Here is a 115000-nt window from a genome sequence, read left to right on the forward strand (position 1 = left end):
GAAGAAGGAGAAGAAAAATAAACACAAAAACAAAGAGTGACCAAAGTCACTGCGTGACTTCTTGGTCCCTAAATATAGCTGCAAGCAGCGATAAAGCGGGACCAAGATAGAAGAAGAACAATGCGCAATAAGAACAACACGCACAAATGAGACTGACGAGCTGAGTTGTCGGTACCGGGATTTGAACTCACAACCTTGTGGACCGAAGGCGGGAGCTCTACTGACTGACCTACACAGAGACAATCAGTGAATACATTGTAAACTGTAAAACCATTTACTGATTTGGTAACAAGAAGGTGTGCTCATTTTGGGCATGTCTTTATCCATTACTACAGTGTGTTTTCACGCACAGTTAAAGTGTGTGTGTGTGTGTGTGTGTGTGTGCGTGCGTGCCTGCCTGCCTGCCTGCCTGCCTGCCTGCCTGCCTGCCTGCGTGCGTGCGTGCGTACAAACTTCTCTTTGTGTGTGTGTGTGCGCGCGCGTGCGTGCGTGCGTGCGTGCGTGCGTGCGTGCAAACTTCTCTTTGTGTGTGTGTGTGCGTGCGTGCGTGCGTGCGTGCGTGCGTGCGTGCGTGCGTGCGTGCGTGCGTGCGTGCGTGCGTGGCTGCATGCGTGTGTGTGTTAGGCAGACATTCGTTCATAACCATGGATTTGGATTGAAGATCATCTCTTTAGTTTTTGTGGTGTTTAACATAAGGTGGCAATTATCACACCAGTCTTTAAAGTTATTGATCTCACTGATATAGCCCACAACAATATGTACAAATAAGACTGACAAGCTGAGTTGTCAGTAGCTGGATTTGAACACACAACCTTGCGGTCCAAGGGCAAGAGCTCAACTGACTGAGCTACACGGAGACAATTAGATACTCCATTGTTAACAGGAAAATCATTCAGTGTTAGTTCAGCATAAGTACTCAAACTTTGGTGTGTGTGTGTGTGTGTGTGTGTGTGCGTGCACGCGCAATTTTCATTGGCTCATAAAAACTTAATTTTTTCACTTAGAAAAAAATGTGCTACGATTATTTGTCCGTATAGGTCCAAAGTTCACGTGTAGAAGTTTTCGTGCATTTTGAGCAAAGATTCTGGGAGGAGTTACATTTGAACTGTTTTTCATATAATTCAAAATGGCGGGTGATCTAAAGGTCAGAGGTCAAAAGTCAGAACACGAAAGTTGTTCGGCATGAGGAGACGCATATGTGTATCAAAGTGTCAATGCCAACGGCCAAACGGTTCATGAGATATGCACGTTCAAAGTTTGCAAGTTTGCAAGTTTTGCATCAATTGAGTGCTATAGCGCCACCATTTGGCCAATCGTGATGGGCTTCGCATAGTTAAGTGACATAAGCATATGCGTGTATTAGAGGCAGAAGAAAAAAATTCACAAAACAGCAATTTTCATTGCTTCATAAAAACTTAATCTTTTCACTTAGAAAAAATGTGTTACGATTATTTGTCCGTATAGGTCCAAAGTTCACGTGTAGAAGTTTTCGTGCATTTTGAGCAAAGATTCTGGGAGGAGTTACATTTGAACTGTTTTTCATATAATTCAAAATGGCGGGTGATCTAAAGGTCAGAGGTCAAAAGTCAGAACACAAGAGTTGTTCGGCATGAGGTGACACATATGTGTATCAAAGTGTCATAGCTAACGGTCAAACGGTTCATGAGATATGCACGTTCAAAGTTTGCAAGTTTTGCACGTTTTGCATCAATTGAGTGCTATAGCGCCACCATTTGGCCAATCATGATGGGCTTCACATAGTCACCGTTTGGCATGGTCCTCTATCATGTTGACAAGTTTTGCGCAAACCGACTGCACGGTTCAGTCAGAACAGCTATTTTTGGCAGAAGGAGAATAAAATAAAGTACTGATCATATAATTCAAAATGACGGGTGATCTAAAGGTCAGAGGTCAAAAGTCAGAACACAAAAGTTGTTCAGCACGAGGATACGCATATGGGTATCAAAGTGTCATTGCCAACGGTCAAACGGTTCATGAGCTATGCACGTTCAAAGTTAGCATTTTCAATTGAGCGCTATAGCGCCACCATTTGGCCAATCGTCTTGGGCGTCGCATATTCACCGTTTGGCATGGCCCTCTACCAGATTACCGCGTTTCGCGAAAACCGACTGCACCATTCAGTCAGAACAGCTATTTTTGGCGGAAGAAGAAGGAGAAGGAGAAGAAGAAGAAGAAGGAGAAGAAAAAATATAGCTGCAAGCAGCGATAAAGCGGGACCAAGATGGAAGAAGAACAATGCGCAATAAGAACAATATGCAAAAATGAGACTGACGAGCTGAGTTGTCTGTACCCGGGTTTGAAACAACAACCTTGCGGTCCAAGGGCAAGAGCTCTACTGACTATAGGCTACACGGAGACAATCAGTTACTCCATTGTTAACAGGAAAATCATTCAGTGTTAGTTCAGCAGTACTCAAACTTTTAGAAATTAGCAGATCTACATGCTCATAACATGTCCCGGTACAGTACAGTACAGTACAGTACAGTACAGTACAGTACAGTACAGTACAGTACAGTACAGTACAGTACAGTACAGTACAGTACAGTACCATATGGTACAGTACGGTACAGCACAGTGTGGTACAGTACAGTACGGTATTACACATTGCACTTATTAAACTATTACACTACTATTACACTATTACACTTATTACACCTATTATACTATTACACTACTATTACACTAATACACTAAATACACTTATTACACTATTACAACATTTGACTCAATACACTATTTCAATATTACACTATTACACTTATTACACTATTACACTACTATTACACTACTATTATACTATTACACTACTATTACACTATTACACTTATTACACTATTACACTATTACACTATTACACTAAACACACTTATTACACTATTACAAAATTAGACTTATTACACTATTTCAGTTACTAGTAACTCTATTATTGTGATGCCATGTCCTAGTGCCTGATGGGTCAAAAGTAATCTACTTCAATATTTCTATAGTTGAGTCATCACAAATCTTGCAGCACACAATGCATACACTGAGTTGTCTTTACCCGGATTTGAACACACAACCTTGTGGTCCAACGGCGAGAGCTCTACCAACTGAGCTATGCAGACACAGTCAGTTGACTCATTCTAAACAGTAACATCATTCAGTATAAACTTTAGTGTGTGTGTGTGTGCGTGCGTGCGCAATTTTCATTGGCTCATAAAAACTTCATTTTTTCACTTAGAAAAAATCTGCCACGATTATTTGTCCGTATCGGTCCAAAGTTCACGTGTAGAAGTTTTCGTGCATTTTAAGCAAAGATTCTGGGAGGAGTTACATTTGAACTGTTTTTCATATAATTCAAAATGGCGGGTGATCTAAAGGTCAGAGGTCAAAAGTCAGAACACAAAAGTTGTTCGGCATGAGGAGACACATATGTGTATCAAAGTGTCATTGCCAACGGTCAAACGGTTCATGAGATATGCACGTTCAAAGTTTGCAAGTTTGCAAGTTTTGCATCAATTGAGTGTTATAGCGCCACCATTTGGCCAATCATGATGGGATTCGCATAGTAAAGTGACATAAGCATGTGTGTGTATTAGAGGCAGAAGAATAATTTTCACAAAACAGCAATTGTCATTGGCTCATAAAAACTTCATTTTTTCACTTAACAAAAATGTGCTAGGATTATTTGTCCGTATAGGTCCAAAGTTCACGTGTAGAAGTTTTCGTGCATTTTGAGCAAAGATTCTGGGAGGAGTTACATTTGAACTGTTTTTCAAATAATTCAAAATGGCGGGTGATCTAAAGGTCAGAGGTCAAAAGTCAGAACTCGGAAGTTGTTCGGCATGAGGAGACACATATGTGTATCAAAGTGTCATTGCCAACGGTCAAACGGTTCATGAGATATGCATGTTCAAAGTTTGCAAGTTTTGCAAGTTTTGCATCAATTGAGTGCTATAGCGCCACCATTTGGCCAATCATGATGGGCTTCACATAGTCACCGTTTGGCATGGTCCTCTATCATGTTGACAAGTTTTGCGCAAACCGACTGCACGGTTCAGTCAGAACAGCTATTTTTGGCGGAAGGAGAATAAAATAAAGTACTGATCATATAATTCAAAATGGCGGGTGATCTAAAGGTCAGAGGTCAAAAGTCAGAACACGAAAGTTGTTCAGCACGAGGAGACGCATATGGGTATCAAAGTGTCATTGCCAACGGTCAAACGGTTCATGAGCTATGCACGTTCAAAGTTAGCATTTTAAATTGAGCACTATAGCGCCACCATTTGGCCAATGGTCTTGGGCGTCGCATATTCACCGTTTGGCATGGCCCTCTACCAGATTACCGCGTTTCGCGAAAACCGACTGCACCATTCAGTCAGAACAGCTATTTTTGGCGGAAGAAGAAGAAGAAGAAGAAGAAGGAGAAGAAGGAGAAGAAAAATAAACACAAAAACAAGTAGTGACCAAAGTCACTGCGTGACTTCTTGGTCCCTAATAAACACAAAAACAAAGAGTGACCAAAGTCACTGCGTGACTTCTTGGTCCCTAATAATAATAATACAGACTTGAGTATAGACTTGATTAAAGCAGTGGTTACAATTACAATTTACAATTTAGGCATTTAGCAGACGCTCTTAATCCAGAGCGACTTACATTAAGCAATAACAAAAAGCATGGCATACATATAAAAAGTAGTTATCATGAAACATGCATAAGCTAAGTATAAAATAGGGTTAAGGTGGTTAATCTGTTCCTCATTCTTACACCCTGGAACCCCTTCAAGGCCCTCTGGGGGTCCCTCTGGGGGTCCCCAGACCCCACTTTGAGAACCAGTGGTGTGCGGTGTCCATGTTCCACATTTGCATGATGGATGCTGGTAGCAGCTGAGCGGGACAGGCTGTCTTTGTTAATGGCTCTCTGAGGAACATAACCATGCAGTCTGGTTGGTCTAAAGGATAAATAACAACCTGGGGGCTTCGCTCTGGGGGGGGGGGGGTGCTGGGGGGGGGGGGGGGGGGGTGATCAATGGCACCGTGGAACCAGAGAGAGAGAGAGACCCCTTTGGCATGGCGGTGTGCTTCATTTAAATACAGTGGAGTGAAGGCAGAGAAACCATGAGGTTTTCAAAGTCACATTGCCTACACATCAGAGTGTGTACAGTGTGTGTGTATATATATATTCCCTATACACACACACGCACACACACACACACACACACACACACACACACACACACACACACACACACACACACACACACACACACACACACACACACAGTCACACACACAGTCACACGGTCACAGTCACAGACACAGTTCAATCGGATTTATACTTAATTGTACACCGTCTCCACAACACGTTCTCTTATGAATGTAGGTTGAGAGAGAAAGGCTGGAGAGGGGCTGGGTGTAAATGAGGGGGAGGGGAACATCATGATGTCAGTGACCACAGGGACAGGAGGGAAAGAGCAGCCCAGAGGTGACCAGATGTCTACAGGTCTCCTTATCACTGCATTTGTCTCCACACGAGCTATACTGATAACTACTTTATATGTATGTGATGTATTGCCATGCTTTTGTTCTTGCTTAATGTAAGTCGCTCTGGATTAAATGCCTAAATTGTAAATTGTACGTGTACATACGCACGCAAGCATGCGCGCACGCACGCACGCACGCAGCCACACACACACACACACACACACAGACACACACAAATCAGATTTATATTTAATTGCACAGCGTCTCCAACACGCTCTCCGATTAATGTAGGATGAGAGAGAAAGGCTGGGGAGGGGCCGGGTATAAATGAGGGGGAGGGGCTGACCATGATGTCAGTGACCACCAGTGGTGGAAAAAGTACTCAATTATTATTTTACTTAAGTAAAAGTACCAATACTGCAATTTAGAACTACTCCGTTACAAGTAAAAGTACGGAATTGAAAATGTACTTGAGTAAAAGTACAAAGGTATCGGCATCAAAATGTACTTAAAGTACTAAAAGTAAAAGTAGTCATATTGCAGAATGTCCCACTTCACAAGTTCAAAATGTGTACAAAGTCTATTGGAAATAGCCGATCTACAAGCTCACAATGTGAGCTTGTAGATCGGCTATTTTCAAACGGCCAAAATGTATAGGGTTGAAGTGGTTAATGTATGTTTTCTAATCAAAATAAAAAAAATCTCCAAAGTAACCAGTGACTAAAGTTTTCAAATAATTGTAGTGGAGTAAAGTAAAAAAGTTGGCTCTGAGATGTAGTGGAGTAGAAGTAAAAGTACTGGAAATTGGAAATACTCAAGTAAAGTACAAATACCTCAAAGTTGTACTTAAGTACAGTACTTAAAAGTAAAAGTACTTAGTTACTTACTCCACCACGTGTGTGCGCACACACACACGCACACGCACACACACACACACACACACACACACACACACACACACACACACACACACACACACACACACAGTCACAGTGTTGCAGTGGGGGTCTGTTCCAGCTGTGTTGTCTTGACAGTAGACACTGCAGGATGCTCTCATCCCGTGTCTCTCTCTCTGGAACTAATCGATCCTGACGCTCCGACGTGCTCCCAACACACCTGCCATGTGTCTCTGACTGACGCACCGACGTGCTCCCAACACACCTGCCATGTGTCTCTGACTGACACAGACACTCACCACCACACACAATCACACAACGTAACGCATGTTCATATAGGCTAGGCCGCTATTGACCTTTTGCAGACCATGTTTCCATCAGAGTTTGGAAGCACTCGTTTTCAGTAAAGCAATGTCCTGCTGACTCTTGCATTATGTGCTAATTCAAAACAGGTGAAATGAAATGAAATGATTACTATATTTACCCAGGGTATCTGGGCTAAGCTCAAGAACTTGTTTCCAGCCAGGCCCTGCTCATAGAACACATTTCATCGTAGTGCTTCAATGCCTTGTTCAAGGGCACTTCAGTGGTGGAAATTTTAACGTGTCGGACCGCTGATTCGAACTGGCGACCTTCCGGTATCAAGACCGCTCCGCAATCCGTTCGGCCACCGCCACTTGTACGCAGGGCAGTTGAGTGATATCTAACGAGCACTTCCAAACTGCAACACTTTAGAAAAAGAATCACCTGCAAGGACACAAAGTAGCTCATAACATGTCTGCAGTGGACTTTTACACTTTGAGGATAGAAAGAGAATAATTCAAGCTTTCCGTACAGCTGCAATGTTGGTGAGTTTGACATTGTATACAATCAGATAGGACTTTTCTGTTTGGATGAATGGGCTGTTAATGGAAGTTGCACCTATAGGTAGCACCTTGAAGGATTAACTTATATGGTAAAATGGCCGCGGTCTGCATATGGGGAATACGCAAGGGGCCAGTGAGGCTATTCAACGTTGAAGCTCTGGGCCCTAGTGGTAGGAGGAGGGACTACAGGCGGACCCGTGGATTCATGACCGGGAAACCCCGTGCAGCTGGGCTTTAACATTGAGCGATCGGTTGCACTTCCGCATTTGACCACCAAAATGTGGTGGTCAAATGCGGAAGTAGACGTTCTGAGACGGTACTTCCGGCAGTCTTCCGGGTGCTTCAAAACGCCACTGAGCAACTTCCACTGACATGAATAGCTGGGGGGGCGGAGCTTCGCACCAGTTCAGTCTCTATCCTTTTATATACTCTATGGGAATACGCCTACACCAGGGGTTCTCAACCCGTGGGTCGCGACCCCTCGGGGGGTCGCCAAATTATTTTGGGGGGTCCCCAAATTATTAAGTTTTTGTGCAACTGAATGGCTGGGATATGGAAATGAAGAGTTTACATAGTACACATAGTACATGCATACCTTTCCTTAATGATTATATCTGGTTTCAGTATTCATTCATGATATATTTTTAAGGTTATTTTTGTAGTCAGTTTGTATTGGGGGTGGGGAGGGGGTGCGGGGCGGGGGTCGCGAGACATGGCCAAAGCATTTCCGGGGGTCCCCAGCCAAAAAGGTTGAGAACCCCTGGCCTACACCACCGTTTCCCAAACATGACCCATTTTGGGTCAAGAGTATTTTTACCGTTGCTATTTGTTTGTCAAGATAAAATATCAAATATCAAATTTGAAATTGTTAAAAAAAAAGTAAATGTGTTGTATCTATACAAGCTCACAATGCATCGCATTGTGATGTAATGCTTTCGAGTTTGTAGCCTACAGTGGATCAGCTATATTTTCACCATTTTATAAAATTCATAATATATTCTTTGTACGTTTGGGTACCAGGGGAGAGTCCAAATGTATCTTGTGGGTATTGAGCTGGAAAAGGTTTTGGAACACCTGGGCTATATACACGCATACACCCCTGCACATGTACAGTACAGTATATGTACACAGCATGTAAGCACACATGACGCGTCTGCACGCCATAATGTACTGACGTGCAGTCAGCTCACACGGCCTCCGCCAGGTCCAAGAAGTGACTAAGTGCATCCTGTGGACAGAAAAGAGGGCGTCATTTCTTGAGAAGCACAGGTTCCCTTTGCCAAAAAATAAACCTCTAGGGTTTGGCCCTGCAAAACGGTGGAGCTGTCTCAAAGGTGGCCATTTTGGTCTGACTGTAGTCTGTGCTGTGTCTCACAGCACTTATATCATGTTAACATCATAATGCTGTACTGTACTGTCTGACGCACGCACGCACGCACGCACGCACGCACGCACGCACAAAAGAAGCCCAGAACTTAGAAGCCTGTCTCCATTGGCTATATGGGGGATTCCCCCTTTGAGAGAACGGTAGTTGTTTGGGTTCCCATGCAGAAGACTCGAGGAATCTAATCCAGGTGGTGACTTTGGGGTCTCGTCTGAGTGAGAATGGGTGTCAGTGAATGTATCTCTCTGCCCAAAGATCACGCAGAAGGCTAATATCTCTTGAGGGATTCATTTCCCTTTGGCTGAGCAGTATATATTTCTGGTTTCCCATGCTCGAGTCGCAGGTTCAAATGCAGGTAGATGCAAAAAATTAAAATATACTACCAAACAGAGGCAATATTTCCTCAATTGGATTCCAAATCTCAAAAATGTAGTGTCCCTTCTAACTTTCTATGGTGTCTAAGGAACAACTAGACTCCCATGGTGTAGTACAGTAAGGCAATACATTATTTCATGTCCAAGCTGGAATACGTAGGCTACCATAACACATTTAACACTTTTTTAAAAAAGTATTCTGAAATAATATATATAGATATATATAGATTTGTGCCACATTTTCACGATTTAAAAAAAATAGCAGACCTACAAGCTCGTAGCGCGCCACTCGGTGGCGCGCTATGAGCTTGTAGATCTGCTATTTTTCAATAGCTAAAGTATAACATAATGCTTAGTTAAAACACCAAAAAGGGGTTCCCGATCAGAATGGGATAACACACCAGAGAATCACATATCACATAATCTCAGCTTCAGGATTTTCACCAGACATTTTCTCGGCACATAGTTTGTGTATGTCTTATAGTCACTACAGGCTGCTATAAATGTTCCATGAAGCCAAATATGGAGTGAAAAAAAGTGTTGATGGTGGAAAATAAGGTAAGGGATGATGAAGTACTATCTGATTTAAGTGTATGTTTCCTGTGTTGTACCCAGAGGTTCACAAACACACATGCAGACACAGACAGAGGACTGTAAGGTTTTATGCTATTTGATTTGTTTCCATTAAGCTATAAGGGCAACATGTGTATTTCATTATTGATTCGGCATGCAGCTGCATGTCTGCGTGCGTAGTGTTAGTCTGATGTCCCAATATTGTGATATTACTACCGCTAACCCTAAACCCTAACCCTAAACCCTAACCCTAACCCTAACCCCTAACCATAACCCTAAACCCTAACCCTAACCCTAACCCTAACCCCTAACCCTAACTGCACGCAGAAGCCACGGGTGATTCTAAGGCCGATTCATACTCCTATTTTAGAGCTGAATAAAAGTCGGTTCGGCTCTGTAGAGCCTACAAAGTGACGTCATTTGAGGTTCGGGGGGGCGGGTACATCCTAAAGTCAGCTCTTCGGTGCTACTGACAATTTCTGACGAGCCGAGCCCCCCCCCCCCCCCCCCCCTGCATGTCTATTGTAAATAAAGTCATGCAGGGTAGTGAGTGAGAGTGTCATTATAATGAAAATAACGAAATTGTTGACTGGGAATGCTTCAATATAGCCTACATAAGATTCATGATAGTGGAGGAAGAGGATTGCATTTTTCTATCTGTTACTGTTGGCAAAACGTGGCATCTATGATGCCAAGTTGAGCTGGCAGAAGTATTCATAAGATGGACGGGCATCAATGATGTCTGTCTAAAATGAGACTAATCTAAAAATAAACTGGATTTGAGATTAAATGCAAATGCTCGTTGCGCAAATGCTAGATGCATTGCCATCCCCTATGTGTTTCAGAAGCATTTGCTGCAATCATTAGTTCATGCCTTTTGGTGTTTTAACTAAGCATTATGTTATAGGCTACTTTAGCTATTGAAAAATAGCAGATCTACAAGCTCATAGCGCGCCACCGAGTGGCACGCTACGAGCTTGTAGGTCTGCTATTTTTTAAATATCGTGAAAATGAGGCACAAATCTTTGAATATATATTCTTTCAGAGGACTTTTTTTTATTTCGACGTCAGGCCTAAATGGGTTAATATCTACAGGTATCTCCTCCACAGTACTGACTGTATCAACTCACATTGCATCACTGTAGCCTACTGGCTAAACTAAACTAAACTAAGTTGATCGTTTGTGGATTCATTTGAACAGACATAAGTACTCACTAATCAGTGATCACATCACACCTTTGGGTAATCTATTGCGACAAGCCATGGCTGGTTAGCCTATTCTCTGCTCTGAGAAACAGATTTATTTAACTTTAGGGAAATACTGTCCACAAACGGTTCAGCAGATGGGTTTTAGTTTTAGTCATGGAGCTGCAGTATGTTTTGAGCCCAGCTTGTAATGCATATAGAGTTGTACAGTTCTGCTATTGTACGAACTATACATAATGTGACTATATAAACTATACATAATGTGACTATATAGAAGAAACATATTCTAGTATTGATCTGCTCTACTGTATAGTGGACAATTTACAAATTAGACATTTAGCAGACCATACAACGACATACGGCCGAAATACACAGCACTGACAGTACTTGCGCGCTCTGCCTGTAAGTATTAAACAGTCAGTATTAAAAGTATTAAAAGGTCTTTATTTAAAGACCTTTTAAGCCTCGTACAAAGCCAACTCGAGTTGTGACAAATCATGACAACAAACACAATTTTTTGGCCCGAACAAATAATTAGAAAGAAGAAGAAAACGGCAGGTTACAACACTTTTTTTCTTGTTTTTCTTCTTTGTAAGTATTTGTTTGGTCCAAAATATTGTGTTTGTTGTCATGATTTGTCACAACTTGGCTTTGTACGACGCTTATAAGGTCTTTAAATAAATACTTTTTGAAATGTCTATGAGGAAAAATGCATTGGGAATAATTTCCTGGGCCTGGCGTCGTTATGAAAGGGGGCGGGACTGGGCCTGGCGTCGTCATGAAAGGGGGCGGGACTGGGCCTGGCGTCGTCATGAAAGGGGGCGGGACTGCGACGCTCTCTATAATAACATTCTTAACCAATTTTTTTTGTGGTCAGCAAAAAAACTAATCTACCGCATGCAATAAAACATGACACGATCCTTATGTCACCTTCAGTGTTACACCGCAAAACATTAATTTATTTTAGGCAGACACTGGGTAGTAAAGAAATCAAGGATCACCTTCCTGGTGAACTTTGGTATAACGTTGCTGAGGGATTCACAGTGTTGTTTCTATCCTGGGCTTCGACAGCGGTAGCCACAGCTAAGGCTAAGGTAGTTATATGAAAGAGATTCACAGTGTTGTTTCTATCCTGGGTTTCCACAGCGGTAGCCACCGCTAAGGCTAAGGTAGTTATATGAAAGAGATTCACAGTGTTGTTTCTATCCTGGGTTTCGACAGCGGTAGCCACAGCTAAGGCTAAGGTAGTTATATGAAAGAGATTCACAGTGTTGTTTCTATCCTGGGTTTCGACAGCGGTAGCCACAGCTAAGGCTAAGGTAGTTATATGAAAGAGATTCACAGTGTTGTTTCTATCCTGGGTTTCGACAGCGGTAGCCACAGCTAAGGCTAAGGTAGTTATATGAAAGAGATTCACAGTGTTGTTTCTATCCTGGGTTTCGACAGCGGTAGCCACAGCTAAGGCTAAGGTAGTTATATGAAAGAGATTCACAGTGTTGTTTCTATCCTGGGTTGCGACAGCGGTAGCCACCGCTAAGGCTAAGGTAGTTATATGAAAGAGATTCACAGTGTTGTTTCTATCCTGGGTTGCGACAGCGGTAGCCACCGCTAAGGCTAAGGTAGTTATATGAAAGAGATTCACAGTGTTGTTTCTATCCTGGGTTTCGACAGCGGTAGCCACAGCTAAGGCTAAGGTAGTTATATGAAAGAGATTCACAGTGTTGTTTCTATCCTGGGTTTCGACAGCGGTAGCCACAGCTAAGGCTAAGGTAGTTATATGAAAGAGATTCACAGTGTTGTTTCTATCCTGGGTTTCGACAGCGGTAGCCACCGCTAAGGCTAAGGTAGTTATATGAAAGAGATTCACAGTGTTGTTTCTATCCTGGGTTTCGACAGCGGTAGCCACAGCTAAGGCTAAGGTAGTTAATGTTGTTTCTATCCTGGGTTCCGACAGCGGTAGCCACCGCTAAGGCTAAGGTAGTTATATGAAAGAGATTGCATTGAACTGAAAGGCCAACGAAAGGCAATTTCCTTTGTGATCATGAAAAGCCCTTGAAGAATGTGAGGCAGAAAGAGGCAGTGTAGAACCATAAGCATCTCTATACCAAATCCTCGTTCTAATATGTCTTCTATCAAGTAATAACATGTGTTATTGAGTCCAGAAGAGACGACTTATCAACATCACGCACAGACATTCATTTTAAGTTACCAGCTGTTCAACTGCCAGTGGTGGAATTTTGTGGAAAGTACTCTTACTCAAGTACTTAAGTACAACTCTGTGGTACTTTTACTTTTCTTGAGTTTTCCATTTTTTTCAATACTTTAACCCATTTAGACCTGAGGACGATTCTACAAAATAATGTCTTCTGAATCCTGACAGTTTTCTGTCATATGTTTCTATGTCAGTCGTTCTCAAACATTTTCACGTCAAGGACCCCAAAAATGTATGTAATTGGTCGCCGACCCCATCTGAAAATATGTTGTTCCAGGGACCCCCCCCCCCCCCCCAGAAGCAAAGATTTGAGTTAAAAACTTTCACTCTGAAAGAATATACATTTAAAGATTTGCACCACATTTTCACGATTTTTCCAAAATAGCAGATCTACAAGCTCGTAGCGCGGCACTCGGTGCCGCGCTACGAGCTTGTAGATCTGCTATTTTTCAATAGCTAAAGTATATATACCATAATGCTTAAAACACCAAAAGTTGTTCCCACTACTACTCCAATGTCGTATTTTTTATTACACTGAAATTATTTGAACACTTTAGTTACTAGTTTACTTAGATTTTGATTATAATACAAAACATGTGTTAAGCATCTGTACTGTACTGTACTGTACTGTACTGTACTGTACTGTACTGTACTGTACTGTACTGTACTGTACTGTACTGTACTGTACTGTACGTGGCACTGCAGATCCAACCATGTGACATACTGTATATCGGGGGCTTTGTCAGTGTGCCCGCTGTACCCGTCTGTCTTTGTCCTTTTTATGCCCATATATGGAGATTTTTTGAATCGGCCTCAGTCAGTCCTAAACGGATTAATTTAAGATTTTGATAACTATTGGAAAAAATATATGAATCTTGTGAAATGGATCGTTCTGCACAATGAGCACGTTTACGGTTTACACTTTAACCCATTCTGGGCAGGAACCCCTTTTGGTGTTTTAATCATTATGATATACTTATAGCTATTGAAAAATAGCAGATCTACAAGCTCGTAGGTCTGCTATTTTAGAGAAATCTTGAAAACATGGCGCAAATCTTTCAATATATTCTTTCAGAGCGAACGCTTTGAACTCAAATCTTTGCTTCTGGGGGGGGGGGGGGGTTCCTGGAATAACACATTTTCTGATGGGGGTCGGTGGCCAATTACATATGACTTTTGGGGTCCTCGACCTGACATATTGAGCACCACTGACATAGAAACATGAGGTATAGAGGGTATGCGCGTGACATCATCATCAAACCAGGAAGTTATGCAGGAACGCCTACTGAGTGGCAAAAAACTACTTTCTGGCCTTGACAGCCCATACATCCACACAGAAAAGTCTTATCTGATTGCATTAAACAACATTAAACAATGTTAAACTCACTTTGCCTGTTGCTTTGCCACTCGATTTGCCACTCGATGTGCCATTCACTTTAAGCATGCGCATACTCTCTATTACAGAAAACTGTCAGGATTTAGAAGACATTTTTTGCATTATGTTGATGCCAATACCTTTCCACTTTCCCCCCAGAAAAGTACTTATATACTAGTATTCTACTTGTGGTAATATGACTTTTACTCCAATACTTCTTAAACCACTGTTCAGTGTTCACTCCCAGTGCCTGCAGGCTCATGCTGTTCAGATCAAAGCGGTGATAGATTGTGTTTCACATACCACGGAAAATATTTACCTGATAACAACTGACATATTGGTTATATATCACTCACAACCTAATAAGAAAAAGACCGCCATGAGAACCCAGAATGCTCATCTTTTCCACTGTACGCTCCCGTGGATGTTAGAGAGGAGATATTATAACTTGATGAAGTAGGTCATGAAAATGGAAGACAGATGTTATTTGTTTCCTCTGGTGCTGGACGGGGGGAATCCATGACTTAACCCACTTAGGCCTGACGTCGACATTGTAAAAATGTCTTCTAAATCATGACAATTCTCTGAAAACCCCTATGTTTCTATGTCAGTGGTTCTCAATATTTCATGTCAAGGACCCCAACAAATTGATGTAATTGGCCGCTGACCCCCATCTGAAAATATGTTGTTCCAGGGACCTCTTAGAAGCAAAGATTTGAGTTAAAAAACGCTCAAAGATTTGCGCCACATTTTCACGATTTAAAAAAAATAGCAGACCTACAAGCTCATAGCGCGGCACTCGGTGCCGCGCTATGAGCTTGTTAGATCTGCTATTTTTCAACAGTTAAAGTATAACATAATGCTTGAAACACCAAAAGGGGTTCCCGTTTTGAATGAGTTAATGTGTAATGCAATGATAGAAATGTCCATATTTCAATTTAAGAACAGGAAATCAAGTTGCATGAGATGTGAATCTGGAGCAAAGGAATAATATTGCAGTGAATGCATGCAGAATTCAAAGCGTTGTTGGTGAAATCACTTAAAATGCTGTCTATCTCTGTTGATTCTGCGTTGGCAGGCATGCACTAAGACATACCGGTACATTAACATCGTTTGTGTGTGTGTGCGTGTGTGCGTGTGTGCGTGCGTGCGTGCGTGCGTGTGTGCGTGTGTACGTGTGTGCGTGCGTGCGTGTGTACGTGTGTGCGTGCGTGCGTGTGTGCGTGTGTACGTGTGTGCGTGTGTGCGTGCGTGTGTGTGTACGTGTGTGCGTGCGTCCGTTCAATGTTTGTGTTTAGGCAATGTTTGTGTTTACACAAACAATCAAAACTGGCCATTCATTGTCAATGATATTCAAAGTTTGTGTTAGGACAATGTTTGTGTTAGGACAATGTTTGTGTTAGGTCAATGTTTGTGTAGGACAATGTTTGTGTTAGGACAATGTTTGTGTTAGGACAATGTTTGTGTTAGGACAATGTTTGTGTTAGGACAATTTTTGTGTTAGGTCAATGTTTGTGTTAGGTCAATGTTTGTGTTAGGACAATGTTTGTGTTAGGACAATGTTTGTGTTAGGTCAATGTTTGTGTTAGGACAATATTTGTGTTAGCACAATGTTTGTGTTAGGTCAATGTTTGTGTTAGGACAATGTTTGTGTTAAGTCAATGTTTGTGTTAGGACAATGTTTGTGTTAGGACAATGTTTGTGTTAGGTCAATGTTTGTGTTAGGACAATGTTTGTGTTAGGACAATGTTTGTGTTAGATGTTTGTGTTAGGTCAATGTTTGTGTTAGGACAATGTTTGTGTTAGGTCAATGTTTGTGTTAGGTCAATGTTTGTGTTAGGACAATGTTTGTGTTAGGACAATGTTTGTGTTAGATGTTTGTGTTAGGTCAATGTTTGTGTTAGGACAATATTTGTGTTAGGACAATGTTTGTGTTAGGTCAATGTTTGTGTTAGGACAATGTTTGTGTTAGGTCAATGTTTGTGTTAGGACAATGTTTGTGTTAGGACAATGTTTGTGTTAGGTCAATGTTTGTGTTAGGACAATGTTTGTGTTAGGACAATGTTTGTGTTAGGTCAATGTTTGTGTTAGGACAATGTTTGTGTTAGGTCAATGTTTGTGTTAGGACAATGTTTGTGTTAGGACAATGTTTGTGTTAGGACAATGTTTGTGTTAGGACAATGTTTGTGTTAGGACAATGTTTGTGTTAGGACAATGTTTGTGTTAGGTCAATGTTTGTGTTAGGACAATGTTTGTGTTAGGACAATGTTTGTGTTAGATGTTTGTGTTAGGTCAATGTTTGTGTTAGGACAATGTTTGTGTTAGGACAATGTTTGTGTTAGGTCAATGTTTGTGTTAGGTCAATGTTTGTGTTAGGACAATGTTTGTGTTAGGACAATGTTTGTGTTAGATGTTTGTGTTAGGTCAATGTTTGTGTTAGGACAATATTTGTGTTAGGACAATGTTTGTGTTAGGTCAATGTTTGTGTTAGGACAATGTTTGTGTTAGGTCAATGTTTGTGTTAGGACAATGTTTGTGTTAGGACAATGTTTGTGTTAGGACAATGTTTGTGTTAGGACAATGTTTGTGTTAGGACAATGTTTGTGTTTACACAGACCCTCACAGCTGGACATAGGAGGGGCTAACATGGGGTCATCTTAAAATCGTCTCACATAAGAACTGTGATCCAAAAATAAACTGTCTCTACGATATTGTCGGGGAGGTGTCTCTGTATCGTTTACGACAATTAGTCACTATAATATTTTGTTTTCTCTCATTTGATTCTTCATCTCCATATGAGTGAAACTATATTTTTCAAACACAGTTCTTATATGAGGCAATCTAAAATCCCTGATGGGGATTATAATGCAAATAAAAAGGTACATGAACCCTGTGGACTTAGCGCCCTCTACCGATATTGACGTCAGACTTCGGTGCTCTATAGGGGCTGGCACCCCTCAAAAATAGCAGATCTACAAGGTCACAATGCTGGGTCACATTTTGTTGTGAGGCATTTTCAAATAAACTGTGATAACGTCTTTAAACTGGCCCGTACCCCATTTAGCTACATTGTTATTAAAATATGTTGATGGAGACAGAGGAGTGAGACACTCATCAGATGTTGATTTATCGCTACAGTCCGAGTCAAGCTGTATTAATAATGACAAATCGACTGGGCTTCATAACACATTATCATACAGGACAAAAAAAAACCTGACATGGTGTCTGCGTCTCCCCTCCCGGGAAGATTAGTGTTATAGAGGGACACTGTTTTGGCAGAATGGAGATGGATTAACATCGTTTGAATTAATTTGGAGACTTGAATGGAAGGAGTGGAGAAGACATTAGCCACCACACGCACTACAGTAGATGTCCTTGACCTTGAGCAAGGCAGGAGTCAGCGGCTGTCTGTGTGCTGACGGAGGAGCTGAACATTTCAGGATCACACTTTAATACATGCAGCTATAGCTATGTTTGCACATGTGAGGAATTTGTCTCACTGCAGCAAAACATCAGTGCATGAAACTATAATAAAACTAGAACTTCACTCTGTCGAGTGCTTACTTGCGCGTTGCACACAAGTAGGCCATACATGGCCTACTAGTGCGCAAGCAGAGCGTACAAGTAAAATCTCAGCTTCTCTTTGAAAGAACGATTGAAATATTGAATTATTAGGTTTAGCTATTTGCTACGTACCTACTTTTTGCACGTAAAAAAAGTAGTATTATGAAGTATATCGTAATAAAGATGTGGATTAAAGGACCCTAGTACTTGCGCGCTCTGCTTGCGCAAGTAAGCGCGAAAGTACTGCCGACCGCTACGAACTTTCAAAACTCAGCCTCTCTGTAAAACATTGAAATTAAATACTAAAGTCGGGTTATAACTGGCTGTCAATGGTGATGTAATTACAATATGTTTCAATATTGGTTGGGTAACAGGTAACGTATATACATGTATGTAAGTTGTAAGTTGAAAGTACTATATACTGTGGTCGACTGGCTTTTCTAGTATATATATACTAGATGTTGATGGTGATGCAATTAAGATATGTATATGAAACATATCCTAATTACGTCACCATCAACATCTAGTATATATATACTAGATGTTGATGGTGATGCAATTAAGATCAACATCTAGTATATATACCTCCGAGCATACGCATAAAAAAGCCAACACGACCACAGTACTTGCGCGCTCTGCTTGCGCAAGTAATAATAGCAACAACTAAGTGCATCTGCAAGAGCACTGATCTCTGCCAGGCTGGTATATATGCCTACCCAGTCGTGGGATGCAGCTGACAGGGCACGAGGAAGCTGCAGGGAGGAGGGGATAGAGTTTGTACCACAGATGGTGCAAAGTGACATTGCTGTTGGCTTTGTGCTGTTCATTCATAGGCTCCCCAGTGTGTGATTCAAAATTGTGGCACTTTCATGGTGGTAAAACACAAGGAGATTAATGGTTGTGAACATAGCAACCATGCTCATTTTTTCTGCACAAACAAAGCCAGGTAATGAAATCACACCCGGGTGTGATTTCATTACGTCAGACATGATTTCATTACGTCAGACAGACCTTACACCACTCAGTTCACACGGGTGTGATTTTTATTATGTTGTCATTCTGATTGTCATTCTGCATCCCACTCAGTAAGGCTATCATAGGAATGTTAGTGTTAGACAAAATAGGCCTACTTATAAGGAGAGGAATCATGAACATCCTGACCAAAATGTGTTTTTTTCTTGTAAAGTTTTATAGAGGAAAAACAGTCTTGGACAATGAAAGTCCATGTCGATGAAATTAACGACACTTTCGACACTTTCCAGTTGGGTCTTAAAACAACGGCTGGAAATCAAAACGGCTCTTATAGCCGCTAGCGGCTATCGCCATATTATGCATTGATGTATGAAGTCAAAGTCCTTTACTGTGTCATATGGTTAAAATAAGATAAGGCAAAGAAAACACCAACAGGGATAATTGAAAGCACACCAGCTCTGTAGCGTGACTCCGTGGCCACCAGTCCAACTGGTTCTATTTGTCAAGATAAGGGAGGTATAGCTGTGTTAGGAAAAGCAAGATTCAAAGTGAACTGGACAGCCTCTGAACATTCCACGTAATGACCGCTGGGCACTGTGGTGAGCTCTCATCATGGAGCCAGACGACCTCTAGTAGCAGCTCCTATGCTTTTGAGGTTGAGAGAGACCCCGAAAGAGAAATTTGACATCTCCCCGAGACCCCCCAAAAATAACATTATGAATGAACCATGTATATGAGTTATACTGTAAGCCCTAATGGCGAAAAGAATGATCTGCAAGCTCACAACATGTCGCAATGTGATGCGTTTGTAGATCTGCATTGTCTTTATTTTCTTTTATATGTATTATTTTTGCGACTGTAGGTCACGGATTACTATGAAAACCTGCAAAACCTGTCAGTCAGTTAGTCCGTCCATCACGCCACCTGTGGCCATATAAGTCCGTCACACCTCGTGACACGCTCCATATATGGCCGTCTTCATATATGAAGATCACGACACTGACCTTGAAAGAGTGTCACATCAAACCCTGGATAGCCATATATGGAGAAGACTGGATCATCACCTAGATCTGCAGACGGCCAGCAACTCTACATCTGACCTCAAACCCTTAGATCTCCATATATGGAGCTGACCTGTTCTGACATTCCATATGTTGATCCTTCCCCACCCATCCTTCCTCTTTGATGTCTCCCTTTTGACTGATACCTGTCCATTCAAACTCTAGACGGGCCCGCCCCAAAGTTATTAGCACAGCCGCGCCCGGCAGCCGCGCCCGGCAGCCGCGCCCGGCAGCCGCGCCCGGCAGCCGCGCCCGGCAGCCGCGCCCCAGCAGCCGCGCCCGGCAGCCGCGCCCGGCAGCCGCGCCCGGCAGCCACGCCCGGCAGCCACGCCCAGCAGCCGCGCCCGGCAGCCGCGCCCAGCAGCCGGTGAAAACTAGAGTTCTCAACAGGCCTGAAAATTAAGACCCGGATCTACCTGGTCCCTAACTGGGCTGGCTCGAGGCTCCGCCTGGCCTTACTAATTAGCACACATTTTACACCCTATCTGGCCCGAAAACGCTAGGGCGAGGTCGCTTCTCACCCCACGGGGCGTCTTACTGGTTATTCATTTTTTTGTTTTCTTTAATGATCTAATTTTTGTCATCATTCAAAAAAAACCTTTTAACTTAAACAGGACCCCCCAGAACTCCCTCAAGGACCACTGGGGGTCCCCCGGCCCCACTTTTGAGAACCACTGTTCTTAAGCATATGTGAGATACATCACGAGGCAGACTCCGCCGTTCTCATGGAAGGGGTCTTTACTTGTCAGCAGGGTCTGAGCCGCTCGCGGGGGCAGGTTAGAATCAAGACACACGGACCAGATGTGAACACTGTGCTGCTACCCGTTCCATATGGGAATATTTACAGCTTCTTTTTTCCGCCCACCCCCCTTTTTTTTTTAAAGGTTTCCCAAAGATGAAAGTGTTGGAGATCCGTTTGGAGCAGATTTTATGACACGCTTTAGCAAATTTGCAGGGGGGGGGAAACTTTAACCCATTTTGGGCGGGAACCCCTCTTGGTGTTTTAAAGCATTATGTTATACTTTAGCTATTGAAAAATCGTGAAAATGTGGCACAAATCTTTGAATATATATTCTTTCAGAGTGAGCGTTTTTAACTCAAATCTTTGCTTCTGGCGCGTCCCTGGAACAACATATTTTCTGATGGGGGTCGGGGGCCAATTACATATATTTTTGGGGGTCCTTGACATGAACATGTTTGAGAACGACTGACATAGAAACATGTTTTTTTTTTATAAAACTGTCAGGATTACAGAAGACATTTGTAGAATGGTCCTCAGGTCTAAATGTGTTAAAATGGCCTGTAAAACGTGCTCCACAACGTGCACGCCACCCCATTAAGTCTGAAGTCCCACCAATATGAACTGGAGACGTTATAGAGTCAGTGTATGGAGTGGAAAGTAACTAAGTATATTTAGTCAAGTTAGAAACAACTTGGAATACTTTCTTTTTTTTTCTCCATAATTTATACTACATATTGTGATTTTTACTCTACTGCAGAATTATGTAATTAGTAGTTACCTTAGCAGCTTTACAAAACAGACATTTTTTATTAGTACTGTGGTACATTTTCAGACAAAATGTGTCTTTCAGTTTTGTCATTGTAATTAGGCTACTGTTATTTAGGGGAAAATGATTTTTAACAAGTTAATAGCTTGGAAGATAACAGAAGAAAATACATGGAACTTCCGGTGCCAGGTTTGCCAAATTGCCACCCATGAGAGTGTTATGCAGGCGTATTGACTTCAGTGTCTCTTCCTGCAGTAAAGAGCTTCCTTGGGCGATACCAGAACACTGGGCGGGAACCCCTTTTGGTGTTTTAAAAGCATTATGTTATGCTTTAGCTGTTGAAAAATAGCAGATCTACAAGCTCATAGCACGGCACTTAACTTGTAGGTCTGCTATTTTTGAAAAATCGTGAAAATGTGGTACAAATCTTTGAATATATATTCTTTCAGAGTGAACGCTTTTTACTCAAATCTTTGCTTCTGCAGGGGGGGGGGGGGGGGGGGGTCCCTGCGGAACAACATATTTTCAGATGGGGTCGGCGGCCAAATACATAAAATTCTAGGGGTCATGAAATAGTCTAAATGGGTTAAAAGTGTGTTTTTTTAGACTCTGCACAGAGATTCCATGTTCATATCCCAGTCCTGCTATATAGTTCAATGATTCCATGTTCATATCCCAGTCCTGCTATATAGTTCAATGATTCCATGTCCATATCCCAGTCCTGCTATATAGTTCAATGATTCCATGTTCATATCCCAGTCCTGCTATATAGTTCAATGATTCCATGTCCATATCCCAGTCCTGCTATATAGTTCAATGATTCCATGTCCATATCCCAGTCCTGCTATATAGTTCAATGATTCCATGTTCATATCCCAGTCCTGCTATATAGTTCAATGATTCCATGTCCATATCCCAGTCCTGCTATATAGTTCAATGATTCCATGTCAATATCCCAGTCCTGCTATATAGTTCAATGATTCCATGTCCATATCCCAGTCCTGCTATATAGTTCAATGATTCCATGTTCATATCCCAGTCCTTCTATATAGTTCAATGATTCCATGTTCATATCCCAGTCCTGCTATATAGTTCAATGATTCCATGTTAATATCCCAGTCCTGCTAGATAGTTCAATGATTCCATGTTCATATCCCAGTCCTGCTATATAGTTCAATGATTCCATGTCCATATCCCAGTCCTGCTATATAGTTCAATGATTCCATGTTCATATCCCAGTCCTGCTATATAGTTCAATGATTCCATGTTCATATCCCAGTCCTGCTATATAGTTCAATGATTCCATGTCCATATCCCAGTCCTGCTATATAGTTCAATGATTCCATGTTCATATCCCAGTCCTGCTATATAGTTCAATGATTCCATGTCCATATCCCAGTCCTGCTATATAGTTCAATGATTCCATGTCCATATCCCAGTCCTGCTATATAGTTCAATGATTCCATGTCCATATCCCAGTCCTGCTATATAGTTCAATGATTCCATGTCCATATCCCAGTCCTGCTATATAGTTCAATGATTCCATGTTCATATCCCAGTCCTGCTATATAGTTCAATGATTCCATGTCCATATCCCAGTCCTGCTATATAGTTCAATGATTCCATGTCCATATCCCAGTCCTGCTATATAGTTCAATGATTCCATGTTCATATCCTAGTCCTGCTATATAGTTCAATGATTCCATGTTCATATCCTAGTCCTGCTATATAGTTCAATGATTCCATGTTCATATCCCAGTCCTGCTATATAGTTCAATGATTCCATGTTCATATCCTAGTCCTGCTATATAGTTCAATGATTCCATGTTCATATCCCAGTCCTGCTATATAGTTCAATGATTCCATGTCCATATCCCAGTCCTGCTATATAGTTCAATGATTCCATGTTCATATCCCAGTCCTGCTATATAGTTCAATGATTCCATGTTCATATCCCAGTCCTGCTATATAGTTCAATGATTCCATGTCCATATCCCAGTCCTGCTATATAGTTCAATGATTCCATGTTCATATCCTAGTCCTGCTATATAGTTCAATGATTCCATGTTCATATCCTAGTCCTGCTATATAGTTCAATGATTCCATGTTCATATCCCAGTCCTGCTATATAGTTCAATGATTCCATGTTCATATCCTAGTCCTGCTATATAGTTCAATGATTCCATGTTCATATCCCAGTCCTGCTATATAGTTCAATGATTCCATGTCCATATCCCAGTCCTGCTATATAGTTCAATGATTCCATGTTCATATCCCAGTCCTGCTATATAGTTCAATGATTCCATGTTCATATCCCAGTCCTGCTATATAGTTCAATGATTCCATGTCCATATCCCAGTCCTGCTATATAGTTCAATGATTCCATGTTCATATCCCAGTCCTGCTATATAGTTCAATGATTCCATGTTCATATCCCAGTCCTGCTATATAGTTCAATGATTCCATGTCCATATCCCAGTCCTGCTATATAGTTCAATGATTCCATGTTCATATCCCAGTCCTGCTATATAGTTCAATGATTCCATGTTCATATCCCAGTCCTGCTATATAGTTCAATGATTCCATGTCCATATCCCAGTCCTGCTATATAGTTCAATGATTCCATGTTCATATCCCAGTCCTGCTATATAGTTCAATGATTCCATGTCCATATCCCAGTCCTGCTATATAGTTCAATGGTTCCATGTCCATATCCCAGTCCTGCTATATAGTTATAGATTCCATGTTCATATCCCAGTCCTGCTATATAGTTCAATGATTCCATGTTCATATCCCAGTCCTGCTATATAGTTCAATGATTCCATGTCCATATCCCAGTCCTGCTATATAGTTCAATGATTCCATGTTCATATCCCAGTCCTGCTGTATAGTTCAATGATTCCATGTTCATATCCCAGTCCTGCTATATAGTTATAGATTCCATGTTCATATCCCAGTCCTGCTATATAGTTCAATGATTCCATGTTCATATCCCAGTCCTGCTATATAGTTCAATGATTCCATGTTCATATCCCAGTCCTGCTATATAGTTCAATGATTCCATGTCCATATCCCAGTCCTGCTATATAGTTCAATGATTCCATGTCCATATCCCAGTCCTGCTATATAGTAGATTCCATGTTCATATCCCAGTCCTGCTATATAGTAGATTCCATGTTCATATCCCAGTCCTGCTATATAGTTCAATGATTCCATGTTCATATCCCAGTCCTGCTATATAGTTCAATGATTCCATGTTCATATCCCAGTCCTGCTATATAGTTCAATGATTCCATGTCCATATCCTAGTCCTGCTATATAGTTCAATGATTCCATGTTCATATCCCAGTCCTGCTATATAGTTCAATGATTCCATGTTCATATCCCAGTCCTGCTATATAGTTCAATGATTCCATGTTCATATCCTAGTCCTGCTATATAGTTCAATGAGTCCATGTTCATATCCCAGTCCTGCTATATAGTTCAATGATTCCATGTTCATATCCCAGTCCTGCTATATAGTTCAATGATTCCATGTCCATATCCCAGTCCTGCTATATAGTTCAATGATTCCATGTTCATATCCTAGTCCTGCTATATAGTTCAATGAGTCCATGTTCATATCCCAGTCCTGCTATATAGTTCAATGATTCCATGTCCATATCCCAGTCCTGCTATATAGTTCAATGATTCCATGTCCATATCCCAGTCCTGCTATATAGTTCAATGATTCCATGTCCATATCCCAGTCCTGCTATATAGTTATAGATTCCATGTCCATATCCCAGTCCTGCTATATAGTTCAATGATTCCATGTTCATATCCCAGTCCTGCTATATAGTTCAATGATTCCATGTTCATATCCCAGTCCTGCTTTATAGTTCAATGATTCCATGTTCATATCCCAGTCCTGCTATATAGTTCAATGATTCCATGTCCATATCCCAGTCCTGCTATATAGTTCAATGATTCCATGTCCATATCCCAGTCCTGCTATATAGTTCAATGATTCCATGTTCATATCCCAGTCCTGCTATATAGTTCAATGATTCCATGTTCATATCCCAGTCCTGCTATATAGTTCAATGATTCCATGTTCATATCCCAGTCCTGCTATATAGTTCAATGATTCCATGTCCATATCCCAGTCCTGCTATATAGTTCAATGATTCCATGTCCATATCCCAGTCCTGCTATATAGTTCAAAGTTCCATGTTCATATCCCAGTCCTGCTATATAGTTCAATGATTCCATGTCCATATCCCAGTCCTGCTATATAGTTCAATGATTCCATGTCAATATCCCAGTCCTGCTATATAGTTCAATGATTCCATGTCCATATCCCAGTCCTGCTATATAGTTCAATGATTCCATGTTCATATCCCAGTCCTTCTATATAGTTCAATGATTCCATGTTCATATCCCAGTCCTGCTATATAGTTCAATGATTCCATGTTAATATCCCAGTCCTGCTAGATAGTTCAATGATTCCATGTTCATATCCCAGTCCTGCTATATAGTTCAATGATTCCATGTCCATATCCCAGTCCTGCTATATAGTTCAATGATTCCATGTTCATATCCCAGTCCTGCTATATAGTTCAATGATTCCATGTTCATATCCCAGTCCTGCTATATAGTTCAATGATTCCATGTCCATATCCCAGTCCTGCTATATAGTTCAATGATTCCATGTTCATATCCCAGTCCTGCTATATAGTTCAATGATTCCATGTTCATATCCCAGTCCTGCTATATAGTTCAATGATTCCATGTTCATATCCCAGTCCTGCTATATAGTAGATTCCATGTTCATATCCCAGTCCTGCTGTATAGTTCAATGATTCCATGTTCATATCCCAGTCCTGCTATATAGTTCAATGATTCCATGTCCATATCCCAGTCCTGCTATATAGTTCAATGATTCCATGTCCATATCCCAGTCCTGCTATATAGTTCAATGATTCCATGTTCATATCCCAGTCCTGCTATATAGTTCAATGATTCCATGTTCATATCCTAGTCCTGCTATATAGTTCAATGATTCCATGTTCATATCCCAGTCCTGCTATATAGTTCAATGATTCCATGTTCATATCCCAGTCCTGCTATATAGTAGATTCCATGTTCATATCCCAGTCCTGCTGTATAGTTCAATGATTCCATGTTCATATCCCAGTCCTGCTATATAGTTCAATGATTCCATGTCCATATCCCAGTCCTGCTATATAGTTCAATGATTCCATGTCCATATCCCAGTCCTGCTATATAGTTCAATGATTCCATGTCCATATCCCAGTCCTGCTATATAGTTCAATGATTCCATGTTCATATCCCAGTCCTGCTATATAGTTCAATGATTCCATGTCCATATCCCAGTCCTGCTATATAGTTCAATGATTCCATGTCCATATCCCAGTCCTGCTATACAGTTCAATGATTCCATGTTCATATCCCAGTCCTGCTATATAGTTCAATGATTCCATGTTCATATCCCAGTCCTGCTATACAGTTCAATGATTCCATGTCCATATCCCAGTCCTGCTATATAGTTCAATGCTAGCCTCGGAAACCCAGACGTTTTTATTTCCAGGGAGGGAAAAAAAAGTCTGGGACCGAGTCCACTTCAATTCGGCATAGAGTAGCGCAAACGTCGCTCACTCTCTGCTGATTTCTGATCGTCTGCACCTTTGTTAAATTGTGCACACACACACACACACACACACACACACACACACACACACACACACACACACACACACACACACACACCTCCCTCTCTCTATCGCTAGTGTCACGCAGCTCATGTCAAGCAGTTGCGTCTAGTTTCTCCCGGCTGATCCTGCCGGAGTATTTCAACCTATCTTTACTAACTGAAGGTTAATATACAAAAGACCTCTTCAACAGTAGGCCTACTAGGAGAGACCTCTGCTGAGTGTGACTGAGTGGTAGTAGAATTGTCAAGGCTAAAATACAAAAGAAAAAGAACACCACAAAAGAACTAGAATAATACACTATACAGAATTCTGAATACTACACAAAACTTTTTTTTTGATACTGTTAAATGTTGAGAATGTTTTAATGCATGTGGATCTATGCGTCATATTCTTCATAAATGCACAGGGACAAAAAACGAAAGCAGAACACCATCCATTTATTGTGGAAAAAAGCAAACATTGGGAAATAAAACAAATCGATTCTGGCACATTGTTCATTCTTATATTACAAAAAAGAGGAGCGGCTACAAATCTTGATAATTTATACAAATACAACAAACTTTCAAAAATAAATTCTTCTTAATTTAGTAAACTCTCTGTGAACACATTTCTGCAATAACCCACCACTTGAGATCCCTGAGCAGAGACACAGAGTGAACACACATTGATTTATTCCCCCCACATCTTCACTCGCGATAAACAATAAGTGTATTATCACTTTATACAAAGATATCATCAGCATATAGAGCAGTTTTTCCCAACCATTTCTGGATCAGAGCCCACCCTTTGCAGCCCACCCATCTGTTCACTTAGTTAATGGTCAGGGCCCTGCACCCTCCGCAGCCCACCCATCTGTTCACTTAGTTAGTGGTCAGCTGGGCATTTTGAGCATGTTTATTTTAATGATCAATCAATTGATTGTGTTCCATCTTGTAAAAATGTAACATACAGTATAGTAGGCCTACATTTTTTATTATCAGTTTCACAATTAACACTAATTGATTGATTTATTATTGATAAGATTAAGTGTTTTGACACATTGAGGGTCCACTTACAATATCCTAATAGCCCACAAGGGGGCCCCGGCCCACAGGTTGAGAATCACTGAGTACCAGAATCCAGACGTCAGAACCACAACCATTGGGTGAGGATTTTTCCCCAATTCAAAGATCGTATCGTTTTGTTTGTTTTTATCACGGGAATGTGCTCTTTTGTTTTATCACCAAATAAATTACATCCGTGGAGCTTGCACAAAAAACAAATTTCACCCACATTTTACACATGTAAACCTGAAATGTGACAATAAAGAAGACTTTAAGACTTAAGACTTAATTTTCTTTCTGTAGGAAAGTTGTCAATTCTCAGTAGTTCCATCAACCAAACGAATATTTTAATTTGTCATGAAATCTGAAAGTGCTTCAGTGGAGAAAATTGATCTCCTAATGAAGCTTCCCAACACTATACTTCTGGGTTTCACCGCAGTATTAATTCAACTTTCTCTTATATGATTTATTTTTTTATCTTTTACACAGTTAACTTAAACATGATCATTATTATTCTTTAAGTCTATGGGGGTTTGAAAGGGTTGTGGTTTTTCATGTCTTTCTTCAGTCCTCTATAACTGTGGGAAGTGAAAGGTGTGATGGAGGAACAGGCTTCGTGAACATCCTACTGTAACTGCATCCACAGTTGAGACACGATCACCAAAATACAGATCAGTGTTGACTCACATCAGGACCAGTAACCATGACAACCAGCTAGTAAACATTAACATCCAACCGTTTTGTTCAAAAACAGCCAGTAATCACACAGATGCCCAGTTGTGTTGTGAATTCAACCAGTGGTTCACAAACGGTCCATTTGTACACTCTCAAGAGTAACAGAGCGGTAACGGGTCCATTTGGTTCCCATAACTATCATTTTAGCCCGAAGATCCCCTTGCATGGAACACCCTCAGAAGATCCCCTTGCATGGAACACCCTCAAGTTCCCTTGCATGGAACACCCTCAAGATCCCCTTGCATGGAACACCCTCAAGCACTCTCTGGGAATCCCTTGCATGGAACACCCTCAAGCCCTCTCTGGGAATCCCGGCCCGGGACCCCATACTTTGAGAACCACCGACTCAAACACACATTTAAATATCACGTACCGTGTTGTGGGAAATACTGACACGTTCCTTCCGTTGGCGAAAGAACAAGGCATCATAACATCATCTCCATAAAGCATATTGACCTCGGGGAGCTATAAGGGGAAGGTGCGTGTCGGGGAAATATAGCAAACCATTGCCTATTCAGTCTTATTCTGTACCATTTCTCAGTCTTTATGGGTAATGGGGTATTAGTGTACAATACATGTGACCAGTGGTGAGAAGAACGAGACGTGAACACATCACATCAGCTAAAGTTCTGTCACTAATACTTACACATGAAACACAGTGCCAGCTGTTTCTGTTGCCACGGTAACACGAAGAAATAACTTAAAAACTAACAGTGTTTTGTGTGATAACAACATGGCGAAAGAATGTTTGACTTTCACAAAATATATATCTTCCTCTTTACGCGTAGAAAGGTGCTGTCGTCTCCTTGGGGAGACAATTTTGTATTGAAAAACTGAATGATGATATATGATGCATATGTATAAAATGTATTGTCTACCCCAGCAATGACAATAAAAAACAATAAGTTGAAAAAAAAGAAAGGTGCTGTCAAGACACCGCTCGTTAACCCTCGACGACAGCAAACAATGTTATGACTGAATGAATATTTACACAGTGGAGCCTTTGTTTGAAACTAATAGAGAGAGGATTGATGAGGTGGGGGTGTTTTTAGAAGAGGAAATACTTGAAATACTTGAAAATCTTCAGACGGCCCACCCATCTGATATCGTAAAACACGTCAGCCGAATGCATTTGTCGAGCGGACAGTTGGTTGGGGTACGTTGTGTGTACATTCTCAAGATTATGTTTATTGCAATGATGAGTTAATGGATTTGCGTTCCAACTCGGATCAATCAATGGAACTAATGTAGTATACAGTGGGGTTCCCTTCGTTGTTGCCTGCAGGTCAAATAGGTACCTCTAGTACTTCTCCTCAGCCACACCCCTAGTCCAACCCCCAGATTCTTCTTCTAAGTTCCTATTTAAAATTCCTATTTAAAGCAAAAATACTGTGACCGGATCAGTAAAATAATAGTGTTGTTTTTTTAACCAATTATTTAGGGGCCCCTCACGGCCCACAAGGCTGGGAATGAATCGCTGCTTTACAGGGAAGTGCACACATAGACATCAAAGGGGGCTTCAGCCCCTGCCCTTTTACCTGTCTGTAAAAACAACTGCCCAACTTTCCAGACCACCACGAATGCAGCATTTACTATGGTTGAACGTGAACAGTATTTTGCGCTGAACAAAGTTGTTTAGAAATCCATGTCGTTACACACCGCATCTCCACTAGCTAAACGGAGTGCTGGGTTGCGCCCCGAAAATAGCTGATCTGCAAGCTCTCAACAAGAGGAACAGAAAGAGCTTCTGAGGAGAAACGAGGCTGGCTGCTCCGCTGCTGCTGCTCCATTTACCGTTTCATGTACACCACGTTGCTATATATTAAGATTCATTTTATACAAACACACAAAGAAAATGAACATTTAAAAAAACAAAAAACAGATGAGACATTTTAACAAATCCCTCCTCAGCCATTCCATGGAAGTGCTGCTAATTTGATCCACACGACGCACATTATGACCTTTCCATGACCAGTGTGTGTGGAAGCAAGGTTAATTAAATAAGGTTAGGAAGCGAAGACCGTACGGTGGACTCCATAATTTGGGCATGTACAACTTCCTGGTCTCAATTGCGCATGTTTCTTTCCTTCCAGGGAGCAACATGGAGTCCACCGTACACGGTCTTCGCTTCCTAACCTTATTTAATTAACCGTGTGTGGAAGCAGGAAGTCATGGTGCCCGAGATGTCCTCCATACCACTGTGTGTGTGAACAAGAATCCAGTTGAGACGTGACGGATTCCAGTGACACCTGCATGCTACACTGAGGGACATTCCAAGACACACTGAATTAGCACAGTGGTTCTCAAACCTTTTTTTAAAGGGATTGTGACATTAAAAAAAAAGTTTTTGTAATTTTTGTATTTTTTCGTTACTGCCCAACACTACCTATAAGGGTGTATAGAGGGTATGCGCGTGACATCATCAAACCCGGAAGTTATGCAGGAATGCCTACTGAGTGGCAAAAAATACTTTCTGGCCTTGACAACCCACGCATCCAAACAGAAAAGTCCTGTCTGATTGCATTAAACAATGTTAAAGTCACTTTGCATGTTGCTTTGACACACGATTTTCCACTCGATGTGCCATTCACTTTAAGCATGCGCATACCCTCTATTGGGCTACCCTGAGGGGGTCCCTGGACCCTCTATTGGGCTACCCTGGGGGTCCCTGGACCCCAGTTTGAGAACCACTGCATTAGCACTTCCTTTGAACAATACTGTGGCTTCCTGGCCTCCCAAAACCCAGTGGTGGAAAAAGTACTCAATTGTTTTACTTAAGTAAAAGTACCAATACTGCAATTTAGAACTATTTCGTTACAAGTAAAAGTACGGAATTGAAAATGTACTTGAGTAAAAGTACAAAAGTATAGGCATCAAAATGTACTTAAAGTACTAAAAAGTAAAAGTACTCATATTGCAGAATGTCCCATTTCACAAGTTCAAAATGTGTACAAAATCTATTGAAAATAGCCGATCTACAAGCTCACAATTATAGCTATTTTCAAATGGCCAAAATGTATACAGGGTTGAAGTGGTTAATGTATGTTTTCTAATAAAAATTAAAATCGCCAAAGTAACTAGTAACTAAAGTTTTCAAATAATTGTAGTGAAGTAAAAGTAAAAATGTTGGCTCCGAGATGTAGTGGAGTAGAAGTAAAAGTACCGGAAATTGGAAATACTCAAGTAAAGTACAAATACCTCAAAATTGTACTTAAGTACAGTACTTAAGTAAAAGTACTTAGTTACTTTCCACCACTGCCAGAACCTGAACAGTCGGTTAGTTATGACACGTGTAGTGGCTTCACCCGTCTTAAGAAAAGTTCAACCAGTTGATTCCCTTTTTTTTCCTCCAATTTCTCAGAAGTTCTCTAAAAGCTCTGCTACATCTGGTTTACAATAATAGCGTTATTATTCATATCTGACAATGATGCTTTCTACATCAAAGTTTGTGTAATCTCATTAGCAAAAGAAAACGAACGAACAAGTGAGCACCTGAAAAGAATACACAAACAAGTGAAGAGACAGTTTACGTGTCAGAATGTAACGGTAATGAATTGCTTGGATTCCCCTTCATTGTGTCAAATTGGACAAAACAAACTAACTAAAAACATAATAAAACCATAACCATAACGAATTAGAAAGATCTTCCCCATCATGTACAGACTTCAGTGATCATAAGGCCTAGTTCAGACCAAAGATTTGCAACGAGACAAAACCGGTTTAAGCCCGATTTATACTCAGTCGTGCAAACGGTATCACACGCTGAAAATAGCAGACATACAAGCTCACAACGCATCGCGGATGCGATGCGTTGTGAGCTTGTATGTCTGCTATTTTCCGTCATGCGACGGAGCGTAAATGTAACCATAGGACGCTGCAAAGAATCACAGCGCTCTGAATCACCCTTAAATGTTTATTAGATCAAGAGCTTCATTAAATGGTTCGTGTACTGACCTGCTTCTTAGCACGATGCTCTGGGATGTCATTTCATCCCGTCTCATTATTTTCTTGCACAGCCCCCGAAACAAATTCCAAACCCTAAAAAATACGACTTTTTTAAGCCACGGTTGTTCATTTAAAAAACAAACCCTAGTGTTGCCACAATCCTTCATTGCTGTACCTGATGGCCTCACTCCAGGTTTAAGTGCTCTATTTAGAAAATTAAATTAAAACCATGGTGCCTCTGAGAGAGCACACACATCCTTGGATGGAGTTGGAGGGAATCCAAAGTGTGTGGTAATAACGTCAGCGGATCCTCAGAGGAGAGAGAGGCTGGCCTGAAGTGCAGGACTCTGCAGTCATTTAGAAGAGCTGCTGCACAGTATATAGGCATGTCTCCCCTGAACAAACAATCTCCTTCATATGCATACATGCCCTCTGGACGGGGAAGGAGAGCCGGCTTTGTCCTTTCTCCCCCGGCCTGGCACACAGATGGTGGGGCAGGTGGTATAGTGGGGAGGGAGCTCAGGGCGCCGTGGTGGAGGTCCTCAAGCCCTGCTTCTCCATGATGTTCCACAGCTTGCGCAGGTTGGACTGGGTGATGGCGTCGTCCGGCTTCAGCTGGAGCGCCCGAAGGTAATTGGCCTCGGCGTCGTACAGTTTTCCGTTGAGGTGGAGGATGGCTCCGAGGTTCATCAGCGCTGCGGGGTACTGTGGACCACAAGGACAGAACAGGGTTGTTTATTTTCCCCCAGAACTTAATCATTACATTGTATACACCAGTATAGTTCTCAAACTTTTTTTATGCCAAGGATACCCAAATTATTACATATATTTGGCTGTGGACCCCCATCTGAAAAGGTTTTGTGCCAGGGACCCCCATGAGAAAAGATTTGTGTTAAAAAATTCAAAACACTGTCAAGTTTTTTCAAAAATAGTGTGAACTTGTATTTCGTTTGAATAGACAACATTTAAAAATATGGATAAAGGGGTCCAAATCATAGTGAACAAATTTAGCTCGGGACCTACTGGAACCCCCTCTATGACCCCTGGGGGTCCCCGGACCCCACTTTGAGAATCACTGGATTAGGAACTGTGTCCAAATAAAGTGTTTTTTGAGCTGCCACTGGCTTCGTGCTACGCATTTCTATGGTAAAGACGTGCTGGAGCGCTCCTCCTCTTCCCAGTGCTGAGCATAGCGTTAAAGACGTGCTGGAGTGCTCCTCCTCTTCCCAGTGCTGAGCATAGCGTTAAAGACGTGCTGGAGTGCTCCTCCTCTTCCCAGTGCTGAGCATAAAGACGTGCTGGAGTGCTCCTCCTCTTCCCAGTGCTGAGCATAAAGACGTGCTGGAGTGCTCCTCCTCTTCCCAGTGCTGAGCATAAAGACGTGCTGGAGTGCTCCTCCTCTTCCCAGTGCTGAGCATAAAGACGTGCTGGAGTGCTCCTCCTCTTCCCAGTGCTGAGCATAAAGACGTGCTGGAGTGCTCCTCCTCTTCCCAGTGCTGAGCATTGCGTATTCAGTGCTCTCAAGTACTTTTTTGGCGAAGAGCCCTTGGTACTTCAAGCTGAATATACTGTAGTTCAACTTTTAGAGAGGGGCGCCCTTCGTCAATGTCACGTTTGATCCTCCTGGCTGTGTCTGACAGCCTGGTCGTTTTTCAGTGTGAACCGACTTTGAATCGCTACCACGGCCATGAGTCCATGTCTGCCGTTGTTTGTAGTGATGGGAGATTAATCGGCAAACACATCGGTATTGGCCGATTTTAGTTGTTTTTAGATTAATCGGCATCGGTTCGATTAATGATAATTATTAATCGGTCTGTCTTAAAACAAGCCCAAAGTAACAAGCTTGAACAGATCTACAAGCTCACAATATTAAATATAAAAGGTATTAAAGTTAAATCGGTTATATCGGTAATATCGGTTATCGGCCATAACAGCAATTAATTATATTGGATATCGATATCGGCCAAAATGTCTCATCGGCCCATCCCTCTATAGGGCCGAGGACAAGGGTTCCCAAAATGTTCAGGGCAAATAATCTTTATTTGAACTGGGGACCCCCCACGTGATTGGTGTATTGACGGGTGCATAATTGCATATAACACCTTCAAGGATTGTTTCCAAATTGTATAGGGGTTTGCAAAAGCAACATGGAAAATAAATCTGAATTCAACATTGAATTGTCTGAGAGTGACTGTAAAACACAACATTCTTCAACAACTTCTAAAAGATGGAGGGAATTTGGGTGAAAGAATTTCACCAAAAATCTAAAGTAAACAACTGCGGGAGAGCAGCAATATTGTTGGAGACTGTGGGCGTTAGGGTTAGTCAGTCACTGAAGCAATTCACTGTTAACGATATAACACTATTGTTTCCAGCTAAGTTCGAAAGAAAAATACAAAAATAGGGAAACATCACAATGAAACACTAAAAGCTCAACCAATTACCCCATGACAATACAATTGTTTCCCCAACTGTGGACCAATGTCAGCGCGGGTTCATACACATAAAGCAACAGAATAAGTAGTCATTTTGGGAGGCACTTGACATGAAACAGTGGCTGCAGTAGTTAGTAGATAGTTTCATCTACGGAGACTATCCAGCAGTCCTATATGTGACATATTGGGGCTAGCAGCTCCTCCAGACTGTGGGACAGTGTTTTTTGGGGGGTTCTGGTCCTCTGTCTGTCCCTGCATCCTGTCGGGAGCCACAGGGGTCTTTGAAGTGGTTCCTAGATTAGGGTGACAATCCTACTATGAATGTGCCACGTCTCTGTGTGTCTGCGTGTGTGTGCGCGTGTGTGTACGGTTGTATGGGTACTATGATAAGTTGACAGCCGGTATTATTAGGTTCCCAAGTTGCATCGCTCTCAAGTAGGCCGGTGGCCGACGGGCACGTACAGGTCTAGTATTTTAAAATACCCAAACCGGGAAAATAGCCAATGAGCTCCTGCTCATCTTGTGCTGATCTTGTAGATCTGCTAGTTTTGCTAATTAGATTTTTGGCAACAGAACAAAACATTTAGTTCTGAGACACAATTTGGCAATGACTGTTGATTGAATACATGCCACACTATACCCTGGAGTGACCACATCAGATCTCCATTTTCGAAAAACCTGAGTAGTATACTAGTATAGACATTGACACTTTTAGGGAAATGATAACACTCAGGACTTGGCTGTGTAGTAACGCTGCGTAAATTGCCTGATGATTTCACAATGAATGCAGGTCGAGCTGCACTGAGAACATGCTACAGTAGTTATGAGAAATGTGGAATGATACAAATGTCACTTTTTTCAATAAATTGTGAATTTCTGTGGAGCCGTGCTGCTCACCGTCAAAAATGATTATGGTATCTTGACATTTACCATTGTATCACCAGTCTTCACTACTCTTTACCCAATTAGCAGTTAAACTGTGCAGACAGGAAGAAAATGTCAGCACTGAGCTTGCAGATCATTTCTTGCTAAATATTAACTTATTTTTAGAGATGTCCCGATACTGTATCGGTATCGGGAAAAGTATCGGATCGGCCCTTATTTCTCATATCGGGTCATATCGGTATCGGTGAATATGCCAGTCTAACCACCGATCCCACACAGGGGTAAGGGGTTGACACAGGTAAATAAAATGTTGGGACATGTGGAGTTTGCTTTGGAGTTGCCCAAACTGCAAAACTGCACATTTGAGTGAGGAGTCTGCTATAAACACAACACCAGATATATAGATAGATAGCTATAAACACAACATGAGATCACAACACTGGTATCGGTATTGAGTATCGGTATCGGCTAACACAGAAATTGAGGTATCGGGATCGGATCGGGACATCCCTACTTATTTTCATAAAATGTTCACTTATGACATGCCCAGCACAGGGACGCTGTGTATATAAATATTTCAGAATTATTTTCATTAACAAATTAATAAGTATGCATAGTAAGCTAAAACAAGTAATAATAAGCCTGTTTGAGCATATGACTATTTGACCTATGCATGCATTATATTGTATATTTCATAGTGAAGGTACAAGGGAGTTCTCACATAGCGCGAGAACATTCATCTTAGCTTTTCTCCACACCGAGAGCTGTGGCCGCGCGGCGCGGTCCTGCCCCGGTCCACTCCCATCATCTCTGTTTTCACACTGTCAACTTTAGATGACTGATGCTCCATGCATGAGGATTTCAATGGGAAAAAATACGCACAATAGTGCTTCTCCTCTCATAGGGGAAATTAAATTGATTCATAAATCAAGACGGACTCTGTGCAGAATAACCCATTCTGGGCGGGAACCCCTTTTGGTGTTAGCATTGTGTTATGCTTTAGCTATTGAAAAATAGCAGATCTACAAGCTCAAGCTACTAGCTTGTAGGTCTGCTATTTTTGAAAAATCGAAGAACGACTGACATAGAAACATAGCTTTTTCAGAAAACTGTCAGGATGTAGAAGACATTTTTAGAATCTGATCTCAGGTCAAAATGGGATAATCCCCTTGTCTCTTAGAGGGAGGCCATCCGTCCCTCAACACACATAACACAAATATATTCACTACAGACACCGTGGCCAAAGTAAAGGCTGACACCACCAATACTCCCTGTCTTGCCGACTGAGTTCAAGTGTGTTAAAGCATTTAATTGCTAGATGGAAAACCACTTGTGATTTTCATCTTATAGCGTCGGGTTCAAATGTAACCACAAACCGTGCTCTCCCCAGCAGTCTCACACAGGCTGCATAGCTACGCTTTAAAACCTTTTCTGGGAGTTTGACTTAGTGTTCACGGGAGGAGCCAGGGCTCGTTTAGAGGCATTCTGGGACCATTTAAGTAATAAACTTCCATCTAGTTGACCTGTGATTGAGGGTCAAACCACAAAACAAGGTTCCAGAATCAATTTTCCAAGGTGTTTTATTTTCCTTTTCTTTGTTTTAACTGTAAAGAAAAAAATGCTACCCAAAAAGTATAGACCAACATGTCGGGGTAAATGGTAAATAAATGGTGCATTTATATAGCGCAGGGATGTCAAACTCAAATACACAGTGGGCCAAAATAAAGAAATCGGTCGAGGTCGAGGGCCGGACTGTGTTTCAACACACGGGCACCGCGGTCATGAGGATGTCCCAGGCAAACAGCAAAAAAGTAAATGCATTTAAAACTGAAAATGCATTATTATTAAGCTCAGTTTCCTGTTCTATGATCCTCACCAAGCACTGCTTTCATAGTATGTGATATGTGCCAATGCACTCGCAGTGCATTGTGGGACTTGTAGTATTATGGTGGTCCGTGCAATATACCAGAGGGCCAGTTCTAATACTAATTAAATATCATCCCGCGGGCCAAAGATAATTCATCCACGGGCCTGATTTGGCCCCCGGGCCTTGAGTTTGACATATATGATATAGCGCCTTTATCCAAGGCGCTTTACATAGATTGTGCATTACATTCACCCATTCACACACACATTCATACACCGATTGCGGCGGAAGCCATGCAAGGTACCAACCAGCACATCGGGAGCAATTTGGGGTTCAGTGTCTTGCCCAAGGACACTTCGACATGTAGACAGAAGGAGCCGGGATTCTAACCGCCGACCCATGGATCATTGGACGACCTGCTCTACCTCTTGAGCCACAGTCGCCCTGGCCGTATAGTAATCAAATGTATTGATTATAAAACAATTATCAATTTGAATAACATCATTTATTTTTAGAAAATAAAGTACAAGCTTTCAAATCACAATGCGAAAAACGGTGAGCTCGTTAATCAGCTATTTTTGCACGACACTGTTAGACAGTAAATCAGGCTAATTGATGAATCATGTGTTATTGTTCCTTCATGGACTTGGGGCAGTTTCCTAGCGTGCGTGCGTGCGTGCGTGCGTGCGTGCGTGCGTGCGTCGGGGGGGAATTCCCCAGACATCACTAATATGGAGACCCAAGGACACTGGTCTGCAGAGATATGCAGTTTAGCAGCCAGTCCAGCCACAGAGGAACCTGATTCATTCATCATGGACGGAGTCACTCTGACCACAAAGAACACGCAGTCCCATGGACGGAGGAGTCACTCTGACCACAAAGAACACACAGTCCCATGGCGGCTGGCTCCTGTTTCAGCACTCTGACACACAGAAGGTAACGCCCTACTCGCCATGGGAACATACCGTAGTACAATCTGTAGCAGTGATACTCAACCTTTTTCATTTCGATGACCCCCAGTTTGATACGTTTCGCATTAGGCCACAGACCCGCATTTGATTACTTTTCTTTCTTTTCTTTTAACTCTTAACCCTTTTAGTGTTTTAAGCATTATGTTATTCTTTAGCTATTGAAAAATAGCAGATCTACAAGCTCATAGCACGGCACCGAGTGCCGCGCTACAAGCTTGTAGGTCTGCTATTTTTAAAAAATCGTGAAAATGTAGTGCAAATCTTTGAATATATATTCTTTCAGAGCGAAAAGTTTTTAACTCAAGTCTTTGATTCTGGGAAGGTCCCTGACTCCCTGGAACAACATGTTTTCAGATGGGGGTCGGCAGCCAAATACAGATAATTCTGGGGGTTCTTGACGTGAAAAAGTTTGAGCACCACTGACATAGAAACATTTTTTAAATAGTTTTCAAATGAATGCTTGTCGTCCAAACTAGTGTGCATAGGATATAGGTTATAACTATAAAATGACGTCAACACAGCTTATGGGCGGCCTCAGAACCGCACACGGTTTTTAAAAGCTCCCAAAATGGTTTATTAATAACAGAGCGGACAAAGCAATAAAACATTCCAGCCTAACCGGCCTTCGTCAGGTATACTCACCTGGGACAATCTGTTTCATAAGCACCGTTTCCTATGGCATAAATACAGGTTGTCCATGGGTTGTTTGAAATATGCAAAATAAATTCCTTTTTTACATCCATTGTCAAGGATATTGACCTACCGATCCTATACAAACTTACTGCGAAGACATGCAGTGTAACTGCATTAACACTTTAATTGCCCAGGGTTATTTAATCCATTACATCATAGCGCCCAGTCGATTTATAAACACGGACCCCTTTTACCGACGGACCGGATGTTGTTCCGGATGTGGCTGTAGCAGCTAGATGTAGCCACACCACTCTAGAGCCGATCGACAACAACGGGAGGTAAGAATAAATCTATCGCGACTAGCGACTGGACAGCAGAGGGCCGTCTAACACAGGATGTTTTTTTTTATAATTAGACGGGATGATTTAGATCGCGAGTTATTAACGTTTTAAGATTTTCGTTGTCGTCGGCTAAACAGGGGAGGAACATTTTCGATGACGTCTCAGTGTTGCACAACATCGAGGATTGCACAACAGGCTCTCCTAGGCTGTGGAGAGATGCGATCTGTTTTCATATCAATAAACTTCGTCTTTTGGATCAAACTTCGTCTTGGGCGTCGGGCGTTACTAATAGAAAGGACAAAGAACTTCGTCCTGGGCGATGGGGGTGTTAACTACGGTATTACGGAGATGATTTTGACCAGACTGCGAATGTCGCAGTTGGTGTGTTACAAGCTTAGTAAGCCTTAAAGTACATAACATGAGCTCATATTCACTTTTTCTTTAATGTGCGACATCATGTTTTGGATGAAAGACGTGCACTTGGCGTGCACGATGTCATAAAGCAGGCTTTAATATTACAGAATAGATGAGATGTGGTGCAGACAAGTGTGTATATAAACACATCTCTGGGGTGAATTTAGTCCGACTGTCTTGACGAGACAAATGAAAACCATCTGCGCTGCTTGTTAACCCGTTCTGGGCGGGAACACCCATTTGGTGTTCCCGCCCGCATTATGTTATACTTTAGCTGTTGAAAAATAGCAGATCTACAAGCTCATAGCGCGGCACTGAGTGCCGCGCTACGAGCTTGTAGGTCTGCTATTTTTGAAAAATCGTGAAAATGAGGCGCAAATCTTTGAATATGACCATATATGACCATAATATGGTCATATATGGTCATATTCAAAGATTTGCGCCTCATTTGAGTTTGAGGCGCAAGTTAAAAAAGAGTTTGAGTTAAAAAACGTTCACTCTGAAAGAATATATTATATTCTTTCAGAGTGAACGTTTTTTAACTCAAATCTTTGCTTCTGGGGGGGTCCCTGGAACAACATATTTTCAGATGGGGGTCGGCGGCCAATTACATATAGTTTTGAGTCCTTGACATGAAATTGTTTGAGGACCACCGACACAGAAACATAGGGTTTCTCATGATTTAGAAGACATTTTGTAGAATATTTCTCGGGTCTAAACGGGTTAAGAGAGATGAATCAGGGATGGAAGTCAATGAGGGAGGCAGACCTCGGGTTCTTGGGCTTAACGAGGGGAAACACCATCATGTTGCTAAACAAAGCTCTCTCTCAGATCCTCCGGAATCAATCAATTAGTTTATTTAAATCGTCTTTGAACAGCTAGTGCACAATGAGACAGAATTACATAGACACAGTCATAGAGCATTGTTTTCAATATTAATCTACTCCGTGGCTCTGAAAAATGTTCATGGCAAAGACATTAATTAATGTGCAAAATTTACAAAATCTTTCCAAAAATATATATATATTTTTTTTCAAAACTTTTAGAAAATATATCTTCAAACTCATTGTGAGCTTGGAGATCGCCTATTTCAAAATCGCTGACATATATAGGATTAAAGTGGTTATTTTTTTAATGTTTTTTTTTGTGGCTTTCGCCTTTATTTTATACTTTTTTATGGAGGGACAGACAGTAGGCTGACAGGAAATGGGGAGAGAGAGATGGGGGGTGACATGCAGTAAAGGGATCGGGAGTCGAACCCGCGGCACACTGCCAGACTCGGACTACTGGCCAAGGTGCCTGGACCGCTGAGCCACGGCCCAGGCCTAAAGTGGTTATTTTTGTGAACCTCGGCGGTCCCTGAACCCCACTTTGAGAACCGCTGATCTACTGTACTTTTCCCGGGGGGGGGGGGAGGAGAGGAGGGGAACACATGTGGCGTGGAGCAGCACACAGATTCCTTCTGCATAGGAATTCAACAGACTCCTGGTTTTCCTCTCAGCACAGCTGTAGCAAAGCTTCAAAAGCTCTGCACATCCCCCCCCCCCACCCCCCCCCCCCCCCCCCCTCTTTCCCTCTCCGCCCATGTGGACCTCTCACCTCCCTCGCCTTGCCTTCCCTCCTCTACTCTCCAAAGCTTCCAGCTTTCATTGCTCGATCCCACCCCACCCACCGCCCACCGCCCACCACCACCAGTCCGGTGTTCTCTTGTGAGGCTCGCTCAGTTATCACCCACGCCCGTTGCTGCACTCTTCAAACTTTCTACTGCCTTTTTTCCTTACACGTCTTTCATCTGCAACACTCAGCAACGTTCCTCCGTTTTTTAACGTTCTTGTCACGCCGTGACCCTCCAGCCTCCGCACGTACCCTTATTCCCAAACCTGGGTTAGTAGCAGTAGTGAGGCAGCAAGAGGTGAAGTATATAAGCCAGCCGTATGAAGGAACATATGTAGGCTATAACATACTGTACATACTACATACTGGAAACACGGCCCCAGTGCACACAACGTCCCGCGCAGGAATCGAACCCAGGACCTTCTAGCTGTGAGGCGACAGCACTACTAACTGTGGCACCGTGACCCTTTTTACTGTCATTTTATGTCTTTTATATTTGTAGGCCTATTTATGTTCATAAAATTAACATAAGTATAACTAAATGCATAAATAAAAAAAATAAAATCAGGATTCCAATTAAAACAAATTGCAAAAATAGCAGATCTACAAGCTAAAAGTTTTGCAGTGCTACTTTTGTGTGACATAGAATGAGGAAAAAAGGTTAAAATACAGAGATAAGAGGTTTCTTCCCGACAGACAGTAAGCTCTGGAGTGGGAGTGGAAATATAGTGACCCTCGTCTCGTCTCCATCATCAAAGTTGCGCCCATGCACCCTGGGCTATAAAACACAGGATTCACACGCATGCACTGCACGCACAGGCTGGCAGGTTGGGTTCTGGAACGACTCGGTCGTAAGTCTACATAACGGCACAACATAGACATTTAGGTGCAGACGATCTAATTGGAAGGGCAGACGTTCATGGTACATATAGTCATACAGATGGGGCACTTTGAAGAGTGACCGCTGTAGGCCATGATGCATCGGAGTGACCGCTGTAGGCCATGATGCATCGGAGTGACCGCTGTAGGCCATGATGCATCGGAGTGACCGCTGTAGGCCATGATGCATCGGAGTGACCGCTGTAGGCCATGATGAATCTGATAGGATTTAGCTCCTCTGGTATAGAGGATTTAGCTCCTCTGGTATAGAGGATTTAGCTCCTCTGGCTCCTCTGGTCCTAGGACTAGCCAATTACAATTTAGGGAAAAAAAACAATTTAGAACAAATAATCAAGAAGAACGTTATTTTTTTTTAAATACAATAGACTAACATAACGTGGCATTATAGCATACTTTATTCATATTTTTTTAATCGTATCATCGAGAAGAATGCTTGAAATAATCCAGCCCTATATAGGACTCTATACATCAGCAAACTCCTCAAATGGATGCAATTGCCTGCTCGTTCCCGGAGATTAAATACAAGACTTAATTGTATTGTGTTTTATTGTGTCCGGATACACACTACACTGGCCATTAATACTGAAAAGACTTCTTCTAATCAGGATACAGGAACAAACCGAACAGCTGCAGGTCAAACACATTTTCCTACCGACCTCAGACCAACACAACAAGTCCCTGCTGTCAGTGTCCAGGTCCTGGAACACTGGCCTGTCCAGGTCCTGGAACACTGGCCTGTCCTGGTCCTGGAACACTGGCCTGTCCTGGTCCTGGAACACTGGCCTGTCCAGGTCCTGGAACACTGGCCTGTCCTGGTCCTGGAACACTGGCCTGTCCAGGTCCTGGAACACTGGCCTGTCCTGGTCCTGGAACACTGGCCTGTCCAGGTCCTGGAACACTGGCCTGTCCTGGTCCTGGAACACTGGCCTGTCCAGGTCCTGGAACACTGTCCAGGTCCTGGAACACTGGTCTGTCCAGGTCCTGGAACACTGGCCTGTCCAGGTCCTGGAACACTGGCCTGTCCAGGTCCTGGAACACTGGCCTGGAACACTGGCCTGTCCAGGTCCTGGAACACTGGCCTGGAACACTGGCCTGTCCAGGACCTGGAACACTGGCCTGTCCAGGTCCTGGAACACTGGCCTGTCCAGGTCCTGGAACACTGGTCTGTCCAGGTCCTGGAACACTGGCCTGTCCAGGTCCTGGACCACTGGCCTGTCCAGGTCCTGGAACACTGGCCTGGAACACTGGCCTGTCCAGGTCCTGGAACACTGGCCTGGAACAGGTCCTGGAACACTGGCCTGGAACAGGTCCTGGAACACTGGCCTGTCCAGGTCCTGGAACACTGGCCTGGAACACTGGCCTGTCCAGGACCTGGAACACTGGCCGCTGCTCGTTTCAGGTCCTGGAACACTGGCCTGTCCAGGTCCTGGAACACTGGCCTGTCCAGGTCCTGGAACACTGACCTGTCCAGGTCCTGGAACACTGGCCTGTCCAGGTCCTGGAACACTGTCCAGGTCCTGGAACACTGGCCTGTCCAGGTCCTGGAACACTGTCCAGGTCCTGGAACACTGGTCTGTCCAGGTCCTGGAACACTGGTCTGTCCAGGTCCTGGAACACTGGCCTGTTCAGGTCCTGGAACACTGGTCTGTCCAGGTCCTGGAACACTGGCCCGTCCAGGTCCTGGAACACTGGCCCGTCCAGGTCCTGGAACACTGGCCCGTCCAGGTCCTGGAACACTGGCCCGTCCAGGTCCTGGAACACTGGCCCGTCCAGGTCCTGGAACACTGGCCCGTTCAGGTCCTGGAACACTGGCCCGTCCAGGTCCTGGAACACTGGCCCGTTCAGGTCCTGGAACACTGGCCCGTCCAGGTCCTGGAACACTGGCCTGTCCAGGTCCTGGAACACTGGCCTGTCCAGGTCCTGGGACACTGGCCTGTCCAGGTCCTGGGACACTGGTCTGTCCAGGTCCTGGAACACTGGCCTGTCCAGGTCCTGGAACACTGGCCTGTCCAGGTCATGGAACACTGGCCTGTTCAGGTCCTGGAACACTGGCCTGTTCAGGTCCTGGAACACTGGCCTGTCCAGGTCCTGGAACACTGGTCTGTTCAGGTCCTGGAACACTGGCCTGTTCAGGTCCTGAAACACTGGCCTGTTCAGGTCCTGGAACACTGGCCTGTCCAGGTCCTGGAACACTGGCCTGTCCAGGTCCTGGAACACTGGCCTGTCCAGGTCCTGGAACACTGGCCTGTCCAGGTCCTGGAACAGTGGCCTGTCCAGGTCCTGGGACACTGGCCTGTCCAGGTCCTGGGACACTGGCCTGTCCAGGTCCTGGAACACTGGCCTGTTCAGGTCCTGGAACACTGGCCTGTTCAGGTCCTGGAACACTGGCCTGTCCAGGTCCTGGAACACTGGTCTGTTCAGGTCCTGGAACACTGGCCTGTTCAGGTCCTGAAACACTGGCCTGTCCAGGTCCTGGAACACTGGCCCGTCCAGGTCCTGGGACACTGGCCCGTCCAGGTCCTGGAACACTGGCCCGTCCAGGTCCTGGAACACTGGCCCGTCCAGGTCCTGGTACACTGGCCTGTCCAGGTCCTGGTACACTGGCCTGTCCAGGTCCTGGTACACTGGCCTGTCCAGGTCCTGGAACACTGGCCTGTCCAGGTCCTGGTCCTGGAACACTGGCCTGTTCAGGTCCTGGTACACTGGCCTGTCCAGGTCCTGGTACACTGGCCTGTCCAGGTCCTGGAACACTGGCCTGTCCAGGTCCTGGTCCTGGAACACTGGCCTGTTCAGGTCCTGGAACACTGGCCTGTCCAGGTCCTGGAACACTGGTCTGTCCAGGTCCTGGAACACTGGCCTGTCCAGGTCCTGGAACACTGGCCTGTCCAGGTCCTGGAACACTGGTCTGTCCAGGTCCTGGAACACTGGCCGCTGCTCGTTTCACTGCCAAAGCCCTGTGACTAAGTGTTGTTATCATTATTCTTTTCAATCCAAGCCGCCCTCAGAACTGCCCCGGCCTCTCCTTTGAAGTCTCTGATGGATGCTGTGAGCACACAAACCTCTGCTGCAGCTTAGTGGAAATGTATAGGACAGGGGTTCCCAAAGTGGGGTCCGGGGACCCCCAGTGGTCCTTGAGAGAGTTCCAGGGGGTCCCCAGCTAAATTATAATTATAGGAACCAAATGGACCCTTATGGGTCAGAAAAGCACCCAGATTGTGATTCCTTAAACCAGGGGTTCTCAACCAAATTATTTTAGGGGGTCCCCCAGATTATCATTATTTGTTTTTGTCTGTTTGGAGGTAGCCAAAATTATAAACATGTTACACAGATTTATAACTTGCTTTCATCCACTTTTTCAAAAATAGATGATCTTCAAACTCATGCTGTTTTCGCTATGAGAAGTACAGTGTGTGTGTGTGTGTGTGTGTGACTGTGTGTGTGTGTGTGTGTGTGTGTGTGTGTGTGTGTGTGTGTGTGTGTGTGTGTGTGTGTGTGTGTGTGTGTGTGTGTGTGTGTGTGTGTGTGTGCTGTAAGAAGGGGGGGCCACAGGGACAAAGCTTTGGGGTCTGTCACGTTTAGCCCGTTGACTCTGACTCACCCTATACTTGACATTACTGCCAAACACTTTACAAAAGAATAACAGTTTGTTTGCCATTGGATTCCATTCCACACATTTCAGTATGGTATTACAAAAAGAAAACTTGACAGAAAAGATTCATTCAACAAAGAAGAGTCTGTCAAAACATGGCATAGCGTCACCAACAACAAGCGTCACCACAACTTAAAACATTTTTATATTCACAAGCCTTTGCACCACCGACATGATCTTGCACCTTTCCTTTTTAGATTACTTTGTCCTATTTGCCTGTTTTTTTACTATTGACGTCTTCTGCACTGAATTGTACTGTATTGTATTGTATTGCATTTTATTGTATTGTATTGTATTGTATTGTATTGTATTCCACTATATTCTGCCTTGTGAAGCACTTTGGTAAAATGAGAGTTGTTTTTAAATGTGCTATATAAATAAATTTGATTTGATTTGATTTGAATGACTTATTTGGCCTACAGGTTGCATTACGAAAATATATGGCACTCCACTGAACAGTCAAGGTGCTTTGCGAGATTAGCTCCAGAATCATGTATGTATGGACAGACAGACAGACAGACAGACAGACAGACAGACAGACAGACAGACAGACAGACAGACAGACAGACAGACAGACAGACAGACAGACAGACAGAGGGCTGATTAGCCTGCAGGGGGCAGTAGTAGGTACTCACATCGGGTCTCAGACTCGCTGCCTGTCCATAGTACTTCTCTGCGGCTTCGTTTAGACTGGCTTGCCTGCGAAGGGAAAAACAGAGGGTTGATCATCACTCATCTTTATTGCCCTGACTTCAGACAGAGGGCCTTGAGTCCCTGTGTTTACTGGGGCTCAGGGGTTGAGTCCCTGTGTTTACTGGGGCTCAGGGGTTGAGTCCCTGTGTTTACTGGGGCTCAGGGGTTGAGTCCCTGTGTTTACTGGGGCTCAGGGGTTGAGTCCCTGTGTTTACTGGGGCTCAGGGGTTGAGTCCCTGTGTTTACTGGGGCTCAGGGGTTGAGTCCCTGTGTTTACTGGGGCTCAGGGGTTGAGTCCCTGTGTTTACTGGGGCTCAGGGGTTGAGTCCCTGTGTTTACTGGGGCTCAGGGGTTGAGTCCCTGTGTTTACTGGGGCTCAGGGGTTGAGTCCCTGTGTTTACTGGGGCTCAGGGGTCACTGGGAAAATAATGGTGAGCTGATGGCTGCGGGGAGAACGAGAGCCAATCATAATTGACCTTTAGCTAAGCCCCTCACCAAACTGCTTTGTTTTCCAATCACAGCTAAGCATAACATGGGTTAGATAAACCTCTCCACCAATAGTTTTCCTATATGATAAAACATTTGTTTTAAACAATAAATGTCACGCAACTTATTTTTCCAGTGCATACGGCGGGCCTTGTTGACGGATTTGGAAGAGATTTTTAAGGTCTGGTTTGGCTGTCTCACACTAGAGCATTGGTTCTCAAACCCCCGTAACTCTGAGAGAGGACTAATGGAATATATGGACCTGTGGAACCATCCTACTATAAATGTCTCTGTGTCTCTGTGTGTCTGTGTGTCTGTACGGTTGTAATGCACGTAACTCAAGAACTGTTCGCCCCACCGACTTCACATTCGACACACGCGTTCCACACCCCCACAGGGAGTGCAGTGCCCGGCCTCGAGTTGGTCGGACCCACGGTTCTCCAGAACCAACACAAAAGGCTCTGCTCAGGCTCTGCCAGTGGGCCTAATCAGTCCCCATACCTGTGCAATTTCCAGCCTCTGCCTCAGCCAATTGATTGCCATGGCAACCCCACACCTGCAAATTGATTACTTAACCAGTACACTTTTCACAGTCAGTTTGCACTCTTCAGTCACAGGCAGACAGACAGATACAGAGATCTCCATGTACAGTATGGGCACAAAAGGGACACAGACAGATAGTTATAACGGGTGCTATGACAAGTTGACAACGGGAATTATTAGGTTCCCAAGTTGCATCGTTCTCAAGTAGGCCGGTGGCCGACGGGCACGTACAGGTCTAGTTTGAATAAATGAGGACACATTATGGGATTTTGATGAGCAACAGCCTTTTATTTTCCCTGACTCCTGACATCATTTTTGTATTCCTGCTACTCCCGTTGATGGTCGCCCACGTTCAGTTGGCGCACAAGCAGATCCGTTTAATCGGCAGAATTGTGTTTGCTTCTCTTCCAAATTGCCCTAATGAAATAGACGCCAGGGGCAGCAGGGGCAGGGTTGAATAGACGCCAGGGGCAGGGTTGCAGGGGCAGGGTTCCAGGGGCAGGGGCAGGGGCAGGGGCAGGGTGGCAGGCATACCGAATTCAGTAGCAGATGACACTCTGATTGGTTTATTTCTTGATTAATTAAGAGACTAAATAACCCCTTTCATGCATTAGTTGACAATTGTTTTTCACCCAGATTATGCACCGTTTAACTAGCAGAAATGCAGTTGGACATGCAAAATGTAACTTGGGTCTGGTCTTGAGTCCGAGGAGTTTATAAAGATGTAGCAATATCAGACTCAAACTGCAACAAAAACAACAACCTTTACACATAATCACTAACTCAGAACCAGGCTATAGAGTGGATACTGGATAGGCAGAAATAGAAAATAAAATAATGTTACATAAGCCACAGTGCAAAGCAAAGGGACATCAGTCAGGACAAGCGTGCACAGATCCCTGGAGACCTCAGTGCCTGTGCTCATAAAACCTGCAGTCAACACAAGCATGTTTTCCATTATACTTTGTTTGCATCTTTGTTCACAATTCAATGTTCTGCCTCTATTATCGTGCTATATATTAAGCAGACTGTTCCTCTTGGCTTTCATGTGTATTAATACTACTATAACCTTCACGACCTGCAGCTGCATGCTGCATTTCACTGATGGTAACAATTGTCTCACTGCAAACAGTTTATCTTTGACAATGTCAAGGACAGAGTTGCGAAGGCGGACCGAGGGGCCCCTAGGGAGGGGCCCTTAGGTCCCAATGATGAAAGAGAGCAAGGCCTTCAGAACTGCAGCTTCATTAAGGTTGTCTCGACATATTAAGGGATCAGCGTCCACGACAGGGAGGAGAAGCTTTCAATACAGGTCAACCAGGACACCCTAAATGCTGGCTTTTCATGTAATCGTTAGCATGTGTTACGAATAGGCCTACACTTCATTGTATAGTCAATAGCTAGAATATGCGTTTTCAAAAATAGTATTTTTTTTATCATCGCCATATGTATCTGCGATGACGAAGAATCTTATATTCGACACCTGGAGATTTTTTAGGGGTTTAAAATATGGATCAGTCGTAGGAAAGTCTTCTATTTCAAATGCAGAATAGCAAGTGCAGAAACTGATATCCACAGCAGAGCAGACATAAAACAAATTACTCCCAAGAAAGTGACACATGATACTGTTGTTGCGTTTTAAAAACAAATGAGCCATTTAAGCTCCATATGTGGGCACGGTCGCAGCCAAACCGCAACGCTATTGGCTGGTCAAGAGAAGCGTGTACATGGATGCTATTGGCTGGTCAAGAGAAGCGTGTACATGGATGCTATTGGCTGGTCAAGAGAAGCGTGTACATGGATGCTATTGGCTGGTCAAGAGAAGCGTGTACATGGATGCTTTACCCATGAAGTCACAAGAGTCGGAGAGAATTAAACTAATATTATAATGGACTTTGCTGATTCCTCTGATGTGCTTTCCACTTATATACACTATACACAGATATAATATGACAGTTGACATTACTTAATTATGTGTCTATCTGTAAGTTCCATAATAAGTCCTTACTGAAAGTTATTTTCATGTTCAATAAGTTTACAAGATCAGCTATAAAAGCCTCACTGTTCCTCCTGTTGTTCCTGGATAGGCAGAAATAGAAAATAAAATAATGTTACATAAGCCACAGTGCAAAGCAAAGGGACATCAGTCAGGACAAGCGTGCACAGATCCCTGGAGACCTCAGTGCCTGTGCTCATAAAACCTGCAGTCAACACAAGCATGTTTTCCATTATACTTTGTTTGCATCTTTGTTCACAATTCAATGTTCTGCCTCTATTATCGTGCTATATATTAAGCAGGAGGGGGCCTAGGATAGAGCCCTTAGAGCGACAACAGGAGGGGGCCTAGGATAGAGCCCTTAGAGCGACAACAGGAGGGGGCCTAGGATAGAGCCCTTAGAGCGACAACAGGAGGGGGCCTAGGATAGAGCCCTTAGAGCGACAACAGGAGGGGGCCTAGGATAGAGCCCTTAGAGCGACAACAGGAGGGGGCCTAGGATAGAGCCCTTAGAGCGACAACAGGAGGGGGCCTAGGATAGAGCCCTTAGAGCGACAACAGGAGGGGGCCTAGGATAGAGCCCTTAGAGCGACAACAGGAGGGGGCCTAGGATAGAGCCCTTAGAGCGACAACAGGAGGGGGCCTAGGATAGAGCCCTTAGAGCGACAACAGGAGGGGGCCTAGGATAGAGCCCTTAGAGCGACAACAGGAGGGGGCCTAGGATAGAGCCCTTAGAGCGACAACAGGAGGGGGCCTAGGATAGAGCCCTTAGAGCGACAACAGGAGGGGGCCTAGGATAGAGCCCTTAGAGCGACAACAGGAGGAGGCCTAGGATAGAGCCCTTAGAGCGACAACAGGAGGAGGCCTAGGATAGAGCCCTTAGAGCGACAACAGGAGGGGGCCTAGGATAGAGCCCTTAGAGCGACAACAGGAGGGGGCCTAGGATAGAGCCCTTAGAGCGACAACAGGAGGGGGCCTAGGATAGAGCCCTTAGAGCGACAACAGGAGGGGGCCTAGGATAGAGCCCTTAGAGCGACAACAGGAGGGGGCCTAGGATAGAGCCCTTAGAGCGACAACAGGAGGGGGCCTAGGATAGAGCCCTTAGAGCGACAACATGAGGGGGCCTAGGATAGAGCCCTTAGAGCGACAACAGGAGGGGGCCTAGGATAGAGCCCTTAGAGCGACAACAGGAGGGGCCTAGGATAGAGCCCTTAGAGCGACAACAGGAGGGGCCTAGGATAGAGCCCTTAGAGCGACAACAGGAGGGGGCCTAGGGTAGAGCCCTTAGAGCGACAACAGGAGGGGGCCTAGGATAGAGCCCTTAGAGCGACAACAGGAGGGGGCCTAGGATAGAGCCCTTAGAGCGACAACAGGAGGGGGCCTAGGATAGAGCCCTTAGAGCGACAACAGGAGGGGGCCTAGGATAGAGCCCTTAGAGCGACAACAGGAGGGGGCCTAGGATAGAGCCCTTAGAGCGACAACAGGAGGGGGCCTAGGATAGAGCCCTTAGAGCGATAACAGGAGGGGGCCTAGGATAGAGCCCTTAGAGCGACAACAGGAGGGGGCCTAGGATAGAGCCCTTAGAGCGACAACAGGAGGGGGCCTAGGATAGAGCCCTTAGAGCGACAACAGGAGGGGGCCTAGGATAGAGCCCTTAGAGCGACAACAGGAGGGGGCCTAGGATAGAGCCCTTAGAGCGACAACAGGAGGGGGCCTAGGATAGAGCCCTTAGAGCGACAACAGGAGGGGGCCTAGGATAGAGCCCTTAGAGCGACAACAGGAGGGGGCCTAGGATAGAGCCCTTAGAGCGACAACAGGAGGGGGCCTAGGATAGAGCCCTTAGAGCGACAACAGGAGGGGGCCTAGGATAGAGCCCTTAGAGCGACAACAGGAGGGGGCCTAGGATAGAGCCCTTAGAGCGACAACAGGAGGGGGCCTAGGATAGAGCCCTTAGAGCGACAACAGGAGGGGGCCTAGGATAGAGCCCTTAGAGCGACAACAGGAGGGGGCCTAGGATAGAGCCCTTAGAGCGACAACAGGAGGGGGCCTAGGATAGAGCCCTTAGAGCGACAACAGGAGGGGGCCTAGGATAGAGCCCTTAGAGCGACAACAGGAGGGGGCCTAGGATAGAGCCCTTAGAGCGACAACAGGAGGGGGCCTAGGATAGAGCCCTTAGAGCGACAACAGGAGGGGGCCTAGGATAGAGCCCTTAGAGCGACAACAGGAGGGGGCCTAGGATAGAGCCCTTAGAGCGACAACAGGAGGGGGCCTAGGATAGAGCCCTTAGAGCGACAACAGGAGGGGGCCTAGGATAGAGCCCTTAGAGCGACAACAGGAGGGGGCCTAGGATAGAGCCCTTAGAGCGACAACAGGAGGGGGCCTAGGATAGAGCCCTTAGAGCGACAACAGGAGGGGGCCTAGGATAGAGCCCTTAGAGCGACAACAGGAGGGGGCCTAGGATAGAGCCCTTAGAGCGACAACAGGAGGGGGCCTAGGATAGAGCCCTTAGAGCGACAACAGGAGGGGGCCTAGGATAGAGCCCTTAGAGCGACAACAGGAGGGGGCCTAGGATAGAGCCCTTAGAGCGACAACAGGAGGGGGCCTAGGATAGAGCCCTTAGAGCGACAACAGGAGGGGGCCTAGGATAGAGCCCTTAGAGCGACAACAGGAGGGGGCCTAGGATAGAGCCCTTAGAGCGACAACAGGAGGGGGCCTAGGATAGAGCCCTTAGAGCGACAACAGGAGGGGGCCTAGGATAGAGCCCTTAGAGCGACAACAGGAGGGGGCCTAGGATAGAGCCCTTAGAGCGACAACAGGAGGGGGCCTAGGATAGAGCCCTTAGAGCGACAACAGGAGGGGGCCTAGGATAGAGCCCTTAGAGCGACAACAGGAGGGGGCCTAGGATAGAGCCCTTAGAGCGACAACAGGAGGGGGCCTAGGATAGAGCCCTTAGAGCGACAACAGGAGGGGGCCTAGGATAGAGCCCTTAGAGCGACAACAGGAGGGGGCCTAGGATAGAGCCCTTAGGAATCCGGTCAACTAAGTATGGGGTGAGTAAGTGGTTAAATAATGGTGGTGGTTAAAGTGTAAAATGGCCCCTTATAAGTCCTGTTTTAACCCACTCTTACTGTGGCTAATGGGAACCCAGAGGACAATGAAAGGCAGCAACATGAACCAGTGTCGTGGTGTGAACCCAAAGCCCTGGGGAAACAGCTGCAAGACTACAAGATGTTGATGTTGGTCAGAAACCTTGTATCTCCATATTTGAAAAATCGTGAAAATGTGGTACAAGTCTTTGAATATATATTCTTTCAGAGCGAACGTTTTTAACTCAAATCTTTGCCTCTGGGAGGTCCCTGGAACAACATATTGTCAGATGGGGGTCGGCGGCCAATTACATATAATCTTGGGGGTCCTTGACATGACATGACTGACATAGAAAGATGGGTTCCATTTTTAAGTTCCATTATCCTGGAACGACAACACTTTTTGGAGATACAAGGTTTGCACGCGACGGCGACAGAGCGCGACGGGAGGACGAGACGGAAGAGAAAATTAAACAAGCATCTTGAGTGAATCAAAAACAACTCCCTGGATGAAACACAGTCGTATTTCAAATCAGCGACCCAGCCACCGTTCTCTTCCTGCCCTGACGTCTACGTCATCGCAGAATGCTTTATTAACCCCACAGCAGATGCACACGCGCACGGCGCGCGCAAATCATCGACATCGGCGCTCAGGCCAGACGTTACTCAGGACATAATAATGCCAAGAATTAGAAAACTGAATTAAAAAAATAATAATAATCAGATATTTGCATGGCAGCTGGTGCTGTGCAATATGCTGACCAAACAACAAGAAAGAATAACCTTCTGACCAACATCATTATGTGTTCTCTGAAGGGTTCAAACACCAACTTCACAATAGTTTCTGGGCAGAACTAACTCACTCGCAAGAGATGCCATCATCAGTCTCTCTGGATTACTGCAGACATTACAACGTTAGACTTTTTTTTTTTTTTTTTAATCATAGCGTTTGTGGTCTGTGCAAAGACAGATAATGTAATCATCAGCGCTATAAAATAATGACAGGATACTATAATACATTTCAACGATGACATTAAAACTGTCTTGGAAGCGAAGGGACAAATACAGAGGATATGGAGAGTCTGGAACTGTCTTCATACGGTCTATTGATATGATGCTCGCTTTATGAGCATTCATGGACTGTGTGAAAGCCGTCATGACATCCTAGTCTCTATTTTAAGTCATTCATGGACTGTGTGAAAGCCGTCATGACATCCTAGTCTCTATTTTAAGTCATTCATGGACTGTGTGAAAGCTGTCATGACATCCTAGTCTATATTTTGAGGCTCAAGGGGATGTATTTTAAACCCTTAAAGGAAAGCATTACAACGTTCCCTTGGGCTTTGACTCTGAGGCTGCCTTCCTCGAGTCGTCCCACGTCTGGCCTACAGGCAGGACCCCCCTTTGGAATAATGTGCTGATTGTTTTAAGAAGAGGGGGTGCAAGGAAGCAAACCTGTCAGTGACGAAAGGCCCTAAAGGGCAATAAGAGACGTCTTGCACGTCGGAGGGTCTCGGCCCCTCCTTTTAACCCATTTTGGCCTGACTTCGAAATTTAGAAAATGTATTTTTTTCTGAAAAAACTCATGTTTCTATATCAGTGGTTCTCAATATTTCATGTCAAGGACCCCAAAAAATATATGTAATTGGCCGCCAACCCCCATCTGAAAATATGTAGTTCCAGGAACCCCCCAGAAGCAAAGATTTGAGTTTAAAACTGAAACTCTGAAATAATATACTGTATATTCAAAGATTTGCGCCACATTTTCACAACTTTTCAAAAATAGCAGACCTACAAGCTTGTAGCGCGCCACTCGGTGGCGCGCTATGAGCTTGTAGATCTGCTATTTTTCAATAGCTAAAGCATAACATAATGCTTAAAACAACAAAAGGGGTTCCCGCCCAAAATGGGTTAAGAAGAGGGGGTGCAAAGAAGCAAACCTGTCAGTGACGAAAGGCCCTAAGAGACATCTTGCACGTCGGAGGGTCTCGGCCCCTCCTGTTAATGGCTCTCCTTCTCCCCGTGCAGATTCACTTGCTTCCCCAACAACCCACAGGGTCTTCCCGTGTCCGTGTCCAAGACAAACACATAAAGAACATGAGCTGCGGAGATGTGAGACCCCATGCCAGGCAGTGGAGAGGGGCCAGAGCCCTCTCTTCATCTGCCAGGCAGTGGAGAGGGGCCAGAGCCCTCTCTTCATCTGCCAGGCAGTGGAGAGGGGCCAGAGCCCTCTCTTCATCTGCCAGGCAGTGGAGAGGGGCCAGAGCCCTCTAGTTCATCTGCCAGGCAGTGGAGAGGGGCCAGAGAGCCCTCTAGTTCATCTACCAGGCAGTGGAGAGGAGAGGGGCCAGAGCCCTCTAGTTCATCTACCAGGCAGTGGAGAGGGGCCAGAGCCCTCTAGTTCATCTGCCAGGCAGTGGAGAGGGGCCAGAGCCCTCTAGTTCATCTACCAGGCAGTGGAGAGGGGCCAGAGCCCTCTAGTTCATCTACCAGGCAGTGGAGAGGGGCCAGAGCCCTCTAGTTCATCTGCCAGGCAGTGGAGAGGGGCCAGAGAGCCCTCTAGTTCATCTACCAGGCAGTGGAGAGGGGCCAGAGCCCTCTAGTTCATCTACCAGGCAGTGGAGAGGAGAGGGGCCAGAGCCCTCTAGTTCATCTACCAGGCAGTGGAGAGGGGCCAGAGCCCTCTAGTTCATCTACCAGGCAGTGGAGAGGGGCCAGAGCCCTCTAGTTCATCTGCCAGGCAGTGGAGAGGAGAGGGGCCAGAGCCCTCTAGTTCATCTACCAGGCAGTGGAGAGGGGCCAGAGCCCTCTAGTTCATCTGCCAGGGGTCTGGAGCCTGGAAGGGGACTCTATATAGCAGCGCTTCTCAACCTTTTCTGATTCGCAGCCCACCTATCTGACCTTTAGACGACTAAAGGTGCAGGCGGTGACTCAGGGGTAGAGTGGCCGGATGGTAACCGCAAGGCTGCCAGTTCGAACCCTGTGGGCTACCCCAGAGTTGGTGTCGAAGTGTCCTTGAGCAAGACACTGAACCCCTAATTGCTCCTGATGTGCAGGTTGGCGCCTTGCATGGTTTCCGCCGCCATCGGTGTATGAATGTAATGCACAATCTAGGCGCTATATAAATGCACCATTTACCATTTTACCATTTAAAATATCATATAGTCACTCCATACAGACTCATCACACCGGGTCAGAGACTGTTGCGGCTCGTCTTGGACAACCAAGGCATGGATGTGTGTGTGTAATGACAACTAATAACACATTCATGCTACTATTACTCTATGACTACGACTACTATTACAGGGGCACCAAATCCAGCTGTTTCCTCTCCACAGGCAGCTGATGTTCTGAAACTGTAAACCATCATCACATTTAAATGACGGAACGCTCTGAATATAATCACATGGCCGCTGAGTGGCAGCGTGCTATGAAGTGCAGGTACATACAGTACGGCTGCATGTACACAATTCCACTCTTGGCCTCGTCGTGTTCCGTCGTGTTCCCATGAAGGAACACAAGGGTTTCCTCGTCGTGTTCCCATGAAGGAACACAAGGGTTTCCTCGTCGTGTTCCATGAAGGAACACAAGGGTTTGGCCTCGTCGTGTTCCCATGAAGGAACACAAGGGTTTGGCCTCGTCGTGTTCCCATGAAGGAACACAAGGGTTTGGCCTCGTCGTGTTCCCATGAAGGAACACAAGGGTTTCCTCGTCGTGTTCCCATGAAGGAACACAAGGGTTTCCTCGTCGTGTTCCCATGAAGGAACACAAGGGTTTCCTCGTCGTGTTCCCATGGAGGAACACAAGGGTTTCCTCGTCGTGTTCCCATGAAGGAACACAAGGGTTTCCTCGTCGTGTTCCCATGAAGGAACACAAGGGTTTCCTCGTCGTGTTCCCATGAAGGAACACAAGGGTTTCCTTGTCTTGTTCCCATGAAGGAACACAAGGGTTTCCTCGTCGTGTTCCCATGAAGGAACACAAGGGTTTCCTCGTCGTGTTCCCATGAAGGAACACAAGGGTTTCCTCGTCTTGTTCCCATGAAGGAACACAAGGGTTTCCTCGTCGTGTTCCCATGAAGGAACACAAGGGTTTCCTCGTCTTGTTCCCATGAAGGAACACAAGGGTTTCCTCGTCGTGTTCCCATGAAGGAACACAAGGGTTTCCTCGTCGTGTTCCCATGAAGGAACACAAGGGTTTCCTCGTCGTGTTCCCATGAAGGAACACAAGGGTTTCCTCGTCGTGTTCCCATGAAGGAACACAAGGGTTTCCTCGTCGTGTTCCCATGAAGGAACACAAGGGTTTGGCCTCGTCGTGTTCCCATGAAGGAACACAAGGGTTTGGCCTCGTCGTGTTCCCATGAAGGAACACAAGGGTTTGGCCTCGTCGTGTTCCCATGAAGGAACACAAGGGTCTGCAGGAAGCACTCGTACTTAAGACTTCCACTCAGCTGAGCCATGTTGTGATTCGGAAACAGACTTCCAACAGAGGAGCCAGAAATAGCACGGTGAGAGAGAGAGAGAGAGAGAGAGAGAGAGAGAGATGGAGAGGGGGAGGGATGAAGTATATGAGAGAGAGAGAGAGAGAGAGAGAGAGAGAGAGAGAGAGAGAGAGAGAGAGAGAGAGAGAGAGAGAGAGAGAGAGAGAGAGGGGAGGGAGGGATGAAGTATATGAGAGAGAGAGAGAGAGAGAGAGAGAGAGAGAGAGAGAGAGATGGAGAGGGGGGAGGGAGGGATGAAGTATAGGAGAGAGAGCGAGAGAGAGAGAGAGAGAGAGAGAGAGAGAGAGAGAGAGAGAGAAAACATACACGACCATGTGCAGTAGCAACATTAACCAATAGAGCACCGAAGTCTGACGTCAATATCGGTAGTCCACAGGTAGTCCACAGGTAGTCCACAGTCGGTAGTCCACAGGTCCACAAGTCCACAGGTTCATGTCGTTTTTATTTGCATTGTAATCCCCATAGGGGGATTTTAGATCGCCTCATATAAGAACTGTGTTTGAAAAATAAACATTTCATCCCGGCCGTTTCACTCTTTCAACTGACTGAGAGAAAACGCTAATGTTACTGCTACTGAATTAGTTACATTTTCGCTAGAAACAGACTGTATCATATATGAGTGACTGACTGTCGTAAACGACACAGAGCTACACTACCTCCCTGACAATATCGCAGAGACAGCTTGTTTATTTTTGGACCACAGTTCTTATATGAGATGATTTTAAGATGACCATGTCAGGACTTCGGCGCTCTATAAACCCAACACTTAAAGTTGACCGGATTCCCAAGTGCTCTAGACTTATCCCTTATATCTTCGCTGAAAATGGACGATCTACAAGCTTCAAATTGGATATTTCCACTGAATGTTAGCCTCAGAATAGGGATGCTGGGGCAGACCAGCAGCTGAATGTTAGCCTCAGAGAACAGGGATGCTGGGGCAGACCAGCAGCTGAATGTTAGCCTCAGAGAACAGGGATGCTGGGGCAGACCAGCAGCTGAATGTTAGCCTCAGAGAACAGGGATGCTGGGGCAGACCAGCAGCTGAATGTTAGCCTCAGAGAACAGGGATGCTGGGGCAGACCAGCAGCTGAATGTTAGCCTCAGAGAACAGGGATGCTGGGGCAGACCAGCAGCTGAATGTTAGCCTCAGAGAACAGGGATGCTGGGGCAGACCAGCAGCTGAATGTTAGCCTCAGAGAACAGGGATGCTGGGGCAGACCAGCAGCTGAATGTTAGCCTCAGAGAACAGGGATGCTGGGGCAGACCAGCAGCTGAATGTTAGCCTCAGAACAGGGATGCTGGGGCAGACCAGCAGCTGAATGTTAGCCTCAGAGAACAGGGATGCTGGGGCAGACCAGCAGCTGAATGTTAGCCTCAGAGAACAGGGATGCTGGGGCAGACCAGCAGCTGAATGTTAGCCTCAGAGAACAGGGATGCTGGGGCAGACCAGCAGCTGAATGTTAGCCTCAGAGAACAGGGATGCTGGGGCAGACCAGCAGCTGAATGTTAGCCTCAGAATAGGGATGCTGGGGCAGACCAGCAGCTGCCTGGCTGACCTGCAGCAGGCAGGGAGGATTACGAAGGACGTCAGTAAATCATGGGCTGTGGAGTTGTGCCGAAAGGCCCAGGATAAAGCGTACGGACAACAAACCTCCCTTCCTCAAGCTCTACCGCCCCTCCAACGCACCCCCTCAAAATTGTGCCTCAAATCTTTGAATATATATTCTTTCAGAGCGAACGTTTTTAACTCAAATCTTTGCTTCTTGGGGGTTCCTGGAACAACATATTTTCAGATGGGGGTCGGCGGCCAATTTCATATATTTTTGGGGTCCTTGACATGAAATATTGAGCACCACTAATACAGAAAACACTGCGTGAAAAGAGGAGTTAACGGGCAATTATGGGCACTGTATTTTGCCCGTAAACCTCAAGTTTAACAGCATATACAGTTAATATAGGGTAATATACAGGTGTGACAGTACAATTTACAAGTTTACCGGAATTTGTTGGAAAGTTTAACGGGAGTTTCCTGTAATATACACATCCGTATTCCATGCTTTTTGCACAGTGAAACATAGGTATTTCAGAAAACTGTTTAATTTTGACGTCAGGCCTAAATGGGTTAATCTAGGGCCCCGAAAGTGTTAAAATGAGAAACCTGGGGAGTGGGTCGGTCCCTCACCTGAGCATGTGGTAAAGTGTTAAAAGGAGAAACCTGGGGAGTGGGTCGGTCCCTCACCTGAGCATGTGGTAAAGTGTTAAAAGGAGAAACCTGGGGAGTGGGTCGGTCCCTCACCTGAGCATGTGGTAAAGTGTTAAAAGGAGAAACCTGGGGAGTGGGTCGGTCCCTCACCTGAGCATGTGGTAAAGTGTTAAAAGGAGAAACCTGGGGAGTGGGTCGGTCCCTCACCTGAGCATGTGGTAAAGTGTTAAAAGGAGAAACCTGGGGAGTGGGTCGGTCCCTCACCTGAGCATGTGGTAAAGTGTTAAAAGGAGAAACCTGGGGAGTGGGTCGGTCCCTCACCTGAGCATGTGGTAAAGTGTTAAAAGGAGAAACCTGGGGAGTGGGTCGGTCCCTCACCTGAGCATGTGGTAAAGTGTTAACAGGAGAAACCTGGGGAGTGGGTCGGTCCCTCACCTGAGCATGTGGTAAAGTGTTAAAAGGAGAAACCTGGGGAGTGGGTCGGTCCCTCACCTGAGCATGTGGTAAAGTGTTAAAAGGAGAAACCTGGGGAGTGGGTCGGTCCCTCACCTGAGCATGTGGTAAAGTGTTAAAAGGAGAAACCTGGGGAGTGGGTCGGTCCCTCACCTGAGCATGTGGTAAAGTGTTAAAAGGAGAAACCTGGGGAGTGGGTCGGTCCCTCACCTGAGCATGTGGTAAAGTGTTAAAAGGAGAAACCTGGGGAGTGGGTCGGTCCCTCACCTGAGCATGTGGTAAAGTGTTAAAAGGAGAAACCTGGGGAGTGGGTCGGTCCCTCACCTGAGCATGTGGTAAAGTGTTAAAAGGAGAAACCTGGGGAGTGGGTCGGTCCCTCACCTGAGCATGTGGTAAAGTGTTAAAAGGAGAAACCTGGGGAGTGGGTCGGTCGCTCACCTGAGCATGTGGTAAAGTGTTAACAGGAGAAACCTGGGGAGTGGGTCGGTCGCTCACCTGAGCATGTGGTAAAGTGTTAAAAGGAGAAACCTGGGGAGTGGGGCGGTCCCTCACCTGAGCATGTGGTAAAGTGTTAAAAGGAGAAACCTGGGGAGTGGGTCGGTCCCTCACCTGAGCATGTGGTAAAGTGTTAAAAGGAGAAACCTGGGGAGTGGGTCGGTCCCTCACCTGAGCATGTGGTAAAGTGTTAAAAGGAGAAACCTGGGGAGTGGGTCGGTCCCTCACCTGAGCATGTGGTAAAGTGTTAAAAGGAGAAACCTGGGGAGTGGGTCGGTCCCTCACCTGAGCATGTGGTAAAGTGTTAAAAGGAGAAACCTGGGGAGTGAGTCGGTCCCTCACCTGAGCATGTGGTAAAGTGTCAAAAGGAGAAACCTGGGGAGTGGGTCGGTCCCTCACCTGAGCATGTGGTAAAGTGTTAAAAGGAGAAACCTGGGGAGTGGGTCGGTCCCTCACCTGAGCATGTGGTAAAGTGTTAACAGGAGAAACCTGGGGAGTGGGTCGGTCCCTCACCTGAGCATGTGGTAAAGTGTTAAAAGGAGAAACCTGGGGAGTGGGTCGGTCCCTCACCTGAGCATGTGGTAAAGTGTTAAAAGGAGAAACCTGGGGAGTGGGTCGGTCCCTCACCTGAGCATGTGGTAAAGTGTTAAAAGGAGAAACCTGGGGAGTGGGTCGGTCCCTCACCTGAGCATGTGGTAAAGTGTTAAAAGGAGAAACCTGGGGAGTGGGTCGGTCCCTCACCTGAGCATGTGGGAAAGTGTTAAAAGGAGAAACCTGGGGAGTGGGTCGGTCCCTCACCTGAGCATGTGGTAAAGTGTTAAAAGGAGAAACCTGGGGAGTGGGTCGGTCCCTCACCTGAGCATGTGGGAAAGTGTTAAAAGGAGAAACCTGGGGAGTGGGTCGGTCCCTCACCTGAGCATGTGGTAAAGTGTTAAAAGGAGAAACCTGGGGAGTGGGTCGGTCCCTCACCTGAGCATGTGGTAAAGTGTTAAAAGGAGAAACCTGGGGAGTGGGTCGGTCCCTCACCTGAGCATGTGGTAAAGTGTTAAAAGGAGAAACCTGGGGAGTGGGTCGGTCCCTCACCTGAGCATGTGGTAAAGTGTTAAAAGGAGAAACCTGGGGAGTGGGTCGGTCCCTCACCTGAGCATGTGGTAAAGTGTTAAAAGGAGAAACCTGGGGAGTGGGTCGGTCCCTCACCTGAGCATGTGGTAAAGTGTTAAAAGGAGAAACCTGGGGAGTGGGTCGGTCCCTCACCTGAGCATGTGGTAAAGTGTTAAAAGGAGAAACCTGGGGAGTGGGTCGGTCCCTCACCTGAGCATGTGGTAAAGTGTTAAAAGGAGAAACCTGGGGAGTGGGTCGGTCCCTCACCTGAGCATGTGGTAAAGTGTTAAAAGGAGAAACCTGGGGAGTGGGTCGGTCCCTCACCTGAGCATGTGGTAAAGTGTTAAAAGGAGAAACCTGGGGAGTGGGTCGGTCCCTCACCTGAGCATGTGGTAAAGTGTTAAAAGGAGAAACCTGGGGAGTGGGTCGGTCCCTCACCTGAGCATGTGGTAAAGTGTTAAAAGGAGAAACCTGGGGAGTGGGTCGGTCCCTCACCTGAGCATGTGGTAAAGTGTTAACAGGAGAAACCTCGGGAGTCGGTCGGTCCCTCACCTGAGCATGTGGTAAAGTGTTAAAAGGAGAAACCTGGGGAGTGGGTCGGTCCCTCACCTGAGCATGTGGTAAAGTGTTAAAAGGAGAAACCTGGGGAGTCGGTCGGTCCCTCACCTGAGCATGTGGGCGGCGCTGAAGACCACATCGAACTCCCCGCCATCAAGGTGGGCAGCTTTCTCCGCCATCTCTGCCGCTTCCCGCGGCCGCGACTCCTCCAGCAGGAACTGACCTGGCGAGGCCGAGGCCAAGGGGAGAGAAACCACATCACTGTCAGTGACCACTAAGAGGAACTGACCTGGCGAGGCCGAGGCCGAGGGGAGAGAACCAGATCACTAAGAGCATTAGTCCAAAGTTCATTTACTCAAGTACTGTATACTCAAGTGCAATGTTGAGGTACTTTTAATTTACTCAAGTATTTTCCATTTCTCGATACACTTCTGGTCGTCTTTCCTCCACTACACTACACTACAATTATTTGACATCTTTAGTTACTAGTTACTTTGCAGATTTAGATTATAATGAGAAAACGTACATTAACCACGCCTATATTATATATCTCGGCTTTTTGATGCCAATACTTTTGCATACAAGACTTTTACACTAACAGATTATTTCTACCTTGTGGTTTTACTACTTTTATTTAATTAAAAACTAATCTGAGAACTGGTCGGAATAACGTGTTCCCTCCACGTGCTACGTCCGGCCGGGGAAACTCTCCCCTGTCAGGTGAAAAGAAGCAGCTTGGACTCCTCATACATAGAAGGAGGCATGAGGTCAGTCCGCTGCCCCCCCAGGTTGGCAGAGGAAGTGTAGCGCCCATAATTACATTAGATAATTGACACTGGGTGAAATAAATGGGTTACAAAATTGTGGGATAAAAATTTAAACATTTAAAAAAAAAACGAATCTGAGTGGGTTTACTTCTTCCACCTCTGATCACTGTTAGAAATGCTGCGGGATTGGCATGGAGGGGAGGAGGGATACACGGCCTGTACTGGGAGTGTTGTCTTTGGCCCAGGTGGACGTGCAGCCTCGTCTGTCCTCACCATGACTCAGTGAAACACTAGATATGAGCGCTGTGCTCCATCCATTCCACTCCTTGACCATCACTCAACCCCCCATTTGTTCAAATTAGTTCATCTTGATAGGAATGTTTCTTTTATGGAGAATATGGCGTTTGGAATGTCTGAGTGAGGGCAGGGCGTGGCTGGCTGTCATGGGTGGACCTCTGTGTAGACCCCTGCTAATGAGAGGGGATTACGGAGCCCTGACAGGGCCCTGAACCCTGGGCAGACCTCTCGGAAAAGGCCAGGTTTAGAGAGGAATTAACACCGTGTTGATTTTGGTTAGCCTCACCACTGTACCATGAGGCTCCCAAACCAGCGAGCGAGACTAAGCATATTTTCCTTAATCCATTCTAGACGGGAACCCCTTTTGGTGTTTTAAGCATTATGTTATGCTTTAGCTATTGAAAAATAGCAGATCTACAAGCTCATAGCGCGGCACCGAGTGCCGCGCTATGAGCTTGTAGGTCTGCTATTTTTGAAAAATCGTGAAAATGTGGAGCAAATCTTTGAATATATATTCTTTCAGAGCGAACGTTTTTAACCCAAATCTTTGCTTCTGGGGGGTTCCTGGAACAACATATTTTCAGATGGGGGTCCGTGGCCAATTACACATATTTTTGGGGGTCCTTGACATGAATATGTTTGAGAATGACTGACATAGAAACATGGGGTTTTTCAGAAAACTCTCAGGATTTAGAAGACATTTGTAGAATCGTTCCCAGGTCTAAATGGCTTAATAACTGTGGATGAAATGGAAGCCGTGGCTGCAGGCCTTTAGACCAGGAGAGAGACTTCAAACCGTGACTTCTGCACGCAGTGCTGACTGCAGCTCCACGTTGTGCCCAGACCTCAGATATACATTCTAAAACCATCTACTCAACGTACACATTTTAATGGGATTGAATCTGACACACGATCCCCGAGCACTTTTATAGTGCTCGGGGATCGTAAAGCAAAATAAATTCCCAGATATTGATATTGATAAAAATGTTGGTTCCACTCATTTTACAGGTAAAATTTCAACTTGGGTGAATTGCTGAACAGGCGGAAATGATGGACTAAGATGGTTATTCGTCTCAACTGCTCCATTATTGATTGCATGTCAATGTTACAGTAGGCCTATGTATCCATCCATCCATCCATCCATCTTCAACCGCTTATCCGTAGTCGGGTCGCGGGGGCAAAAGCTCCACCAGAGTGCTCCAGACTTCCCTCTCCAGAGCAACATTAGTGACTTCCTCCTGGGGGATTCCGAGACGTTCCAAGGCCAGTGAGTCGATGTGTTTCCTCCAACTGCACCTTGGTCTGCCCCGGGGTCTCCTCCCAGTGGGACGTGCGTCGAGGACCTCCCTAGGGAGGAGCCCGAGGCATCCTAACCAGATGCCCCGAACCACCTCAGCTGGCTCCTTTCCAGGCGAAGACTCTCTCGTGTGACTGAACTTCTCACCCTATCTCTAAGGCCTATGTATATCCTGCACGAATGCAAAAACAATTATACAATTACTAAACCCACTAATCAACACTTACCGTAATGCATGTAACACTTACCGTAATGCATGTAACACTTACCGTAATGCATGTAACAATTCCCTTTCGTTGGATCTAGCTGGATGGCTTTCAGGAAGTATTTCTCAGCTTCCGTCTTCTGCCCCTGCAGAGAGACGAGAATCAGACATTGTGTCATGACTGTTCCAATAAAGGTTCTTCTGCCCCTGCAGAGAGACGAGAATCAGACATTGTGTCATGACTGTTCCAATAAAGGTTCTTCTGCCCCTGCAGAGAGACGAGAATCAGACATTGTGTCATGACTGTTCCAATAAAGGTTCTTCTGCCCCTGCAGAGAGACGAGAATCAGACATTGTGTCATGACTGTTCCAATAAAGGTTCTTCTGCCCCTGCAGAGAGACGAGAATCAGACATTTTGTCATGAATGTTCCAATATAGGTTCTACAAGATTCTCACCACACAAAAGAATCTCCCATTTAACTCACACATAAAGATGTTCTCCAAGCCACACAGACCCTATATAACGTTACATTATAATCCATAAACCACAACACATCAGACACTGGGTGTTATTCCTTCAACTTCACGGGTCTTCCTGTCAAAGTGTAAAATGGCCTGCTGGTCAAGGCTGACTAGCCCATTCTGGACGGGAACCCCTTTTGGTGTTTTAAAGCATTATGTTATGCTTTAGCTATTGAACAATAGCAGATCTACAAGCTCGTAGCGCGGCACCGAGTGCCACGCTACGAGCTTGTAGGTCTGCTATTTTTTTAAGAATCGTGAAAACGTGCCTCAAATCTTTGAATATATATTCTTTCAGAGACAACGTTTTGAACTATAATCTTTGCTTCATGAGGAGGTCCCTAGGAACAACATATTTTCAGATGGGGGTCGGCGGCGGCAAATTACATACATTTTTGGGGGTCCTTGACATGAAAATGTTTGAGAACCGCTGACATAGGAGTTTTTTCAGAAAACTGTCAGGATTTAAAATACATTTTGTAGAATCGTCCTCAGGTCGAAATGGGCTAGAGAGGACAAGCACTCATTCATTACACTACAGTTTATATGTGTAGAAATAACAGCCCTACAGTGGAGCAGCACCACAGAGCCTACAGTGGAGCAGCACCACAGAGCCTACAGTGGAGCAGCACCACAGAGCCTACAGTGGAGCAGCACCACAGAGCCTACAGTGGAGCAGCACCACAGAGCCTACAGTGGAGCAGCACCACAGAGCCTACAGTGGAGCAGCACCACAGAGCCTACGGTGGAGCAGCACCACAGAGCCTACAGTGGAGCAGCACCACAGAGCCTACAGTGGAGCAGCACCACAGAGCCTACAGTGGAGCAGCACCACAGAGCCTACAGTGGAGCAGCACCACAGAGCCTACAGTGGAGCAGCACCAGAGAGCCTACAGTGGAGCAGCACCACAGAGCCTACAGTGGAGCAGCACCACAGAGCCTACAGTGGAGCAGCACCACAGAGCGGCTGCGTGTGGGCCGACCGCTGCTGGGGAAAAAGGAGAGAAGTCATGGAACTGGAGAGAAAAGGTGAAGAATAGATAGAGAACAGATGAGAGAGCGAGGGAGGGAGAGAATAAGGTCAGAGAGAATGAAATCTCCCAAACATTATCTCATTGGAAGGAGGAGTGATGCGCCGCGTGCAACTGCAGATTGCCCTGAATACATTTTGTTTTTAAATCAATTCAGTGATGCATTTATTTCAATTCAGGCTTGAAATGAAGTATATTCTTCCCCCGGAGAAGTAAACCTGCCTTGATATTAATGCATTTATTCATATTTACATGGAACCTTTCAGTTTTGAACTCTTCTTCCCTCCCGTTCACAAGTTAGACGAGTTTGATTTGATTTGATTTATTTAGAAAAGCAATCATAATACAACATTATAATCAGCGATTCAAGGATTTCACAGTAAAGTCCGATAAAGACTTATTTCCACTGAGGTCCTCTAACACTGATACTTTAAACTACATCACAAACACATAACAGTACATATACATTACATACACAACATACACAAGTTGTGTTTTCATTGTTTCATTCGTGTTTTTAATAGGTTTTAAGACCCTACAACAGGGGTTCTCAACCCGTGGGTCGCGACCCCTCGGGGGGTCGCCAAATTATTTTAGGGGGTCCCCAAATTATTAAAAAAAAAAAAAAAAAAAAAAAAGATTTATTTTAAAATTTTATTTTCACGATTTTTCAAAAATAGCAGACCAACAAGCTCGTAGCGCGCCACTCGGTGGCGCGCTACGAGCTTGTAGATCTGCTATTTTTCAATAGCTAAATTATAACAATGCTTAAAACACCAAAAGGGGTTCCCGCCCAAAATGGTTTAAGGTTATTGTAGCAGTCAATTTATATTGGGGGTCGGGAGGGGGCGGGGCGGGGGTCCCGAGACATTGCCAAAGCATTTCCGGGGGTCCCCGGCCAAAAACGTTGAGAACCCCTGCCCTACAAGACAGGGTTTCCATCGGACAGAGTGGGATAGGTGACGTGTTAGGATGACGTCACAGGAAAACCTTTCCAGTTGCACTGGCTTGCTGAGGCTTCTGGGAAGTTCAGGCCAAATGCATTCCAATGGTGGCGCTGCGCGTGGCTCTGTCCTACGCTCTTTGTTACTGATCGGCAGTTTGGATTGTTTTTTATGACGACAAAAGGATCACACCATTTTAAGGGGGATTTTCATGAAGGATGATGTCGGCGCGGTGGTTCTTCAAAGGTTAGTTTATCCTGTTATAGTCTAGTAGCCAGCTCATAGAGCCTGTTATAGTCTAGTAGCCAGCTCATAGAGCCTGTTATAGTCTAGTAGCCAGCTCATAGAGCCCCATTGTGAACAACTGTTATAGTCTAGTAGCCAGCTCATAGAGCCCCATTGTGAACAACTGTTATAGTCTAGTAGCCAGCTCATAGAGCCCCATTTTGAACAAACACTCATTGGGCTAAAAACGGCCATGCCCACACATTTGTGATGACGGCAATGGCCGTTTTAGAGTGACTTTTTTGCAAAACGAATGCTTGGAATGGATTCAGCATCATGAAAACCCCCTAGTTTGACACATCACATGCTACATCAAGCATGATTCAATTTTGAATATTTTGCCTTCTATAGGTTTTTAATGGTATGGTCACATATTATGCCAATTATGAAAATTGCTCAACATATGCAAGTTAGCATCCGGCAGTTTCTACATGCTAGGGACCCATACCAAACATTTATAACATAAAACGTTGGTGTACTCAACATGTCCGGGTTCACATTCTGGCTACTAGACTATTAAGAAAAGTGATGCAGTAGATCACGCACGTGAGACTTCTAACACTTCTATTCAACTCCTTCCTGCTCCATGCTGGGTCACATGCTACTCACCTCCTTGTAGCAATCAATGCCCATAGATAAATGTACACATTTTAAGCATGTCCGTGTTTAAAATGTGTAAAAGCTACACATCAAGTGTCCTCTGATTAGCAATCAACTCCATTATAAAAGTTCATGTTTGATCAAATGATTATACAATGTTCTTTTAAAAGAGGACGCCTTCACATGAATTGTATCCTATGTAAAAAGGAAAATAGCAGATAAGAGTTGAACTAAAATGCCGTGGCTTTACAAAGAGAGGAAATAATCATTCCATAGTCTATGTGCTTGTTAAATACGGTAATGCTTAAAAATATGAAACAGTGTGAACTCAAATCTCTCACTCTTTGAAGCACAGGGTTTCACCCAATCATCACAATCAGCATTAATGAGTGTATACTTCATCAGGAACATTCATGTTCAAATGTCTCGGTTCAATGGCTGACAATTATCCAACGTAAACATTTGAGTGTGGGATGCCTTGATGATGCAAAGGAAAATCAAGCAGTGTTAAATCCATGCGAGCTGAAGGTGTAATAGTGGCAAGTAATAGTTCCAACCTGAAAGGCATCATCTCTGTGTTTTCATACTCTCTACTTTGCGGACGGAACAGAGGTTTACATTTGCAGAGCAGCTGGATTTATAATAACACCATTTCTATTGACTCTATACTTCAGCCAAAAGCATTATTGGTGCATTTGGAATGAGTGTGAGTTGTGAGTGGATTGATGATGTGAATTACAACACGTCAGAGAATACCCATTGAGAATGTGGGTATAGACTCCGTGTTATTATGGTAGCTAACATAAAGTACTCATTGATGATGTGAAAAACAGTGCTTTCTGCAACGTTTGGGTAAATCCACGTAATCGTAGAGAGTGGTTCTCCAAGTAGGGTCCGGCGGGGACCCCCTGGGGACCCCCTGGGGTGAGAAACAGTCTAAACCACTTAAGCCCTCCATGGTTATTTCTAAAATAGTGGAAAGAGATGATTTACAAGCTCAGAATGCATCACATGGTATCGTGCTGTGAGCTTGTAGAGCTGCACTATCTTTGAACAGGCTTTTCCTATGACGTGCACAACATAGTTGTAAGATGTTAACAGGGTCCGTTCATAGGACGTGTCCACATGTCATAGGGAATCCTATCGACCGATGCATAAGACATTGTGTACACATCCTAGCGCATCCTCAATGATATCAGGCGAGGGGAGAATATTCAGAATGTTTTTCCTTTTTATTTTATTTTTGAGTGAGCCTCTAAGGCCACCGTACGCTTCGCTCTTCAGTCATATTAGCGTCCCGTTCACTAGCCTGTTAGCGCGGCAGAAAGAATGCCTCGTCTCTGCTCATCCAGGGCGCTCTCCGTGGTTTTGATCTGATGGATATACTAAGCGCTTCATTTCTGACTTCTCATCCGCCTCTCGTTCAAAATATGAACGCTTTGGAGCTTTTAGCGATATACGGTAATAGAATCGAGAGCAAGGTAAGCTAGCAAAATATGTTTTTTCCGGATTGTTTCCGGGGGGGAACAATCAGAGTAAAAGCGGCCATGTCTTTCCGGCACCCCAGAGCTCCTATTTTGAAGGAATCCCGGGAATGATTGTGTTATGATTATGTCACTATAATATCACCAACTGGGACAGTACAGTAGTACGACTATAGTACGTTCTACTGCAACTATTAGATCATAAGGAAATTGAAATTGAACGTCCTTTGATGTTTGAGAAGCACTGAGAAACACGCTGTCAGTCCTCAGGCTTACACCAACATGCTGAGTTCACACACACACACGCAAAATAATAATAATAAAAAAAAGAGGTACATGGATATTTCCTTGTCACACAGCCTGTGTCCCGAGACATCAGCGGATAGGAGAGTGGACACCTGATCCTCCTCTCACACACACTGAGCTTATTGTTAGGTGTGTGCGGTGGTGGTCGACCCCCATGAATCCCCTCGGCAACAACAACAACCTCCTCCCGGGACACTGCAGATATTCCTGGTGCTGAGGTATTTGTACTTTACTTGAGTATTTCCAATTTCCAGTACTTTTACTTCTACTCCACTACATCTCAGAGCCACAATTTGTACTTTTACTGTACTTTTATTTGGCGATTTAAATTTTGATTAGAAAACATACATTAGCCTGGGCCATGGCTCAGTGGTCCAGGCACCTTGGCTGGTAATCCAGTCTGGCAGTGTGCCGCGGGTTCGACTCCCGATCCCGACGGCCTTTACTGCATGTCTTCCCCCCATCTCTCTCCCCATTTCCTGTCAGCCTACTGTCTGTCCCTCCATACAAATAAAATTAAAATTAAATAAAGGCGAAAGCCACAAAAACAAACATTTAGAAAACAATCAAAACATACATTAACCACTTCAACCATATACATTTCGGCCATTTGAAAATAGCCGATCTACAAGCTCGCAACGCATTGTGAGCTTGTAGATTTGTACAGTTTGAACTTTTACTTTTAGTACTTTAAGTAAATTTTTGATGCCGATACTTTTGTACTTTTACTCAAGTACATTTTCAATTCCGTACTTTTACTTGTAACGAAGTAGTTCTAAATTGCAGTATCGTTACTTTTACTTAATTAAAACAACTGAGTACTTTTTCCACCACTGGTGATCACTGTCTGAATGTGGGGCCTGTGTCTCGTTAGCAGCAGGAGATGACATGTGAATGACGGAATCCAATAACACGCCGCATCCCTGCCGCTGTTCAGCGTCCATCTCTGACCCCCGAGGGGGCGTAAGGCGAGAGCCCGCCCGGCACATCCCTGCCGCAGTTCAGCGTCCATCTCTGACCCCCGAGGGGGCGTAAGGCGAGAGCCCGCCCGGCACATCCCGAACCCCCCACGGTGGGTCAACGGAGGTGCGCCGGGCCACATGGGAGAGGAGGGGGTTACTGCGATGCTAATCTCTGCACATAACCTGAGATTCATAACTCTCCCCCACCCCCGTTTCATCTCACTCCTCAAAGAAACGTTTGTCCACGATATATATATCGCTGTGCTCCCCTCCTCAGCGGTATCAGCTCAGTGGCCTTTGGTTAGAGTGTCCGCCCTGAAACTGGGAGGTCGGGGTTCAATCCCCGGCCGGGTCATACCAAAGACTGTAAAAATGGGACCCAATGCCCTCCCTGCTTGGCACTCAGCATCAAGGGTTGGATTGGGGGTCAAATCTACTAATCAAATGATTCCCAAGCACGGCGCACGCTGCGGCTCACCACTCCTTGGCTGGAGCTCACCGCTCCTTGGCTGCGGCTCACCGCTCCAAGAGATGGGTCAAATGCGGAGAACAAATTTCACTGCGGTAACGTGTGTGACAAATCGTACGACTTTGACTTTGATCAGGTACAGTCGCCCCTAAACCAACTCATCCCTCGATCTTTACGCCGACCTCACGCCGACCGTTCGGTGCCACGGCTCTTGTATTCTTTATTTTGTTTTACTGAGAATAAGAAATAAGTTTAGGGTTAGGCATAGTTTTACTGGGGTTAAGTTTAGGTACAGGGTTAGGTTTAGGCATAGTTTTACTGGGGTTAAGTTTAGGTACAGGGTTAGGTTTAGGCATAGTTTTACTGGGGTTAAGTTTAGGAATAGGGTTAGGTTTAGGCATAGTTTTACTGGGGTTAAGTTTAGGTATAGGGTTAGGTTTAGGCATAGTTTTACTGGGGTTAAGTTTAGGTATAGGGTTAGGTTTAGGCATAGTTTTACTGGGGTTAAGTTTAGGTATAGGGTTAAGTTTAGGCATAGTTTTACTGGGGTTAAGTTTAGGTATAGGGTTAGGTTTAGACATAGTTTTACTGGGGTTAAGTTTAGGAATAGGGTTAGGTTTAGACATAGTTTTACTGGGGTTAAGTTTAGGTATAGGGTTAGGTTTAGGCATAGCTTTACTGGGGTTAAGGTTAGGAATAAGGTTAGGTTTAACCGGGCTGTACGCCCGGGGCGAGTTGGTAAAGGGGCGACTCGTTTGGTATTCTCCTCAGCTACCCAATGAACCTCCAGTGTGCCCTCCCGTCACCCTGCTCCTGTGCTGTCTCTCCTTTCCTAAAGGAAGTGAGCTAGTGAGGACACCATTTTGACCCCTAGAACTTAGGCATGAGGTCACAGACTTGCTGAAACATTTCCCCGTAACCCTCCACGCTCCAGTCATAACACCCGAGGATAAAGAGTCTTTATGCGTGTCGAAGTAACTCTCTGACAGGGTTATCCTCTGGGATATAGGCTCTAAATGCCCTCCTCCATCCATCACGGCTGGGATATCCAGAGGGATTCACCCCAGAAAGGTTCAAACCGCAGCCTTTTCCTCCCAAAATCAATAACATCAACTTAAGTGAAATGAGTTTTCCGTCACGGTCCAGTGAGCTCTTATCCTATTCATTACATCACGTCAGAACGCTTCTCTGTACTGCATCCCTGCACCACGATCACCACACAGTGTCTTTGCCGACAGAACTTAATTTCACAGAATCTCTCGAGTCCAGCGGCTTTTGTTCAGAAAACAATTTGTGTCACCATAAGGGGCATGTATGTGTTGTGTGCTGCATTCAGTATTCTTTAACTTGACCAAGACTAAGACTCTTTTAGTACGGATGGAGAAATCAATCCAACATTGTTCTCTGGCCTATAAAGACATTTATAGACAAACACAAAGGAAATTTAAAGACTTCCTAAAACCCATATACTGAAGGTATAGCGTCAGAATAGAGTTACAAAGAAAACAAAGACTTCCTTTCCACTAAACCAGTTGTAGTACATGAAAGACTCTTAACATTCCCGACCCCAATCTGCCGAGCTAATACAAAACAACTCAAGCTTTTCATCAAAATGACCAATCATCAAAAAAGAGAAACCTTTAAGTTAAGTTAAGTCGTATCCTTACAATTTACTGTCCACTGTAAAGTACAGGCATCAATTATGGTGCCCGCCAAGCCGTGATTTAGGAGAAACCCTTCAAATGAAAAGGACTTGAAACGGACTCCGCTGCGGTAACAGAAACGAGAAGTGGCGTGCAGAGGAAGGAGCTGGTCGTTTCCCCGAGTTCCTGAGTCCATCCTGGGTCTTTGAACATGTTTATGTCTCGACATAAAGTAAGAGGGAGAGAGAGAGAGAGAGAGAGAGAGAGAGAGAGGGAGAGAGGGAGAGAGAGAGAGAGAGAGAGAGAGAGAGAGAGAGAGAGAGAGAGAGAGAGACCCAGGGGTCGAGTGGCTGGATGGTAACCGCAAAGTTGCCAGTTCGAACCGTGTGGGCTCCCCCAGAGTTAGTGTTGAAGTGTCCTTGAGCAAGACTCTGAACCCCATAATTGCTCCTGATGTGCTGGTTGGTACCTTGCATGGCTTCCGCCGCAATCGGTGTATGAATGTGTGTGTGAATGGGTGAATGTGATGCACAATCTATGTAAAGCACCTTGGATAAAGGTGCTATATAAATGCACCATTTACCATTTACCATTTTAGAGAGAGAGAGAGAGAGAGAGAGAGAGAGACTCACCATTCTTCTGACCTTCTCTTGCCCAACCCTCCTCTCACAAGTGGCACTCCGATCTCACAATCTCCATTTGTGACTAAATTTGACTGAGGGACTGCCATTGGATTTTTTTGAATTTTCGTTTTTTTCATGTCATATGAAAGCAGGGAATCATAGCTTCAAATTGACATATTGGTTGTTCAGTTTGACCCACCAGTTTTGGAGATATGGCTTATAGAGTAATGTCTTGCAGAGGAACAGCGAGTTGAGAAAACAGGCTTGAAAGGTTCACTTCTGTGGTCTCTAACATTACACCTAGCTACATGTTTAAGCATTTATTTCATATTTACATGTTGATTTCAGCTCTGACACTTATTTCAGACATGCTCTAGTATGTGAAGAGTCTGCCTGTGCTATTAACTCATTTTGGGGAAAAAGAAAAAAAAAGTTTTTCTCCTCTGGTGAAAAGCTGGAATTTGCGTGATGGCAGGCTCTCAGTCAAATATGGTCACATTTAGTTCTGACCCATACTCTTATGTGATCCACTGGGATCCTATCTGGTCTTCTAGTCTAGTCCACAAGGATCCTATCTGGTCTTCTAGTCCCCAAAGGATCCTATCTGGGTTCGATCATCTGAACACCGGTCAATTACAATTTGATTTAAAATATATAGTCACATCTGTAATTGAAGTGTTCCATATGATGACGGTTTCCACGCACTACGTCCGGCCAGGGAAACTCCCCCCGGTCAGGTGTAAAGGAGCAACTTGGACACTCATGCATGAAGGAAGCATGAGTTCAAGTCCGTTGCTCTCCCCAGGTTGGTGGAGGGTGTGTAGAGCCCAGGATAAAAAAGTTCCCCTCAAAACCCTGAGAGGAAAGCCTGTTGCAAAAGGTCAGGCCAGCATCCGGTTTAAACAAACACAGCTGATCGTACCTCCATGGTGACTGAATAGCGGTTTCCTAAAATGTATATACAGTACTTCGAGGGTCCCCAGGGGCAGCCAGGCATTATGATAGGTCCAGGAGCAGCCAGGCATTATGATAGGTCCAGGGGCAGCCAGGCATTATGATAGGTCCAGGGGCAGCCAGGCATTATGATAGGTCCAGGGGCAGCCAGGCATTATGATAGGTCCAGGGGCAGCCAGGCATTATGATAGGTCCAGGGGCAGCCAGGCATTATGATAGGTCCAGGGGCAGCCAGGCATTATGATAGGTCCAGGGGCAGCCAGGCATTATGATAGGTCCAGGGGCAGCCAAGCATTATGATAGGTCCAGGGGCAGCCAAGCATTATGATAGGTCCAGGGGCAGCCAGGCATTATGATAGGTCCAGGGGCAGCCAGGCATTATGATAGGTCCAGGGGCAGCCAGGCATTATGATAGGTCCAGGGGCAGCCAGGCATTATGATAGGTCCAGGGGCAGCCAGGCGTTATGATAGGTCCAGGGGCAGCCAGGCTTTATGATAGGTCCAGGGGCAGCCAGGCATTATGATAGGTCCAGGGGCAGCCAGGCATTATGATAGGTCCAGGGGCAGCCAGGCATTATGATAGGTCCAGGGGCAGCCAGGCATTATGATAGGTCCAGGGGCAGCCAGGCATTATGATAGGTCCGCTCCTCTTTCCCTCTACACCAAATGTATTAGTGGAAAATAGTCATTCTACAGAGGTAGAGAGAGAGAGAAAGAGAGAGTCCAAATGCACAGTTTTGGCAGCAAAATACGTGTGGAGTTGTCATCAACTGAGGGACAGCCAGTGGACAGAAGAGACAGGTATATCTGGCTGAACAGGGTCATTAATTTGCTGTTATGTTAGTTTGTTAATTTATTTTTTTCATTGTTACTGTATTGCTTGTTGTTCATTATTGTTGGGATGTTTGTTGTTGTCTCTGTGTGCGCAGAGAATTGTTGTCTCTGCGTGCGCAATGTTGACTTTTGTTTTGTTGTATGTATGCTTTGGCAATGTAGAACATATTTATCATGCCAATAAAGCCTTTTATTGAGAGAGAGAGAGAGAGAGAGAGAGAGAGAGAGAGAGAGAGAGAGAGAGAGAGGGTCATCTTACCGTGGTGGCCAGCAGCTTGCCGTAGGTGAGGTGTGCTGGAATGTGGTCTGGCTTGGCTTTCAGTGACTCCTGGTACCAGTGCGCTGCCTCCGCCAGCTTGTTCAGTCTCATGTAGGCCTCTCCTGTGACAGGAAAGGTCAGGGGTTAAAATGACCAATGAACAGTACTGAAATGAAGGCATGAATGAATGGCCTGGAAGTGGGAGCATTTATTTATTTTTGAGTGGTGCAACCACTCCTATATAGACAGCTATGTGTGTCCGTGGCTGGCTGGCTGTGTCCCTGTGTCTGAGCACGGAAATAGCATATTTTCTCCACCAAGCGTTTTGGATGCGGGGCGGCTCGTCGGAACCGGCCCGGCCCCCTGGGCGTGTCTGGATGTTCCACACGGTAACTCTGTCATTTCTTGACCGTTTTGGACGCGGGGCGGCTCACCGGAAACGGGGCTGGCACCATGAGTGCGTTGTTGTGGGTCTGGAAGTTCCGGGGACCCCCACATGGGTGTGATTTTTTTTATTTTTTTTAGTAACGAAAAAGTTACTTTTCACAGTAACGCATTACATTTTGGTGTAAGTAATCAGTAAAGTAACTAAGTTACTTTTGGAATGCTGTAACTAGTAACTGTAACTAGTTACTTTTTAAAAGTAACTGTCCCAACACTGCCCGTTATGGATCCATTCTCCTTAAAGTCGATTTGAACATAGAGGATTCAGAGGAGGTAGTAGTGGGTTAAAATGTGGCAAATTGCCCATATTTTGACCCATATTTTGTTTCGGAATGTTTAGATGTCGCCCAGCAGAAGTGTCCTAGGAACACAGCAGGGAATAGGAAGACGCTGGATTACCAAAAGCAAACAGTTCACACGTGTTCAAACGACAGACCTATAAAAATAATCAGCACAGATGTTTGTGTTTCCGAGGTGTTTGGGAGAGTTCAGAGGGATCTCGGCTCACTGGAAAACATCAAGCCATTTAGACCCGACGTCGAAATGAAATAAAAGTCTTCTGAAAGAATATATATTTAAAGATTTGCGCCGCATTTTCACGATTTAAAAAAAATAGCAGACTATGCGCGCTATGAGCTTTTAGATCTGCTATTTTTCAATAGCTAAAGTATAACATAATGCTTAGTTAAAACACCAAAAGGGGTTTCAGAATGGGTTAAGCCATTCGATCACAGATGTGATCGCCACACTTCTCTGCTGTGGTGATGTGAAGCCCGACCCATGGCAACAGTTTTTTTTAACCAAAGTGGTCCTGATTTTGGAAAGTACCAGACCACCGATTACTGATGATTACCTATATTTTGTACAAAAAAAGTGAAAAATCAATTAGAAAAAATAAAATAAAAAATATTATTGAAACAATATATTATAATATAAACCAAAGTAAAGAAAATAATATGATTTTTTTTGATAGATTAAGTATATATTAACTTCAATATTATGAAAAGAACATTTTACTTTAATTACAGTGAACAACAAAACTATATATGTAAATATAAAATACACCAGTTCGAACCCGGGCTCCCCCAGAGTTAGTGTCGAAGTGTCCTTGAGCAAGACTCTGAACCCCTAATTGCTCCTGATGTGCTGGTTGGTGCCTTGCATGGTTTCCACCGCCATCGGTGTATGAATGTGTGAATGGGTGAATTGATGCACAATCTATGTAAAGCGCCTTGGATAAAGGTGCTATATAAACAATCCACAATCAAAATAAATCTAAAATTGCAAAGCTCCATCAATCGCACCGCATACATGTAGCAATGTCATGTGTTTTGAGGTGGAAGTGGTCCGCTATTTTTTAGACGATTTAACACTGATCCTGATCTTCACGATGTGAAGCAGATGACACAAGAATCAATAATGTCCATGATGTTTCAGACATTAATCCGATACCACCACCCCCACCCTCCTCCTCCTCCTCCTCCTCCTCCTCCTCCTCCTCCTCCTCCTCTCACAGCACAGAGACTCTGCCTGCCTCCTCCTCCTCCTCCTCCTCCTCCTCCTCCTCCTCCTCCTCTTACAGCACAGAGACTCTGCCTGCCAACACCTGAAACAACAATGACTTCCCTTCGATAGCCCTCCCCTTACAGTCCTGCTATTACAAGAATTCCACAACATACAGGCCAGTAATTATAATAGGCGCGACTATTGCAAAAACAATATTTGAACGTAATTAAGCAAGCGGCGACTATAATGCACTGCGTACGTGACAAACACATTAACCCATTTAGGCCTGACGTCGAGAAAAAAAAATGTCTTCAAAATCCTGACAGTTTTCTGAAAAACCTTATGTTTCTGTATCAGTGGTGCTCAATATTTCACCCCAAAGATTATATGTAATATGCCTCCGTCCCACATCTGAAAATATGTAGTTCCAGGGACCTCCCCAGAAGCAAAGATTTGAGTTAAAAATCTTCACTCTGTAATAATATATATTCAAAGATTTTAACGATTTTTCAAAAATAGCAGACCTACAAGATCTAGGTCTCAAGCTCATAGCGCGGCACCGAGTGCCGCGCTATGAGCTTGTAGATCTGCTATTTTTCAATAGCTAAAGCATAACATAAATGCTTTAAAACACCAAAAGGCGTTCCCGCCCAAAATGGGTTAACATTTAACGTGAACTCACTAACACGGTTTATGAAGCCTAGTAGACCAGCAAATTAAACTATATTTCAGCTAAACTACAGAGTGCACTCACACACATTCTCAGGAGGATTAGGAGTGATTGTTTCCCCTCTGATAATAATCTTTGGTAAGCAACAGGTTGCCAGAGACTAATCACCCTTCGCTGACCTTATGGTGGCGTGAAAACAAGCGCCTTGCCTTGTGTTATGGATGGCTGGTGTTACACCGTGTAATGATGTCTGGGAACACATGTCACAGAGACATGTATGGATGGCTGGTGTTACACCGTGTAATGATGTCTGGGAACACATGTCACAGAGACATGGAAGTGGCTGGTGTTACACCGTGTAATGATGTCTGGGAACACATGTCACAGAGACATGGAAGTGGTGTCACACCGTGTAATGATGTCTGTGAACACATGTCACAGAGACATGGAAGTGGTGTCACACCGTGTAATGATGTCTGTGAACACATGTCACAGAGACATGGAAGTGGTGTTACACCGTGTAATGATGTCTGTGAACACATGTCACAGAGACATGGAAGTGGTGTTACACCGTGTAATGATGTCTGTGAACACATGTCACAGAGACATGGAAGTGGTGTCAGATTTAAATCCCTGTGCACTTCCTCTCTTCTGCTGCTGGACAAGATTAGACTGATGATTCAGGTCACAGCAAAGTAAAACGTTTATTAACTTTATTTGACCTTTATAGGATTACGTCGGTATCTGAAATGATGCAGGTGATGTTGTCCCAATTTTAACCTTTCAAATTTGGCTGAACACAATAACGTTCATGTGTATTTTTGTATTTTACCGTTTTGCTTGTTCATTGTAAAATTAGACCTACTAGTTGGTTAAAATATCCGTAATCGGCCTGGGCCGTGGCTCAGTGGTCCAGGCACCTTGGCTGGTAATCCAGTCTGGCAGTGTGCCGCGGGTTCGACTCCCGATCCTGACAGCCTTTACTGCATGTCTTCCCCCCCATCTCTCCCCATTTCCTGTCAGCCTACTGTCTGTCCCTCCATAAAAAAAAAATAATATATATATATATATATATATATATATAACCGTAATCAGTGGACTGACCCACTGACCCATCTGGCGTGCTCGAGTCGGCTCTAATGGCCTTCTAGTTCCAGAATAAAATCAACGATAAAACCAGACGTGGATCTGTTCCATTTAAGATGAGGCGCTGCTTCTCTCCACCTGGTAACTGATGGAGAATCAACCAGACATACTGTACTGTACAGCATGCAGCCGTTGCACAACGTTTTCCCATCAGAGCTCCGCATGAGAGAGGAGTAAAAACACTGCTGTACAATTAGAAGTGACACCGACTCCCGATGAGCCAAAAATAACCTCCCTCTGTAACAGATCACGGCCCACCAGAGAGTGCGAGAGGGAGATAGATAGACCACCACCCAGCTCTTCTCCTGATTAGGGTTGAGCGTGTGAGCCTGTGAGTTTGTAGATCTGCTATTTTCAATAGATTTTGTTCACATTTTGAACTTGTGAAATGGGACATTCTGCAATATGAGTACTTTTACTTTTAGTACTTCAAGTACATTTTGATGCCGATACTTTTGTACTTTTACTCAAGTACATTTTCAATTCCGTACTTGCTTGTAACAAAGTAGTTCTAAATTGCAGTATTGGTACTTTTACTTAAGTAAAAAGCTTTTTAGGTGGACAAAACTTCATGCCTGAAGAAGGCCGAAAGGCCGAAACGTTGCTATATGACTCTTTAAAATAAAGTTCTTGAACCAGCAAGTGGCAGTGTGCGGGTCTCTCCTCCTTCCTCATAACGTTTGCTGTACTGCCAGGACCTATACGCACCTGCTATAAAACTGAACCGGGTGTGCGGAAGTCATCCCTCGAATAGGTGGACAAAACTAACACAACAAAACAGCACTTACCTATCATGTTGTAGAGGCTCTGAGGTGCAAATTGTCTTGGCATTTTCTGTATTGCTTCTTTGTACACGGAGAGGGCCTCCTGCACACAGAAAGCAAAGGAGAGGTCTTTCAATACAGAACAGAAAGAGGCTATAGTTTCAACCCCGTACAGAACAGAAAGAGGCTATAGTTTCAACCCCGTACAGAACACTAAGGCTAGTTTCAACCCCGTACAGAACACTAAGGCTAGTTTCAACCCCGTACAGAACACTAAGGCTAGTTTCAACCCCGTACAGAACACTAAGGCTAGTTTCAACCCTGTACAGAACACTAAGGCTAGTTTCAACCCCGTACAGAACACTAAGGCTAGTTTCAACCCCGTACAGAACAGAAAGAGGCTATAGTTTCAACCCCGTACAGAACAGAAAGAGGCTATAGTTTCAACCCTGTACAGAACACTAAGGCTAGTTTCAACCCTGTACAGAACACTAAGGCTAGTTTCAACCCCGTACAGAACACTAAGGCTAGTTTCAACCCCGTACAGAACACTAAGGCTAGTTTCAACCCCGTACAGAACAGAAAGAGGCTATAGTTTCAACCCCGTACAGAACACTAAGGCTAGTTTCAACCCCGTACAGAACACTAACACTCACTGAATACACAGCGTGGAATCAGGGCCAGCTCTCCAACAGGGAGGCTAATACAGAGCATGGAGGAAAGGCTGTGTGGAAAGTAACTAAGTACATTTACTTAACCCATGTAGACCTGAGCACGATTCTACAAATGTCTTCTAAATCCTGACAGTTTTCTGAAAAACCAATGTTTCTATGTCAGTGGTTCTCAAACTATTTCATGTCAAGGACCCCTAGAATTATATGCAATTGGCCGCCGACCACCATCTGAAAATATGTTGTTCCAGGGACCCCTCCCCCAGAAGCACAGATTTGAGTTAAAAACGTTGGCTCTGAAATAATATATTCAAAGATTTTCTCTACATTTTCATGTTTTTTCAAAAATAGCAGACCTACAAGCTTGTAGCGTGCCACTCGGTGGCGTGCTACGAGCTTGTAGATCTGCTATTTTTGAATAGCTAAAGTGTAACATAATGCCACCAAAAGGGGTTCCCGTTCAGAAGTAGGCTACTGTACTTAGATAAAATGTTGAGGTATTTGTACTTTATTTACTTTATTTTCCAATTTCCAGTACTTTTACTTCTACTCCACAGTGGAGTCTCCACTCCACTACATATCAGAGGCAAAAATTGTACTTTTACATTTATTTTAAAACTTTAGTTACTAGTGTACTTACGTTGTAGATTTGTATTATTATTACAAAACATAAATTAAATGTGTTTTTGATAAACGCATTTCATTTATTTATTTAACCTTTTTTATTATGAAGAAAATCATAAAGAAAGAGACAATATATTTGTCATTGTTTTTGTAGTAACTTTTTAAATACTAGATATTTACTCGTGATAAATACACGAGGTCTGCAACCCAACATGGTTTGCAACTGTATGTTTGGGGAAACGGTGCTGTAAAGCACTATAGCCTACTCCATGTCTGTGAATGCAACGTGCAACGTGCATGTGACTGTTACCTCCTGGTAGGGCATTCCCTTCTAGTCATTTTTACTAGTTGACTAGTTGCCTAGTTTACTAGTCGACTAGTTGTTTAACGACCTATTATGTTTTTTCTGTTTTTTTGTACTGTGTACATTGATGAATAGAACTATAATCTACCTTATCTTGAGGCCTACAAAATCGGGGGGAAAAAACAAAACAAAAACGTAGTACCAACAAGGTCGACTAGTGGATTTACTAGCAGCAGTTTGCCCAGGTTGTACATGTGACTGTTACCTCCTGGTGGCCCTGCTCGTGCAGCAGTTTGCCCAGGTTGTAGAGACAGCTGGTGACGGAGCTCTTGTGCGCGTGAGGGTCCTTCAGGTTCTCGTCAGGGATGTCGGCACAGGTCAGGAAGGTGTGTTTGGCCTCATCCAGTCGACCCTGGTTCATGAGGATGATGCCCGTATTCAAGTAGGCCGCTGTGACGAGAACACAAAGAGCAAGACATTGTGAGGAGTTAACCCATTTAGGCCTGGCGTCAAAAAAAAAAAAAAACGTTCGCTCTGAAAGAATATATATTCAAAGATTTGTGCCGCATTTTCACGATTTTTCAAAAATAGCAGACCTGCTATTTAGCTATTTTTCAATAGCTAAAGTATAACATAATGCTTAGTTAAAACACCAAAAGGGGTTCCCGCACAGAATGGGTTTAAGCGAGGAGTTATTACAATGAGACTTTTCATAGTGCATTTTGTTTAGACCTTCACCAACATTGTGTCAAACTGTGGATCAACTCCACTCAACTCCAATGTATTGCTACATGTATACAGGTGTAAAGACGTGGGAAACTCTTTGCTCATCAGTTGCAGTTTCGAGAAAGGCACAGTAGAAAGAGATAGAGTAACAAAGAAACAGACAAACAGGTAGTGTGAAATATAATATGGTGCATAAATTAATGCCCTATTTTATACTATACTATTTATACTATACTAACAAAAAGTAGTGAAAGTAGCCCATCTACAATGAAATGGGGAGAGAGAGAGAGATGGGGATCGAGTGACTTGCAGCAAAGGTAGTCGGAATCGCGATTCGAACCCACAACAGATCCCCGGAACACTATATACGCCAGCCATCCAGGCCATAATAACTACATTTGATCCATTTGGATCACTAGGTTCCTTTCGACCATTTCCTGAAAAATAACGTTATTGGACATAAGGTTTCAACCAGACTGCAACAATATATTTACTGGACTCCACTTTACTCAGTGAAACACCTCACGTAACGATCAATAGAGTTCAAATAGTAATTAGGCTCTGTGGACCTGTCTCATGAAATGCTCCCGGTCAAAATTGACTCACTAGTAGACTGACTGTTAGAATAAAATGATAGACAATCAATGTGGAAGGATATCTCTCACAGGACGGACGAGATAAATATTCAAGAGCCAGACGGAAGAAATTGCACCGTGTGGAGTTTTGTGAAACGGAAGACAGACACTGTGTCTGACTGACTGTCATCATGAATCTGACAAACAAGTCGTCTCCTTCTTCCCACATGCTTCTTTTCACAAACAACGTACTGTATCCGTGAGATACGAACCCGCTAACAAGGCGTGGGAAGATAGAGGCGCTGAAAGAAACCCACACAGAGAGAACAGCAGCTATTTCCAGCTCCAGCTCCATGACAGGGTGTTTGTGTGTGCCAGCACTGTGAGGCGAATCGATGAAACTTTATCGCGATGTGGCTTAATAACCACACTCTGGTTTTGCACAATCCAGCTGTCAATTAGGCAGTGAGTAATGGTGCGACCTTGAAAGAAAGGTTCTAAATCGTCACGTTGCGATTCAGTCGTTGCCATCTCCTCCAGCTCCTGATTAATTAACCTCGTTATCTGCTCTGTAATGGGTTGGATAATTGCACCACGCTGAAAGAGAATTACCCGAGTCTAGCGGTGATCTGGTTCAGGTCTATAATTAAACTGACTAGGCAATAAAGAGGGATTTTAAGACTGTTCTGTTTATCTGTCATTGGTTGACACCCGGAACAACAGCGAGCTAATTTATTGCATGATAAGCTATACTGTGCATAATTTATATTCATCAGGACATGATATGACAGCTGATCATAATGACGTAGACATTGCTCAAGGCCGGCAGCAGTAGCTATAAGGCCTGGGCTACACCTATATGGATCTTTTGCTAAAAAGCTATTTTTTTGTGCGTTTGGGCCTTTCAGCCACATGCAAACGGCGTTTTCAGCCACTAAATAAAATAAGTGAAGATTTTCCAAAATATCCGGATCAGTGTAGTCATGCGAAACGGAGCTTTTGAGAAACGATGACATCGCGCGCGCGCGCACACGCACACGCACACACACGCACACACACACACACACACTCTAAAAAGAGTATCTGTGCTGTACTTACAGGCCAGAGTTGGCCGGCTTCCAATGGCCAGCTTATAGTAGTGGAGCGCTTCAGAGAGCTTCTTGTTCTCCTGCAGTAGCAAACCTCTGCATGGGAGAGAGAAGGAGACATGACGTCATGGATGTGATACAGAGAGAGGAGACAAGACGTCATGGATGTGATACAGAGAGAGGAGACATGACGTCATGGATGTGATACAGAGAGAAGGAGACATGACGTCATGGATGTGATACAGAGAGAGGAGACAAGACGTCATGGATGTGATACAGATGTGGTTTTCAGAGAGAGAGACATGACGTCATGGATGTGATACAGATGTGGTTCTCAGAGAGCAGGAGACATGACGTCATGGATGTGATACAGATGTGGTTCTCAGAGAGAGGAGACATGACGTCATGGATGTGATACAGATGTGGTTTTCAGAGAGAGAGACATGACGTCATGGATGTGATACAGATGTGGTTCTCAGAGAGAGGAGACATGACGTCATGGATGTGATACAGATGTGGTTCTCAGAGAGAGAGACATGACGTCATGGATGTGATACAGATGTGGTTCTCAGAGAGAGAGACATGACGTCATGGATGTGATACAGATGTGGTTCTCAGAGAGAGGAGACATGACGTCATGGATGTGATACAGATGTGGTTCTCAGAGAGAGGAGACATGACGTCATGGATGTGATACAGATGTCGTTCTCAGAGAGAGAGACATGACGTCATGGATGTGATACAGATGTGGTTCTCAAACTCTTTACTTTCAAGGACTGGGAAGATCATGGGCATGTCCACCCCCCCCCCCCCCCCCCCCCCCATCACTCCCCAGGCCATCTTTGAACAAGCAGTGTTGAGACAAGCTCGGAATATTGTATCTGACCCTTTGCATGTGTTGTACCGAGAGTACGAGCTAACGCCATCCGGTAGGAGATATAGAACTCCACGGTACTGTATGTGTATAATAGATTTAAACACTCTTTTGTTCCCCTGTCAATCAAAATGCTCAATCAGAGATTGCCGAATGCACTTTATTGACTAGTTGTACTTTATCAAGGGAATGTGTGCAATATCTCAGTTTGGTACTGTATATTGGGTGTTTCATCATGTTTTTCTTATGTGAATGTGTATGTTATTTGTATGCAAGACAAATTTCTCCCAAGGGAGACAAATAAAGACAACCTTGAACCTTGACTGGATAGTGTACAAATGGAACCAAAATGGACCATAAGGGTCCATTTGGAAACCTCTCAAGAGACCCTGACGGTCTCTGGACCCCACTTTGAGAACCACTGTGCTACGGCAGCTTCAAAAAGTATTTATTTAAAGACGTTGTGACAAATCATGACAAATCATGACAACAAACACAACAATTTGGGCGGAACAAATAATTACAAAGAAGAAAAACAAAAAAAAAAGTGTTGTAACCTGCCGTTTTCTTCTTCTTTCTAATTATTTGTTCGGCCCAAAAAATTGTGTTTGTTGTCATGATTTGTCACAACTCGAGTTGGCTTAGTATGAGGCTTAAAAGGTCTTTAAATAAATACTTTTTGAAATGTCTAATGAAGAAAATGAACGGGGAATCAATTCCTGGGCCCTGGTAGGGGGGGCGGGACTGCAACGCTCTATAGTAGCCCTAAATCAGAGCTATCAAAAATAATGTAACTACAATACAAAAACAATCTTTTAAAGGAGGATGTTCATAATGTAAACACTCAATCCTGGTCTCTAAACTGCCTCCCCCTGGCCAGCCGGGGCGCCTGATGGAGGGGAAAGGAACTGGTCTCTATACTGCCTCCCCCTGGCCAGCCGGGGCGCCTGATGGAGGGGAAAGGAACTGGTTGGAATAACGTGTTCCTTCCACGCGCTACGTCCAACCAGGGAAACTCCCCCCTGTCAGGTGTAAAGGAGCAACTTGGACACTCGGGCATGAAGGAAGCATGAGTTCAAGTCCGTTGCTCTCCCCATGTCCCCCATATATGGGGACAAGGTTGGCGGAGGGTGTGTAGAGCCCAGGATCACATTAGATAATTGACACAGGGGTGAAAAATCGTGGGATAAAAAATATTAAAACAAATAATAATAATGTAAATACTCACAGGTTATACAGCATGTCAGCCATGTTCCTACGGTAGTAGAGAGCATTCCTGTACGCCTGCTCGGCCTCCTCCATCTGGCCCTGGTTCTTCAGGACGTTGCCCAGGTTGCCCCACGCTGACATGACAGAGGGAAAACAGAGGATCAGTCCCCAGGTTGCCCCACGCTGACATGACAGGGAAAACAAAGGATCAGTACCCAGGTTGCCCCACGCTGACATGACAGAGGGAAAACAGAGGATCAGTCCCCAGGTTACCCCACGCTGACATGGCAGGGAAAACAGAGGATCAGTACCCAGGTTGCCCCACGCTGACATGGCAGGGAAAACAGAGGATCAGTCCCCAGGTTGCCCCACGCTGACATGGCAGGGAAAACAAAGGATCTGTACCCAGGTTGCCCCACGCTGACATGGCAGGGAAAACAAAGGATCAGTACCCAGGTTGCCCCACGCTGACATGGCAGGGAAAACAAAGGATCAGTACCCAGGTTGCCCCATGCTGACATGGCAGGGAAAACAAAGGATCAGTACCCAGGTTGCCCCAGGCTGACATGGCAGGGAAAACAAAGGATCAGTACCCAGGTTGCCCCACGCTGACATGGCATGGCAGGGAAAACAGAGGATCAGTACCCAGGTTGCCCCACGCTGACATGGCAGGGAAAACAAAGGATCAGTACCCAGGTTGCCCCAGGCTGACATGGCAGGGAAAACAAAGGATCAGTACCCAGGTTGCCCCACGCTGACATATCAGGGAAAACAAAGGATCAGTACCCAGGTTGCCCCACGCTGACATGGCAGGGAAAACAAAGGATCAGTACCCAGGTTGCCCCACGCTGACATGACAGGGAAAACAAAGGATCAGTACCCAGGTTGCCCCACGCTGACATGGCAGGGAAAACAAAGGATCAGTACCCAGGTTGCCCCACGCTGACATGGCAGGGAAAACAAAGGATCAGTACCCAGGTTGCCCCACGCTGACATGACAGGGAAAACAAAGGATCAGTACCCAGGTTGCCCCACGCTGACATGGCAGGGAAAACAGAGGATCAGTACCCAGGTTGCCCCACGCTGACATGGCAGGGAAAACAGAGGATCAGTACCCAGGTTGCCCCACGCTGACATGGCAGGGAAAACAAAGGATCAGTCCAAGGGATTATGTGGAACATTTTCTTGGATAAAGACAGAAGTGTTGAGCACCGTGACGCAAGTGGCGTGTTTTAACCCATTTAGGCCTGACGTCGAAATTTAAAAAAATGTCTTCAAAACAGTTTTCTGAAAAACCAGTGGTGCTCAATATTTCATGTCAAGGACCCCAAAAATTATATGTAATATGCCTCCGCCCCACATCTGAAAATATGTTGAAATGTTCACTCTGTAATAATATATATTCAAAGATTTGAGGCCCATTTTCATGATTTTTCTAAAATAGCAGACCTACAAGTTCTTGTAGATCTGCTATTTTTCAATAGCTAAAGCATAACATAATGCTTTAAAACACCAAAAAGGGTTCCCGCCCAAAATGGGTTAATTCTTCATTGTTGTTGGGGTTGTTTCTTTTTGTCACATGCTGCAATGGATTAGGTTTGTTTTAATACTGTGCCCACTGATATCCAAGGCGCTTTACAGAGATTGTGCATTACATTCACCCATTCACACACACATTCACATTCACATTCACCCATTCACACACACATTCATACACCGATGGCAGCGGAAACCATGCAAGGCACCAACCAGCACATCGGGAGCAATTAGGGGTTCAGTGTCTTGCTCAAGGACACTTCGACAGTAACTCTGGGGGAGCCCACAGGGTTCGAACTGGCAACCTTACGGTTACCATCCAGCCACTCTACCCCTGAGCCACCGCCGCCCTACAGTAGAAGTAGGAGGATTGATTACATTTTAATATCTTGTTGTCAATAATACCCATCTCTGTGTCAAAGACACATCTTTATCGACTAGCTTTTTAGCTACTTTGATAGAGTGCAGAAACGAAATCAATTATTTCATAGCGTCCAATGTTATTATGTGTGGCAGTTATGTTAAACAGATCAACACCACTAACGTGACATAGACAGCCAGGATCAATCATACAAATGTGAATTAATAACTTGGGACAAACGGCACGCAAATAAAGTCAATGTGTCTTCCTGTGTCGTGACAGTATAGGGGAATTGTGACTTAACCCAGCTGTACAAACTCATGTAAAAACGAGTGTTGATTTAAATCAGACCCTGATGGGCCTGTTTTTTACACCCTCAGAGTTCTGCTGGAAAGTGTTGCTTTACACGTGCTTAAAGGGTTCTAATGTCTGCTTCACTCCTGAGCTCTGATCTGTGAGACTAACAGAACTCGAACTGAAGGAGCACAGAGTTGAACCTGTGAATAGAATGTCTCTGTGTTCGGAGTCAAGAAGAAATGAAGACATTTTTTTAAAGTTCACACTGAATAATTCAGTGCTTCTGAAACAGTCTGGAAGCATTATCACATCCAACAAGGAGAGAGAGAGAGAGAGACGCAGAGAGAGAGAGAGAGACATAGAGAGAGAGAGAGAGAGAGAGAGAGAGAGAGAGAGAGAGAGAGAGAGAGAGAGAGAGAGAGAGAGAGAGAGAGATTGTACATTGATCAGTACAGCGGTGCAGGACCGAGAGGGTGATATGTGCAGGATGGACTATAGTAAACATTAAATACTTTCCCCCCTCCTGTAAAAACATCTGGACATCGGATTAAATAAACACCGATGTCCGACGTGGTCTCACCAAAGAGAATTGTAGTGATCAAAGACGTTTTTGGTCTGACTCGGTCGCATTCTGACTTTTTTTTTTTTTTTTTTCACCAAATGCCAATAAAATAATCTGGGTCGCACATATTTAATAGAGTCGGTTCGGCAACCAAAGTATTTTTGTGTTAGGCCTTACCTTTAGCAGGATTGACATAAATGCCTGACTTGTAGAGCATCTCTTCATTCTGCCAGTCCTGGTTCCTCAGAACCGTCTTCACGCCGAACAAGAGAACCAGGGCGGCGCCGCAGTACACCAGCACGGCCCGGGACGACCTGCACTGCACGCGGACGTACAGGCACCTCATGCCCACGGCCGCCAGCAGGCAGAAGCCCATGCTGGGTATGTACAGAACCCTCTCCGCTATCACGAACCCCACGTAGAAGAACAGGTTGGTGGCGGGCAGGAAGGGGATGGCCAGCATGCCCAGCGAGAACAGCGCCACCGTTTCGCTGGCGGGCAGCGGAGGAGGAGTCCTCGCCTCACAGGCGCCATTTTGCACGGCGGTGGCAGCAGCACCGTGAGGTTCCACGTGCGGGGAGTCGGTGTCCGCCGTGTGCTCCCGGTCGCCGCCGCCGTGCGTGTAGCCGTGTCCGTTGGCGTTCCCGTTGTTCTTCCCGTTGGCGACGTGATTGTGGTGCACTTTGCCGTTGGTGTCCCTGGTGTGTTTTGGCGCCACCTGCTGGTGTGTACTCCGGAGGCCAAACCACGCCAGGAGCAGGAACCCCAGGTAAAAGGCGGCCGTGTGGAGGTTCCTCCAGTCCGCCAGGCCCCTGACGAGGGGCACGGCGTCCATGGACCAGTCGAAGCTGAGCGTGTCGGGGCAGAGGAAGAGCCAGACGTTGGCAGCGGGCAGGTGCAGGAAGGTGAGCGTCCGGGTGAGCAGCGACGGGTGGTCGGCGGCCGGGTTGTCAGAGTTGGAGAAGTTGGGCGGTTTGTTGCCCATCCAGTAGAGGCGCGCGGCCAGGAGGACGGCTCCCCAGGACGCCAACAGCAACACGCTGAGCAGCAGGTGGACGTGATTCTTCCTCTGGAAAGGGCAGAGAAAACAGAAAAACACCAGTCAAGCTTTTCAAATCGACTGAAAGGAAAGTGGAGCAAGAGAGAGAGAAAAAAGGAAAACTAATATTATCCCATTTTGGGCGGGAAGCCCTTTTGGTGTTTTAAAGCATTATGTTATGCTTTAGCTGTTGGAAAATAGCAGATCTACAAGCTCGTAGCACGGCACTCGGTGCCGCGCTACGAGCTTGTAGATCAGCTGTTTTTTGAAAAATCGTGAAAATGCGGTACAAATCTTTGAATATATATTCTTTCAGAGCGAACGTTTTTTAACTCAAATCTTTGCTTCTGGGGGTGGGGGGGAGGGTCCCTGGAACAACATATTTTCAGATGGGGGTCGGCGGCCAAATACAGATAATTCTGGGGGTCCTTGACATGAATTAGTTTGAGAACCACCGACTGTCAGAATTTTAGAAGACATTTTTTAAATGTCGACGTCAGGCCTAAACGGGTTATCCCATTTTGGGCGGGAACCCCTTTTGGTGTTAGCATTATGTTATGCTTTAGCTATTGAAAAATATCAGATCTACATGCTCATAGCGCGCCACCGAGTGGCGCGCTACGAGCTTGTAGATCTGCTATTTTAGAAAAATCGAAGAACGACTGACATAGAAACATAGCTTTTTCAGAAAACTGTCAGGATGTAGAAGACATTTTTAGAATCTGATCTCAGGTCAGAATGGGTTATGAGAGCGTGAAGCCAAAGTCAGTTTTCTGGTTGGTTTGTGACGCTTGGAGTCTCGGACTCTCTGCGTTTGATTTCCGTCCAGACCGTGTCAGTAAATTGAGCATGGGATTGAACGGAATGTTGATGTGTGACCTCACTTCAACTGGAACAACAACTCCACAATGAAAACTGTTAGTGGATTGGAAAAAAGGGGAAAACATAGCAGAATTATGTAATACAACCCGAAAACAAAAGCTATGTTCATGCACAATTTAATCGACCAAGTGTTACTTAGTAGCTGCTTAGAGAGCTAATTCGGCGAGAGGGAAATGCAACAAGCTTTTATAGTTTTTAGTTTTGGCTGCAATGTGAGCTTTTTATGAACCAAAAAGAAAAAGCTAAATGCCCAGTAGTGACTTTATCTTTTATGAAAGCCAGAGTAATCAATCTGACTCAGTATTCATTGAGTGCTTGGGAACAAAAGGTGGCACTTCTTACATCATAACTTTCAATGAATGTGCATAATTCTTCTGGCAGTACACCTGGTCTCCACAGACTTATCAAAATAAACAAGTATATGAGACCTTTCAGCATCCAATTGAATTCATCATTTCACAGAGATGATATTAAACACTTTGGGCAATCCCACATGGAAATACTTGTCAAGTAATTATAGCGTGTTATTACAAACACAAACAAAACAAAAAAACCTGGGCATATTCCCCAATGGAATACATTCCACTATTTAAGATCAACTGATTTTTCTTATAGTGTTTTTGTTGGAAAACCAACTCCTGCTTAAAAAAACCCCTTCATAGCTTCCTTTCTACATATTGTACACAGAGCAACATCCAACTGGCCTCACTGCCCTACAACACAGAGCAACATCCAACTGGCCTCACTGCCCTACAACACAGAGCAACATCCAACTGGCCTCACTGCCCTACAACACAGAGCAACATCCAACTGGCCTCACTGCCCTACAACACAGAGCAACATCCAACTGGCCTCACTGCCCTACAACACAGAGCAACATCCAACTGGCCTCACTGCCCTACAACACAGAGCAACATCCAACTGGCCTCACTGCCCTACAACGCTGATCCATTTCCAAGGAAAGGCTGACCTCATACGCGTGAAAAGAGGAGTTAACGGGCAATTATGGGCACTAGATTTGCCCGTAAACCTCACGTTTAGCAGCATATACAGTTAATATACGGTAATATACAGGTGTGGTGGTACAATACGGGAGTTTGTTGGAAAGTTTAACGGGAGTTTCCTGTGATATACACATCCATATTCCATGCTTTTTGCACAGTGTTATTGACGCTATAGCAACTTGTTTTTACTAGGGGAGCAACAGTACATTTAACTAATCGATTGAATCCATTATTAATTGTTTTTGAATAAAGTAATCAGTAATCAAAATTATTGCCATATTCTTTGAAAAACGCTTAGCTAAATGGTAAATGGTGCATTTATATAGCGCCTTTATCCAAGGCGCTTTACACATTCATACACCGATGGCGGAAGAAACGATGCAAGGCACCAACCAGCACATCAGGAGAAATTAGGGGTTCAGTGTCTTGCTCAAGGACACTTCGACAGTAACTCTGGGGGAGCCCGGTTCGAACTGGCAACCTTGCGGGTACCATCCAACCACTCTACCCCTGAACCACCACCGCTAGCCTGGAAACCAGGCCAACCTAACCTGCCACAGGACAGAATAATCCCCGGTTGAGAATGGTCTGGCATTGCTCAGTTCAATTACATTTGGTTCACTCCAGAGTTGTGGGTGACCAATCAGAACCCACTATTCAGGGTGAGAATTATTGGGGGCCCATGAAGGAAGAAGGAAATAGAGAAATAATAGGCGATTCAATTTCCTCTGCCAAAAAACGGCATGAGTCCTTGAGTTGCATGCGTGCCCCAGCTGTAAGCGCCGGGGGGGAGGGGTGCTGGGGGGGGACCGGGGCCTATCACCATGAAGTTACGCCACTGAACGTTGGTATCTGTTTGTTCCGCTCCTTGGAAATAAATCTTTAGAGTAACTTTTATAGAGGAAGAGAGGAATGCAGACCACAAACACAGCGCTCGCCTCACAGGCCACAATGTACTGTATGTTGAACTGTATCTACAGGCCACAATGTACTGTATGTTGAACTGTATCTACAGGCCACAATGTACTGTATGTTGAACTGTATCTACAGGCCACAATGTACTGTATGTTGAACTGTATCTACAGGCCACAATGTACTGTATGTTGAACTGAGCAGGCCACAATGTACTGTATGTTGAACTGTATCCAGGCCACAATGTACTGTATGTTGAACTGTATCTACAGGCCACAATGTACTGTATGTTGAACTGAGCAGGCCACAATGTACTGTATGTTGAACTGTATCCAGGCCACAATGTACTGTATGTTGAACTGTATCTACAGGCCACAATGTACTGTATGTTGAACTGAGCAGGCCACAATGTACTGTATGTTGAACTGTATCCAGGCCACAATGTACTGTATGTTGAACTGTATCGCTGAGCAGGCCACAATGTACTGTATGTTGAACTGTATCTACAGGCCACAATGTACTGTATGTTGAACTGTATCTACAGGCCACAATGTACTGCATGTTGAACTGTATCTACAGGCCACAATGTACTGTATGTTGAACTGTATCTACAGGCCACAATGTACTGTATGTTGAACTGTATCTACAGGCCACAATGTACTGTATGTTGAACTGTATCCAGGCCACAATGTACTGTATGTTGAACTGTATCCAGGCCACAATGTACTGTATGTTGAACTGTATCACAGGCCACAATGTACTGTATGTTGAACTGTATCGAGGCCACAATGTACTGTATGTTGAACTGTATCTACAGGCCACAATGTACTGTATGTTGAACTGTATCATCAGGCCACAATGTACTGTATGTTGAACTGTATCACAGGCCACAATGTACTGTATGTTGAACTGTATCCAGGCCACAATGTACTGTATGTTGAACTGTATCTACAGGCCACAATGTACTGTATGTTGAACTGTATCTACAGGCCACAATGTACTGTATGTTGAACTGTATCTACAGGCCACAATGTACTGTATGTTGAACTGTATCTACAGGCCACAATGTACTGTATGTTGAACTGTATCTACAGGCCTCAATGTACTGTATGTTGAACTGTATCGCTGAGCAGGCCACAATGTACTGTATGTTGAACTGTATCTACAGGCCACAATGTACTGTATGTTGAACTGTATCCAGGCCACAATGTACTGTATGTTGAACTGTATCGAGGCCACAATGTACTGTATGTTGAACTGTATCTACAGGCCACAATGTACTGTATGTTGAACTGTATCTACAGGCCACAATGTACTGTATGTTGAACTGTATCTACAGGCCACAATGTACTGTATGTTGAACTGTATCTACAGGCCACAATGTACTGTATGTTGAACTGTATCGAGGCCACAATGTACTGTATGTTGAACTGTATCGCTGAGCAGGCCACAATGTACTGTATGTTGAACTGTATCGAGGCCACAATGTACTGTATGTTGAACTGTATCATCAGGCCACAATGTACTGTATGTTGAACTGTATCACAGGCCACAATGTACTGTATGTTGAACTGTATCGAGGCCACAATGTACTGTATGTTGAACTGTATCGAGGCCACAATGTACTGTATGTTGAACTGTATCGAGGCCACAATGTACTGTATGTTGAACTGTATCCACAATGTACTGTATGTTGAACTGTATCGAGGCCACAATGTACTGTATGTTGAACTGTATCCACAATGTACTGTATGTTGAACTGTATCGAGGCCACAATGTACTGTATGTTGAACTGTATCATCAGGCCACAATGTACTGTATGTTGAACTGTATCGAGGCCACAATGTACTGTATGTTGAACTGTATCGAGGCCACAATGTACTGTATGTTGAACTGTATCTACAGGCCACAATGTACTGTATGTTGAACTGTATCAGGCCACAATGTACTGTATGTTGAACTGTATCGAGGCCACAATGTACTGTATGTTGAACTGTATCGAGGCCACAATGTACTGTATGTTGAACTGTATCTACAGGCCACAATGTACTGTATGTTGAACTGTACCGTGGCCACAATGTACTGTATGTTGAACTGTACCGTGGCCACAATGTACTGTATGTTGAACTGTATCTACAGGCCACAATGTACTGTATGTTGAACTGTACCGTGGCCACAATGTACTGTATGTTGAACTGTACCGAGGCCACAATGTACTGCATGTTGAACTGTATCGAGGCCACAATGTACTGTATGTTGAACTGTACCGTGGCCACAATGTACTGTATGTTGAACTGTACCGAGGCCACAATGTACTGCATGTTGAACTGTATCTACAGGCCACAATGTACTGCATGTTGAACTGTATCTACAGGCCACAATGTACTGCATGTTGAACTGTATCGAGGCCACAATGTACTGCATGTTGAACTGTATCGAGGCCACAATGTACTGTATGTTGAACTGTATCTACAGGCCACAATGTACTGCATGTTGAACTGTATCTACAGGCCACAATGTACTGCATGTTGAACTGTATCGAGGCCACAATGTACTGCATGTTGAACTGTATCGAGGCCACAATGTACTGTATGTTGAACTGTATCGAGGCCACAATGTACTGCATGTTGAACTGTATCGAGGCCACAATGTACTGCATGTTGAACTGTATCGAGGCCACAATGTACTGTATGTTGAACTGTATCGAGGCCACAATGTACTGTATGTTGAACTGTATCGAGGCCACAATGTACTGTATGTTGAACTGTATCCAGGCCACAATGTACTGCATGTTGAACTGTATCGAGGCCACAATGTACTGCATGTTGAACTGTATCGAGGCCACAATGTACTGCATGTTGAACTGTATCGAGGCCACAATGTACTGTATGTTGAACTGTATCTACAGGCCACAATGTACTGTATGTTGAACTGTACCGTGGCCACAATGTACTGTATGTTGAACTGTACCGTGGCCACAATGTACTGTATGTTGAACTGTATCTACAGGCCACAATGTACTGTATGTTGAACTGTACCGTGGCCACAATGTACTGTATGTTGAACTGTACCGAGGCCACAATGTACTGCATGTTGAACTGTATCGAGGCCACAATGTACTGTATGTTGAACTGTACCGTGGCCACAATGTACTGTATGTTGAACTGTACCGAGGCCACAATGTACTGCATGTTGAACTGTATCTACAGGCCACAATGTACTGCATGTTGAACTGTATCTACAGGCCACAATGTACTGCATGTTGAACTGTATCGAGGCCACAATGTACTGCATGTTGAACTGTATCGAGGCCACAATGTACTGTATGTTGAACTGTATCTACAGGCCACAATGTACTGCATGTTGAACTGTATCTACAGGCCACAATGTACTGCATGTTGAACTGTATCGAGGCCACAATGTACTGCATGTTGAACTGTATCGAGGCCACAATGTACTGTATGTTGAACTGTATCGAGGCCACAATGTACTGCATGTTGAACTGTATCGAGGCCACAATGTACTGCATGTTGAACTGTATCGAGGCCACAATGTACTGTATGTTGAACTGTATCGAGGCCACAATGTACTGTATGTTGAACTGTATCGAGGCCACAATGTACTGTATGTTGAACTGTATCCAGGCCACAATGTACTGCATGTTGAACTGTATCGAGGCCACAATGTACTGCATGTTGAACTGTATCCAGGCCACAATGTACTGCATGTTGAACTGTATCGAGGCCACAATGTACTGCATGTTGAACTGTATCGAGGCCACAATGTACTGCATGTTGAACTGTATCGAGGCCACAATGTACTGTATGTTGAACTGTATTGAGGCCACAATGTACTGTATGTTGAACTGTATCTACAGGCCACAATGTACTGTATGTTGAACTGTATCTACAGGCCACAATGTACTGTATGTTGAACTGTATCGAGGCCACAATGTACTGTATGTTGAACTTAGCAGGCCACAATGTACTGTATGTTGAACTGTATCTACAGGCCACAATGTACTGTATGTTGAACTGTATCTACAGGCCACAATGTACTGTATGTTGAACTGTATCGAGGCCACAATGTACTGTATGTTGAACTGTATCTACAGGCCACAATGTACTGTATGTTGAACTGTATCGAGGCCACAATGTACTGTATGTTGAACTGTATCGAGGCCACAATGTACTGTATGTTGAACTGTACCAGGCCACAATGTACTGTATGTTGAACTGTACCGAGGCCACAATGTACTGTATGTTGAACTGTATCGAGGCCACAATGTACTGTATGTTGAACTGTATCTACAGGCCACAATGTACTGTATGTTGAACTGTATCTACAGGCAATTTACAATTTACAATTTACAATTTAGGCATTTAGCAGACGCTCTTAATCCAGAGCGACTTACATTAAGCAATAACAAAAAGCATGGCATACATCACATGTATAAAAAGTAGTTATCATGAATCATGCGTAAACTAAGAACGTAACAGTGGAGTATCTATGTAAACTATACATACTATACTATATAATATATTATACATGTGTACTATAAAGTGCTATGACTACATAAAGTGCAATTCTAGAGCTGTCTACATAACAAGCTATAAGTCTGTTTAAAATACTATCTAAGTCTACATAATGTGCTATCTAAGGGGCTAGGCTAGGGCAAGTGCTACGGGCCATGGTGGAGTCTGAAGAGGTGGGTTTTCAGACTACGGCGGAAGATTGGGAGTGAGGCTGCAGTTCTGACTGCAATGGGAAGTGCATTCCATAGTTTTGGAGCCAGAAGGGAGAAGAGTTTGGGACGTGTGGAGCGTTGTCCCGGCGTTTTTAGTGAAGGTACCTCCAGCTTCCCTGCGTTGGCTGATCTGAGTGAGCGGGAGGGTTTGTAGGGTACGATCATACTTGTGAGATATGGGGGGGCCATGCCTTTGGTTGCTTTGAATGCCAGCATCAGAGTTTTGTATTCTGTGCGGGCAGCGACCGGGAGCCAATGGAGCGAGCGGAGAAGGGGGGAGACGTGTGAGAATTTAGGTTGGTTGAAGACCAAGCGTGCTGCGGCATTTTGGATCAGTTGGAGGGGCTTAAGTGCACATGCCGGTAGGCCAGTAAGGAGGGAGTTGCAATAGTCAAGTTTTGACAAGACTGTTGTCTGGATTAGGAGCTGGGCTGACTCCTGGGTGAGGAACGGTCTAATTCGTCGTATGTTGTAGAGTGTAAACCTACAGGATCTAGTGACAGCTGTGATGTGTGTTTTGAACGAGAGCTGACTGTCCAGGACAACACCAAGGTTCCTGGCTGTCGGGACAGACTTTACCAGGGCGTTGTCTACGGAGATAGTTAGCTCCCGCATAGGGCAGGACTTAGCTGGCCACAATGTACTGTATGTTGAACTGTATCACAGGCCACAATGTACTGTATGTTGAACTGTATCTACAGGCCACAATGTACTGTATGTTGAACTGTATCGAGGCCACAATGTACTGTATGTTGAACTGTATCTACAGGCCACAATGTACTGTATGTTGAACTGTACCGAGGCCACAATGTACTGTATGTTGAACTGTACCGAGGCCACAATGTACTGTATGTTGAACTGTATCCAGGCCACAATGTACTGTATGTTGAACTGTACCGAGGCCACAATGTACTGTATGTTGAACTGTATCTACAGGCCACAATGTACTGTATGTTGAACTGTATCTACAGGCCACAATGTACTGTATGTTGAACTGTATCGAGGCCACAATGTACTGTATGTTGAACTGTATCGAGGCCACAATGTACTGTATGTTGAACTGTATCTACAGGCCACAATGTACTGTATGTTGAACTGTATCGAGGCCACAATGTACTGTATGTTGAACTGTATCTACAGGCCACAATGTACTGTATGTTGAACTGTATCTACAGGCCACAATGTACTGTATGTTGAACTGTATCACAGGCCACAATGTACTGTATGTTGAACTGTATCTACAGGCCACAATGTACTGTATGTTGAACTGTATCGAGGCCACAATGTACTGTATGTTGAACTGTATCTACAGGCCACAATGTACTGTATGTTGAACTGTATCTACAGGCCACAATGTACTGTATGTTGAACTGTATCGAGGCCACAATGTACTGTATGTTGAACTGTATCTACAGGCCACAATGTACTGTATGTTGAACTGTATCTACAGGCCACAATGTACTGTATGTTGAACTGTATCGAGGCCACAATGTACTGTATGTTGAACTGTACCGAGGCCACAATGTACTGTATGTTGAACTGTATCCAGGCCACAATGTACTGTATGTTGAACTGTACCGAGGCCACAATGTACTGTATGTTGAACTGTATCGAGGCCACAATGCACTGCATGTTGAACTGTATCGAGGCCACAATGTACTGTATGTTGAACTGTATCGAGGCCACAATGTACTGTATGTTGAACTGTATCGAGGCCTTCCAGGCCTTCCAATGTACTGTATGTTGAACTGTATCCAGGCCACAATGTACTGTATGTTGAACTGTATCGAGGCCACAATGTACTGTATGTTGAACTGTATCGAGGCCTTCCAGGCCTTCCAATGTACTGTATGTTGAACTGTATCCAGGCCACAATGTACTGTATGTTGAACTGTATCGAGGCCACAATGTACTGTATGTTGAACTGTATCACAGGCCACAATGTACTGTATGTTGAACTGTATCTACAGGCCACAATGTACTGTATGTTGAACTGTATCTACAGGCCACAATGTACTGTATGTTGAACTGTATCGAGGCCTTCCAGGCCTTCCAATGTACTGTATGTTGAACTGTATCCAGGCCACAATGTACTGTATGTTGAACTGTATCGAGGCCACAATGTACTGTATGTTGAACTGTATCCAGGCCACAATGTACTGTATGTTGAACTGTATCCAGGCCACAATGTACTGTATGTTGAACTGTATCTACAGGCCACAATGTACTGTATGTTGAACTGTATCGAGGCCACAATGTACTGTATGTTGAACTGTATCTACAGGCCACAATGTACTGTATGTTGAACTGTATCGAGGCCTTTCAATGTACTGTATGTTGAACTGTATCGAGGCCACAATGTACTGTATGTTGAACTGTATCCAGGCCACAATGTACTGTATGTTGAACTGTATCCAGGCCACAATGTACTGTATGTTGAACTGTATCGAGGCCACAATGTACTGTATGTTGAACTGTATCGAGGCCACAATGTACTGTATGTTGAACTGTATCCAGGCCACAATGTACTGTATGTTGAACTGTATCCAGGCCACAATGTACTGTATGTTGAACTGTATCCAGGCCACAATGTACTGTATGTTGAACTGTATCGAGGCCACAATGTACTGTATGTTGAACTGTATCGAGGCCTTTCAGAAAATGCTTTGTCTAAATAATGTGTAAAGTTGTTTGGATCGCACCGCGTGGATTCGGCTTTGGGATCGCACCGTGTATTTGGCTTTGTTGAGCATCTGTAGGAACAGTATTGGCCCGTGTTCAGGAGAGGGACGCTGGACGGGGAGGCTGATATTTGTCACTGCATGTAATCCATGTATGGTAAATAGCAATTTTATACAACATATGATAAAAAGCAACGTACAGGAGACAGGTGCGTAGGAGAGGGTACGATGCCCAACAAACAATGAAAAAGGAACAAACACCCACACACTGTCTTCAAATGCAGTGACCCAACTTTTAATAGGGAAACAGCAACGTTAGCCTTCATCAGGCTATCTTTATGAACACAAATGAGAAAGCATCCTTTTTGAAGGCTGTCTGACCTAATGGTAAGCCTATCGGGTCAAACCAATTAATGACATCACTCACTTAAGGTGACAGGTACTCTCATATGGTTAAATTAGAACAAACAGTCATATAAAAGCTCAATACACCAGTGCAAAGCAAAAAAGACAAAACAACATATGATGCAAATCTTTGCATTCATGGCGCCCCCTATGGGCAGAAGTGAAAGCACTTTTGCAGCAGCGCTTCTATAGACGCCCCCTCTCTCTCAACATGTGATTCCAATTTGGGGTTTGCGGTTTGACTTTATGATATATGTTGTTTTCTTGGTAAAGAAATAGCCCCCTCTACCCTAGTCTAGTAAAAGCGGACTGTTAACATGTCCACCTTCATTCGTCTACTTCCAACTTGAAAGCCATCAGCGTGACCTTGGCTGTATAATTTGATGATCAAGGTCAAAACAAGCAGGCTTTCAAACCAGCGCCACTGAATATGAATTCCCCCAAATGCCACACGCTACTCGCATCGAGACAACGTTACGAACCATCCCGTCTTGGTGGACATTCAAAATTATTGATTTAAGAGTGGCGTGTCGGTCCCAAGTCAAAGGGCAGAGGAGGAGGGCTCACGGGTCACTGTGGAACAAACAAGCTTCACACAGAGCGCCCAACGGACGCAGGTTAGCAGCTCTGGGGTCAGATTTAAGGCCCACTTCCTGTGGAACAGAGGTTAATACCACGCCATGCATCACTATTATTAGCAGTTAGTGACACGGTGGAATGTTTCAGCTGAATGTTGACATGGAGGAATGTTTTATCTGAATGCTGGATCAGACACGGAGCTGCTGCTTCAAAAGGATTTATTATTTTAGACAAAAATAAAACAGATAAACCAGGAGGATTAGAGCTCAATCATTTCATCCAGTGCTGGAAAAAATTATTCCCATTTTGTACTTGTAGTAAAAGTATCAATAGTGCAATATAGAAATTATACTGGAATTCAAAATGTACAAAAAAAAAAGTACAAAAGTATTGGTGTCAAAATGTACTGAAAGTATAACATATTGTTTGTGCATTATGCGTTATTTCAAATGTATACACATTTTGAAAATAGCAGAACTACAAGCTCACAATGTGTCAAATAGCGACGCATTGTGAGCTTCGGCTATATTTTCAAATGGCTGGAAAATGTACAATGGGCTGAAGTGGTTATAATGTATGTTTTGTAATAATAATCCAAATCGAAAAGTTGTCAAATAAATGTATGTACAATATTTGTGGAGTATTGGAAATTGGAAATACTCAAGTAAAGTACAAATACCTTAACATTGTACTTATCATTATTAAGTAAATGTACTTAGTTTACTTTCCAGTTTCCATCACTGCTTTCATCAACCATCCACCAGCAGGTCTGTCAGATCTGCATGAAATAGACCCTATACTACACCGTTTAATACCCCAACCATGACCCCACCTTGAGATGTTCTGCTGGAGGAGGAGAGGAGACACACCATATATCACTTTAAGGAGCTTAGAAGCACAGACCTTTTTCACAATGGATCTCTGGTGTACTGTTGGCTAGTGAGACAGTAGCCAACGGCCATGACTTGACAACAATAACTATGCATCAGGTTGATTTAACGGCGACCACATGGACTGCGTGGGCGTGCCAGGTCACCGCTTTACCACACAATGCATCATGGGAAATGTAGGAACACAGAGAAAGCGGACCGGAACAATTTGTGGCTGTAAAAAAAGGGGAATTTTCTCTCGTGAAAGTTGTTGTCGTATTGCCAACATGGTTTCTATAGATTACATGATAAACATACACACTCCACAGGGGATCTGAAACCAATATATGTCACTTTAAGCCATTTTGACCTGGGAACGATTCTACAAATGTCTTCTAAACCCTATGTTTCTATGTCAGTGGTTCTCAAACCTTTTCATGTCAAGGACCCCCAAGATTATTATGTAATTGGCCACCGAACCCCATCTGAAAATATGTTGTTCCAGGGCCCATAAGCAAAGATTTGAGTAAAAAACTTTGGCTCTGAAAGAATATATATATTCAAAGATTTGCGCCACATTTTCACGATTTAAAAAAAAATAGCAGACCTACAAGCTCGTAGCGCGGCACTCGGTGCCGCGCTATGAGCTTGTAGATCTGCTATTTTTCAATGGCTAAAGTATAACATAATGCTTAAAACACCAAAAGGGGGTTTCCGCCCAAAATGGTTTAAGAAAGTTAAAAATAAATCCCAAGGTGGTACACTACTTTAACAAGCCTTTCTTTCAGGGAATAAGTGACACTGAGCCAAACATGCTAATGGATTTCAGAATGAGGCAACACTGCAGAAACTTGCGAGTTGTATTACTTGAAATATGACATGGCATAAAAGACAAAGACAAAAGAAAGAGCCAAGATTTATGCTCTTCTGCACTAGATGTAAATCACGGGAGAATCTATTAAGTGGCAACGGAATCAATTGCTCTAAGTGCACAACTTGTCTATTGTCTCCCCTCACTCAGCCCCGCACGACTCATCTGAACTGCATATGAACTCCTCAAACTAACACAGATCTCACCATGGTTTACTTCATGCTCAATCCATCCATACAATGATTATAGCAGCAACGAGGGAATAAAGCGCCGTATATCCTCTCCACTTCTGAACGTAAACAAGTGGGCAGACGTGCTGTACTGTACTGTACGCTGCTGTGAACGAGGACAGTGTGGACTCAGCAGTTCTGTGAGGCCTGCAGGCTGTTCGCCCTGAGGCCGTGCCAGAGAGGTCAGTGGTGAGGTGTTAATATGTCCTGACCGCCACTGCTGCGAGGGGGGGGATGCAGTTTGGATTTACGAGGCTCGTCGACACAGATATGCTCCCACACGGCAGCATGCACACACAGGGTAGTCTGAAAACCCACCTCTTCAGACTCCACCATGGCCCGTAGCACTTGCCCTAGCCCCTTAGATATAGCACTTTACGTAGACTTAGAAAGCATTTGATACAGACTTATAGCATGTTAGGTAGACAGCACTAGAATTGCATTTTATGTAGTCATAGCACTGTATATTACATATGTATAATATAATATAGTATTATTATGTATAGTTTATATATATAGTTTCATTATATAGATATTCCACTGTTACGTTCTTAGCTTACGCATGTTTCATGATAACTACTTTTTATGTATGTGATGTATTGCCATGCTTTTTGTTCTTGCTTAATGTAAGTCGCTCTGGATTAAGAGCGTCTGATAAATGCCTAAATTGTAAATTGTAAGGAGACACAGGCTCCCACACTGCAGCATGACCACACAGGGTTTAAGGAGAGTGCACAGGTAGTGCACAGGGGGGGGGTCGGGGGTGCAGGGGGGGGGGCGGGGGGGGGTGCGGTTGGACAAAGGAGCAGGACTACTTGTCCTAGACCAGGTGTTTGGGAAGGGTGTCACAGTTATTACATAATGTGGCTGATCGCAATTATTTGAGACTAGACCTGTACGGTTCTGGAGAACCGTGGGTCCGAACGACTCCCTGCGGGGTGGAACGCGTGTCGAATTTGAAGTCGGGCAAACAGTTCTTGAGTTACGTGCATTACATCCGTGCACGCACGCACACACACGCTCACGCACGCACGCACGCACGCACGCACACACACGCGCACGCACGCACGCACGCACGCACGCACACACACGCGCACGCACGCACGCACGCACACACACGCGCACGCACGCACGCACACACACGCGCACGGACGCATGCACACAGAGACGTGGCGCATTTATAGTTAGATAATCGAAAGATTTATATTATATTTTGAAACATTTTCCCCAAAATTGCAAAAGCTTGTAGATCAGCTATGCCCGCTATTATAAAGACATTCAGCTCGGGACACAGACACACACTATGATCCCCCCCCCCCCAGCCCCCCCCCCCCCAACCCCCACAGACACACACTGACACACCACACTCTTTTGCAACAGCAAAAAAAAAGAGAGCCTGTAAAATGTTGGGGTATTTTGAAGTGGGGTTTGTGCAGCACTAACCTTATTTCTCCACTGTAAACCGATGCCTTTCGAACAGCATCAACAATGTGAATCGATCCTTTGAGCACAGCATGCAGTTCAAATCCCTCCTCGGTCGCTCTCTCAGCCACAATGGAGAAAACAATTAAGAAAGCTACAACAAAAGAGGAACTCGTGCAACCTAACGAGCAAGCGGGAATTCTTCAGTCTGCTTTGGAAACACCATATTCTAGGGGGTAAACTCTACACAGTAACATAAATACCGTATTCTAAGGGGTAAACATAGTAACATACCATATCGCGATTATCTCTTGGGTAAACAAACGCGTGCATCCTCCCCTAATATGCCTGTGGTTAAAATGTGTGCCTCTCAAAAGCTTAACCCATATAGGCCTGACATCGAAAAAAAAAAGAAAAAGAAAAAGTCTTCTAAAAGTTTTCTGAAATACCTCATGTTTCTGTATCAGTGGTGCTCAATATTTCATGTCAAGGACCCCAAAAATTATATGAAATTGGCCACCGACCCCCATCTGAAAGTATGTTGTTCCAGTGACCCCCCGTAAGCAAAGATTTGAGTTAAAAACGTTCGCTCTGAAAGAATATATATTCAAAGATTTGCTCCACATTTTCACGATTTTTCAAAAATAGCAGACCTACAAAGCTCGTAGCGCGGCACTCGGTGCCGCGCTATGAGCTTGTAGATCTGCTATTTTTCACTAGCATAATGCTTAAAACACCAAAAGGGGTTCCCGCCCAGAATGCGTTAAGTTCAATTATGAGCCAGGCGAGCGCTCCCCGAGTGCTGCAGCTCTGTTACACCCACAGCCCAGGCATTCCGGCTTTGTCTCTTTTGTATATAATCCAGTTTAGCTTGAAATAAGTGGTTTAGCACAACCCCGTAGGAGGCTTTCTCTCTCTCCCCCTTTCCTTTACCCCCCTTTACCTCCAACCCCGTAGGAGGCTTTTTCTCTCTCCCCCTTTCCTTTACCCCCCTTTACCTCCAACCCCGTAGGAGGCTTTCTCTCTCTCCCCCTTTCCTTTACCCCCCTTTACCTCCAACCCCGTAGGAGGCTTTCTCTCTCTCCCCCTTTCCTTTACCCCCCTTTACCTCCAACCCCGTAGGAGGCTTTTTCTCTCTCTCCCCCTTTCCTTTACCCCCCTTTACCTCCAACCCCGTAGGAGGCTTTCTCTCTCCCCCCCTTTCCTTTACCCCCCTTTACCTCCAACCCCGTAGGAGGCTTTCTCTCTCTCCCCCTTTCCTTTACCCCCCTTTACCTCCAACCCCGTAGGAGGCTTTCTCTCTCTCCCCCTTTCCTTTACCCCCCTTTACCTCCAACCCCGTAGGAGGCTCTCTCTCTCTCCCCCTTTCCTTTACCCCCCTTTACCTCCAACCCCGTAGGAGGCTTTCTCTCTCTCTCCCCCTTTCCTTTACCCCCCTTTACCTCCAACCCCGTAGGAGGCTTTCTCTCTCTCCCCCTTTCCTTTACCCCCCTTTACCTCCAACCCCGTAGGAGGCTTTCTCTCTCTCTCCCCCTTTCCTTTACCCCCCTTTACCTCCAACCCCGTAGGAGGCTTTCTCTCTCTCCCCCTTTCCTTTACCCCCCTTTACCTCCAACCCCGTAGGAGGCTTTCTCTCTCTCCCCCTTTCCTTTACCCCCCTTTACCTCCAACCCCGTAGGAGGCTTTCTCTCTCTCTCCCCCTTTCCTTTACCCCCCTTTACCTCCAACCCCGTAGGAGGCTTTCTCTCTCTCCCCCTTTCCTTTACCCCCCTTTACCTCCAACCCCGTAGGAGGCTTTCTCTCTCTCTCCCCCTTTCCTTTACCCCCCTTTACCTCCAACCCCGTAGGAGGCTCTCTCTCTCCCCCTTTCCTTTACCCCCCTTTACCTCCAACCCCGTAGGAGGCTTTCTCTCTCTCCCCCTTTCCTTTACCCCCCTTTACCTCCAACCCCGTAGGAGGCTTTCTCTCTCTCCCCCTTTCCTTTACCCCCCTTTACCTCCAACCCCGTAGGAGGCTTTCTCTCTCTCTCCCCCTTTCCTTTACCCCCCTTTACCTCCAACCCCGTAGGAGGCTTTCTCTCTCTCCCCCTTTCCTTTACCCCCCTTTACCTCCAACCCCGTAGGAGGCTTTTTCTCTCTCCCCCTTTCCTTTACCCCCCTTTACCTCCAACCCCGTAGGAGGCTTTTTCTCTCTCTCCCTTTCCTTTACCCCCCTTTACCTCCAACCCCGTAGGAGGCTCTCTCTCTCTCCCCCTTTCCTTTACCCCCCTTTACCTCCAACCCCGGAGGAGGCTTTCTCTCTCTCCCCCTTTCCTTTACCCCCCTTTACCTCCAACCCCGTAGGAGGCTTTCTCTCTCTCTCCCCCTTTCCTTTTTTCTGTGTCTCAGGCTCAATCAGTTCAGAACTGAAACAATTTAGCCTTTATGAGGCAGGCATGTGAAGAAAATATCCTGAAATGAAAAAAAAAAAAAAAACAGGCCAGTTAGGGACTCTCTGAATGTGCCACAGTGCAAATGCTTTTTTTTTTTTTTTGCGGCACTTGGGTTGGAAATGAGCACAAGCAAAAAAAATGCAACCTAAAAGGTTTTTGTTTCTTTTTAGCGGCAGCCGATGTTTCTGTGAAAGTCGTGTTGAGGTGAACTGAAGCGGGCTGCTTTCACACGCCAATTAAATTAGGTTCAGGAGAAAAGGACTACTTTCTGTTCGCAAGTACAGGCCTTTTTGTGTCGTTTCCGACCAGTCATTGGTCCAACTTGCATCGTTCCAAGTATGCCAGTATGCCCAACGGGCACCGCTCTTGAACACACTGGACTTTGCTATTAGCCTGTAGCCCTTCTGTCCATCTATCTGTCTGTCCACCCTATGTTAGTGAAGCCTTTTGGCTGTAATCTTCCCCTATGCGTTACTGCGTTAGTGAAACATTTTAGCTGTAATCTTCACCTAGTGAAGAATTTTAGCTGTAATCTTCCCCTAGTGAAGAATTTTAGCTGTAATCTTCACCTAGTGAAGCATTTTAGCTGTAATATTCCCCTAGTGAAGCATTTTAGCTGTACTCTTCCCCTATGCGTTAGTGAAGCATTTTAGCTGTAATCTTCCCCTATGCGTTAGTGAAGCATTTTAGCACATGTACAAACCTGATTGTTAGCAGGTGATGAGACAAGATATAAGGATACAGCTATTACACTTCCAAACAATGTGTTCTTGATTATCAATACATACAAATATATAATGGTTTAACTAGTGTGTGACATTTTTGCTTTCTGAGAAGCCAAACAATGTTACCTTGTTCAAATCGGTGCAATCACATCATGCAATATTCATATTGCTTGAATGGAATAACAATTAGGCCATTAGACATGAATGGACGGACAAGTTGGACATAAACAAACCCAAATAAATAATTAGCTTTCCTTGTTTTGTGGAAACAACCACAGAAACATTCAACACAGGCTTTAAAGATTCCCCAAATCTCTCCAGTCTGCTAATAATCAACTTTATTATGGGTTGCGGGTGAAAGAAAATGCCTCAATACAAGAAGCACAGACTTCTTCACACTGAAATAAACTCCAAGATGACAGTCTGGCAACAGCCTCAAAGATTTAATGAACAATTGAACACTGTAACACATCATTACATGGCTTGGCTGAATGCTTGATTCTGATTGGTCAATTGCTGAATTCAGCAGTGTGTTATTTCTTGATAACCGCTTGGCTCTATAACGGACCACTGTCTAATGCTGCTGAATGTTATGTTGTTTCCAACATGACAACCATGTAAACAAACACACCATGTCATTTAACACCCCGATCGCCCAGGACGAAGTTCATAAAGACATAAAGACGGAGGTTATTGACCAAAACCGATCGCATCGTTCCACAGCCTGGGAGCGCCTGTTACGCACCATTCGATGTTGCATAACAGTGGGACGTCATCGAAAATGTCCCCCGACGAGACCGGAAATCCTAAAATGTTAATAACTATTGATCTAAATCATTCTGTAAAACTCAAGAGCAATAGTGAACACTTGACAAGACCCTAGTGTCTATACTTCAGTGGCAGCGCTTGATGCTCACAAAGATGAGGGGTGAGAAGAGAAAAACTACTCAGACTACTTCAAGAGTTCAAACTGTACACACGTAATTTTATGGCAACTTATAAAACCAAGAAGTGTTGTAAAGATAATAAACTATAACGCCGCTGTCATCACCTCCATGTAGATCTACTCAGCCCTATTACAGTGATGTGTGACCATAGAGAACATAGTTGACCCCTAAGTCATGAGGGCCACCGCTGGGCTGTCACAGCAGCGTCCCGCAGGCCACATGGTAAGAGAGGTCACATAGTCCAATCCCACAGAGGTCCTGTCTAGTGGATGACATGATCAAAGCATTTAACCCCTTGTGAACCCAGAGTCAGATGCTGTAGAGAGACAGGGGGAAGAGAAACGTGTCTCAGAAACAAACATTTATTGACTGTGAAACTTTAAAGATAACGGAATTAAAAACATGTGCTTGCCAGTGGTTAGGGAGATGCCTGCGATGCTGAGAAACCCAGCATTCCTCCACACGCTATTGGAGAATATAAATCTGAAAGCATAACCGACACCACATCTATATATACAGGCTGCCTATCTGGATGAGAACCTCAGACATGTCTGCCCTGATTTCTGGTGCAATCAATCCTTTTTTACTTTAACCCATATTGGGCGGGAACCCCTTTTGGTGTTTTAAGTATTATACTTTAGCTATTGAGAAATAGCAGATCTACAAAAAATCGTGAAAATGTGACTCAAATCTTTGAATATATATTCTTTCAGAGCTAACTCATATCTGTGCTTCTGGGAGGTCCCTGGAACAACATATTTTCAGATGGGGGTTGGTGGCCAAATACAGATCATTTTTGGGGTTCTTGACATGAAATATTGAGCACCACTGATATAGAAACATTGGGTTTTTCAGAAAACTGTCATAAAGTTCGATGTCAGGCCTAAATGGGTTAAACTTTAAAGGACCATGCTAGCATCAATACATGCCATTGTCTATTCACAGCTTATATACTGTACATAAACAGATCATTTACATATTTTTCCATGTTCATTAAGACGTTCCGGAACATAGCTTAAATGAGTCATTGTTTGGCTAAACATCACAGTGCAGAATATCACTCGAAAAATGTATCTTTTCTTCAGCGACTATTTTTCGGACCAATCAGTGCTTTGACGAAAATGTTCTGCGAGGATAAATCCAGTGTGTTGGACTGCATCTCAATCCAGTGTGTTGTTGGACTGCATCTCAAGCAAGTCTAATGTCTTTGCAAGTTGGTTTTCATACTGTACTGAAATGACTGGAACCCAAAAGCAATTCCACTGAATTCAAACAAACCACATTATGCTTTTGAAAATGGCCGTCGTCCGTCACGTCAAGCACACCGTGAGTTGTAGTCAATGAACCCAACTTGACCGACCACGGGTGTGGTCTTTTAACCCATTTAGGCCTGACGTCGAAATTTAAAAAAATGTCTTCTAAATCCTGACAGTTTTCTGAAAATACCTATGTTTCTATGTCAGTGGTGTTCAATATTTCATGTCAAGCACTCCCAAAAATATATGTAATTGGCCGCCGACCCCCATCTGAAAATATGTTGTTCCAGGGACCTCCACAGAAGCAAAGATATGAGTTAAAAACGTTGGAAGAATATATATTCAAGGATTTGCACGACATTTTCACGATTTTTCAAAAAATATCAGATCTACAAGCTCGTAGCGCGGCACTCGGTGCCGCGCTACGAGCTTGTAGATCTGATATTTTTCAATAGCTACAGTATAACATAATACTCCAAAACACCAAACAGGGTTCCCGTCCAGAATGGGTTAAGCATTACTGGTTCCAACTGGGCTTATCCTCATGTCCTCTAAAACTATTATGGAACCGTAGGTAGGTAATAAATAGTTCCCACAAAGGTTTTTTCTTGAATAAGATGTCTTATGAAATGCCAGCTCATGTTCTGTTGGTCAACCAGAGCCACAGAACCAACAGAAGATCCATTATCCTCTGAGCTTCCTCATGTTCTGTTGGTCAACCAGAGCCACAGAACCAACAGAAGATCCATTATCCTCCGAGCTTCCTCATGTTCTGTTGGTCAACCAGAGCCACAGAACCAACAGAAGATCCATTATCCTCTGAGCTTCCTCATGTTCTGTTGGTCAACCAGAGCCACAGAACCAACAGAAGATCCATTATCCTCTGAGCTTCCTCATGTTCTGTTGGTCAACCCAGAGCCACAGAACCAACAGAAGATCCATTATCCTCTGAGCTTCCTCATGTTCTGTTGGTCAACCAGAGCCACGGAACCAACAGAAGATCCATTATCCTCTGAGCTTCCTCATGTTCTGTTGGTCAACCAGAGCCACAGAACCAACAGAAGATCCATTATCCTCTGAGCTTCCTCATGTTCTGTTGGTCAACCAGAGCCACGGAACCAACAGAAGATCCATTATCCTCTGAGCTTCCTCATGTTCTGTTGGTCAACCAGAGCCACGGAACCAACAGAAGATCCATTATCCTCTGAGCTTCCTCATGTTCTGTTGGTCAACCAGAGCCACGGAACCAACAGAAGATCCATTATCCTCTGAGCTTCCTCATGTTCTGTTGGTCAACCAGAGCCACTGAACCACCAACAGAAGATCCATTATCCTCTGAGCTTCCTCATGTTCTGTTGGTCAACCAGAGCCACAGAACCAACAGAAGATCCATTATCCTCTGAGCTTCCTCATGTTCTGTTGGTCAACCAGAGCCACAGAACCAACAGAAGATCCATTATCCTCCGAGCTTCCTCATGTTCTGTTGGTCAACCAGAGCCACAGAACCAACAGAAGATCCATTATCCTCTGAGCTTCCTCATGTTCTGTTGGTCAACCAGAGCCACAGAACCAACAGAAGATCCATTATCCTCTGAGCTTCCTCATGTTCTGTTGGTCAACCCAGAGCCACTGAACCAACAGAAGATCCATTATCCTCTGAGCTTCCTCATGTTCTGTTGGTCAACCAGAGCCACAGAACCAACAGAAGATCCATTATCCTCTGAGATTCCTCATGTTCTGTTGGTCAACCAGAGCCACAGAACCAACAGAAGATCCATTATCCTCTGAGCTTCCTCATGTTCTGTTGGTCAACCAGAGCCACAGAACCAACAGAAGATCCATTATCCTCTGAGCTTCCTCATGTTCTGTTGGTCAACCAGAGCCACAGAACCAACAGAAGATCCATTATCCTCTGAGCTTCCTCATGTTCTGTTGGTCAACCAGAGCCACAGAACCAACAGAAGATCCATTATCCTCTGAGCTTCCTCATGTTCTGTTGGTCAACCAGAGCCACAGAACCAACAGAAGATCCATTATCCTCTGAGCTTCCTCATGTTCTGTTGGTCAACCAGAGCCACAGAACCAACAGAAGATCCATTATCCTCTGAGCTTCCTCATGTTCTGTTGGTCAACCAGAGCCACAGAACCAACAGAAGATCCATTATCCTCTGAGCTTCCTCATGTTCTGTTGGTCAACCAGAGCCACAGAACCAACAGAAGATCCATTATCCTCTGAGCTTCCTCATGTTCTGTTGGTCAACCAGAGCCACAGAACCAACAGAAGATCCATTATCCTCTGAGCTTCCTCATGTTCTGTTGGTCAACCAGAGCCACAGAACCAACAGAAGATCCATTATCCTCTGAGCTTCCTCATGTTCTGTTGGTCAACCAGAGCCACAGAACCAACAGAAGATCCATTATCCTCTGAGCTTCCTCATGTTCTGTTGGTCAACCCAGAGCCACAGAACCAACAGAAGATCCATTATCCTCTGAGCTTCCTCATGTTCTGTTGGTCAACCAGAGCCACAGAACCAACAGAAGATCCATTATCCTCCGAGCTTCACTGAACATTCCAGCTCTTCCCGACCCAGTCGCTCGTCTCTCATTCTAACTCAGACGCTGTTTGAAGCGCTTCCATTAGCTGTCAATCATCCATTTAGAAGAAACTATTCAACAACCGCACACACACACACACACACACACACACACACACACACACACACACACACACACACACACACACACACACACACACACACACACACACACACACACACACACACACACACACACACACACACACACACACACACACACACACACGCACACACACACACACAGCTGACGCCAGATGATCCTGGTTTAGGAGTGTCTACTCTGCACAGCTCTCTCTTTTTTTTCTGTCCCATAATAATCAGCACACATTCATTTTCTTCTCATCAGCAGCAATCAGCCATGGCAATCTGCAGTTCCTCCGTGGAGGGGCAGGAGGTGCAGTCAGAGTCAATCTGCAGTTCCTCCGTGGAGGGGCAGGAGGTGCAGTCAGAGGTGGGCTGGCTCCGTGGAGGGGCAGGAGGTGCAGTCAGAGGTGGGCTGGCTCCGCAGGGGTTGAAATGTGAACTTAACCCATTCTGGACGGACGGGGAACCCCTTTTGGTGTTTTAAAGCATTATGTTATACTTTAGCTATTGAAAAATAGCAGATCTACAAGCTCATAGCGCGGCACCGAGTGTAGGTCTGCTATTTTTGAAAAATCGTGAAAATGTGGCGCAAATCTTTGAATATATATTCTTTCAGAGTGAGCGTTTTTAACTCAAATATTTGCTTCTGGGCGGGGGGTGAATTCCTGGAACTACATATTTTGAGACGGGGTCTGGCGGGCCAAATACATATAGTTCTTGGGGTCTTTGACATGAAATAGTTTTGAGACCCATTGATACAGAAACATGGGTTTTTCATAAAAAATGTCATGATTTAGAAGAACTGTTTTAGAATCGTCCTCAGGTCTAAATGGGTTAACCCATTTTGGGCGGGAACCCCTTTTGGTGTTTTAAGCGTTATGTTATACTTTAGCTATTGAAAAAGAGCAGATCTACAAGTTCATAGCGCGCCACCGAGTGGCGCGCTATGAACTTGTAGATCTGCTATTTTTGAAAAATCGTGAAAATGTGCCTCAAATCTTTGAATATATATTATTACAGAGCAAACGTTTTTAACTCAAATCTTTGCTTCTGAGAGGTCCCTGGAACAACATATTTTCAGAGGGGGGTCGGCGGCCAATTACATATCATTTTTGGGGTCCTTGACATGAAATATTGAGCACCACTGATACAGAAACATGAGGTTTTTCAGAACATTTTTGACGTCAGGCCTAAATGGGTTAAGTAAAGAGGCCTAAGTAGTGAGTGCAGTCGGTGGGCAGGAGGGGATCTGCTTTGTTGAAGCACGATCGTGATCACAGCTGTCACAAGATCACTGCTGTTCTAATGATCAAGGAGGCTCCCTGACACTGGCCCGAGGCCTAAAGAATACAAACAGCTAATCAATGTGGAAATCCTCCAGCTCGCTGAGTTATGGCTGTAGCCTGTAGCACGTTAACTTCAACTCATATAGGATGTAATGAAAGAGCAAGAACACAAGAACCTTTTCATTACATTTTCCCCAGAGTAATGAAAATATTTTGCCAAGGGAATGCCAATCATGGGCCAATTCATTGTTTGATTGTTAACACATTCTGGACGGGAACCCCTGTTGGTGTTTTAAAGCATTAGGTTATACTTTAGCTATTGAAAAATAGCAGATCTACAAGCTCGTAGCGCGGCACTATGTGCCGTGCTACGAGCTTGTAGGTCTGCTATATTTTTTTTGATCGAGAAAATGTGGCACAAATCTTTGAATATATTCTTTCAGAGCGAATGTTTTTAA

The 115000-nt window shown here is 44.6% G+C and overlaps 1 protein-coding gene across 1 annotated transcript; it reads right to left on the reverse strand.

Moving 5' to 3' along the window:
- Positions 1-32875: 32875 nt before the first annotated feature.
- LOC306923128 (protein O-mannosyl-transferase TMTC2-like) lies at positions 32876-90640 on the reverse strand. The gene is made up of 10 exons (XM_079501152.1): positions 89753-90640; positions 86839-86953; positions 84747-84832; positions 82613-82797; positions 80773-80851; positions 76219-76340; positions 65366-65447; positions 62844-62958; positions 47259-47322; positions 32876-33619 (listed from the first exon to the last, which is right to left on the reverse strand). The coding sequence occupies exons 1-10, from the start codon at positions 90558-90560 to the stop codon at positions 33434-33436; spliced, it is 1842 nt and encodes a 613-aa protein (XP_079357278.1). The 5' UTR covers positions 90561-90640; the 3' UTR covers positions 32876-33433.
- Between the last annotated feature and the right edge of the window lie 24360 nt (positions 90641-115000).

The sequence above is a fragment of the Electrona antarctica genome (assembly GCF_951216825.1).
Source record: "Electrona antarctica genome assembly, chromosome: 5".
Taxonomy (NCBI): domain Eukaryota; kingdom Metazoa; phylum Chordata; class Actinopteri; order Myctophiformes; family Myctophidae; genus Electrona; species Electrona antarctica.

What these genes read in the sequence shown, in the direction of transcription:
- LOC306923128 (XM_079501152.1), bottom strand. Translation starts at nt 90,560, where the DNA reads ATGGGCAACAAACCGCCCAACTTCTCCAACTCTGACAACCCGGCCGCC. An exon ending in TTATGTCAATCCTGCTAAAG is followed by an intron (nt 86,954 to 89,752) that starts GTAAGGCCTAAC and finishes CTGTCATGTCAG; the next exon opens with CGTGGGGCAACCTGGGCAAC. An exon ending in AGCGCCGCCCACATGCTCAG is followed by an intron (nt 47,323 to 62,843) that starts GTGAGGGACCGA and finishes TTCCCTTCGCAG; the next exon opens with GCAAGCCAGTCTAAACGAAG.